We start from the raw sequence: 144,179 nt of genomic DNA, 5'->3' as shown, positions 1-144,179 counted from the left end.
CAGTGTTCCAAAATATAGGGGTAAGCATGTTACGTTACATTAATTCATACCAGATAACTGGAAATTCTAGTGATGGAAGACATGGGGCAAACACTCCTTGATTTTTGATCTCACCTTTCCACGGCAGATCTGCAACAGGTTGTAGGCGTTCGAGATTGTGTACCGTCGCATTGTGGAATCTTTGATGGCAGGAACGTAAAGAAGTTCGAAATAGACACCTCGCTCTATTGCCTGTATAAGAAAGAGAAAAATAATCATCAGTTGAATTAAATGGGGAAGGATAGGGGGAAAAAAGAGACAGCCCCTGGGATGAAGTGATTGCCTGAAACATGACATCAGACCGGTTCCAGTAACTTGGGTAACAAGTCACAATCTAAACAAGCCAGAATGTGTAAGCTACAACAAGTTCTGGCTACTAAATGAAGCTGGCTATTCAAAATACCATGCAATTTATTCAAAGGTGTAGTGTTGAATTGAACATTGAACAAGAAGGTTTACTGTTACGTATTAAATCAGCCAGTAATGTATTAGTTTCTATCCACCTCATAACCAAGAGAAATGTCAAGACTCTTATTAAAGGACTGCCTTACCGCATTGACAGATGGTCTCTTGATGAAGAAGGGCAGCTTTTCTGTCACCTCAACACACACCAAGTCTACATCTAAGGTTGTGCAGGCCACCTAAATTATCGTTATGAAAGCGTACGGTCAGACAATACACTTTAAAAGAAACTGTTCCACGCAGAAATGATAATTGTGTTTCCAAGAGGATCAATATATAGCAGGACTATATCCAAAGACCAAATTATATTACACAAAAAGCTGGAGTCTCAACTCTTCTACTGCAAAACAGGCTATAAACCATCCAACTTCCATCTGCTTCCCAGCCCCACTCAACCTGATGCAGCTGTTGACTTGACTTTTGTGATACTTCACCTACATTCCTGTGAAGGCCGAGTTTAATTCACTAAAAAAAATGGTAGAAGGTTGTACTTCTGCACACAGGATTAGCTCAGAAATTTGTGATCAGTGGTTAGGACCCAGTTCACAAGTCACCCGATACAAAAATCCTTTCCTAATCAGCAATCTAATCTAGGGAAAATATATTTTTAGCGGTTGCTATTGTTAGCTATGATTGGGGGAAAAAAAATCTTTCTTGGTTCCCCATGAGTCACTTAAGAGCTTTATAAAGTAGATTGCCACGTACATCTTGCTATTCTCTGACATTTTATTCTTGTCGTTCTTCAAAAATAGGAAATTTTTAAAAATAAGCACAGAAAAACAGAGCCAGCCTTCTGAAAGGGTTCTTAGAAACAGTAAAAAGCTGCCACTTAAAAACAACTGTTCACCAAGATCAAAGATGCTGTGAAAACTTTTTGGGGACAAAGGCCCTGATCCCCCCCACACACCTTTTATCCTGAAGAAATATAAACAATAGATTTAGCATAAAGAAAGGGAAAGATTCTTTATTACTATTAGGAGACTTAAATGACAATTTTCTGTCTTCATAATCAAAGCAAGAGCGCCATCTGCTGAAGAGTGGATTGTGAACTCTAGGACATATGCTATGCAAAAGCCCTAACTTCCTGGCTGATTTGTGATAACTCTCCCAGAAGGCGTGTGTGTGTGTGTTTTAAAGATTTAACAACCATAGCTAGACATGATATGATTTGTATAATTAGGAACTCTGGGGAAGGTTTTTATTTTTTTTAAAAAAATGTAAGCTTCAAGCAAATGGGAAAGAGGCAGGCCTTTGGTTGCGGGTCTGTGTCTGCCATCTTGCAAAATTTATATGCACCACCACCAATGCCTTCCCCTCCGGTGCCCTGGGATCTAGAAATAATTAACAACATGACTGGTGAGCAATTGTATTCATGATATTTAGTGCAACGAAAAAAACTTATGTAAATTTTGTTCCCCTTGCTATACATAAAAGGCATTAGTGTAGAAAAACTTGCCTACCCTATCTAGAAATCCAAACATTCCCTTCAAGGAATAATTTTACAGCGTTCTAGATAACTTCATTCCACTTGACAACAAGAGCTTGGAACTCAATAGGTGACTTGCAAACCAGGTCTCAATGGATGCTGGTATTCCACTTGAGGAAGTATCTACAGATACAGGTAATCCTCAGGTGATGACCATATGTATAGAGGTGAACAAATGGGAAGTTATGACTGGTTCTTGACATTCTGGCTATTGCAGTGTCCCCACAGTCATGTGATCAAACTTTGGGTGCTTGGTGATCAGCCTGTGTTTCTGACTGGTTACAGCAGGGGTCCCCAACCACCGGGCCGCGGACCGGTACCGGTCCGTGGAACATTTTCTACCGGGCTGCCGGTTTGCTGGGCGCCGCCATCTTGTTTCGATGAGAAAGTGCTTCCGGTGAGCTTTTCCGGTTGGAAAGTGGCGTTTGGGTCCTGAAGGAATCCTCGCGCCTTAGTTTCATCGAAGGGGGGGGGCAGCTTCGAACAAAACTAAGGTGCGAGGATTCTTTCAGCACCCAAGGCAAGGCAAGCCAAGCGACGGTCCCGAAGCCCATCGACAAAGGTACAAAGGAGGAGTTGAAGGTGGCGGGGAGAAGCGGGGGACGGCTGGCTGGCTGGTCGCTCGGCTCGCCTTGCCATGTGTGCTGATGCCGGTACCGGGCCGCGGATCTTTTTGTGATGCTGGTACCGGACCGTGGCACAAAAAAGGTTGGGGGCCACTGGGTTACAGCATCCCAGTCATGTTCTCCTCCTGCCTTGGGCAAACTACCCCCTATCTTCTCCCCATATCTTCCCTTTGGACACCCTGTACTCCACCACCCTCAGTTGAGCTTCACCATTGTCTTCCTCCCACTGCTGGCCTGGGATCTAGGCACTGGGTGAAGGTGCAGCCCCAGAATACACAAGGCAAGCATAGCAAGGTAACAAAACCTTTTCTGCCCAAGGGAGCTCATCGGGGCTGGCCAGAGAAGAGGCAGCGGGATGAAGTTGGCAAAGGCAGGCTAGTGGTCTAAGCAAAGGAACCCCATTTCGTGATGCCAGCACACAACACTATCTTGCAGAGCACTGAGAGTGCAATGGGATAGAGAGAGAGAGAGCAGTTCCCTGGGTAAAAGTGGTAAGTGGAGGAGATATGCTATTTGGGTTAGTGGCAGAGATGGAGGAAGTGGAAGGAAAGCTTCCTGGAAGCCCAACATTTCTGAGAAAACTTCTCAGAAAACAACAACTGAATGAAAAACTGCTGGTGACCTTCTACCACTGGACCATAGAGAGTATCTTAACTTACTACGCCTCTGTATGGTTTGCCAATTGCACAGTGGCAGATAGGAAAGCATTCCAGAGGGTTAACGTCATTGCTCAGAAGATCATTGGTTGCCCTCTCCCCTCTTTGGAAGAGCTTTATAGCTCCCGCTGCCTTAAGAAAGTTCAAAACATTCTCAAAGATCCATCTCAGCCTGGGAACCCTTTCTTTGAACTATTTCCATCTGGCAGACAGTACAGGACAATAAAAACAAGAACAAAGAGGCTGAAAAGCAGCTTCTATCCCAGGGCAGTAACTATATTGAATTCTGCTGTATGGTGCAGTGTATTCTGCTGTATGGTGTTGGTGCAGTGTCGGGGGTTTTCGATTCAATGTATGGAGGGTGAAGGATGTGTGTTTATGTTTATTTTCATGGTCATGGTCCTAATGTGCACTGAAGATGGTGTTTGATTTCGTTGTACGAGGTGCAATGACAATAAAGTAAACTAACTAACTAACAGAAGCTCTGCAATTCATGCTTAACGACCATTTTCCTTAGTCGTGGAAATTCCAGCCACAGTTAGGATCGTAACCCAAGGCTTACTTGTACTTGGTATTAGCAAGCAAACTTTCATGCTATTGTTCTTCCTTTGCACTCTCATTTACATTTCAGTTCCCATGCTAGGGAAAGGCCAACTTACGTGAAAGAGTTTTACATTCTTAGGAAATACAGCAAAGATGTCATAATATTTGATATTTGTGGACGTCGCTCTCTGGGTATAGAAGAAGAAAAAAACAAAAACAGAATATAAGGTATTATTAGATTAAAAAGGAAGAACACTTGTGGCTTAGTACACAAAAATATTGAGTAATTCAGTGGCCCAACAACAGACTGCACTTAGAAGCTGTTCCATTCAATATCAAAGCTGTTGCTAGCATTGTGAAATCAATCAAATGGAACAAAGACTCTTTGTCAAACTCTTAGGATTTCAATTACTCAAGGTAATCTTGAGTTATTTAAATAATAATAATAAAGATGTGATAAAAGAAAGTTTTAAAAATTACTGAAGGAACATGAAGCAACCCCAGATTAGGGACTATGTTTTTTTAACTCACTATATGGATCAAAAATAAATTGATGATGGTAAATATTACAGATTATTCATAAAATAATTTTTCCTCATCACCAAGTTGCTCAAAATTAACTTAATATGAGGAAGATATTGTGTTCATTTTAGAAGCTGCACATATGGAATTGCTAAGTGAATAAAAAAAATCACCACAAAATGACTTGGTACAACTTTTATACAAATACTTGCAAAATCATTATTTCTTATCTTACTAACATACCTGATGTATTAAAATAAAATGTCTTACTTGTGACTTAAAAAAAACCTGTGAAAGTGCTTATGTGTCCAAATTACAGGTTCAGATTATAGGTGAGCACATAGAAAATACTGCATAATAAAGAAATGTTTAGGATTCATACAGTATCATTAGTTATTCTAAACGATGTTTTGAGAAATAAAATTAACAAGTTTAAAATGGGAAAATATTTCCAAAAAGCTCTATCAAAGGTCTTTACATTATTTTATCTGTTTACTTTTATTCCACTTTTTATTATTCTTATAAATAACTCAGGGCAGCAATCATACCTAATACTCCTTCCTCATCCTCTTTTCCCCACAACAGCAACCCTGTGAGGTAGGTTTAGGCTGAGAGAATGACTGAGCCAAAGTCACCCAACCAGCCTTCATTTCTGAGGCAGGACTAGAACTATGATTAATCCAATCATCATCATCATCATCTGAATTGAAGATTAACCATAATAAGAACAGCAACAATTAAAATTTACCCTTTCCTATTTCTAGTGGAATAGAGTTCCACTGGTCACCAATATGAGAAAGCGAAAACAGCCTTCAGCTATTCCCTCTTATTACCAAGCGGCAAGACATATCACACACCCCTTCCTTAAGAAAGGATTGTGAAGCAAAGCAGCTTGCAAAAACGGCTTTACAAACTTACTAGAACGTTGCAGTCGGATGGATCAGAAACCACTAGTGTCAGCCTTGATAAAATCTTAATTGGCTTGGATTTCCCCTGTAAAGAAAAACCTGTGAGAAAAGAAACCTAGGCAACAAGACGTCTACTCTTTATTGAAGGATACTTTATTCTCAATAAGAGCCTACACAAATCTTCATTACCACAGAGGCGTGCCCTTTCCTTAATTCAGAAAACCTACGGCACCTATTGTCTTCTTAATCAGACAGCCCACCTTGGAAGCCAACACGACTCTATGTGTTATTTTACTCTATGTAAAGTAAGACAAGAAAGTCCACAACTTTTTTGTCTTACTTTACAACCTCCATCTGTTTTGATGCCACAACTAGGAAATTACTACTAAGCTTTTAGGCAGAGTCATTTGTGAGATGAGGAGACTATATTAACTTGATTAATAAGTAAATCAATATTATTCAGTTGTAATAGGTCAGGGCTGTCAAACTTGCGGCCCACAGGCCAGATGGGTCATACGCTGGCCATGCCCACGCCCAGTTTAGCAAAGGGAAAAAAGTCACGATGTGTCAGGTGACGATGCTGTGATGGCGCAAATTTGACACCCCTGTAGTAGAGATGGTGGTGTTTGACATTTTAATTACTTTAAGGTTTACTTTGTTTCATTTTCCGCATTATCATTTACTACTGTACTTTTCCATTTGTTTTCCATTCCTGTTATTGAGTAAATATTTGCTGTGTGTATATGTGTGTGTAAGCTAAAGATTCCTTAAAGTTGATCTGCTCATTAATGTTTCTGGAGAGCTCAAACAGGACAAGATGCTGCTGACAATGTAGCTCCACCCCTTTTTATATGTCACACTTGCAGCACATATAAAAAAGGGGTATGGTTTAATCACACAGTTATCTTCCATCTTGACCCCTCACCCTTCTGGTTCTCAGTGGCTATTCCTATTGATTGATTGATTGATTGATTGAATCCATTTGTCACCAATCTTGCTGTAGGGCTGCTCTGGGGAGCATATAATGGTAAAACAAAAAATAATAATAAAACAAAATGCAAAAATAATAGCAAAGCAATGAAACAATAAAAATAAACAATAAAGGTACAATAATTAAAAAGATGGGCAGAGGAGGAATAGGAAGTGCTGCGGGGAGGTGGGGTCAGCTAATTACCATTGTGGTATTTCCCTATTGGGTCCCCAGGCCAACAGGCAGAGCCAAGTCTTCAGGCCTAGCAATTATTGTGGTACTAATAAATGTTTTAGAAGAGTTATTCCCTTGAGGAGGGCACACATTTTGGCAGAGAAGCAAAGCAACAAAAAATCCTCCTAGACTGGAATCAGTAAAGGCAGGAAGACCTCACAAGGTTTTCTTCTTATCTGTGGAAGTAAAACCATAATAAAGCAAACTATTGATCATTTCCTACCGCACATAAGCTTATAAACTTCCCATCAGGGACAACTGCTTTATTTTATGTAATGATAGGACCAGCCCCATCAGTGGTACCTCATTCTCATCTGTTTGGGCTTTGGTTTAAATGGTATAATGCAGGAAACCTGCCAGTCTCACTTGGTAGACCAGATCAGATCAACTCCACAGGAAAGCTAAATCTACTTCGATTGAAATGGGCAATAATGAGGGACATTTGCAGGTGCTGTATCTTCTTCTTATTCACCAATGAATTTTGGAGATGTTTGCTTCAGCCACTTCCTAATGTTATCTGAACTTTTAAAAAAAACTTTTCAGTTCCTTTTCGCTAATAATGGTTCCTGGATATCTCCATCTTCCTTACTCTTTACATAATTCTTCCACAAGCACATGAATTTCATTTAGCTGGACCATTCCAAAATTAAAATATTATCCTGCCCATAAATAGCCCAGACATCCAGTACAGCAACCTAATGTTTGCTTGGAATGAGTCCAAGTTTTCTATGAGGGGAATATCCTAAATAGATCATATTTGAGTTGATAGCTACCAAGCATCAGTCACAGGGCATTCTATACCATGGTTATTTACTTTATTTAGTTTCCATATTTACATTTTGCCTCAGTTCTAATGGATCCTGAGCAGATAACATCAGAGTAAAATGTACAAAACAAAACCAAATAAATGTTGAAGGATCTAAAGGTACAAATTCAGAGTCTTGCATGAGTCCTCCTTAGAATGTGACAGAAGAGGGGAATATAAAATAAATCAGGAATAATAACAACAAACACAGATCATTTTGTTTCATATCAATACAATTTATATTCAAATTAAAATGTCCTAAATGCTATCTTTAGTACCTATGGGAGATAGATCTGGCATCTTCGGGACTAACAGCCTAAAATGTACTATGTAATTTAGCTGGTGCTGGAGAAGACTCCTGTGAATCCCTTGGATTGCAAGGAAATCAAATCGGTCAATCTTAGAGGAGAGCAACCCTGACTGCACTTTAGAAGGCCAGATCCTGGAGATGAAACTCAAATACTTTGGCCACCTAATGAGAAGGAAGGACTCACTGCAGAAGAGCCTAATGCTGGGGAAGATTGAAGGCAACAGAAGAATGGGACGGCAGAGAATGAGGTGGCTGGATGGAGTCACTGAAACAGTAGGTGTGAGCTTAAATGGACTCCAGAAGATGGTAGAGGAGAGGAAGGCGTAGAGGAACGTTGTCCATGGGGTCGCGATGGGTCAGACACGACTTCGCAACTAACAGTTTGGATTTTCAGGGATTTTTAAATAAAGCAATTTGCTTATTCTGAATGCTTCCATACCACTTCAATTACAATAACTCGAAGCAACTTTTTTTTAAAAAAGGCCTATCTTCCACATTCTAAGCACATTCTGCTCATTCCACTTGTTTGCTGTGTACAACCAGACCGTAATTCCTGGACATGAAAGTTCAATGGAATTTCTTTCAAGGAAACAAAATAATGTCACAATCTCAATGAAGCCTACCAGGTGATATCTGCATTTCAGAATACAATGGTTTTAAATACATAGGCATACCTGTACAAGAGGCAAAGATGAAAACAGTTCTGCAGGAGTTATTGGCTTGACTATTTCCTAGGAACAGATATAAAGGGAAAAAATCACAAATATATCCACCAACAGAACCCCCTCCCCCAAACAGATAACTTGTATGCAAAGCTGTACTGAAAAAATATTTATGAAATAAACAACAAAAAAGCCAACTGACACGAAGAGTTATTTCCATAATCTACACTTTCTTTTCATAGCCATCAACGGTTGATCTATTCTATATTGATCAATTCTGCAAATCACTGAATAGTTGTTTGGGTTTCAGCTATAGGACAGATAAGCAAGAGAGGATATTATTTTTATAGTTGAATTCTATACACATCTATGAAAGCCTGGAATGAATGCACTGGACTTATCCAAGGAAATATTAATGACCCACAATGGGCAATCTACTAACCAACATTCATGAATGTGGAATCTCACAAAATCCAGCTGTTCCCTTACATTTTTTTTTCTCACTGCAACCAGCAAGACTGAAAAAAATGCTGATGGTCCAAGAATTCTCACCATGACTTTGGTTTTAGTTTTATTGCATTCTCCTATTTGCCAAGGTAGATATTTGTGAGTTCTTAAAAGCCTAAAATGCAGCTCAGCTGCCACCCCAGTTTGAAATGATGTGGAACCTTATGGTTCAAGGATTTGGATAATGCAGATACTCTGACAGTCTGTAAACTGACTGGCCCTTCCTTCAAACTAGTGCTCCCTGAACATCCTGAAGATTCATCTTTCATCATCTCTAGCTGAGAATAGTGAATTCTGTCACATCCACGGTATGTGTATATGCATATAAGAGTCTCTGTACAGATTGTCCTCAACTTACAACCATAATTGAGGCAGGAATTACAGTGGTAAATCATGACATGACTACAGCAGATTTTATGATCTTTGTTTGTGGTAGTTGTTAAAAAAATGTCAGTTGTTAAATGAGCACTGCAGTTGTTATATGAATCCATTTTCCCATATGAATCCAATGGATATTTTTTTTGACAGAAATAGGAAATGGATACCAGGAACTAGTAAAAAAAATATCAAAAATTGTGTTTACTGTAAATGGTAAATTTACAAATCCAATTCATGTGACCACAGGCCCTCAGAACTTAGAAAACAGGTTGTAGGTCACTCTGGGGAGGTCCATTGTTATCTTTGAATGGTTGATTGGCAAGAAGTACCTATATAAAGCCTGTTTTTCAAACCTGGCAACTTTGAAATGTGTCTGAGCTTCAATTCCCAGAATCCTCCCCCCCCCCCCACAGAATTCTGGGAGTTGAAGCCCACACATTTTAAAATTGCCAAGTTTGAAAAACGCTGGTATAAACGCTGTACACAAAGCAAGGCTGTGCAGATCCTTTGAAATTGGGGTCTTATATTAAGAATACCTTAGTAATTATTAGTGGCTGTTTCTTTCCCCAGATTTTCATGGCTGGTTCAACTACCTCCACATTCACCTTGCTGCCACACAAAGATTTATCACTGCCAAGACACAAATATTACACCATCTTTTGTCCAGTAAACAAAAAACAGCTTCTTAACCCATCTTCTGAGGGAGATAGGTGGTTAAGAAATATGAAATAGGAATGAATAAATAAATAACCCAACTAAGTCTGCCTGCTCAGTTTTCTAGCCATTCAAAGAAGATCCACGTTTTTGTAAAATAAAGTAAAGCAAACTGATTATCTAATGCACAGAAATCACATTACTCTTGTGTTTGTTCTGCTCTAACACTCTTTGTCCGTGTAGAAAGAAGTCACTCTTACAGCCTGCAAAGGCATCACCCACATAAGGTCATAAAGAGTAAATGTTTCAGAGAGAAGACTTACTTTTTTCTTTTCTTTATAGTTGACAACATAATTGATTGCTACACTTGAATAGCCAACTTAAAAAAGAAAACATAATACAGTTAATCAAGAGAAGCAGGATATTCAAAAAGGAAAAAAAAAGCATTTTAGTTGATGCAGCTGGAAGCTACCCTTATGCGGCTTTCCATGTATACTAGATGATTTCCTCTGTCTTATTCTGAATTGCAATTACACAATTTATGAATATACATATATATTTTTTATTTTCAGGCACCAAAAGAAATTGAAACTTTGGACTGAATTACACACAACTGTAAACAAAATTATTTCCATCTGAAGATCCAATAGGCTTAAGATAAATTTTACAATCATTTTGCAGAGTGTCAAGAACAAGTTAGTAATTAAGTAAAAGAGCCCTGAATAATATTATATGCTTGGTGTTTTGTTGTTGTTCACTTGTTAAGTCATGTCTGATTCTTTGCAACCCCAAATACTGTATTTCTGTTCTGATTTAATGCAGGTATAAATTCCAACAAATGATGATAAAAAGTTAAAACTAAAATTGTGAGATTGTCTGGGCCAAGGATTAAAGCACCAAACTAAACCCAGGAGATTGGATGGGAGTTCTAATTCTGCCTTAGGCATCAGTCAGTCTCTCAGCCCAACCTATCTCCCAGGTTAGTTGTTATGGGGAAACTAAGAGGAGGAAGGAGTATTAGGTATGTGAGTTGCCTTGAGTTATTTATAAAAATAATAATAAAAGCAGGATGAAAATAAATACATGAAATAGTTAACACAATCTTCAAAATATTATACACACACACATGCACATTAAAAAAACCTCTAGATTACAGCATTTGAATTTGTTCATATTTAGCTTTTTCTTAATTTTTTACTATATATATTCAAATCTTCAAAATTCAATGGACATGCCTGAGGCTATTCAGGTCTAAGACTTATATCAGGTCTTAGAGCTGTGGTTTTCTCTTTTTGTAGTAATAACTTTTAAAAAAATCAATGTGGCATTATGGTCCCTGAGCACATCCAGAGTATTTATTATTTTAAGGAAGAGAATTTAATGCAACCTTTTCACTTCAGTCTGTGAAAACATCAACAATGGGGAAATAGGCAGCAATGGGTAATAATCAAAAGCATTTCACATACTGTTCTAATCTTCCAAGAGGAATGCTTGTGCCATTTCTGTTTAGATTTGAAAGCAAATTTGCCTCTTGACCTCCCAACTCTACACAACCATTCGCACAATCTGAAGATGGCGAGATTGAATGGCAAAAAGGAAAATCCACAATCTCCAAGTTTAGGCTAGTACTTATAATGGATTTCGATTAAACTCGGAAATAGCGGAGCCTCGCCTTTATAGAAGGCATCGATCTAAACTCACGGTGCGCTGCAGCCTCCACCAACTTCTGCAAGGCTTCTTTCTCCGGCAAGTAGAGGATATTCAGGTCTGCAAACGCGGCCATCTTCCATCCACGTGCAAGGAGAAAAAAAAAAAACAAGCCTTGCGCCTTTAGCGTGCTTTGCATGTTGGGAAATGTAGTTTTTATAAAAACTTAGTTTGCCCAGAGTTGTTCGGTTTTTTGTTTTTTTTTCCGCAGAGCGCGAAAGGAAGCGGCACACGTGCTATGTTCAGAGATACGGCTGTAAATTATTATTTTTTTGAAAGGAAAGGAAAGGAAAGGAAGAAGACAAATGTTTTTTGTGTATTTGTATATTCTTCAGGAAAGCGGCGGTTGTTTCCGTCTTTAATGGCGTGGGAAACAGAGTTTATTGTTTTTACATAAACTTTTATTTGATTTGTCAATCGCTTACAAGATGATAGGTATAAGTATAAACATGAGTAAGAATACAGGAAATAGGTACAAATAAATGGGGACAATAGGAGAGGGACGGGAGGCACGATGGTGCACTTATGCACGCCCCTTACAGACCTCTTAGGAATGGAGTGAGGTCAATAGTGGATAGTTTGAGGGTAAATGAGTGGGGGGGGGGGTTAGAGGATGTAACTACAGAGTTAGGTAGTGCATTCCAGGCATTGACCACTGTTGCTGAAGTTGTACTTTCTGCAATCAAGTTTGGAGCGGTTTACATTGAGTTTGTATCTGTTGTGTGCTCTTGTATTGTTTTATGTTTTATTTATTTATGTTATTTGTCAAGCGATTATAAGATAACAGGTATAAGTATAAACATAGTTATGGATACATGAAATGGATACATATAAGAAAAATAAAAAGAAACAATAGGACAGGGACGGTAGGCACGTTGGTGCGCTTATGCACGCCCCCTACAGACCTCTTAGGAAAGGGGTGAGGTCAATAGTAGACAGTCTAAGGTTAAAGTTTTTGGGGTTTCGGGAAGAAGCCACAGAGTCATGTAGAGTATTCCAGACATTGACCACTCAATGTTTGATATGTGCGTTAAATGGAACAATTATAAGCTGTTTTGAAACTAGGTGGCTCTTCATAGCTAAAACCACAAATCTCAACAAGCTAAATGCCAACTGAAACCCCAAGCAGAGGATGTACAAGAATAGTAGAGCTTGTGCTAGCAAGAAGTTGGCTATGATTAACATAGATGGAGGGGGGCTTTTAGGGGAAATAAATGCCATAAAAAGTAAAATGCTTTGGCAAAAAGGGGAAGGGGCCGTGAATCTGTGTAAGAGGGTAAGAAGTTGGTGGATGTTTCATTCTGTATTCACCTTTTGTGTATTTATGTTTGCAAATACAAAAAATTTTTTTTAAAAAAAAAATAAAATTCTTTGCTGCTTTCAAGTTATTGTCTTGGGAAGTTCCATATGCAAACTCGTACTGTTTATAACAACGGCGTCTCTCCACTTAACAAGTAAATCAGTGTTTCTCAAACTTGGTTACTCTAATGTGTATATTTCAACTCCTGGAATGTTGGCTGGGGAAATCTGTGAGTTGAGGTCCACATATCAAGTAAATGAATAAGCTGAATAAGATTTTGTGGTGCAGGTAGTCCTTGGCTTATGATCACAATGGAGCTCAAAATTTCTGTTAAGTGAGACATTTGCTAAGTGAGTTTTGCCCCATTTTATGACCTTTCTTGCCACAGTTGTTAAGTGAATCACTGCAAGTTACTAACCCTGTTTTTAAGTGAATCTGGCTATCCCATTGACTTTGACTTGTTGGAAGGTCACAAAAAGTGATCACGTGACCTTGGGACACTGCAATGGTCATAAATATGAAGCAGTTGCCAAGCAAGCGAATCTTGATCACATGATCATGGAGATGCTGTAAAGGTCATAACTGTGAAAAATGGGCATAAGTCATTTTTTTCAGCACTGTTGTAACTTTGAATGGACACTAAACAAACTCTTACAAGTGCGAGGACTATCTGTAACTCTTCAAAATGTTGCAGGAGACTGAGTCGTGCTTTCAGATGTTCCTGAATTGTCCATCCAGCAAAAAGTTGCAGAAGAAAAAGTTTCAGAAGAAAAGGGGGAGGGGACCTTACAAATTAGGCCAGTGTTCTAACCATGGTTTGTGGTCTATGAGGTTTGTAGTTCAAAGTCAGATTGAATGCATGGTCAATGTTAAGTGCTGCTGTCAACCTTCAGAGACAAAATTTTAATGGTTGGTTCCCTCTACCAACCAGAAGTTTTAGAAACTGCAAAGGCTAGTCCAAATGAACTTCTTTCCAAACTACTATTACTACTACTACTACTACTACTACTACTACTACTATCTTCTTCTCCTCCTCCTCCTCCTCCTCCTCCTCCTCCTCCTCCTCCTCCTCCTCCTCCTCCTCCTCCATGTATTCCTGCAGATGCAGGGTCCGCTTTTTGGATCATTGAACGCCACTTTGCGCAGTCAGCTGCGTCTCCAGGGTGCAGGCCCACAGCTTGCATGTCTTTGTTGATAGTGTCTTGCCATCTCTGTTTTGGATGCCCACGAGGTTGCCAGCCATTGACTTCTAGTTGATAGGCTTTTGGCAATGGTGGAAAATGCTGCTCTTTGGACATTTCCATACCAGTGGAGCCAGCCTTTTCTCATCTTCTCTGTTATTGGTGTCGTACTAAAATGCTGTTGAATGGTGTCATTTGTGATGTGGTCAAGAAGGGAGATGCCCAATATCCAATGGAGCATTTCCATTTCCATGGCATGGACTGAGCTGAAGGCCGCTATTGAAGCATCCTGGTCTTCCATAACACCTCAGCAGTGCCACAGGCTGATAGCTTCCATGCCATGCCGCATTGAGGCAGTCATTGCTGCAAAAGGGGCCCAAACCAAGTACTGAGTACATCTGCATGCTTATACTTTTCAGAGGTCTGATATTGTTTTATGGACAATCCTTGTTTTATTGATGTAATATTCTAATTTTCTGAGATTGTGGATTTGGGGTTTTCATGAGCTATAAGCCATAATCATCACAATTATGACAAATCACAGCTTGAACTATCTTGCTTTGCATGTAATGAGTCTATCTCATATATTTGTTTCACCTTTTAAGTTGCATTACTGAAATAAATGAACTTTTGCACAATATTCTAATTTTGCGAGTTTCACCTGTATTTGTTTCTTTACCTAGAGGCAGCTTTTAGCAAATTTTACAGGAATTGGTTTGGCCAGATCTGGTGAGAAATTGATACGATACCTGTATCAATTAAAATAAAGATCATTGTAGCACTTTAAAGGTGGGCTGTATTTGGCCTGTTTATTGAAATTATCGTTCCTCCTTTGTTCCAATAACTAAAATGAAAGATGTTGTTAAGCTTTTAAAATTACCTTCACACATTTCTGCTGTGTGTGGCCAAGGGAAAGATGCACCAGCAGTTTACGCACCATGTAAAACCCAAACAAAATATTCACATCTGCAGATGGTGTTGTTGCCTTTGGGGAAAGTGGACAAGTCGTTTCCCTAGAACAGGTTCTTGATAATGATTGAGAGTGATTTTTTCGGTGCACAAAATGGCCTTTCCTGTAAAACCCAGAAACAGAGTACAAACTGTTGTTGCTTTCTTCAGTGCTACATTGACATTGTGATGTGTCATGGTTTTTTCATTAATCCATGATTTCATATTTATTTGTGCCTTAGTGTTATACTTTGGGTGTTATTATAATAAACCAAGTAATTATAATACAGTGATAAAACAATCAGAAAAATGTACAAAATGATGAGGAACATTTATGTATTTAATCACTACATTTGTACAGTGCCTGACTCCTAGTGACTCTGGATGGTTCAAGTAAAAAAACGGGTGGAAAAAAACCAGTCCAAGGAACCAAAAGTAGCAAATATAAGAAGCAGGCTGCCCAGAAGAGGCTTCAAATATCCTAGCCAAGAGTCTGGATCAAGAGCCAGGAATTGAGGCTTTGCTCTTGAAACCTAACTAAAAACAATCCATATAAAATTAATACAGAATTGGTTTAATATTTAACATATTATTATTTCTAGACTATATAGACTGTCAATTCCGAGACAGCTGGCGAGACCAAAGAAACAAAAATGACATAGATTTCAGGAAGATATGTTTGTTTGTTTTTTGCTTTTTTGTACCTTCATGTCAATGTTGATTCCTGGCTGGATTAATTCTGCAATTTCTTGACAAGATTTGTCAGAAGTGGTTTGGCCTTGCCAACTTCCTGTGCTGAGATAAAGTGACTAATTCAAGATCACTGAGGTTTTGTGCCCAGATTGGATTAGAGCTCACCTGATTTCCTGGATCTCTAGCCTGATGCCTCAATCACTATATTAAACCGGGTCTCATATTTGAAGCGGGTTTGTGGTAAATACAGAATCTTGAAAATTAAAAGAGGAATTCCTATGGCATGGGGACATCCCTGCTTCACATGCTTAATTTCATTATGAGATGAGTAGTGGAATACATGAGGCAAATAGAGCTTAGCAACCTTATGAGTGATGTTGCATCTGCATCTCAGCGGTGTTTGGTCACCTTACAACCATGGACCTGGTCTAAATGACAGGACCCAATAAATATTAGAAGTCACACATTAGATCAGGGTTTTGACTCCAAGCAATTTTGATATGGTATGTTGGTAAAGGACTTTACCATTGGTCTTTTGCTGTAGTCTAGTCAGTCTCTGTTTTTAGGCTTGTACAAAGTTAGAACCCACCCCTCTTCTAGAAGAATGAAATATTTTAGGAAATATTTTTTAAAAAGGCAGAATATTATATTTCCGTAAAAGGAGAAATGGAGAAACACGCTCTTGGAGACAGAAAGCAGGCCCCACCTTCCTTAATAGCCCTCAGCAGATATCAGCACTTAAGAGATAAAGAGCTATTGAAAGAAGCCAAATATCTAGGTAGCTCTATTCATAAGCAAATACCCTCACCCAAGAGCCAAAACAGGAGGAAAGCCATTAAGCCACAATAGGAATTACCCAACACCCTTTCAGAACACAGATAACAGATAATCAGAGTTGGAAGGGACCTTTTCAGTCATCTAGTCCAACCCCTCCGCTCAAGTGGGAGATCCTACACCATTTCTGACAAATGGCAGTCCAATCTCTTCTTGAAAGTCTCAAGTGATGGCGCTCCCACAACTTCCAAGGGCAAGCTGTTCCATTGGTTGATTGTTCTCACTGTCAAAAAGTTTCTCCTTATTTCCAGGTTGAATCTTTCCTTGTTCAGTTTCCATACATTATTCCTTGTCTGGCCTACAGGCACTTTAGAAAATAGCTTGACCCCTTCGTCTCTGTGGCAGCCCCTCAAATATTGGAAGACAGCTATCATGTCTCCCCACAAGCCCCTTCATTGCATCACCTTCAGAAACTTCAACCAAACTTAGCTTAGACAAACACCTAAGATTTGTACTTTGCCTATAGAGCCCGCTATGACCCCTACATAACTCCTACACAGCTTCATGAGAGTCTGGCAACAGCCAATAGAATGCATGTTCTTGCACAGGAACAGGAAGAAGTGCAAAGCCCAAGAGAAGGTATAACCTCCACAGACACTCTCAACTCCATGTGGTCAACTGCACCAGAACCATAACCCATGTGGTTCTGTTCATCAATAAATAGACCCTCCCTCTTTCCAATCAGCCTCCACCCTCCATTGCCTTTCTCCCGGCTTGGAACTGAACCAGATGGATATGTCTTCCCACAGGCTTCTCTGCACTGCTTCCCATTCCACCCATCGTAATGCAGCAAGAATTAAAGGTCACCCTAGGCAAATGATGGAGTCTGTCTAACGGGTCCTAGAGGGAATTGGGGGATTCTCTGAGCATCTGGTAGTTTGGCTGAGATTTAGTTGTTGTGTGGAATGAACATGCCTTGGATTAATGCCTCACTGTGCTTTGATCTTTGTGTGTTCTTCTGAGGAACTTCAAAAGATGAAACACCAGCAGAGATTCCAAGACCACCATTAAAAGAAAAAGAAGCGTGAATCAGACAAACACAAATATGAGTCCACATTAGGGATTATCGTATCCAAAAGAGCAGCTAAACAAAGTTTTCTGCTCTTTAACATCTGCCACTCACACCAGCAGCCCTCTTTAAGGTGGTAGTCCATTTCTTGGTGGGGAAGGACAAGCCCAAGCTGGAAAGAATATCTTAACTTCTGGAGGGTAAAGTTGCTTAGATTTTGCTCACGATTGGACAAGGTTCAGAGGCTGGAAGCATGTCTCCCTCCCTCCTTCTTAAAACATATCTTTTGTACAGACTTCTGATTGGCAAACAGATCCTAGCTGATCACATTGAATGCTGCTTCCTATGTTGCCATAAGATCCCATTCTTCTGTCACAATCTGGCAGAATTCAGATCCAAGATCCAAGGCTATTCAGGGTTACCAAAGTGCAAGAAGACCTTGAATCTCAAGGCTGAATAAGAATAAGGTATTTTTCCCGCTGAGCAGGATCTTAAAGACAGGCCAGCCTAAGCGAAAGGGATCTTTTACTAAGCTGCCAAACAGATGCTGCAACATGCAGTTCAGTGGTTTACTGCCTGGGGCAACTGCAAACAGCTCCAGTTGGTGCATCTGTTGATCAGGCCAAAAGCAAGACTGGCTGCTAGCATTCATACCAGCTTTTGGATAGATGAGGTTCTATCTTTTTCCTCATCTGTGCTTAATAGGGATTTGGAAAGCTGGGATCAGCTCATCTCGCCAAACTGAACTCAATTTCAGAACTCATGCCCTGTTAAGAAATAGCAGCAGAGATTCCATTATAGGGGAGAAAAAAATCATTTTCTTCCCTTCCAGGCAAAAAGACAATGGTGGGATTCAAAAATTTTTCTTACTACCGGTTCTGTGGGCATGGCTTGGGTGTGGCATGGCTTGGTGGGCGTGGCAGGGAAAGGATGCTGCAAAATCCCCATTCCCTCCCCACCCCACTAACCTGCTTTCCAGCTCCGTTCTCCTGTGCAGAGCAACAAAAGAAGACCCAGCCAATCAGCTGGGACTCGGGAGGCAGAGAATAGATGGGGGCGAGGCCAGTCAGAGGTGGCATTTGCCGGTTCTCTGAACTGCTCAAAATTTTAGCTAACGGTTCTTCAGAACTGGTCAGAACCTGCTAAATGCCACCTCTGGTTCAATGGTACCATGAATGGAGCAATCCTGATCTTCTGTCTAGCTAATAGGGTGCTGGTTAGAGCAGGGGTCTCCAACCTTGGCAACTTTAAGACTTGTGGACTTCAACTCCCAGAGTTCCTCAGCCAGCAAAGCTGGCTGAGGAACTCTGGGAGTTGAAGTCCATAAGTTAGAGCATGGCTCCATGCTTCATTTGCAGTGGTGTGTGCACCATGCACTCAAAGAATGAGAACATCAGAACCTCTCAGACAGTGGATGTGTATCTCAACCTCTAAAAGATACATAATACCTCCCAGCTCCCACACTATCTCCACAGCTTCCTCAACACATGCTAAGCTCTGCGCCATTCCCCACCCCCCGCCACCTCACCTTATCTACTTCCAGGATATTTCACAGCTATGTTATTGAATAACAGAATTGGAAGGGACCTTGGAGGTCTTGTAGTCCAACACCCTGCTCAAACAGGAAACCCCATACCAGCGATGGTGAACCTTTTGGGCAGCGAGTGCCCAAAGCGCACTCGCATGCACATACCCAAACCGCAAGGCGCACCCCACGAGCATGTATCCATGCCCCATGCACATGCAACCCATCCTCCCATGCATGTGCTGCAGATGTCAGTTGGCTATCTGTCAGTGTTCCGGCAGTTACTCCGATGAAATCATGAGCCTTGAGCCACACTCCCAAAACTAAAGAGGATTTATTTGAAGGTAACATTCTACATCCAGCACTAGTCTGGGCATAGCCAACTCTGAGATACGTAATTCACTTTTCACCCTTTATCCTGCTTTTCTCCCCACCCTCTGGGTGTATCATCCAATGAAAAACCGTCCATAGCGAAGAGTCATCAATCATGCTCTCCAATTAGATTTTTTGCTCGGCAGAAGCTTCAGTCATCTTATCAGTGTGTGAAGAAAATAGGAATGGAATGTACTTTCAATTCCACACTGCCTCCTGCTCTTTGAAACTCCTCCCCCTTCTTTCTGTTGTCAACTATAAAACGTGTATACAATGTTTTATGAGTTGACAGCAGAGACCCAAAGGCCAGCTGGCTGGTGGGAGGTGTGCGCGCATGCATGGTGGAGCTGAGCTGGGGCGACAGCATGCGTGCCCACAGAGAAGGCATGCCATAGGTTCGCCACCTATATACTATTTCAGACAAATGGTTGTCCGGTCTCTTTTTAAAAAACCTCCACTGTGGAGCAACCACGACTTCTGCAGGCAAGTCATTCCACTGATTAATTGTTTTAACTGTCAGGAAATTTCTCCTGAGTTCTAGGTTTCTCTTCGATTGACATTTTGTGACCTTTTGGAGAAAGCAGGGATCCGAAGTCATTGTCAGCATGGTTGCAATGCCCTGATTTTTTTCCTCTGTGTGGAAAACAATGCAGCCTCGGAGTTGGACTGAGGAGTTGGCATCTCGATGCCTCGGGTATTTTTAGTTGCACCAGAGGCATGGGAAATACAAACACTTGATTCTTTCCCAGGGGGAGAAGGGCCCAGCTTTCTTTCTTTCTTTTTTTTTTTTTTTGAAAATTTTATTTGGGTTTTCACACACACACAAAAAAACCTATAATACAAATAAAACATCTTTTTTTAAAAATAGCATGGTCCCGGGTTACACTTCTTCATACAGACACAAACTCAATTTCATGCTCACTTTTATGTTCTATTCCATATCTTATTACTGTTTTACATTTTCTACATAGTTTTTCTCCTCTCTTAATTTTCTCAATTTTATTTTAATTATCTCATCTCAATTCAAATCATTATATTTATACTTTTGTCTGTCCTGTTTCAATTTCATATTTTCTTTTCTCATTAAACAAATTTTCTCCTGTAGTTACTAATTGGGATATTTATATCTTTTAAATTTATCCATTCAACTCTTATTTAAGCTTCAATATATACCTTGAGGTTATAAATATAATACATAACTTCCAATCAAATTCTGCTTGGTATATTCTTAAAATACACACTATATTCTTAAAAAGTGATTATAAATATATGTAATTAAAACACTCATTCCATTCCAATTCAGTTCTATCATTAATATTCATTAAAATCGTAACATCTTTAACATTTCTTTTCAATTAAATATCACACTTCCTTGGGAACACTTATAAGCTTTCCGTAATTAATTCCCCCCCCCTATTTCTCTTCCCTTATATTTTATAAAACATTAAATAATTAAAATGTTCCCATCCTTTCCTAATTCAATTCTTTCATTCATTTTATTTCATTTATTTATTAAGAAACATTTAACTAGATTACAATAACTATTTTATCCATCATTTTAATCATACATTGTTTCATATTTTCTAAAATGATTTCTATTTCTAATATAACAATACTATCTTATGTACCTTTGCAGAATCCCTTTTTCAATTAAATCTTCACCCATTATCTCTAAATAGGCCCTGTTTCTCCATATCTTGTTTCTGTCCTTCATAACTTCTTTTCCTTTCCTTCTTCCCTCTCTTCTTCTCCCTCCCCTTTTTACCCCCTTGTCTCTCTACTTCTAATTCTCTCTTCTGTATTCCCCTCTTCTGTTGCTTTCTAATATTATACTTATTTTTAAAACTATTCTTCCTTTTCTTGGTTGTTTTTTCAAATCTTAAACTTTTCATTCTCTTTCCCCCCTTTCCTCCCCCCACATAAAATTACTTGATCATTAAAGATGGCTTCTTCTTTGTCCCAATCTTCTTGTTCTGCAGGCATTTCTTGTTGTTTCTCATAGTTCCAGATCTCCATTTCTTAGAATTGAAATACGAAGCCAAAAGAATCTCTCCCTTCTTGTGCATCTTCTTTGTACTTTTTAAGTTCCATTTTCAGTTCTTCTAAAAGTAGTGCCATTTTAAACACTTTTAAACAACCACCCGATTGATTTTAGTCATTCAAATGCAATAACCAAAAATCCAGAGATCACCAAATAATCCAAATACTCCCAAGCTGTTTCTTTATGCTTCTTTTTTCCGCTTTCTCTTCCTGGGGTTCTACTATTTTGTTGCCAAGTTTCAGTTAAAATGTATCTTTTAGAAGTCTTGTTGAGATTTTACTGTAAATTCCTTTTAATTCCAGGCAGTCTCCTCCCTTTTTTCCAGATCCTGCCCTTTTATTCTTTTTCTCTCCTTTCCTGCTTTTAAAAGCTTTTAAGTATCCAGAAATCTTTATTATCCCTTTGACATTTTATTTTCAGCTTAAATGCCTATTGATGTCAAAGTGGATTTTTTTTCCAATTTCTTATTTAAATCTCTTAGCTGTCAGTATGGGGAAAGGGAGAGAAGAAAAAAACCCAAATCTTTTCCCTTTTCTCTCTCCTTCGCTGCTTCAAAGTCTTCTTTGGGAACAATGTTACTTTTTTTTTTAGTTTAAATTCCAGGGTACCTTAGTTGTTGCTTTTGCAGTTTAACCCGGTCAACCAAAACTTTCTCTTCTTATCTTCCTCCTGCACATTCTTTTCTGGCCGAGTTCTTCTTTGAGGTGGCCATTTCTGACCACCACTGCAACCGCCTTCAGGAAAGAGAGCAATAGCCAGCTGAGGAGGAGAGATGCTGCTCTCCTCAACCCTGCTGGTGGTCTCCCCCCTCTTCACCACCTCTATGGGGTGGCTTAGCCCTGAAACCAGCCGGCTCGGGGCGCTCCAGGGGCGAGCACAGATCGAAACCGTGCACAATCGTGGTTTTGGTCTGTCCGCGAAGAGACTCAAACTGGAAGTCAAGGGCCCAGCTTTCTTGTCCGCTTCCAAAGTGACAGGAACAAATGGGTGACCTTATCTAAATGTGCAGGTAGAAAGTGGGTGCTTAGAAAGATTGGGTTCTTAGACTAAAAAGAATGCTAAGTATCTAACTGTTGACAAAAAAATAATAATAGAGAAGACATTGTCCTCAATTACCTCTTGCTGCAAAGTATACTTTTATTGTGGCATTCTGTGATAATCCCAATATCTGATCATTTTGGAAGGCAATCCAATTGTGATGACCCAGAGTATATCAGAAATATAACAAAATCCAAAACGTAACTAAAAGTCCTTTAATGCCTTCAACTTGGCTTCACTGTTTAATTGTTCACAGTGAAGGAGTAAACTATTTTCAAAATAACATTTCAAAGGCAAGAAACACAGTTCACATTCAAAGAGTCAATAATGAAGCAAAAACCAAAAACAAACCACATTGAATAAAGTTCCTCGACAGACCAGGATAGATAATTGTCAACTTCAGGAAGATAACCAGGGACAGTCCGTTGGAAGAACGCCAACCAAGATAAACCTTCTTTAGGAATAAAACACTAAAGTGTCTCCAGCGTCTGTTAGCACACAGGTCCAAACTCTTATGCAGATCTCACACCTGCAAACCACGAAGAGGATCATGGCCCTCTCCTCCCGAGTAGACCACATTTTACCCTGATCCTCTCCTCCCTGCATGCCCTAGGTTGGATAGGGGATGGGCCTGGGTCCTCCTGTGACTGCTCAGTCTCCACCCGGGCATGACACCAATGCATAATATGTTGCAGTAATCCAAGCTAGAGGTTATGAGGCATAGACAACTGCACCTAGATATCTGCATATAGGTATCTACATACCTGTAACAAAAAAGAAAGTACTCCAAGATCATGAAGCCATCTGGGACTTCAACGAAATGTCCAGGTAGATGCGTGAAGAGGCAGAAACAAGGTCAAGCAGCCAGCCCTGTTTCTACTGTATTCTCCTTGATCTCTAGACATTCTCTGAAGATTTGAAGCGGAGGCCTAATGAGTTGGAGCACCTGGAAAACTTATTGAACATTCAAGCAAATGAGAATTCAGTTCCCCTTTATCCCTGCAGAGACATATTTGAAAATTGTCCAAAGAAATGTGTTAAGCCAGCACCTCATTTTCTAACAGTTTGAGCCACTTGAATTTTCAGCAGTCTATGACATCCTAAAGCCAACCTATGATCCAGGTGATAGTCAACTTCATTGTTTCTGATTGACCTTCTCAAGGAGCTCTTGTCAAGTTTTGCAACCGCAAAATTCTCTGAGGATGGAAGGATGGAGGTCTGCTGGAGGAGAGTGGGTTGCTCAAAGGGGGAAGGGTCTAAACATGGGACCAGAGAATCTTCATCAATATCTCTGCCATATGTTGCAAAGTCCAAGGGCTGGAGTTCATGACAATACTTCTGAGAATTTCCAGTTCCCAAAAAGGGATTTAGAGGGCCTGTGGATGACTGCCATCAACCTAACCTTGGAATAAGCCATCTTGGCTGAATAAGTGTGTGATTAAACATAAACTGGTGTCTTTGGATCTCTTTTCTGTCCTGTCTCATCAGAATCTTGCTTTGCTGATCTTCATCAAACCGACTTTTTGTATCTGGAATAAGCTGTTATGTAAAGCTTGAATGCCTGTAGATTTTAATGTAACCCTGGGACTTCATTCCCTTTCTGCTCCTTGCTGAGCTTGTGTTAATAATTTATTTTGCCTTTTTATTATGCATATGTGCACAGAAACCTTTGGCTATTGTGTCGTTTTCTTTGTTGAATTATGCGCTGAAGCTTTAAGTGGCTATTCTTTCTTAATAGCCAATCATGAAAAAAAAAAATTAAGTCTTCCCCTTTCAAAGTGTTAAGGTTTTTTTGGGGGGGGTTCCCGTGGTGTGCTAAACTGGATTGCTTCAATGGAGAAAAAATTCAGTTAACTGCTTTTGAGAAACAAAATTTTCAACATCTCGTGGCAAAAATATGGCAAGTATCCGTCTCACCATGGATATCAGCTATTTCCAGGATACGATTTCCTTGCCTACAAACACTTCTCCAGAGGAAGAGTTTGATTTCACATATATTGAGGCAGAATGTGTTTATATCAGTAAAAGCTTTATTTCTCATCTATTTGTCAGGTTGTTACAATTTATTTTGACAATACTGGACAAACGAGCTTTTATCACCCCGCTTCCGTCACAAGGCAACATCAAGATTTATTTGCACCCAATTCAGAGATTGCAGAGGATAAGGAGGCAATTGTAACTGCTCTACTACAAGTCAAACAAAAAATTTCTGTGTTGAGAATCAATATCATATTAAATGTGACATAACTTTGGAATTGATTCCAACAACAGCGGCAAACATTTAGACGTTATTGTGCTCACAAATAATAGAGTTGTGAGGTTTTGATTGTTTGGAGTGCTTGCTCTTACATAATTTCAAAAGGTACTATAAAAATCAGACTGTTTATCCTTTAAAAATAAAATGTTGTGGGGGACTTCCGGTTTGTCGGCTTCGCGAGCGGCAGGGATTTGCGGCTGCGCGATCCCTGCCGCGCTAGCCGTTTTTGGGGCTCCGACCCAGGCGGAGTGCGGAGCTAGGCTGCCCTGCAGGGGCAGCTGAAGGTAGGGGATCCGGAGAAGGGTTTGGGGTTTTGCAGACCCCCTCCCGGCCGGCAGAACCCCCTTTTCCCAGGACGGTGCAGCGGTGGTCGTAATGGCCGCCACAAAGAAGCTGGCAGCCGGGTAAGAATGCGCAGGAGGAAGTGGAGAAAGTGCTTGAAAGGAGAAAGTTTTTCTTGGCTCCTAGGACTCTAAGACATATTTAACAAAATTCCTGAAAAGTATGACTTTCTGAATGATACCTTCGAGAAGAGGAAAAAAGCGGCAGTTTAATGGTGCTGAAAGGATAGCTTACCCTCTTTTTCTACGGAATAAAAGTGAATATTAAGAAATCTATTTTTTTAGGTGAAAACTGGCTTTAAGCGATGAGTGGGAAAAGAGAGGACTTAAAAAATATATATTTGTATGCTAAGACTTTGTTGGAGGAGATGCCTTAAGGATTGAAAGACTAAAATATGTTGCAATAAGATTTTAAGAAACAGATTTGGACTTTCTTTTTCTCTGATTGATACTACCCTAGGAGGAGAGAGTGGGAACTCTGTCTTGGTTTGGACTGACTGATAACTTTGGGATTGTCTTATTTTTCCTTTGGAATATTCTGACTGTTGTAAGAGAAAAGAAAAGATTTATAATGGCTCCTTCTATTGAGGAACTGAGAAAAGATTATGACCAAGCAAAAAAAAAATGGTAAAGCTGGTTTGAAAGAAGCCTTCCTTTTTTAGAAATGGCGCTTATTAACTATCAACAAACATTGCAGCAGATGAAGACAGCAGAAGAAGAAGAAGGAGAGGAAACCATCTTTAATAAATCTCAGAACTCGACCAAGAGGGAAGGAAGAGGGAAGAGAAGAGAAATAAAGGACTTAAGATTTAAAAAACATTTAAGAAAGGAAAAACAAGGTGCAAAATCAATATAAGGATGGTAAACAAAAGGGAAGAGGAATACGACAGAGAAGGGAAGCCAGTAAGGCAGAGGCTAGAAGAAGGGGGTAGAAAGGTTTGTTGGGAGAAGAAAGAAAGGGAAAAGGTGGAGAAAAGCTACAAAGTTTTGAAATTAAATGGGAAAAAAGGAATTTTTTTAGGGATAAAGGATAAGTATAATTTCTTCAAAGAGATTTTGCAAGGTACATAAGATGATATGGTAGTATTGTATTAGAAATAGAAAACTTAAATGGCTTAAGAGTTGATAAGAGATTAAAATGTTGAAATGTTAATAATGATTGGTTTTAAAATATAATATGAGGGGAGATTTAGAATATTGAGCTTTAATTAAAGAGTTTAATAAGATTATGGGAGTGATGTTATTATAAAATTTTCATTATAGTATTTGTTTTTAATATTTAGATCTATTGTTTAACTATGTATTTAATTATTTTGGATGTATTATTCAGTTAGAATGTACCAAGCAAAATCGGATTGGGTATTCTAAAGATTAATTTGATTAATTTAGTCGGGAGATAGAAAGGCATCATACTCTGATTAGTGATTTCAGGAGAAATTTCTTTTTTTTTTATAAGGAATGAGACAAAGGTACAATAAAGAATGGACAAAGATACAAATATAATGACTCAAATTAAGATGATTAATTAAGATAGAATTAAAAAGAGTGAAATATGGGGAGAAGTTAATATAGAAGATTTAGAATGGTAAATAAAATAAGTAATGATATGTAAGATGAGTATGAATACAGTTGAAGTCCATGAAGAAAGAAATACCTGGGTCCAAGTTACTTTCAAAAAGATCTTTTTTATGTTTTGTGTGTTGTGTATATATGTTTTTTTTGGGGGGGAGAATTAATGAAACCTTGCAGAAATATAGAATGAGAATAATGGTAACTAAGTCAGAAAGAAATAGATGAAATAATAATAATAAAATGGAATAAGAGTAAAGAGAAAGAAAGAGAAAATGGATAAGAGGTTTTTGTATGTTTATATGGAAATGGTTTAAAACAGAATTATAGTTTATCTGACTTGTTAAATTTATAATGGAAAAAGGTTTAAATATGTAATGGATAATGACGACTTGTGTGTTTTGAAAAAAATTAATAAAACTTGTTTAAAAAAAAATAAAATAAAAATAAAATGTTGTGGGGAGGAGAACACTGTTAATAGGGAAAAATGAAAAATGGGAACTAATAGGTCACCCTCAATGAACACGGAGAGAAAGAATATAAAATGATAAAGCTGGATGCTGAGATAAGAGCATAAATATGTTAACATCAAACATCACTCTAGGGAAAACTGTCTATCTGTCCAATACTGGAAACTGGGAATCAGTTAAATAGAGCATTGATTATGCTCTCCAAGTTCTTGATTTTTAGTGTCTTCCCACATTTGTGTGCCTGCCAAATAAATTAATTGCTCAGCATACCTTAAGAAAGTTATCAGTGGCTCTGTAGTACTTGAAACAAACAAACAGCTAAGCTTCAACTCTTTATATGCCACATATCATGGAAATTATGTGGGCGTGGGAATGTCTCATCCTTTTGTACTTGTGAACCTCTTTGACCACAAGGTCATGGTAAGAGAGAGACGAGAGGAAAGATCTTCAGAGAGGGAAGAACTGTATGTCATGTAGCCCATTAGTTAAATGAATGTCCACGTTCTCTGTGGGATGTGATCAGCAACATCAAGATGATGGCCATGAAAGAGTGACTGAAGCCCCACCTGTTTATGTGCTTCAACCACACTGTTGCGGCCATCATCTCGATGTTGTTGGGGGCGCGCTACCGTCCCTGTCCTATTGTTTCTTTTATTTTTCTTATATGTACTCATTTCTTGTATTCATAACTATGTTTATCCTTATACCTATTCTCTTGTAAGCGAGTGACAAATCAAATAAATAAATAAATAAATCTGGATTTCTCCCCCCCCACATTACACCTGGAAGACACCCCTGGGAGTCTCTTGTTTAAATGAGAAGCTGTCCTTCTTTCTTTTTCTTCCCCATGTTTCAAGCTTCATCACAATGTTCCCTTCCTTCAAGATGTAGTTTGGATGGGCTTTTCTAACTTCATGTATTTATGATAAATTTAGTTATTCCCTCGAGTACAAAATGTAGTAGTCTGCTAGCAATCGTACATACCTGGCCTCTGAACCCCAGACAAAGATATTCTTTTGGTTATAAGCCTTTCCCACCAATGCAATATCCTGGTAGTTAATTACTTAATATTCTTCCAGCATCCTGGAGTTCAGGTACATCACTTCTATCTAGCATTCCTGCTGAATTCAAATCTTCTGTAGCATGTATATGCTGTAGACTAGTGGTTCTCAATTTTTTCTTTACCATGGACTCCCTTTAAATACCCTTTGTGGCCACTGACCATGGACCACTGAGACTTAACTCAAGATTTAAATCATTAACATTTCTTCAAGTCTTTGTGGACCCTCTGTGATGGCTTTGCAGCCCCCCAGGTGTCCGCAGACCACAAACTGAGAACTACTGCAGTTGGTCATTTTGTACAGACCAAGGGTACTGTAGCATGCTTGCTTTAGGGATGGATGACCTATTGTATATAGAATCTATATAGACCTTCAGATGTTGCTGAACTGCAATGCCTCCTTGTCTCAATTATTTGGCCACTGGTACGAGCCATCTGGACAATTGCTGATTTAACACATGTTAAATATACTGAATTAGCCATTTTGAACTTCATTGGTGTCCCTCATGCACTGGAGTGCTTTACAGAATATATCTGACTATCAGGAACATGACTACAGCAGAAAAGGAACACTGGCATGCAAATTAGACTTCCTTTTAGACTTTTCGAAATTGCAAATTGTCTATTAAACTGTGATATTACAGATCTATTTATTGGGAAATAATATGTGGTGGTGGTGCTGGTGGGCATATGAAATATAAACCTATACTTCCCCATAGACCTTCATAGTGTGTATTCCAGCATGGGGATAATCACCAAGGAGAAATGCTCACAATCTGTATAAAACAAAATCTGTCTTGTAATTTATCAGAAGTTTTCTGTAAAAAAAGAAAAGAAAGAAAAACTAAAGCAAAACAAAACACTCACTTTCAAAGTGCTTGAAAATTTATTCTGAACTTCTCTTGGTGCAGTTTGGTGGGTTACTTGATAATTGGAACAGGGAGGACCTGTGACTGGTCATTATATCTTCTATTACACATATTTCTATCATTTTGAAAGATTGCCTGGCTGCTATCTAAAAGAAAACAGAGAAAGGGGTTCCCGTTATGTTTCTCTTGGAAGTCAAGAAGGATAAATATTGAGGAAGAGATGAATCATGAAAGATGCAACATTCATGCATCCACTGGCCACCTTATAATCATGTTATTGCAAGAACACCACATCCCATCCTTGAGAATTTCATCAAAAATTTTTCTTCTCCTTTGATGCTAATTTTGAAAGCAAATTATTATTCGTTATGTTGAATGAGAACTGAAAGGAAAAAAAAAACCCGGCAGGATAATTTTTGTGCATGCCAGTAGTCTCTATAATCAACTTTGTAATTGGAAATGGGGGAACAATTCTATCTGATTCTCAGTACTCCCTTGCCAGACAGTTTTGCAGTCTGGCCAAGTTTTCTGCTTTGTGTGGAATTTAAAAACAAGCAAAGCAAAACTGTGTTCTGCTGGGTTTGTTTTTTAAAAAAATCTAGAACAAATGATATCGAACTGGGAATTGAGAAAAAAAATACTTCAAATTAATAGATGGAAGTTGGTTTTGTACTTAATGCAAAAACAACATAAAGGGGGAAAAGTTAAATTTGTTCAGGGTTTTACTGAAAACCATAGACTGAAATACCAGATTTAGGGTGGCCCTCTAAAACTAAGAAAGCAAGTTCAAACAAGACACCAGCAATATCTTTCTGACTATAGGAGCTCTCAGCCTTTGGAACAGGCTGCCACATTCACTACTGAATTCTGTGCTAGAAGTCTTTAAACAGCAGCTGAATGTTCTTCTATCAAAGATTCTCCAATTGAATCTGTGCTGAGCATGGAGCTGGAGTAATGGAGTAGACACCTTCTAAGGTACTTTCCACCTCTGTGATTCTCTGCAGCCTGGTGCCCTTGGCTTCCTGCAGCCTGCAAAACCCCATCTTTTTATTTTATTTTTTTATTATATTTTTTTTTAACAACAAGCATAAACAAACACAAGCATAAACACAAAACATAAAACCTTCTTTCCCTTGTACAGTGCGTCGGTCGGTACAGATCTTCTTGTGCACAATATCAGCAGTCCCTCCCTTCTAAATACATTATTAAAATTCATATTACATAAATATTTTTGTATTATATTATTATTAACTTCTTGTTAGGCTTCAATTATAAACTACATCATCCTTTTCGAGCAAATTTCAGTTTTTAACATATCTCAATTCATATCATTCATTTCATTATAATCAATTGTAACATGTTACGTTGTTTTATCTTTACTCTATCATTACATTTATATTGTATTGTATCTTATTTCCCTATTTTCTTATCTAGCCATTGATAAAATAAATCCCAAATTTTAGAGCAAAACCCCATCTGGATCACTAGTTGTGGTAATTTGGAATACAAGCAACTGAATTCTTCTCCTTGTATGGGATTTCATTGAAATTATAATTCTCAGTTACAAATATTTCAACTATAATCTTACGTTCAGATAACTGTGTCCTTAGAATACAAGTGGCAGGAAACCTCAATTCATTCCTACTTGCAAAGAGTTGAAAAGGTTACATTTATATGTTGGAAGTTAGATTCCCCCCTCTTCTAGGAAAACAGTCCCCACCCTTTGTCAAGTAGGGCTATTAAAATAGCTGGAGCCACCTTACTTTTCACAACAAAGGAAGGAGAAAATTACAGGCATGAGATACAGAGAAAAAAACCCTACAAACTAGCTAAGATCCTTTCCCATAGAAATCAAATAGATGGCAAATTATAAAAACTTGTGAAAAGCAAACCAAAACGCATAACAGGAAGCTCAGGATATTGCAACCTAATGGAACAAGCAGCTACAAAGTGAACAAAAAACAGCTAATATAGAACAATTACTCCTATCCCAGGAAGAGACCCCAATATCAGGAGACAGGAACTCATCACACACACACACAAATCAAAGACTTCAAGTGTTCACACTTACAAAAATCAAAGGATCTGAAGGGTATAAAAAAAGGGTTTCTCTACTCACAAGATTAGATTAATCCTAGGAACGCTGTGAGATTTCTTCTTATCTGCCTTCCTATTAATAAACCGATTCTGACTTTCAACGCAGCTGACCAAATCATTCTGCATGATTTCTCCCAGCCGGGAAATTTGAATCCACAAAAGGAAAGAACTTTGCCTATTCCTTAAAGGGCAAGGTTTCTTTTTTCCTTTTCTCGTATGAAAAGAGGGAGATGGTTTTTATTGGTTCTCCTTTCCAACCCTTATCTGTATTTTCTAGAATACCAAGGTATTTCTAGAATGAGTGGGAGGGGATGAAAGGACAGAAAAACCATCATTTCCCCCTCTCCATCTCTTGCAACAGCAGCAGGCTCTGCTCAACTGCTGTCTTGCTCATGTCAAAAAGGTTTTTTAATTGAGGAAACCTACTTAACACCCAATAAATTATAGGATTCAATTCCAAGTAAACATGGAATAGGGTTGTTCTTTTACAATACTTCTTTTTTCCCTCTCGTGTTTCAAGTATTTTTTAATTAGTTTATCAAAATATAAAATACAAAGGAAAATTAAAAAAATGGGAAACTAGGGGAAGAAAAAGGGAAGGGACAAGTAAAACAGGGGTCTCCAACCTTGGCAACTTTAAGCCGGGCGGACTTCAACTTCCAGAATTCCCCAGCCAGCTTTGCTGGCTGGGGAATTCTGGGAGTTGAAGTCCGCCCGGCTTAAAGTTGCCAAGGTTGGAGACCCCTGAAGTAAAAGGGGAAAAAGGAAAAAAGGCATTGACCTTCAATTCTTTTTAGCACAGTAGAAAATAACATTACAGCCTCAACTTTTTTTTACTTTCACACATTAATCTATACTAGCCATTTCTATGATGACAAATCTATCTAATCAGCAAAACCAAAATTTAATTTCTTTCATCACAAGCACAAAATCCAGAAACAATTTCCAAATCAAAAAACACAATTAAATATATTCCCTTCTTTGAATAAAACAACCAATTTAACCATCTCTGCTTTTTCTTCCTTGCACTTAATAGCTTTTATAAGCTATCACCATTTATATTAACAACATTCACTATATTCTTTAAACTTACAGGGAAAAATGCTTTTTTTTCATCCATTTTAAAACACTACACTTTTCTTTTTTAAAATTGTAAAATCAATAAGTTCTTTTACCAGAGTTTTAATGAACTTGTTTTGCACGAGGTCAGTTCAGTCACACGTATTTTGGTAGCATACCATCTCAATTCTAATCTGCCAAGTTCATGTGAAAACACTTCAAAGTTAAATAAATTTAACCTTAAATTGATAGAATTGAAAAATTCAGAGATTTGGGTATTATTTTATTCTTAGGTTTAATTATTCATTCTCCCTTCCTTTTCCAAAGAGACATCATCCAGATAAAGAGGGCGTGTCTCTTTCCATTTTCTCTGCCACATTCAGTTGCTTCTAGACATAATTTCTATTGCTTTATGAAAATTGCCTCAGTGAAGATAAAGAAACATACAGTAAGTCCAAGCTTATTTCCAGCACTTAATTCCAGTCTGTCTATAGTGATTATACCTTGTAGAAAGAATGTTGGAAAGAACAGGAGATGCTAAATGTTTTCACTCCTGGGAGCTACATTTGGCACAAGAAAGAGAACAGCTTTCTGGGGGGAATAATGGACATTTTTCCCCAGACTGTGACAGATATTATCTTCTCCAGCACTGTAAAGTGCAGTTAGTTGAGTTTATATGCTAAGAGCCATCATTTGAGAAGCATTTAATAAAACTGTAATATTAATTAACACATTATTGTTTTGAAAGCCTTGCAAAGCTTGAAGCTTTTGCCAATTTTGGAAACACGGTGGGAAAGGGCAGGGGTGGGATTCAAATTTTTTAACAACCGGTTCTGTGGGCGTGGCTTAGTTGGTGGGCGTGGCTTGGTGGTCATGTTATTGGCTGGGCGTGGCCAACTCACTATCACTCACATCGAGGTATGCATCTCCTCGCCTGGCCTCTCATGACTGTGGGGATACTGCAAACAGTCGTAAGTGTGAAAAATGGTCATAAGTCACTTTTTTCAGTGCCATTGTAACTTTGAATGGCCACTCCACACAAGCAAAGTACCAGCAAAGGAGGGAAAAAAAACTCCAGAGAAGTTCCTGAGACAGGAAATCTAGTTCTGCCAAGAATGTAATAAGGGTTAATGGAGAGGCAGTTTCTGTAAGCAAGACCAGAATGTTTCCTTCCTGCCTTCCTTACAGGATTAGGCCAGTAATTTCTTCTAACAACCGGTTCTCTGAACTGCTTAGAATGTTAACAACCGGTTCTAGCGAATAGGTGCGAAGCTGTAGAATCCCACCCCTGGGAAAGGGGTATTAACTGTTATTAAGAAGGCAGTGAAGGGTTTTTTTTAAAAAAAAATTGTGGGCATTTAATCTTTAACCTTTACATGACATCTTCAATAGTCTGGATATCTTGCATCAATCAGGATTAGATAGCCCATAAGGTTCTGTCCCCTTTATGCCCGGGACATGTAGTGTGCTAAGCTATGTATGCTTAATCATGTTAATTTAATGAGTCATAATTGTTGGATTCACACAACATACTAAACCAGGAATCAGCAATGTTGTATCTGTGGTTATAACAGTAACCAAAACAACTGAGTAAATACTTAAGTAGATTCAAAGAACTCCTAGATTATTTATACTTTTAAATGACCAAAATCTCCTCTCATAAGATTCCAGCTATTTACCTGATAGTAGTGTGATAATGGTGATGATGCTTGCAGAATAGTAGAAAACTATGCAATGGACACATCTTGAAAAGTGTGTCAAGCTCTTTGTCAAACCACAGCGGATGGATTCATACAATATATCCAATACAGCATGCCACAGTCTGTTATATTTCAACTCGGCATCCATAAATGTCTGGTGTATGGAAGGTTATTAAGTTTTCCTTTGTGCAAAAAAGGACTAGCTAAGAATGACTCATGGCGTCTGAATGCCAGCTTTGGGAGAATAAAGGTATAGCTTAAGCATTTTGAAAGAGAGATGAAGTTTTTGGTCTGGCTAGAAAAGCCTCCAGCTTAGATTTTCTTGCTTTGGAGTTAGTGACTAATGAATGACTCCATCTTCTTTCCTTACTCGTCTGTATAATCTATACAGTTCTACCGAAATGAAAAAGCATGCCTTTTAGAAAATTGGCCAAAATGGATTCCTCATTTATTGTATTATTGTTCCATTTTGATTCCTGGAATCAGGATCTAAATCAAAGCACCAGTCTAAAGAAGAGAGGTCATTGCTGCCACTTGTTATAGAATTTTGGATTTCAAATATTAATTTCACCAGTTTTGGGAATGGTGTATTTTGATGTTTAATGGGAGAAGATTTATACTAAATTAGGAAGCAGAGACTCCTACTTTGTGTAGATGCTTTGGAACAGTAACTCCCAGAATTAGTCATGCATTCGTAAAGCACTTGAAAGAAGCCAAACTGAGAAAAAAGTGCTTTAGCCAGAATGTATATATTCCTCTGTTTATTTGGGCATTTGACTTACTGCTCCATTCCTTAGCTCTCCTGATTACATTGTCACAAGATTTAATTAACGAATGCAGAGACCTGAACAATGGCCAAGCAAAATGAATCTGCAGCAAATGACATGTTGATCTTTGGTTTGGTTATTTTCTGCAACTGATGGATATTTGGAATGGGTTATTTTGTGCTTCGGACACAAATAGAAGGAAAAGAAATTAATGGGATGCATAAATCAACACTTTAGGACAACCCATGCAGAATAAATGAAGCATGCAGCCTTCAACAGTAAGTCAAGCCCTTTAGCCAACTCTGTTAATAAGAGGATAAGAAATTTGCAGGGCTTATCTGCACTCCAACCTAGTACAGCTTACTAAGATGAAAAGCAACCTCTGTGGAGATGTAGTGTTGGGAGAGTTAAGGGCTATCACCAGTTTTTGGTCTTTTTCCTCCAGTTAGTATAGTAGTTTTTTTTTAGTTCTTTACAAATTCTGATGTTGACACATATCAGTAAATCACATTTTGATGTAAAAGGGGTGCAATAATATTGTCACAGTTTCTTGTTGTTACTTCATTTTATGAAAATACCTAAGATAATTATGTCCTGGTCACCTCCATGCTGCAAAGTACTTGGTATAGTGAAGAATATACCATCTAATTTACCAACCTTTAAAGAGCCGAATTACATACACTTCATTTACACCAGTGCTTTGTAACTTCAGTGACAGGTGGATCTCAACTCCAGAATGTTGGCTGGGGAATTCTGGGAATTGTCGTCCATACATCCTAAAGTTGTTGGGGCTGAGAAACACAGATCTACACTCAATGAAGTATCTATATTAGATGGTGCAATCATCCGATCCCACAAGGGGCACCATTTGTTTAATAGAATTGGATTATGTTCTGATGAAGCTGCTTTGACTTCAAGAAGCACAGATCCTGGTTAATTTGATGGGATTGGGTAAGAGTATAATGGTGGCATAAGCATTTCCACTAACCATTCAGAATGACTTGACAAGACTCATCTACAAAAGCAGGAGGAGTGTCTGTAGGGGCAGTCAAAACAGACAAGATGGCTGCCACAACCATGAAATTGGCCCATTTTAATGTACATGACATACACTTAAAAGGATAGACTTTAATCACATGGTTTTGGCCATCTTAATTTTTTTGTCTCCCCCACCCCCCCAATACAATTATAGGCAACTATTAAGAACTTAAAATAAGTGTTACGCTTGAATAATTCCAAAATATTTTTGAGAAACCTTCTTCTATGCATCTGATGGAACATCTTTTAACAAAGCTTTTAACACAGCTAAATCTGGAACTGTGGCCTTTGGCTGAGAAAACACCCAAATGATAAAATCAAATCAAACAGGCAGCCCTTATTGCCAATCCAATTTCCAAGGCCTAACAAGCAAATTCTGTAGGGAACATAGAAGTCACACATTCCAATTTCAATCTCTTTTGGCCTAATCTTTGGAGCTCTTTTGTTAGCTTCTCTTCCTGCTGATCTCTTGACAAACTCTGTAATCAGTAGAAGGAAGTGATGGTTTTTCTTCAGAGAGAGATTTGGAGTCCTCCCAGATCAGGCTTTTACTGTGTAATCAGTGTGCCTTACTTAATTTTTCCACTAATAGTCTATGGGGTGGTTTTTTTTGGGTAATTAAATAGATAGAAACACTGCACAATGTTTTTCATTTGACAGCAGTTGGGTTCTCTTCTTATGAATAGCCACATCCATTGGATTTCTGCCTGCTATGGAACTGAAAAAAGGTATTGGAAATCTGCTGTGTAGTGTATGCATGAATAGCAGGCTATATTGTGTACACAGTATCAACAGTAGAGACCTATATTATTCCACTGTGTCTATAAGCATCAGCAATAAGAGCCGTGATGGCACAGTGGTTGGAATACAGTATTGCAGGCTAACTGCATTCCCACTGCCAGGAGTTTGATTCTGACCAGCTCAAGGTTGACTCAGCCTTCCATCCTTCCGAGGTCGGAAAAAGGAGGACCCAGATTGTTGGTAAAATGCTGACTCTGTAAACTGTTTAGAGAGGGCTGTAAAGCACTTTGAAGTGGTATAAAAGTCTAAATGCTCTTGCTATATATGCAATGACCACAGCATGATTGGAAAATGCATCGATTGTGTGAGTTGATTCCACTGTTCCGAAGTAGGCTTGGTTTGATCTTTCACTCATTCTCCATTAGATGTTGCATTCAACAATCCTTGAAACCTGAGCTTGTAAGTTTGACTCACTTTTCATGAGGAAGAAAAAAACCTGTTCAGAGCAAAGTATTATCCGTACGCACCTCAAATCTTATCAGTCACTCAGGTCAGATAATTTCTACACTATCAAATTTATACTGGCAGCTGACCATTTTTTTAGGCTGATGATCAGCAATGCATCAAACTTTCATAGTCCAGTAAAAGCTGTGTGATGGGTGCATCTTCATAGTAGCACATAAGCACTTTGCTGACTGTTTTGGAGGGCCCCATCCCACTGCAAAGCCAACAAAAAAATGTTTTTAGTTGTTATGTTGTTCAAGTGGTGTTTTCCTTCTTTTGACATAATTCCTACTATATAATCTATAAGACCTCATTGGTGTTGTCCCTTTGGCCGCTTCAGGGTGCTGTGGGATCATCCTTTCCATTCCCGATCTCCAGGCATGCATCCATTTTGACAGATACCCACCCATGAATATAGTGGGCCTGTCAACCAGGATATTTCATTTTTTCCTAAAAGTCTGTAGAGATTCTCAGTCATCCAGGTCATGGTTGTCCCAAAAGGTGCTTTTTCAGGAGGCAGCTGGACTTTCTTGTTTTTTCTTTGAAGACGTTTCACTTCTCACCCAAGAAGCTTCTTCAGCTCTGACAGGATATTGGGGAATGGAAGGATTTGTATTCCTTGCCAACAGCTGGTCATTTGCATCCTTTTAGAGGGTCCTTGAAGGTCTATCTGTGGTTGACTTGGAGATCTGTGTCCACAGGATCACCTGAGTAGTGCTCCTGGTTCCAGTAGTCTGCACTTTCCCTCCCCTCTGGAAATCCATTCCTATTCCCACACCATTCCAAGGGTGTTCATCCCAAATGGTATAGCTAAAATTGTATAGCTTCATTTTCCCTACATTTTAAAATTTAGGACTCTCAATCTCCTATCGCAATCCTTCCCCCATCCCAATTTTATTTGGTAAGTGGAGCATGAGAAGAGGAGCTGGCTGAAACAGAACCGGGTAAGGCAGGAAATCTGCAATATAACTAACTCCATCTGGACGGTGTATTTCTCACGAATGAATTTTTCTCCCACTGCCGTTTTTTTAAAAAAACGTGGGTCTAGCTATCTCCTGAAACATCAAAGTGGGAGTCTTTAATTAATATTTTAACGTTGGTCTGTTGATCTCCTAAAAACGATCAAGCTTTTTTTTTTAAAAAAAGTCTACCAGACTGCTCTTTTTTTCCAAATAGGTCTATCAATCCGTTCGACTTCTTTCGTTATAAACTTTCTTTAAAAAGGAAAAAAAAAACACGAAAGAAAAGCCGATCATCTCTGCACTGCAGTAGCAGCTCCAGGAATAAGGGAAGATCCGGAAGAAGGGACTGGAAATCCCCAATAGGAAATCGCTATTTAAAGAAACGTATCCAAGGGACCACATCGGAGGGGAGCAGCATGATGGCTGGGTGAAAGCGACCAAGGATGGGCAAATCCAGCCCTGCCTAACGTGAAGAACCACGGGGGTCCTCCCCCCCCCACCCGCAGGTGCGGCTGGGCTGGAAGAGAAACGAAGCCCAGGGTTGAATCTAAGCGCCGGCTTGAACTCCCGCATTCAAACTGCGAGACCGCCCCGCTCCTCCGCTGCCTGTGACACCACCCGAAAGCCCAGCTGCGCGGGGCGCGCTTCTTTCTTAACCACCGATTCGAGGACGGTAAAGAAAAACCGGTTGTAAAGCACAGGGAGCACCCAGGGCTCCCGTGGGAGGCTGCAGAAACCCGCTCGGCTTAGCGGAGAGCAGCGAGGAACAGGCGGCTTTTCCAGGTCTCTTTGCATTTGCAAGCAAACCTTCCAAGCGGTGCGCCAGACTTTTCGAAGCGCACCCTCGATGCGCTCAGGATCAGAGAGGGAGCCCCGATTCGGGGTCCGTCTGGAGGGGAGATAAGCCTCGGATTAGCCTCCATCCGGGAGCGGGTTTTTTCCCCACCGCCTGCGCCCGACGGGCTCCCCGCTCGAGCGCTCTCCTGCCGCACTCCGCAAAGTTCCCGATTGCCGGCACGGCTTGGGGATTCCGGCCATCGGCGTGGCATCGAAGGCGAGCGAGCGCCGCGAGGTCCGGGGCTAAAGGCGAGGTCCTTGGCCCTCTCGGGCCCAAGACGCTTGAGCTGCCGCCGAGCACGCCCTGCCCCCTGTGGAGGCGGATCTCCTCGCCCGGCGCCCCGCTCTGCGCCCGCGCTGCCGCCGCCCGCCCGCCGGAGGGAGCCCCGCAGACTTTATGCCAGAGCCCTCGGCGGCGGGGAAGTGGCGCTTGGCCTCTGCGCGCGGCTCCATCCAGGTGAAGCGGGCGGAGAGAGGCGCAGCTTCGGCGGGCGGAGCGAGCGGCTGGCTGCCTGGGCGGGCAGCAGCAGCCCGGGGACGCCGCGTGAGAGCGCTGGGAACCGCCGCCGCCGCGTGGAGAGGCGGGCATGCGGGCTGGCGGCAGTGGGCTTCGTGGGTAGCCCTCCTCAATATGGTCTTCGTCTGCCACGGCGCCAGCAGCTGTCCCGTCTTGGCTAGCAGGAGCCTGGACTCCTTGGCGCCGGAGCCTCCCCGGCCGTTGGGTGACACTGGCGGGGCGAGGATGATTTCTGGCTCGCTGAATCCGCCCCGTTTAGGGATAGGCGGGAAACTTCTGCAAGGGGTCACCGCCGGCCCTGGAGGGGGAGGCCAAGGCGTAGGCAGCGGCGTCGTCGGAGGAGGCGACGTCGTCGTCGTCGGGAGCAGCACCGGCGGTCCCAGCGCGCTCAGCCCGGGCTACGGCGACGCCGGCAACGACACGCAGTGCGGCGAGCAGATCCTGAGCTACGGCAACGTGGAGAAAGTGGTCATCGGCGCCGCTCTGACCCTCATCACGCTGCTGACCATCGCGGGCAACTGCCTGGTGGTCATCTCGGTCTGCTTCGTCAAGAAGCTCCGCCAGCCCTCCAACTATCTCATCGTCTCGCTGGCCTTGGCCGACCTGTCGGTGGCCGTGGCCGTCATGCCCTTTGTCAGCGTGACCGACCTCATCGGCGGCGAGTGGATCTTCGGCAGCGGCTTCTGCAACGTCTTCATCGCCATGGACGTGATGTGCTGCACCGCCTCCATCATGACCCTCTGCGTGATCAGCATCGACAGGTGAGGAGGCCGCGCAAAGAAATCCCCCTCACCCCACAAACCCGCCCCCGACGGCGGGGCGGCTAGGCCGGGTGAGACCCGGGGCCACGTTGGAAGCCTGGCGTGAGGGAAGAGAGCCGCCGTCTTGGTCGGCGCGCGCAAGCCGGGCGGCTTGGTTGGTTGAAGCGGCTTGAAAGGGTTTCGGGTTTTGGCGCGCTAACTCCGGATGTCGCTCTTTCCTTGTCAGTATCATCCGCGTTGAAGGTTGGGGTTTCTCTGTGGGAAAGGAAACATCAGGCGAAACTCGGGAGAAGTTGGGGAAAAAGGGATAAACGATCGAGTCCTGACCCTTGGACCAGGCTGAGATTCAATGCAAAGTATTACACATTTAGGATTCCTTAACTGGATTACCTATAATCATCCTAGATCAGGGCTCTCCAACCTTGGCAACTTTAAGCCGGGCGGACTTTGACTCCCAGAATTCCCCAGCCTGCTGGCTGGGGAATTCTGGGAGTTTAAGTCCGCCCGGCTTAAAGTTGCCAAGGTTGGAGAGCCCTGTCCTAGATTGTATCACTTGATAATAATTATGGGTGTCTTTATTAATCACGCAATGCTAAGATTTATTTTTTAAAACCCATACACAGGATATATACATACACAGGGCTGATTGTAAGTTATCTGAGAGAAATTATCTAGAATTGTAGGGAGGATAAACAATAGCCAATGCCTCCCTTTTAATAGAAGCCTGATGCCACCTGTAAAATAGGTCTGGAACCTCTTTCAGGCTGTGTGAAGCGTTCACGAGTTATCCTAAGGAGCGAGTGAAAAGAGAATAATTGTTCTGATCTCAGCATCATGAAATGATATCCTGGCTTTGAACACCTGTAGAGGCAAAACAAGTTTGTTCAGAAAATGTCTGAGTTGATAGAAACACAGTGGAAGGCTAATCTGTCCGAAGAGCGCCAACGCTTTCTAGAGGTTCCACCCTGTAGCCATTCCCAGAAAACTAAAGGTATACTTAATAAATGTTTTTCCTGCCATCAAAGAGAGGTCTTGTCCGTCCCTCAAAACTTCTGGATTTTGAGTGGGTTTTGGTTTTTTGTTTTTGTTTTGCCACTGAAGTCAATTTTGGAGAACATGAACTATTGATGAAGTTGGACAGTGTGGAAACTGTGTGAAAAGTTTGAATGGAAGTGTAAATTGTTTGACTGGAGTTGAGAATCGATTTTGTAAGCAATCCAGCAGGGGTCTCTTTTGAGTTGCTATAACCTTGAAAAGAATAGACAACTACAGTAAACTGTAAAAGTCAGGCAAAAGAATGGATATTTCATAAGAAGAGAAGAGGATGCAGGGAAACCCTCTAGAATAGCTATGCTCATTCAACATCCTTATTATCAATGATCATCTGAATCATCTTTATACCTTTAACCCAGTTATGGCTGTATGTGTCACTCAGAGCCTACCAGATGACAAGTCATTCAGATGAAATGTGTTTGGCTAATTTTGGTTCAGACTGTCCCTACAGGCATAGCCATGGCCTGGTGTAAGCTATTCATGAGTATCAAGCTGTATTGTTAGAAACAGGATATCTGCTATATTGCAGGGGTGTCAAACTCATGGCCTGTAGGCCGGATGTGTCACGTGCTGGCCATGCCCACTCCCAGGTTAGCAAAGGGGGGGGAAAGGTTGCGATATGTCATATTAAAATCTTTTGAGTGTTTTTGGCATCAACGCTTGTTCAGAATTTTTTTAAAAAAAATCTTGGAGATTTATGTCAATTGAGAGAAGGGTAGTTCTGAGAATTATTAAGTGAAATGAATTATGTCTTTGTTTTTTATTATCGTTAACAGGAATTGTTTCACCATCCCACAATATTTTACAATATTGTAAAAAAAGGCTTGTAATTCTTGCAGAAATAGTGAGAGTTTTGATAGCATAATAAAACAGGATATTATGTGTACTACACACTATTACCCCATATTATATACTATTAAATGTAATTTACAATTTGTAATGTGTGATTTGATAAACCAGTCTTCCTTAACTTGGTATTTTCCTGGATTGGAGAAAGTCATTGTGGCCGAGAATTAGCGTAGCTGCTGTCTCCATTGTATCAGGCTAGAGAAATTCCCAGCAGGATTGAGATAGTAATGGAGAGCCACGCTTTATTATTATTTAAACAAAGGATACTTTATAGTTCCCTGATCAAATCAGAATCAAATTCAGTCAAATTCTTTCAGTCTAAGTTTTGACAGTGAGGAAAACAGTAGAGATAAAAGGAGAGCTCTGGGTTGTGAAAAGATCCCTACTGCTTTAAAAAAATAAAGGAATAAATGCTTTTGTCTGCACCAGAGATGTTCTTAGGGTACGGGTTAAGCAAAAATAGTCAGCCATTGTCATGAGTCTGCACATTCCTTTTTCCAATATTAAACTTTCCAACTGAAGTAGCTACTTTATCATTGTTAAGGACAGAAGATTTTAAATCCCTTTTGTATTCCTTAAGAGATAAGACTTCTGGAGCTACTTGCAGTTTTTCTACTCTTCTGGAGGTAGTCCCTATATTAATCTCTCTTTGCAAAGTTCTCTTTTACATTGAAACTGAACGTGCAGCTGGTAGGGCCGTATCTACTGGGCATCCTGGAAAGGGAGACCTATGGCCACTTTTGACCTCCAATAATTAGTGAAGGTTGCAGGTTATAAACCAGCAATGTCCAGCTTTGACAACTTTAAGGCTTGTGGACTTCATTATCCACGCTGGCTGGGGAATTCAGGGAGTTGGAAGTCCACAAGTCTTAAAGTTGCCACGGTTGGATACCTCTGTAATAAATCCTCAGAAAAGTTGCATAAGGCTCACAAAGTCAGTACAATTTATAGCCTGACCTTTACAGCCAGAATGCGGCAGTTCAGAATCCCTCACAGTGATCATGTACTGTAAGTATAGAATATTATCTCCCACAAGGTAGAACCTTATTATCTAGGATTGCTCAAAGCAAGAGGCTTCATAGGTGGAAGCTAGGCAGTCAGACTTGATTAGAAACTGGATGGAAGGCTGCTAAAAAATCCCAAGTATATAGCATAGGAAGCTGAAAATTCCTTTTGAGAGAAGGTAGTATATTTTGGTATGGTTACTGAGAAAACTTGATGAGTTCATGAAATCATTAGGGGTTAAGCTCAGCTTCATTAGTGGATCTAATGAACAAAATGATTAAGTATTCTGAAATAGAGTTTTAGGCCTTTGGCCATTGTATATTTTGAATTGCAATGGTGACTTTTCGGAAAATCTTATAATTAAATGGAAAAGAATTAAAGGCTTATATTGAAATGGGCATTTTTACTAACTGAAGTTACTCCCATTTCTGTAAATGCAAGTTTTCATTTTTAAAAGATAAGAAGGGTTGCTTTAAAAACAAGGGTCTTCAAAGTTGGCAAGTTTAAGACTTGTGAACTTTAACTCCTAGAGGTAACATGATTGGAGGAGGAATTCTGGGAGTCCACAAGTCTTAAAGCTGTCAAGTGTGAAGACCTCCACTTTAAAAGATCACTTTTGGTTTATTTTGGTTTTTTAGTCAGTTTTTCCTCTATTTCTCTATGGATAGAGAAGAAATTCTGTAGATCTCAGTTCCACAGCCCTGGGCAAATTCTGTTCTGAGACATGAAGCCAGTCTTGGACATATTTTCTGGCCTTGAAAAATGACGACCCAGGGTTTCTATGCAAAACAAGGACACTTTAGCACTCTAGAATCCAGGTCAGCAGAATTTTGGAGGGCAAGAAGGACAATGAGAGTAAATAGGGAATGAGTCAGGCAGAGGTGAGCTAGGAGATTTGAAGCACCTTACTGCAGAGGTAAGTTAATTTCTCATGTTGCATGCAGATGCTCCACAATAAATCAGGTTGTGATTACTTAACAAAGAACAACTTCAGCAAAGGCATTAAAACACAGGCCTAGAAAAGTCCAATCCCCAAGCCCAGGAATCTGGTTAGGATAAATCCTCCTTCAAACCTGTCTATTTTCCCATAACAGTTATTTCTACAATTCCTGATTCCTACACAAACCATTCATATTGCTTCTCTTCTCTCTTCTGAGAATATTAAAAGAACATTGCATTATATTAAAGGCCCATCTAGTTCACTCTTCTAGGGGCAGAGTTGCCAAGCCAATGTATCCTGAAACTTTTCAAGTAGGAGATACGGCAAAGAGCCCTTTTCTTCTGTTATCCCACAGCTGCTGTGGATTTAAGATAAATTCTTTTTCAAGACGAGGTTCACTTTCCAAACCATCTGAATGGGTGACCTTTGTTGGCACCTGCTGGCAATCAGTTCCATAGTTAGGCAGAGAAATATTTATTTTTATTGGTCCTAAATTTTCTGAGCATTGAGATTCAGTGGGAATCTCAAGTCTTTAATGCTGGGTAAGAAAGAGTTGAAGGAATGTCTCTTTTTCTCCATATTTTCCACACTGAGATATCATGCATCCTATTGTATTTTCTTTCCAAACCGCATAGTCTCAAATACTGTTTAATATTCATCTATATACAAGTTACATATATACAAGACAGGACAATCACATCTGATACCTGTACAATTAGCTCAACCCTCCCCCAAGGCTGTTTGCTTTCTCCACTTCTCTTCTCCCTGTATACCAATGACAGCATCTCAAACAATCCATCTGTTAAAATACTGAAGTTTGCAGATGACACAACAGTGATTGGTCCCATTTGAGACAATGACAAATCTGCATACAGACAGGAGGTTATACAACTTGCCTTGTGGTGTAACTGGAACAATATGGAACTGAACACACTCAAAACCATAGAAATGGTGGTAGACTTTGGAAGAAACCCTCCCATACTACCACCTCTTACAATACTAGACAACACAGTATCAACAGTAGAGACCTTCAAATTTCTAGGTTCTATTATATCACATGACCTAAAATGGATACCTAATATCAAAAAAGCACAACAAAGAATGTTCTTTCTGCGCCAACTCAAAAAGCTCAAACTACCCAAGGAGCTGCTGATCCAGTTCTACAGAGGAATGATTGAGTCTATCATCTGCACCTCTATAACTGTCTGGTTTGGTTCTGCAACCCAACAGGACAGACACAGACTTCAGAGGATAATTAGGACTGGAAAAAAAAAACAATTACTACCCACCTTCCTTCAATCGAAAACCTGTATACTGCACTAGTCAAAAAGGGCTGTGAAAATATTTACAGACCCCTCACATCCTGGACATAAACTGTTCCAACTCCTGCCCTCAAAACGACGCTATAGAGCACTGCACACCAGAACAACTAGACACAAGAACAGTTTTTTCCCAAAAGCCATCATTCTGCTAAACAAATAATTCCCTCAATACTGTCCAACTATTTACCAAGTTTGCACTACTATTACTAGTAATCTTCTCATCACTCCTTATCACCCATCCCCTCCCACTTGTGACTATATGACTGTAACTTCATTGCTTGTATCCTTACAATTTATATTGACTGTTTCCTAGTATGATTTGATTGCTTATTGTACCCAATGGCTATTATTAAGTGTGGTATCTTATGATTCTCGACTCTTGACGAATGTATCTTTTATGTACATGGAGAGTATTTGCACCAAGACAAATACCTTGTGTGTCCAATCACACTTGGCCAATAAAGAATTCTATTCTGTTCTATTCCTATTCTATTCTATTCTATTCTATTCTATTCTATTCTATTCTATTCTATTCTATTCTATTCTATAGATTGCTCTAGCCTCCAAATAATTTTAATTTGCTGCTCCTATGCCTTTTTTGGGCTTTACAATATCTTTTGCAGTGTACTGATTAGAATTACCGTATTTGCCGGCGTATAAGACGACTGGGCGTATAAGACGAGCCCCCAACATTTCCACTCAAAATATAGTTTTTGTTATATACTCGCCGTATAAGACGACCCCCCCCACTTGGAGGCATGCTTTTCAAGGCAAAAAAAGTCGTCTCATACGCCGGCAAATACGGTAAGTTGTAACACTTGGGGTATTCTGGATATAATTCTTGATTGACACCCCCAACCCCTTTCCCCCAAACTTACAAAGCCACCAAAATGCTTTAGAGAGGCAGCTTCGCCTTTCTCAGGCTGGCACTCAATTCCTCTCCCTTTCTTTGTGACAGCCCCCGCGTGCGTGCCATCGGGACTCCAAGGGTGGGGGATGGACAGCTGCCAACTCACTCTCTCTCTCTCTCTCTCTCTCTCTGTGTGTGTGTGTGTGTGTGTGTGTGTGGTGTGGAGGGTAATTCCGGCTATCTCTGGCCTCCGCTCGGTTTTAAAGTCGCTTGGCCGGTTCCCAAGTCGCAAGCGCGCGCTGGCCGGGAGACGCGGCGCCGGGTGGAAGCTCGGTGCAGGGGAGGCAGATCTTTTCTCTTAAGCGGGGAGGGGAGGAGGGGACAAGAGGAGGGACGGGACGGGACAGGGGCGGGAGGAGGGCGCTCGCCTTCTTCCACCGCCCACCGGACCCCTTTCTTCCCAAGGGGACCCTGGAAAGCAGCTCGGGAGCTGGGTGGCCCTGCCCAGCGGGGTCCCATCAGGAACTTCCTGAGGACATCCCCCCCGCCCCAAGCACAGCCCTCCCGGTCTTTCAAAGAGGGAGGGAGAAGCGGGAGGAGCAAATTGCCACCCCCCGCCCCGCTGCCCAGAAGGAGGGGCGGCACAGTCCACCCCCACCACCTTCTCCCCCCCACTCCCTGGGCCATTACGCGGCTCGGGGCTGGCTGGGCGAAGCGGCCCCGCCAGAGACCCTCCCGCTCCACCCCCACCCCACCTCCAGATTGGCCTCCGCAAGCGCCCCGAGCCGGGCGGAGGGTGGGTGGGTGGGTGGGAGGAGGAGGAAGAGAGACTCCGGCTGGGCTTGAAGGGGCTTCGCAAGTTGCGGAGCTCCGCCCCCGTCGCTCTTGCACTGAGTGACAATGTATTTACCGGCGTATAAGACGACCCCCCCACTTGGAGGCATGTTTTTTAGGGCAAAAAAGTCGTCTTATACGCCGGCAAATACGGTATACATAGTGTATCTTTGTAGGAATTCTTTCCACCCCCAAATTTTTAATCTTCAAAGAGTTCTATACATTCAAATATAGTAGATCATTTTAATAGCAGCTTCATCAATACTGCCATATATGAAATACAAGAAAATGGCAAATTTCAGATTGTTGTTCTTAATATAGAATATAGAATTCTTTATTGGCCAGGTGTGGTTGGACACACAAGGAATTTGTCTTGGTGCAAATATTCTCAGTATATATCATCATCCTGCTGATTTGCTGAATGCCCTTTTAAATTTTTTCCCTCTTACTTGAAAACATCGGTAAAGCGTGATTATCATCAAATTAGATGAACTTTTGGGAGAGGTGCACCTCCCGGGTGTCCCTAATCAGCCAATCACATATTTAGTTTCTTGCAATTATTCTTTCTAATTTAAGGTTAAGCTGCATCAAATAAAGATACTAATTCCACTAATAAGGTTTTTAAAACTGTCTGCTTGGATGGGTGAGGCGGGACTGAATTTGTTAAAAATGAAAAACCATCATGAATTCATTCTAATGTACAGAAAAACCCACAAGGGCAGATGGATACTCAAAAAGCTGCTTTCTTGAAAATTAGGAAAATGAAATACTCAGCTGTGTGCAACTCAAGAGTTTTAAATAGCTAATTTCAGTAGTTCCAATTTAGTTTAATTTTTGTATTTTAACTAAGAGGTAAATAATGAAATCATATGTGAGAAATAGATTGCCTGGAATGAGTAAATACCAAGATATGATATGTGGGATGAAATTCTTAATAAACTGCCACATAATTATGCTGCTTAGAAGTAGTTAAGGAGTCCTAATATATGACTAGACGTTTATTAGATTTGAGTGATGATTTCTGAACTGCAATACTGCCCTCCGCAAAGCAGAAATAGAAGCTGAAACTTCAGATCTTTCAAAACCTTTAAGAAGCCAGTTTGGTCCAGTGGTTAAAACACCAGACTAGAAAGCAAGGTGAGTTCAATTCTCGTCTTAGCCATGAAAGCCAACTGGCCAGTCACTCTCAGCCAAATCCATCTCACAGGGTAGTTGTTGTGAGGAAAATAAGAAGAAGAAGGACCATTAGATAGGTTCGCTGCTTTGAATTGTTTATAAAAATAATAAAAGGTTATAAACAAACAAATAAACGTAAAAAACAAAAGGAGCTCTGATACGTTGGCAAGATTGCTTTCCTTGGATTAGTGTTTAATCCCCTGAGTGTTAGGAGATTAGATGATATACTGGGGCCAGTTTTTTTTAATGTTTTATATTTTAACTAAGGTAGTTCTTGATTTACGATCACAGTTGAGCCCCAAATTTCTGTTGCTAAGTGAGACAGTTATTAAGTGAGATTTGTCCATTTTATGACCTTTCTGGCCACAGTTGTCAAATGAATTGTTGTTAAGTTAGTAACAGGGTTGTTAAGGGAACCTGGCTTCCCCATTGTGAGAAAGTCACAAAAGATGACCCTGGGACACAGCAACTGTCATAAGTATGAGTCAGTTGCCAAGCATCTAAATTTTGATCACAGGACCTGCAACAGGGATGTTGCAACTGTTATAGGTGTGAAAAACGGTCATAAGTCACTTCTTTCACTGCCGTTGTAACTTCGAATTGTCACGAAACGAACTATTATAAGTTGAGGACTGTGTGTAGAATGATTTTATATCCTTTTAGAAAATCTTCGTGTGAGACACACTCAGAATTGATTGAAAGATGGGCTGCCATATAAATGTTTGAAATAAATCGCTTTAAGATATCAGTATGGAGTTTGAAATAAAATGAAACCTTCTTTTGAAGTTTTTGATGCGTGAAAAAAAGGTGCTGGGTTTTCATTTCATTTCCAAGTACTGGAATAAGGGACAATTGAAGATAACATAGAATCTAAAAGGCTAACACATCTCATTTTGCTTGAAGACTAGCACCACTGCAATTGTTAATTCCAGCCATTGCTAGTTCTGCCTTTAAATACACAGTCAGTAAAAATAGCTTTTGTTTAAAAGAAAACCCTATATCAAATATTATGCTTCAATTCTCTATATGTTTCATTTATGATTCTTTTAAAAAAAAGATATCAATCCACATTGTGACTCTTGAGAGCATTAGTTGTGTGTATCTTTGGAGATTTGTGATTATAATCCCAATATTTAGAGTTGTAAAGCTATTTCCTTGAATATATTCTTTAATGCATTGCAGAGAATAAGTAAAGCTTAAAGTAATAATACAAGTAAAACAATAATTTAAATATGTTTGATTTTAGGACTTGTTCATTTTTATTTTACTTTTTTATATATTCAACTTAAGCAATTTCTGTAAGCCTCAGGGGTTCAGGTGTGCCTTTTTATTGATTGGGGATTATCTACTCTTTTTCTTTGTCTTAGCATTTGATGGATTTGCTAATCAATTTCACAACCAGATTTCATGAACTCCGGCTAGTTAGATTTGTAATCCTTTATCCATTTTATAGTGCAGACAGACATAGGCATTTAAAGGGAGGCAAGTGACAAAAGCATACGTTGCAATACAAACTCCCATTCCTTATGTTCCTCCATGCAATGTTGTGATGAGGATACAAAAGGGCAGGGATAGCACGGGACACACCACATAGATGCCTATGCTGAGAGAGAGGAAGAGGCGGAGGGGGAGGGAGGGAGGGAGGGGAGAGGGAGAGAGAGAGAGTATTCTGATCTGGCCTTTTTGTCTTATATAAATAGTGTGCCCTTTTCTATAGTGCTAAATGTTGTATTTTGCACTTCACTGACACAGAACTGGCCAATTCAGGGCAAAAATAGACTTCTGAGAGAAAGTAGCACAAAGAAAATAGGCTAGATAGAATATTGGCTGTGTGATCCACACGTGAGACCATGTTATTTCTGAAGATTCTTTGAAAATGATCTCCCTTTTAAATATTTGATTTGAGTGAGGCTTACTTTTTTTTAGCAGATATGTAAAGGATTACCAATGTGGTGAATTAATAGTGTAATCCTATTGTCTTCTGAGAAATACATCTGGAGGTGAACTGATAACTCCAGTGCTGAAGCCTTCCTGAAAAACTAGCCAAAATACAGATATATGAAGAAAAACACTCTAAAGATAATACAAACTGAGTTTCTGTTGTTGTTATTTGCTGCATCACAGGGTACCCCAACACAGGAGCTGGTTTGAGTCTGGCATGCACAGATCTAAACACAGGACATGGAGACTATCGGTGGCATGCTGAGATCAGATTTTTTTTGCTTATGGGGTTGTTCCTGCTCCACTGAGCTGATAATTACCTTTAGCTCTGAACAAAGGCAGTAGAGCAAAAATTAAGAACAGCTGGAGTGCTTCCTTACAAACCTTGGATGATGCTCAAACCAAAAAGCTGATTGAACAATACTGAGTATTATTCCAAACTCAATTCCCTCTTTGAAGCCCTAGAAACACCCCAGACATGGAGTCCTGGGAATCTGCAAGTATTTTCCTCTAGCTTGAGGAAGAATCTTTTTGGGGCTAGGAACCAACCTCCTTCCATCCACATTATTATTTGTCACCTATGCCAACTTTCCTGTTTTCAGCACTTTTATCTTAGTGATTCCAGGATAATCGATCAATCTAACAAGTTCTTTTCTGTTGCAACTTTTATAAGGATCTTTGAAAAGATATCAGATCTTCCCTCTTTATTAAGTGCCCCAGACAATTTTTATACTCTCTTTTTTACTCTCAGCTCAAATTACAAAGCCATCTACACAGTAGCAAAATTTATTGTGGCAGCAGTGGAGGTAACAAACAAAACATCAAACAAAATCTTACCATTTTTTTAACTGCTTGATTTTATTTGACTGTTTTTAATCTCTGATCTTAAGTTGTAAATGAAGAATGAGAAATAAGCCTTAGCGAGTTCAATATAATTGCAGTTAAATAAATGAGTATTAAACAAATTTGCTCAGGAGAGACAAAATATGCACATGCTTCGTTTTTAGATGAACATGGAATGCTTGCTATTTTGCATTCTTACAGCTACAATTATTAAAAAGTGTTTGTTTTTAAATCCGATGCCCAGTCCTTCATCAAACATTTCAAAACAGTACATCTGATTGAATATGCAGTTCTCTGCCTGCCTACACAGAAGCCAACTTTCTGAGGTCAGTGGAATTTACTCCAAGGATTTGGCCATAAGCAATTTAATTTAAATACAGTAGATGAATTTAAAATACCAACTAGATTACCTTTTATAGATTTCTGATTGTGTGCTGTCAAAGCAAAAACCCTTTTGCATAAGCAATCCAAGGTGCTGCTGGTCATCACCTACACAGCCTCACATGGCATAGGGCCAAGCTTAATTAATGGATTGCCCATCTCCCATGCTTTCTGTGCCAGCAGAACAGGTGTGTGTAGAGAGAAAGGAAGATGACCTTGAGGGGGCTGTCTAGGCAAAAAGGATTGAAGCATTTTTAAAGTCCAGAATGTATAGATACTATTCGGAAGCTCAGATGGAAATCTCCCTCATTCACTGAATGATAAAGAGGGCGAGGAAGTTCAGCATAATTAAACTTGCAAAGATTCTGCTTTTAGAATCAATTACAATAAAAGCTGTTTTAACCTTTTGGTGGATTTGATTTTATACTTGGTTCTACCTAGAGGGGCTGACAATACACTCTGGGTCCCTCTGATCAAAAACTACCATCTTTCAGGAAGCAGACCTATATCCCAGTGCCTTGGTCTCTGGAATCCATGTGGCTCCCATCCTACCATGAGTCCTTGCAGACCTGGTTTTTCTCCCACACTCTTGAGTTTGGATGGATGGAGTCCAGTGGTGGTATGCTACCGGTTCGGAACGGTTCACCTGAACCGGTGGTAAAAAAAACCAACAACCTACCGTCACAGCCGAACCGGTTCCTCCGACAATCACCTGAGAGGATAAAAGAAGCGACAAGCACATGGGCAGGTGGGAGGGTCACTCCTAGCTTTTTGTTTCTTCATCCTCTCAGCTGATTGGCGCATTAGAGGTGTGCACATGCGCAGTCACCCACCAAACCAGTAGCAACCAGGTAGGTACCCACTACTGATGGAGTCCCTACTTGGCCTATCTTTTTACGCAGAGCACCCCATCCCATCTTGTTTTGTATTTTTAATTGTCTATTATATTGTGAGCCACCCAGGTACCTTTTGGTTGGTGTTTAAGTAAAATAAATTATAGTGGGTAGAAGTTATAGCAGTTATTCATTGAAGATTCTTGTCTGAGAAGACATAAATATGTTTTTTGTCCTTTCCGTGGTACCTGATCATTTCTTGTACAAATCTAGTTTTCTCTTCCTGTGTAATACAAGTTGCTTGTGCTCCAGAGAACAAGATATTTACATTATTGAGGAGTATTATAAGAAAGAGGAAACACATTTAACACAATTAGTAAACTAAATATTGACGACAATGTACTCCTGGGCATTTAGTTTGTTTGAATCTGCTTTTAGGTAAACATGGATAATGGATAAAATTAGTATATAATATATACAAAGTGATACAGAGAGATAAAATTGCATAGTTATGGGCTTTTAGTTTTGAAATTTTAGTGGTTCAGTTTTAAGTTAATTAAATATATTATTTCTTATTTTATGCTGAATTATAGGAAGGTGGGCTACCATATCTGGACAACAGAAATGATTATTTATCTATCTATTTATTATCTTTAGATGTAAGGTTGAATTTGTTTGCCATATCTATTATTTCATGGATTAGTAGGATTGATTCAACTGCTAGGTGGCAGCAAAGAGTTTGTTGTATTTTTTTGCTGCCATCTAATGGTCATCTTCTGCTTTGCAGTTCAAATCCAAACATCATTACAATAGTTTTGAAGTGTATCATTTAATTGAATAACCAGACTTTAGCACTGTTGGAACAAAAAAAGGCCATCATATGCTTAGATCACGTAAACCTGATGATTACTTCATCTGCAAGGTATAACTTCAGTTAAGGCAGATGTAGGATGACGAAGAACAATGATAGTAATAAAAACTGATTGATCATAAGCCATCAAGCTGTTTTCAACTCTAGTGACCATATAGATAGATTTTTTCTGTGACAATCTATCCCTATTTTGATCTTTTGAGTTTTCCAATGGTGGATCACCATCCACCTTGCTGCTGAAAAAGGGTCATCCTTTTTCTTTTCTTCCACCCTTTCCAACATTAGAGCATTTTCTAGAAAGCTAGATCTTCGCATAAAGTGACTGAAGTAGGATAATTTGAACTGATCATTTGTGCCTCAGGAGAGAATTTTGGTTGATTTGTTTAGTGATCCTTTGGTTCGTTTTCCTGAGGGTCCACGGCATTCTTCTTTAACACAAAATTTCAAAAGTGTCAATATTATTCATACCCTGCTTCTTCAAACTTCAATTTTTTTTGCTTCCATAGAGTGTTGCAGGGAACAGAGCATTTTACTTAAATATATTTTTGTTCGGAACAAGCTTAAAATGCAAAATACAGAACTTAAAAAAAAATCCAAAAGAAAAAAAAGGACAAAAAACACAAAACAATCAAAACATTAAAAAAGAAGAAAAAACCAACACATAATATTCCCTCTGGCTGAGTACTGATTAATAGATTACTCTGTTAGTTTCCACACCTTACAAAACAGCTCTTCCAAAAATTTTAACTATTAAATCTATGGTATTTACAAATTGTTGATCTGTCTTCTGCAAGGTTGTTTTTTTTTTGTGACAAAGTAGTTTACAGGAAGCATAATGATAATAAAACAGAATTAAAATTTCAAAACTCCCTGTTAAGAAACTCTTATTTTGATCCCCTTGTAGAAAGTTTACCACGGCATCTTATCTAGCCCAAGTCATCCCAAAAGTTATAAATAGTTCATCCTGGATCAAATGTCCACGTTTGTTTCTTAGTATCATCTCATCAATTGTTATTTAATTAAATATACCGTAATAGATTCAGTCTCCAGAATAAGCCTACCTTCTGATTAAAGTCCAAATAGAAATAGTTACCAGTTAACTGTAATAAATCCATCCAGTTTTCCTCATTCTTTATTGAAAAGAGGAATTTGGCACTTCCCTTTTTAGTCAAAGTGCTGATAATGTAGGAGTACACAGATTTAAGAACTTCAGAATAGCAGGTGAAGTACCCTCTGTTACTCCTCCAGCAGTGGCAGTATTTCTGATCTGGAACTAGGTCAGAGTCCTTTTATATATCTTCATCAGAGCAAGGGTCTCCAACCTTGGCAACTTTAAGACTTGTGGACTTCAACTCCCAGAGTTCCTCAGCCAGCTGGGAGTTCTAGTCCTTACGGACAATATGGCCGCAATGGCTCATGTCAACCGGCAAGGGGAGACGAGGTCCAGAGCCCTCATGAGAGAGGCTCTACGGTTGGGGTTATGGGCAGAGAAACACCTGTTATCAATCTCGGTGGACCACATCTCCGGGGTCGACAACTCCCAGGCTGACTGGCTCAGCAGGAGCCTAGTTGATCAGGCAGAATGGTCCATTCATCCGTCTCTATTCAGGGACCTTTCTCTCAGATTCGGAACACCGGAGGTGTATCTTTTCTCCACTCCTTAAAATGCCCAAGTCACCAGATTCTTCACCAGGTTTCCTTGCCAGGGAACGGAGGGGACCAATGCTCTTCAGTGCAGATGGCCCAAAGGTCTCCTGTACGCCTTTCCCCCTGCTTCCCATCATTCCGGCAGTAATTCGGAAGATGTTGGAGGAATGAGTGGAGCTCCTCCTCCTGGCACCCTATTGGCCAAGGAGGCCCTGGTTTGCGGACCTGGTCAACCTATCGGTGGCTTCTCCTTGGAGGATCCCAGCCCATCTAATCTCCCTTCATCAGGGGACTCTGCTCCACCCAGAGCCCCAGTGGCTCAAGCTGATCGTGTGGCACTTGAGCGGCAGCGGCTAAAGGAGGCTGATCTTCCAGAAAGGGTCATTATTACTATCCTGGGGTCTCACAAACCTTCTACAAGGCGCATCTATGATGCCACCTGAAAGGCCCTTTCCCGATGGTGCCTTAGGGAGGGTCTCTCTCCTGCTTCAGCCCAGTTGGCAGAAGTTCTTAGATTCCTTCAGCATGGTCTGGAGAAAGGTTTGGCCCCCAACACCTTACGCAGGCAGGTTGCGGCCCACTCCTTGGTTCTCTCATGGGGTTCGCTTCCTTCCTTATCCCATCACCCTTCAGTCAGGAGGTTTTTGAATGGGGCTTCCAAATTGCACCCACCAGTGGTTCACAGTTATCCTTCCTGGGACCTTCATGTGGTCCTTAATGCCCTTACAAAGCCCCCCTTTGAACCCCTTAGAACGGTGTCTCGCCGTTTCCTGACTCTGAAGGTAGTTTCCTCATTTCCATCACTTCAGCCAGGCGGGTATCTGAGCTTGCTGCTCTTTCCATCAGACAGGACCTTTGTTCCTTTCACGATGATAGGGTTGTTCTCCATCTGGACTCCTCATTTATTCCAAAGGTTAACACCTGGTTTCACAGGTCCCAGGACATTGTGTTGCCTGACTTCTGTCCTCTCCTGCACCATGACTTAGAGCGGCAGTGGCACACGCTAGACATCAGAAGGGCTCTTAGAATATACATTAAGCGCACTTCCTCCTTCAGGAAGTTGGAAGACGTTTGTTTCTTTTTCTCTTCTCACTTGGGGCACAAGGCCTCTTCTCCTACTATTAGCAGGTGGGTCAGATCTTGCATTGAGCAGGCCTACAAAGCTGCGGCCTTTCCGGTTCCTCGAGGTCTGATGGCGCACTCTACCAGAAGCGCGGCCACTTCTGCTGCCTGGGCGACCCAAGCACCCTTGGAGGAGATCTGTCGTGAGGCCACGTGGACATCCCCGTCTCCTTTCATCAGACACTACTGTCTGGATGCCTTTGCCTCGATGACTGCAGCCTTCGGCAGACGGGTGCTTCAACGAGTGGTTCAACAGTCGGTGTGATGAGTCGGACGAGGACCCGCCCGTGGACATGCAAGCTTTGGTATGTCCCATCCTGGGCTCTCGATGCAGCATGGAGGAGAATGGGCATTGGTAGAAGTTACCGTGAATGCCCTTTCTATCTATGCTGCGAGAGAGCCCTTGATTCGTCCGGAGAGGGTAAGTCATATTTCTCTATTCATTTTGTGCTTTCAGAGACACCTTTCAGTCTGTCAAGTATCTTCGCCAAAGCTGGGGTCTCTCCCGGGGGCTGGCTTTTATATCTTAGTACAGACTCAGCTAAATGACGTCATAGGAAGGAGTCAACCAATCCTGGGCTCTCTCGTAGCATAGATAGAAAGGGCGGTCAGGGTAACTTCTACCAACGCCCATTCAGCTGCTGCCATAAAACTTACATGACACTGACAACTTAATATTAATGCAGAATTTTATAGGTGATATCCTTGGGCCATTGATGATGAAGTTGTTGAAGTTGATGAGGCCGCTTTCTATATAAAAATGAACAAGAACAATCCTATAGGGCTTTTAGGGCCAAGACTTCATTGTCTGCAAAGCCTTGTCACGCTCTTCCACTTTGAAGGCCTAGAATGCTCATGCAGTGATACAATTTGTAACCCATAAAATATTAGGGAGCATTTATGAGAGAGATAAAACTGGCTTGGAATATATTTGCATAAGATACATTTGTAGTTTATTGAAGGAGAGTTTCAGGCCATATAGCAAATAATATGGCTGAAATAAGAGGCAGTCATATAACATGTAACACCAAGACAAATTCCTTGTGTGTCCAATCACACTTGGCCAATAAAGCTATTCTATTCTATTCTATTCTATTCTATTCTATTCTATTCTATTCTATTCTATTCTATTCTATTCTATTCTATTCTATTCTATTCTATTCTAACATGGCCATATATTTTATTAAAGCAATGATAGGGCTCTTTTTGGCTGTCTTGCTGGAGGCATACAAGTCATGTATCAATTGCAGGAAGCCTACAATTTGTCTTCTCCATCCATGGGGTCTAATTGTCTCATTTCAGACCTCTGAATAGATCTATGGCTGCTTGCTTGGATAACCGTGGAAACTTTGTGTATTTGGTTTATCATTTAGATGAGGAATATAACATTCCAGTATTTCAGAGGTGGTATTTAGCAGGTTCTCAGAAGTTCTGGAGAACCGGTAGCAGAAACTTTGAGTAGTTCGGAGAACCGGCACCTCTGACTGGCCCCGCCCCCATCTATCCTCTGCCTCTCGAGTCCCAGCTGATCAGCTGGGTCTTCTTTTGTTGCCCTGCACAGGAGAACGGAGCTGGAAAGCAGGTTAGTGGGGTGGGGAGAGAATGGAGATTTTGCAGTATCCTCCCCCAGGAGTGGGGAGGGAATGGAGATTTTACAGTATCCTTTCCCTGCCATGCCCAGCAAGCCACGCCCACCAAGCCACACCCACAGAACCGGTAATAAAAGATTTTGAATCTTACCAATGCAGTATTTTTAATTTTATCACCTGGTGGCTACCAAAATTTTGAAAAGAAGGCCATTCTTACATAAAAATGCTCAATTTCAAAGCCTGGGGAATGGTTTTAACCCTGGTATAGTTTACCCTCCAGGAAGGTGGAGTGGAAGCATTAATCATAATACAGCTATTCAGATTATTTATTTATAGGCTAGCAGTGATATTCTTAAAAGTACTTCCTTTTCAGGCTCACGGCTAATTTGTACATGGCTGAAATGTATCTGGCATGCTTGCCGTTAGGTGGAGATTTCCAGTGTTTTCTAGAGGACCCATTTAATGTTTTCAGAGCCCGTCAGCAGATACAATTATTTTGTTTTGTAGTTTGGCAGCTTTTCTTTAAAGTTTCTTCAGAAGTCAAGGAAACTTTTACAAGTTAAAAAAAGAGCTAAGGCATTGTTGGGGATTAAGGGTGGTGAATGCTAAGAGGTTTAGCAGAGGTCCCCCAGACGTTTCATGGTCCACGAGGTAGGTGAGAATCCTAAGCGATGATGCATCCCCTTAAAAGCATATTGACTGATTTCATATAATCTAGTTGTATGTAGCTCTTGACAATACATATTACGCCTTAAATATAATTTATAACCGGCTAAAGGCTAGTGGTAATAGTTAAAGTGTCGGACTGAAACCAGGGAGATTTTCATTCATCCATTCTTAGTCATGGGAATTCCTCGAGTGACTAAGACACCCAATTTTTCTCAGCCCAATTTCTTTGCAAGTGATAGAAAGTAAAGATTTTGTTATGGAAAACTGTAACAAAACATTTATAATGGAGGAGAGGCAGGATCTGCAAAATTAAGGATTAATAATCCAACTTAACTTCACTAGGGTGGAAAGTGATTATATTACTATTTGCATAAAAATAGCCCTGCTAATACGTTTTGGACTTTTTAAAAAAGGAATGGATATTTCTTCTCCAGCTAGGTTCATATCTTTGGTAGGCAAAAAGAGCTTATTCAATTAGTTTTTATCCTTCTCCTTGTCCTATTTACATCTGAAATATGATATACAGAATACCGGTAGATATCTACTTTGTCCTGCTGGATAATAACCTAGGAATCTCCTTCTACTTGTGCAAATGAGGCTACTGTTCAAGAAACAGAGCAGCTTCAGCTTCTGCTTTGGTGGAAGTTCTCACTTGGGTTTATGGGTTGGGAGCCTTTTTCTACAGCCCTTACGCGTGCAGTGAAATACAGGTAGTCCTCGACTTGCAACAGTTCATTTAGTGACCATTCAAAGTTACAACAGCGCTGAAAAAAGTGACTTATGACAGTTTTTCATTCTTAAAACCCTTGCAGCATCCTTGTGATGATCAAAATTGTGTCATGCCCCTGTTGGAGACTGACTCGTGGGAGAGGAGGAACAGCCGACAGAGAGTGGAAGTGTGGCTCCGGAGGTTGTGAAGGAGGCTGGGGAAGGGCAGAGGCCGGCTGGGCAGTCAGAGGAAGATCCAGGCCCATCCCCTCTTCATCCTAGGGCACGCAGGGAGGAATGGAGAAGGCAACAACGTGGCTTACGGGAGAGGAAGCGGCCATGATCCCCCTCATTGGCTGCAGCTGGGGGGAATAGTATAAAGGAGGGGTGTTTAAAACACAATGTTGCTAGAAGCAAAGCATGCTTTATTTCTGGCTGAGCTTTATCTTGGTTGGTGTTCTTCCAACGGACTGTGCCTTGTTATCTTCTTGAAGTTTGTAATTAATTATCCTGGTCTGTCGTGGAAATTCCTTCAGTGCCGTTTGTTTTGGTTTTTTATTTCTCTGTTATCTGTTCTTTGAGTTTGGACTGTAATTCTTTCTTTTGGAGAGTATTTTGGAAGGAGTTTAATCTCCAACTGAGAACAATTGAACAGTGAGGCCAAGTTGGAAGCATTAAAGGAAATTTATTTACGTTTGGGAATTTATTATGTGTGTACTGCTTCCCGGGTCATCACAAATTGAGACACTTGGCAACTGACACATATTTATGACGGTTGTTGTGTCCCAGGGTCATGTAATCCCCTTTTGTGACCTTTTGACAAGCAAAGTCAATGGAGAAACCAGATTCACTTAACAATCGTGCTACTAAATTTAACAACCGCAGTGATTCACTTAACAACTGGGTCAAGAAAGGTCATAAAATGGGATAAAATTCACTTAACAACTCTCTCACTTAGCAAGAGAAACTTTGAGCTCAATAGTGGTCATACATCGAGGGCTATTTGCAGGAGCTCCTTCGTCTTCCCCTCTTCTGCAATCATAGATGATCAATTCTCTACCCACAGAAGGCAAGATGATTCCCTACCATATTCCATCTGTTTTTTTTTAAAAAACTGTTTTATATACTGTTTTTGGACCATGCATTGTTTTATCCTGCATATGGTGGAGAAAGGCAGAACGAAAATGTAGAAAATAAATAAACACATTATTGCTACACTCCAGTGTTTGAATTGTCAGTCATCCCTGTACGTGGAGGTATCTGATCTTTAAAGGATTGTTTCTAGTCCAAGTTTGGTTTTTCTCTTAAAAAAACATAAATTTGAATTTTTCCTTCAGTTGGGCAGTTAGCACTTGGACTACCAACTGAGCAGATCTGCCAGTTTACTTAATCATATTCTTCTTGAGTTTGAGATGTGTTACATGACATGCATTACCTTCTAAATCAGGGGTCTCCAACCTTGGCAACTTTAAGATTTGTGGACTTCAACTCTGGGAGTTGAAGTCCACAAGTCTTAAAAGTTGCCAAGGTTGGAGACCCCTGTTCTAAATGATTGTAATTATTTCTAGATGGGCCATCAGTGCATGGAAGGTGTGATGACCTGGAGCATGGCACAAAGGCAACACAGTCAGATAATCAATAAGAGTCCCTTTATTAGCTCCAACTTTGCCCCCAATGTCCTGGTTACCTTCTGGCTGGAGAAAAACTCTACCAGGAACAGCCTTTGACTGCAGAGAATCAAGTCCAAAACAAAAACCATAACTACAAGTCCAATCAAGGCAAAATTAGGTAATTAGTTCAGCAGGGCAGGAGCAAGAATTGCAGACATGAAGGCACGGCAATAACTCAACACAGTTGGGAAGACACCAGGAACACAGATAAGCAAAGTCAACACAAGATAAATTCACATTTGCTCCTAGCAGCTTCTGCACTCAGCATGCATTTCTTTTAAACTCTCTTCCCAGCTATGGTTAACGAAGGGAATCAGGGCCCTTTCCTCCCCCGTAAGTCATGCAACTCCCTTCTTCCTTCCTCCCTGCGTGCCCTAGGATGAAGAGGAGGGTGGGCCTGGGTCTTCCTCTGAACTCCTTCTCCCTTGTTCTACCTCTTTCCTGCTCTGCCCAGCCTGACTTTGCACTTCCCCAGTTTCCTCCACAGCCAATGGAGCCACACTCCCACTCGCTGTCAGCTATTCGTCTTCCTCCTTGGATTCAGACTCTGACAGGGGCATGACAGAAGGCTTATGCAAATTGGTTTCCTTTTTGGGGGGAAATTGTTTTGGGTGATAGATTTCTTTTTCAGATACAGGTGGCTATCCCACCCAATAGATTGCTAATAGTGTATTGCTGTGTTTGGGGAGCTTTGGTTAGGCTGGAAAATGTTTAGCTGCAGGGGGTTTGGTGAATTCTGAACTTGTATTTTTGCTCCTACTTTCTCAGAGAAATGAGAGAAATGGCAGAAGGTAATCTGTGTGCTTTGGTGCCTGCATAAACCAGTATCTTTAAAAAGAAGAAGCTATTAGACCCTGGATTATGCAAAATACTCATCATAGCATGTGCTCAGTTACCTGGGAATAATTCTAGCTGATCTTCATTTGACTTAATTCTGAGCAAATATGCACAGACCTGCTGCCTAAGCTTTGGAAATGGTTTTATTAATGGTGCATTAATAAAACATAGGCATTATTTATATTGAGGTTTTTTTTTTTTGTATATATACATCTGTTCATCATTTACTGTAAGTCGCCTTAGGAAATGGTTGGTTTTTTTTGAAAAAAGCAGAGTGAAAAAGATGCCAATTTGGGCCTTGTAATGAATTTATACAGAGCTATAAGTTGAAAATGTGCATCTCTGAGTATGTGCAGCAGCAGAAGCTACTGTATGCCTAGCTTTGTATTAATATGTGCAGTACATAGATGAAATCTGTGGCTGAATTCAGGGCACATTTAGTTTAATACAGTTATGTTAAATATGATTAACGGTATTACCCCAGCACTCATGTGTGAAATTGAAAATTGACCCAGCATTTTTATGCATTTTTATATGTGATTTGGCCGCTTGTTTTAAGTGCCTGGCCCATTTGAAATTGAGATTGAAGGCCTATTTAAACGTTTGGCAAATGTGATTTTTTAAAAACATGAAACCACCTATATTAATGCGGAACATCTGCATGCAATCAATCAACCCTGAAATGCTTACAGTTTTTATGCAAACTTTCTCCATCAGCCCAGGACAAAGGAAATGAAATGGAGCCCATTCTCCATGGTTCTTCTTCCTGGATATTTGCTAAATGCTTAAATAATAACACTGTTTAATAAGAGAGTTGTGTTTCTGTCCCCAAAAAGTGGAAATACATCTAGATCAGGTCTTTGTTGTGTTATTTCTTGTTTGATTTTATCTAAAAATTAAACTAATACCAGATAGATAAAATCAAGGTTCTAGTTAGGACAGGGTATACTGTAAAGAAATCTAACTCTCATCTCAGCAAAACAAGAGTTACATTAGATAATTGCAATAATATTTGTAAGAAGTTACAAGAGGAACTCAGAAGTTCTCCCTCGAGCCGCTCGGAGCATCCAGAGACTGGGATGTGCTTCTGAGTCCTCTTCCTGCAGGCTGAGCTTTAGATGAGGAAACGCTCCGCCCCCCTCACGTGGCATCGCGCAGCGTCTCCCCAGTCTTTTGCTCAGCCTCGAAGAGTCAGGCTGTGTTTCAGAGAGCTCCTTGGCTGATACACAGAATTCTTTCCTATTCCAACCCTCTCTTCTTGATAAGGTTTGATTTTCCTTCCTTCTCCTGCGCAAAGGGTCTGGACTCAAGGGAAATATTTCCCCGTCCCTGGGGTGAAGCTGCGGGCTCGCAGCGCTGTTAGCGCGACCCCCCCCACCCTTATCAGATCGCTTCGCTGCCTCCGCGTTGCCTCGTGGCACGCGTTTTCGATTATTGCTGGATTCCCCCCCACCCTAAACACCGACCGGGAGGGCCATCGCCCCTAGGGCCCTAGGCGCGCTGAGCTGACCAGCCAAGCCCTCCTTTTCCGTCCCGAAGGCGTCCCGACAGTTCAGCTCGCGGCCGCCATTTTGGCTCCGCAACGTGGTCAGGCGCCATTTTTGATTTCTATATAATTTATAGCTGCGGTGAATTGGAGCTCCAGGCCTTGGGTCAAAGCTTAGCTGCCCATATTGATCTGCCTGGCTCGCTCTTTTTATTGCTTATTGGCCTCCCGCAGCCCTTTTCGGGGCGAAACTGCAGCCCCCCCTCCGGTTTTCTTTTTCTTGTCTAGAGGCCTGCTGCCAGAGGCCCTCTTCTCAACTCTAGGCCTCAGGCGTTTATTTGACTGATCCGGCCTGTACTGAGATACACCTATAGTTCTCCCTGTTACGGTTACTGTTTATATATATATATATATATATATATATATATATATATATATATATATATATATATATATATATATATATATATATATATACAAAATACAAAAGAATAAAAAAAAAATTTTGTACATCAATATTTCTTGTAGATATATAAATATATACGGAGAACCTGTATATACATCTGGTATAAAAAATAAAAAATAAAAATAAATAAAAGGAAAAGAAGAATTACAAATTAGAATATATATATTTCTGTACATACTATATTACATAGATACCTTACTGTCTGTTATCTCTGTACATAGCAAATTCCAAAAGGGGGAGCGGGCCTGCTTCATCCTCACCCGGCCTCATCCAGGCCTGATCTAGGCGAGCCAACCGCCCTTTCTAGTATTTATTATCTAACATGGCAGACGACAATCTCTCTAAACGTCTGAAGGCTAAGGCAAAGTCCCACTACTTGCGCAGGCAGGACAAGGAACCTAAGGGCTCTAGACAGGACAAGGAACCTTCCAAGGCCTCCCAACGTGACGCCTTAAGGTGCCATAAAGTGTTGGAAAAAGAGTTTGATAGGCGTTCAAGGGAGTCCTGCTCGGAGCCATCAATACTTCCTCCTCCAACCCCCCCTACCTCTACTCAACCTCTCCCCCCAGACCCTTCTTCCCTACCTAGGCGCAGTTCGCTTCAGGGTCTTCCGACCCCTGGACCTCCGATTAGACGGACCCCGAAGCCACTTTTACACCCACGGCTGCTGGTCTGCGCCAGGATGAACCCTCTACCTCCGAGGTTCCAGCTCACATCAGGGCTTGGATGGAATCAGCCATCCGCCAGGGCATTGCAGAGGGACTGCAACACATGACCAGATCAGGCTTCTCTCCACGAGCCTCCGAGCACGACTCTTTATCCATCAGATCCCTTCCACAACCGGTCCCCCCGATTGATCCCTCTCTCAGAGGGACAGCCCTCCTCCGGTTGGGGCCCAGGTGGAGGAGGAAGGGGACTTTGGGGATTTCAGGGAAGAGGAAGAGGAGTCCCGGATGGGATCCTCCCGCTACAGTGAACCCCTCTTAGAGGCTGACATCATGGAGGGGGAGATGTCGGAGGACGAGGGCACTTCCCCCGACCAACCCACTTTTGGGGGGCTGTTCAAGCCGCATATGTTCAAGTCCCTCCTCCTTAAGGCCAAGAACGTCTCTGGTCTTCTTCCTCAGTCCCCTGCTGACCTCCACCCCGTCCCAGAGGGCCCAGAAGACTCCATTTTCACCCAACCAGTGGTGAAGGCCGAGGTCATCCCCTCCCCTCCCATCTTCGTAGATCTGGTAGCGAAGCAACTTACCTCCACAGGGACCCCTCCTACACCCTCTAGCCAAGACAAGAGATTATTTAATCTCGATTCGGCACTGTCTAGCCTTCTGAACATTCCGGAGGTTGATGACCCCATTGTGGTTCTGGCTTCCTCCTCTACCCCTAGTGAGGCCTTAGAGGCCTTGAAACCTGAGGACAAGCGGGCGGAGCTGGCGTTGCGCAGGGCCCACCTATCTGACGCCTGGGCCATTAAATCAGCTACGGCCGCTTCATTTTTCACAAGGTCCTCCATCCGCTGGCTACGTCAGCTCAAGGAACACGTCCCCGCTTCCAATCTGAGAGCACACCAGGACATAGCGAAGTTAGTGGCTGCAGCCGAGTTCTCGGCTGACGCCACTTACCAGTCGGTAAAATTCTCTTCCAGGGCCATCACGTCGCATGTCACAGCTCGCCGCCTGCTGTGGCTCAAACACTGGCAGGCGGATGTAAAGAACAAGGTCAAGCTTGCCACTGCTCCCATTAAGGGAGATAAACTGTTTGGCCCGGCTTTGGAACCCCTGCTGGTCGAGGGCCGCAGTAAGAGAAATTATCTGCCCTCCCTTTTTCGAAGATCGGAGACAAGGGGCTCTCAGCCCTTTCGGAGGAGCTTCCCCCGCCCCTTCTACCAACCCCCCTTCCCACCCAGATACCCCAGACCCCCTTCCTTCCGATCCCAGGATCGCACGGACTCGGGCGACAGAACCAGACGCGGTGGCAACTATAAGAGACCCTTTCGGGGATCGGGAGGAAGGCCCTACCGCAGATCCAGGTAGAGCCTCTTCCTCCCTCCCCATTGGCGGCCGCCTCAGCCACCTCGCCGCCCAATGGGACATATCCACATCCGATGCATGGGTTAGGGACACAATCAGGTTTGGTCTCGCCCTGGAGTTCAAGTACACCCCCCCTGATTGTTTCATCCCATCCCCCACCTCAAGGGATCCCTCCAAACGTGCACTAATGGATGCAGCCATCCATCATCTGCTTGACATCCAGGCCATTCAACCTGTCCCTCCGGCTCAGAGAGGAAAGGGATTTTACTCCCATCTCTTTGTGGTGCCCAAACACTCTGGGGGCTGGAGAGCCATCCTAGACTTGAAACGGCTCAACCGTCACCTTATCCAGTGCAAATTTAAAATGCACACCTTGCAATCAATCCTCTTAGGCACCAGGCGGGGAGACTGGTTATCTTCCATAGATCTTTCGGAGGCATACCTCCATATTCCAATCAGGCCCTCTCACCACAAATTCCTCAGGTTCTGTTATAATAGCCTTCACTATCAATATGTGGCCCTACCCTTTGGACTGGCCTCGGCCCCCAGGACCTTCACCAAGGTCCTTGCGGCCCTGGCGGCTCACCTTAGGAGCGTTCCCGTCCACCTCCACTGCTATTTGGACGATATCCTTATCCTATCCCCGTCCAAGTCCCAGGCAATCAGGGATACCAGAGTCACCCTCTCCGCCTTATGGGCACATGGGTTTCTAGTCAATTGGCAAAAGAGCCAACTTACCCCATCCACCCGAATCAACCACTTGGGAGCCATAATTGATTCGGTTTCAGAAAGAGTTTTCCTCTCTCCGGAGAGGTTCCTTAGCATTCAAGCCCTGGTCAAACAGATTAGGCGTTCAAGGAGGGTGGCCTTACTTGACCTCTCTAAATTGTTGGGCAAAATGGTGTCATGCATCTCTATTATTCCCTGGGCCCGTTTACACAGCAGATCCCTTCAGTGGTTCCTGCTCCCGTTCCAAAGATCCGGAAGGAGCAACTCGAAGGCCAGAGTCAGGGTCCCTCCAAAGGTCCTCACGTCTCTTCTCTGGTGGACCAATCCCGCCATCAACAGGGGCCACCTCTTCGCGGAACCTCAACGACTCACCGTCACTACGGACGCAAGCCTATCCGGTTGGGGCGCTCACGTCAACTCGCTCTCGGCACAGGGCAAATGGTCGCCGATCGAGCAAAGATGCAGCATCAACTGGCTAGAGCTTCACGCCGTCCACCTGGCCCTGCGCAGCTTCCCTCAGGTCCGCAGACATCACGTTCTCGTTCTCACGGACAACGTCACGGCCAAGGCCCATATCAACAGGCAAGGGGGCACCCAGTCCATCCAGCTAATGAGGGAAGCCGAGCGCCTTTGCCGCTGGGCAGAATCCAACCTCCTATCACTAAAAGCCGAACACATCTCCGGAATAGACAATACCCAGGCGGACTGGCTGAGCAGGGCCACGGTGGACCAAGCAGAATGGCGTCTCCATCCATCCCTATTCGAGGAGGCGTCCAGAATATTCGGCCTGCCAGTGGTGGATCTCTTCGCTTCCCCGTCCAACACACAGCTTCCATGGTTTTTCTCCCGGTACCCGTCTCACGGGTCGGAGAATCACAACGCACTGCGTTGCCCATGGCCCCAGGGCTCCTATATGCCTTCCCTCCGCTCCCGTTAGTTCCCAGAGTCATACAGAAACTCATTCAGGAGATGGCAGACCTTCTCCTGGTGGCTCCCTATTGGCCCAGGCGACCGTGGTTTGCGGACCTCCGCAATTTATCGGTAGCGCCCCCATGGCAGATCCCCCGGACAGGGTCTCCCTCTCTCAGGGGCCCCTTCTGCATCCGGAGCCTCAATGGCTCCAGTTAGCCGTCTGGAGGTTGAGCGGATCCATTTGACTAGCGAGAAACTCTCAAGTCAAGTCATCGACACTATTTTGGCCGCTAGGCGACCCTCCACTACACGAATTTATGATGCCACTTGGAAGGGGTTCTGCAAGTGGTGTAGTGGGTCCCAGGTTGACCCCCTCTCTCCCTCTGTGCCACAGATCCTGGAATTTCTTCAGGAAGGCCTTCGCAAGGGGCTTGCACCTAACACCCTGAGACGGCAAGTTTCTGCCCTCTCAACCGTGGTCTCCTGTTATAACTACGGTTCCCTTTCTCATCACCCCCGGGTTAGATCTTTCCTTAGGGGCGCCACCAACCTGTGCCCTCCCATTGTTCACAGATTCCCCACGTGGGACCTCAACAAGGTCCTCATTTCTCTTACACGTCCTCCGTTTGAGCCTTTGAGGGATTCATCCCTTCAGTTTCTCACCTTTAAAGTAGTTTTTCTAGTAGCTATTACTTCTGCTCGTCGAGTTTCGGAATTAGCAGCTCTGTCAGTCAGGAGCGATCTATGCATGTTCCACGCAGACCGGGTGGTCCTTCGTCCCGACCCCACCTTCCTACCCAAAGTTAACTCACCCTTCCATAGGTCACAGGAACTGGTTCTACCAAATTTTTGCCCCAGGACCTCCAGGGACAGGGAGGTCCTCTGGCACACCCTAGATGTTAGAAGGGCCTTGCGTATATATATTAAGTGCACTCAATCCCTGCGGAAGTCAGAATCCCTCTTCCTATCCTTTCAACCCAGGACACTGGGGCTCAAGGTTTCTCCTTCCACCATCAGTCGCTGGATCAGGGCGACTATTGCCAGGTGCTACCTTTCCCATTCTCTGCCCGCACCTGGTGGAATAACCGCCCATTCCACCAGGAGTGCAGCCACCTCGGCGGCCTGGGCCACGCAAGCCCCCATCGCTGACATTTGTCGGGCAGCCACCTGGGCCTCTCCGTCCCCGTTTATCAGACATTACAAAATAGATACGTACGCCTCAGCGGAGGCCTCTTTTGGCCGACGGGTCTTACAGAGGGTCATCAGTGATCCGGAGGGGCCTTCGGGCCAGACGGAGTCCCACCCGTAGGACAGCCAAGCTTTGGTATGTCCCAGTCTCTGGATGCTCCGAGCGGCTCGAGGGAGAATGGGCGTTGGTTCTTACCTGATACGCCCCTTCTCGGCGAGCCGCGAGGAGCATCCAGCCCCACCCTAGTTTCTCCGTCTGGTGGGGACTCTTGTTTCAGCCAAGGAGCCAATAGTTGATTAGAAGGAATTAATAACCTCTCTTCTCGTTATCGCAAAAAACTGGGGAGACGCTGCGCGATGCCACGTGAGGGGGGCGGAGCGTTTCCTCATCTAAAGCTCAGCCTGCAGGAAGAGGACTCAGAAGCACATCCCAGTCTCTGGATGCTCCTCGCGGCTCGCCGAGAAGGGGCGTATCAGGTAAGAACCAACGCCCAGTTTCATCCAGGAAAACCAGATGTAGTCAGGGTACAATTCATTAAAGAAGTAAGAAAAACCTTCAAGGGAAACCATAATGAATGGAACCACATGATGAAAACTGAACAAAACCAACTGCTGATGAACATATCATAAAAGATATGTATGTTTGAACAGAAGAGGGATTAATAATCAATGGACTATGGGCCAGAGCTGTACCCATCACCAGCAACCAGTTTTGACAATAATTGTATTAGCTCTTCAAAATGAAAAAGTAATCAAGGTAGTTAATAATCAAGACATATCAACATGCTATTTAAAAACAAACTATGCATTCTTTCAAGGAATTAAAATATTTTTAAAGGTTTAACTTTTCAGCAATGCTGCAGTAACACTGTAATTCTACCTTGGTACCAGAAATTCCGGAAGCTGCTTTAAATAATACAATTTAACTCAGGTTTAATTGGAATGGGGAGAAATATACTGGGTTTGCAATGTAAGACAGTGTATTGCAGGTAAATAATTTTTTGCTGAGATGGGTAGCATTTCTTGATATTAAAGTTTGGGAAATTCGGTCCCTAGAAGTCCTGCAGGTTGCTTAACTGTAGAACTGAACACCTACAAAGAAATAGGTTGGTGATCCTTGTGTGTGGGTGTTGGGAGTATCTGTCCTTGCAGGTATGTTTTTGTTTCTTTACTTAACTTCTCCCCCCCCCCCCATCTTTTAAACATTGACGATATGAAAATACACGGTTAGATAATTAGAACAATTCTAAAGCTTTACAACGTTCAGAGGCACCAATGGCAACCCGAAACTCTATTGCCCTTTTAAACCTTGGTTCCTATAATAAATTTCTATGCCTGAGTGAACCAAGTAGATACGGAACCACATTAAAATTTGAGAGAGTTTTTCATCCATAAGCTATAATGATGCATATCACAGAAGTTCTGTTAAAAAGGAATTCATACATCAAATGCTTTGGTGCACGCTGAAGTCTCATATTTTCAGCAAATAATTAGAGCAAAGAGATATCACATTCTTTCCTGTCCACCCAAAGCCTAATTCCAGTCACTAAAGTAGATGAACTTTGGCAGCAGAGTGCAAATAAATGAGAGGCCCCTAGGAACCCCTTCTTTTAAACTCCCTTTCCAAATCCCCACAAATCCCCATAATTGGTCCCAATGAGCTCCAGAAACCTCAAACTCCCTTTATCGTTCTTTAACACACCCAATTCCCCCCAAAACATGGAATAAAGGAGTGAAAAACTCCTTAGGTCATAGTTCAAGGGACTATATTGCAGTTTGCGAACCCTTTTAAGTTGCCCCCGTCCCTGAATACCACCACTGTAGTGAAAGCCTGGAAGAACTGAAGCTCCCAGTAGATCCTCCTGTATCAAGAAAGGAGCCCTTAATTGCCATGGTGTCTCAGCTGTGTGGAGCAGAGATCCTTGTTTAGTGCAACATATTTCATAAGCTACCATAAGCAAGAGGAGTAGCAGTCACCCTTTAACAAATTGAAGCACCTCTCCTGTTTAGATCTGTTATCTGTTGCAGCTGCTTCTAATAAGGTGGTCAGCCATCCAGATGCAAGTTGGTTCAGATGCTGGAATTATCTCTCTGTCCAAATATATTCAGCATCATTTTTTAGGCCTCCATAAGTCTATCCTCTTGCTCCTTCTTGCTGATATCTGTTAGTTATGGTAATAGTAGCCGTTCTGAGTCCTAATAATACTGACGTTCAACACAGAGTATTTCTGTTGCTCTTATTCCCAGACAAAAAACTTCAGAATTTCAAAAGAAAAGGGACAAATTATTGTCCTCGTTCTATAATTAGCCAGGCTGGCTGATCTTGTCTTGAATCCTGGAAATGAGAGGTGATCCCAGTTAGAACCCAGTCCACTGTGTAATCAAATGAATTTGTTTTGAAGCTGAAAGGATGACAACTGAACAAAAATTAAGTAAACCCTTAAATTATGCTAGTTGGGTGGTTTGGTTTCTACCCATTCAGCTGGATGCAGACTGCTTGTTTGGCATACAGATGTTTGCTTCTGTCCAGAACATTGTGTTTCCTTAGTCAAGACAAAGGATGAATTTCTATAAAAGGCATTGCTTCATGGCCTTCATGCCTAATGCATTAAAAATGGATGTTAGCGTGTCTGTTGTTTTTCAAGCCTTTCTGTGGCCAACTGGGGGTTTGCATAGTCCTCACTTGGCACTTGTAATTTGTGATTAGGCCCCCATAGTCTTCGCTTTTTCCCCCAACCTCTTTCAGGCTTTCAAAACTGGAACCCTTCCCCATGTCAAACCTCAGCCTAGCCCTGAGATGATTGCTCAGATGAGGTAGGCTCCTGTAGATGTTTAGCATTGAGCACCAATGCAAGAGAGCAGTTTTTGCTTGTTGTATCACTGTGCACTTTGTATGTCACATGAGGCAGAATCCTATGTTTTCAGAACCATTTGCCCTTTGGAAGCCAGCAATGCCTTGAATACTGAGTCTAGTTTCTATCTCACAAGATAACCTTGCTAGTATCTATAAAATAAACAAGAATGTCCCTTGCCTGAGCAGGTAAATCCCCTCCCCCCCAGCACCGATAAAGTTACATGGTTTATCAGTTTGGGAATGAAATCCAAGGTTAACTTTTTTTTTTTTGTATGAATTGAAAAATTCATGTCAGATTTCCTTTTGTGGTGAGAAATCTTCAGGGCAAAAAGTGCTTTGTGTAAATATGCAGCTATTGTATCACCAACAACTAAGCATGAGAAATGGAAGGCAGGAAATTTGTTCACAGTGCGGGGGGGAAGAGTACAAGATTTAAATTGGAAGGAAATGTGACTTCTGAATCAAAATTTTGTCATTCGGTGACTGTCAGCTAGTCAGAACATTTAAATTGCCAATTATATTATTTGAAGTCTCTGGGAACTTTACCAAGCCTGTTTTCTGGGCTTTGAGAAGTCGTCAGCTTCTTTTAGTCTTGTCTGACTTGCACTGAGGTGAAAATCCAGCTTTTTCTTGATTTGGAGCCTTTTTATTACCAAAACTTGATAGCTTTTTCAGTCTTGTTTCTTTATCTTGCAATAATTATGATTATAGATGACCTGGACAGATTTGCATGCCCAAAGCTTACAAAGTAGCTGGGCTTATGCTTACTTATATATTACTTTATTTAGACTTCTTAAAGTTATATCTGTCATAAATATCCAGTTATATTCAGGAATGTAAGAAGGGTGCTTTTTCCCACAACACCAACCTTGTGACATGAGTTGGGCTAAAACAAAGTCGTTGGCTCAAAGTCAACTAGTGGGCTTCTTCAGCTTTAACGTAGGAACTCCCTGCTTGTAGTCCCAACATCTTAACTAACACCGTATCCTGGATTTCCTTGGTTTTAGATTGGTGGCTTGTGTGAGCCCACCATTGTGGCTTATAAACCACAATTTTGGCTTAAAATAATGCATTTTATTTCACTCAGTGTGCCATCTAAGTTCATAGCAAAGAAGGGATATTGGAAATTTCAGTTCCTGGAAATTAATCTTGCTGACTTTGTGACAAAGTGTGCAGGACAGCACGATGGTTCAGTGCTGCAGATTATAAGGTTTTCTTTCTGTTTAAGGAATTTTGTGGTATTTCTGATTTGTTTTGACTAACCCCCTCCATTTAGATGGGGGTGCATTCCTTTTTTTCAACTTGCCTGGAACAGATATGCATGGTGAAGTTCTTTTGTCTGATTATCAGCCAATTAAAAAGATGTTAGAGATAGTGGAAGGATCCTTACTACATCTTTAGTTATGAATTTACCCCTTTTCGGATATCTTCGTTGTTGTTACATCCCTCCTCAATTTGAAAAGAAAGACTCTTTTTTGAAGTATGCCAATTCATATAGTAGTTTGGAATTTTAGCTGTAAGTTTTGTCTTTTCATTTCAATTGAGCCATAAATGGATCGCAGAGGAGACATAATATTAAAAAGTGAGCCAGCCTAGAATGATACTAGAGGTGATGCAAAGAAGTTAAGTAATCAGTTAGCCTTTGGGAATGAGGAAAAGTGTCTTATCCCAAAAATGGCCTTGGTGCAGGGTTGGTTTTATAATCAGCTTGGCTAATGGGAAGTTGTCATTGAAAATATCCGTGAGCTTGTACAGTCCTCTTTGTTAGCTGCTGACTAAGCAGAAGAAGATTATTAAAAGGTTAATTGTATTTTCTTCTAATATCAGAAGAGGTGTGAATATGTGAATGAGAGACAAAATGAAAATTGCTGCTCCAGGCAGGCATCTGCAAAATAAGTACCAGAGTTCAAAGACATGAGGATATAGAGGTTTTAGAGCTGAACATTGCTGTATGATAGACCAAGACTTAGTATGTGATGTACAGGTAGTCCTCAAATTACAGTGATTGAGCCCAACATTTCTGTTGCTAAGTGGGACAGTTGTTAAGTGAGTTGTGTCCTCTTTTATGACCTTGCTTGCTACAGTTGTTAAGTAAATTGCTGCAGTTGTTACATTAGTAATACGGTTATTTAAGTGTGATGACCCAGAGTGTAACACAAATGTAACAAAATCCAAAACTTAAATAAATGTCCTTTAATGCCTCCAACTTGGCCCCACTGTTCAATAATTCTCAGTTGGAGATAAAACTTACTCAAAAATAGTCTTCAAAAGAAAGCAATACAGTCCGAATTTAATGAGCAGATAGAGGTGAAATAAAAAACCAAACTACAATGACGAAATTTCCACAATGGACCAGAATAAGTAATTACCAAATTCAAGGAGATATCAAGGCACAGTCTGTTGGAAGGATGCCAACCAAGATAACTTCAGCCCAAATTAACACACGCTTTACTTCTGGCAACACTGTGTTGTAATCGTCTCTCTTATATACTAGTCTCCCCAGCTGCAACCAATGAGGAGGATCATGGCCGCTTCCTCTCTCGTAAGCCAAGTTGTTTCCTTCTGCTTTCCTCCCTGCATGTCCTAGGATGCAGAGGAGATGGGCCTGGTTCTTCCTCTGGCTGCCCAGCCGGCCTCTGCCCTTCCCCAGCCTCCTCCACAACCTCCAGAGCCATACCTCCACTCCCTGTTGGCTGTTCCTCCTCCCTCAGAGTCCGATTCTACCAAGGGCATGACATTAAGTGAATCTGGCTTCCCCAATGATTTTGCTTGTCAGAAGGTGGCAAAAGGTGATCCCACAACCCTGGGACACCGCAACTGTCATAAATACAAGCCATTTGCCAAGCACCTGAACTTTGGTCACGTGATCATGGGGATGCTACAATGGGTGTCAAAACCGGTCATAGGTCACTTTTTTCAGTGCTGTTGTAACTGTTGTAACTGTCACTAAAAATATTTTTGTAACTCAAGGATCTTAACTTCACCCTAGCCTGCTTATTTTACCATCATTTTTCTTTACCAAACTCAGTAGAAGAATCCAGGGAATAATTTCCATGCCTTGTAGTGGTATCTGTTATAAATCATTATATGAATGGTTTCTATCATGTTGTATAGAAAGAAAAATGCTGTATTGAATGTTCTTCCTGAAAAAGGTTAGAATTGACAAATAGCCAAATGTGGCTGTTCGCAGTTTTTCAGTTCAACTTTCCATATCCTTCTTTCAGAAGTTGGCATTTCCCTCCGCAGTTATCAATCTGTATTATACGTCTGATGGGTGTGCTCATTGAACGCTCTCTGGATTCTCACAGTCTTAAGAGTTCCTTTCTTTTAAACACCTTTTCATACTTTTTCAACTCATTAGTAGCCTCATGTTGCAATGAACAACAACATACATTCAATTTCACAGGTACTAAGATTGTTGGCCATGCAGGTACAATGATAGCCAGGGGGAAATGATGGCGACTTGGAAAAATTTATTTATTTGATTTGTCAATCACTTACAAGATAATAGGTATAAGTATAAACTTGAGTAAGAATACAGGAAATAGATACGAATAAATGAGGACAAAAGGACAGGGACGGTAGACACGATTGTGCACTTATTCACGGCCCTTACAGACCTCTTAGGAATGCGGTGAGGTCAATAGTGGATAGTTTGAGGTTAAAGGAGTGAGGGTTAGAGCAGTGATCCCCAACCTTTTTGACGCCGCGGCCCGGTACCGGCATCAGCTGGGTGCCGCGGCCCGGCACCAGCATCAACTGGGCGCCGCCATCTTTTTGACGAAAAAGTGCTTCCGGTGAGGTCACCGGAAGCACTTTTTCGCAAAAGATGGCGGGCGCTAGCGCCCGGTGAGCTTTTCGGCAGAAATGGCTTTCTACCCAGAAAAGCTCACCGAGCGCGCTGGCCGCCATCTTTTTGATGAAAAGTGCTTCCGGTGAGCTTTCTACCCGGAAAAGCTCACCGGAAGCACTTTTTACCAAAAGAGATGGCGCCCCAGCAACCAGTGGCCCGGTAAGACTTGTTCGCGGACCGTACCGGTCCGCGGACCGGCGGTTGGGGACCCCTGGGTTAGAGGATGTAATAACAGAGTCAGGTAGTGCATTCCAGGCATTGACCACTCTGTTGCTGAGTGGACCCTTGTCAGTCAACAGGAATGCTGATTTACCACCAGCTTCTTAGGTACTTGGGACCCGAGGACTTGGCAACTCAAGGAAACAACAGCCAGTCACCAGCCGTCAACACACCAATCAACCAGTAGGAAGGCACACCACATAATTTCGATGCATAGAATAGTACACATTCTGGTAGAAGTAGAATAACTTTACTGTCACTTTGAATGTACAGTAATTAAACTGAAATTTTGTTTCATGCAGCTCTCAAAGGGTCATCACCTCCAATATACACTACATAAGCATGACAAAATAAATAAATAAATATGCATATATTATATGGTACAGAGAAACAACACAGTTTAGTTCAGATGTATACATGTACATGGTGAGAGAAATGAAATCTGAGTTTATCAGATGGATGGCATAGGGAACAAAGCTGTTACAGAATCTGGTAGTCCTGCTAGAAATACTTCAAAACCTCCTCTTAGAGGGGAGTAACAGAAACAAACGTTGAAGTGGGTGTGTGGGATCTCTAGCAATGCTTTGAGCTCTAAGCACACAGCTCTTATTAGCGAGCTTCCTATAGTCTTCTCGGCTATCCTTACCACTCTCTGTATGGACTTTCTATCTGAAGCACTGCTGCCACCAAACCAGACAGTGATGCAGTTTGTTAAAACTCTCTTGATTGTGCCTCTATAGCAGGGGTGGGCAAACTTTTTGGCTCGGGGCCGCATTGACTTTTAAAATTTGACAGACGGGCGGGTCAGCACAAGATTTTTGGGAATCGCCCCCCCACCCTCTTCTCCCCTTTCCCCCTCGGAGGCCCCTGAGTCAGGAGTTGCTACCGCTGGCGCAGCTCCTCGCACGGCTCCAGTCCCGTGTTGCCTCGGGAATGGAAAGGCAAAAAGGAAGAGCCGCGGCGGTGCTTTGCAATGGGAGCAGTGGCACCGGAGGCTCAGGCTCAGCGGCTCCTGGTTTTGCCTTTTCCTTCCCAAGGCAACGCGGGACTGGAGCCGCACGAGCTGCCCGGCGTAGCAACTCCTGACAGCCCCAGCCGGACACCTGAGCGGAGCCAGGCGAAACTGCCTGTTGCTGCTGCCGGAGCACCGCCGGTCGCGCTCCTCCAAGCAGCCTGCCCGCCCGCCGGCTTCCCTCTGCCGCACGGCTTGGGGCCAGGCACGAGCGCCCGCGAGTTAAAAGGAAGCCAGCTGCTGGGAAGTTGCTCGGGTTCGCCCGCCCGCCGGGCTTCCCCTCCGCCGCGCGGCTCGGGGCCAGGCGCGAGCGCCGCGAGTTAAAACGAAGCGAAAGTTGCTGGGAAGTTGCTCGGGTGCTGGGAGCAGGCTTTTAAAGTGCTGCCCAAGCAGGACCGCCGAGCCGGGAAACGGGGCACCAAGGCAGGGCAAGGCTCCACCAGCAGCGGCCTAGCTTTAGGTGGCTCCAAGCAGCCCGCCCTGCCCGCTGGGTGGAAGACGCCCTCGGCGGGAAGACGCTCCAGCCTGCAAGCTTTGCCTTTGCAAAGTTTAAGCCTGAAGCCCCGGAAAAAAAAGGGGGATCGGCGGGGACTCACCTTCGGAGAGGTCGCACTCGAAGGTGATTTCGAACTCCCAGCCGAGGCCTTTGCAAATTTCTTTTCTTTCCTACCCCTAGATCGCTCCGCACTGTTTTGCAGCTGTGGGGGCCACGCGGCACAGGGCAATACGCCACGCCCAGCGATTTTTTTTCAGGGGCGGGCCAGATTGGACAGACCAATGGCAGCGATTTTTTTCAGGGGCGGGCTGCATTGACAGACCAACGGGCCGGATGTGGCCCGCGGGCCGTAGTTTGCCCACCCCTGCTCTATAGAAAGTGACCAGTACAGAAGAAGAAAGATGTCATCTGACACAGAAAATGCAGATGTTGGTTTGCACACTTCACTAAGGATAATGTGTGGTAGGGAAAAGTTCCTTGAAGATGAGCTCAGTATGAGTCCAAAAACTCAGAAGACTCAGCCTCTGGTCCTGGTGACCGACCCAGATTGGATCTTGCAACTTTTTCATAGTTCTATCACTATCAGAGTTTTTTGAATCCTCTGGATATCTTATTCATCAGTACTCAGAAGACTAAGATCTATTGTTTCTCTGGTTTCATTCTTAACTATTGAGTTACTTGATAATCTTGAGAATGCAAGAAGCCACCACAAATTAAATTTAGTGTTGATTACATGATTACAATTAATATGTGTAGCTAATTTTTAAATTCTTTTGTTGAAGAGCAGGTGGAGAGGGGATAAGTGGAGGCGAGGAGGAGAAATTTAATTATTTTGCTATCAGTCTTTGGTTAAAATGCAAATAGATTTAGAGAAGCAATTTGCTTTGGGGATCTTACGGTGGGAAAGAATGAAAACCTCTTCCTTCAACATCCTGATTTTGTAAGTGTTCAGGCTTTCCCACTGCTGCTATTTATTTAATAAAGAACACATCTGTTAGCTGAATTCATACAATTATTCATGTTGTTCCATATAAGATGCAGATTTTAAGGTAGTGTTGGGCATAGAGGAACAAAATCCAGGCATGAAGGCCTGATGGGAATCTTTAATGCAGACAATCTGTTTATATAGTAGGTTTTTTCTCCAAAGGTATTCAGAATGGGATTCAGGCATTATGCCTGATTCTTCTTTACATAAACCTTTTTCTTTGGGATTACTCTCCTCTATTCAAACCATCTCAAAGCTGGTCTGCCACCAAAGATCTAGTTGAATAAGCTGCAGCTTCTTGGACAAAGTAACCTTGGGAAATGCTTAATGTTTTACCTTTTATCACAAACAGGTAGACTTGGAAAACATATGACATTACCCTAAATCCCAAGGGGAATGTGACAGCAAGTTGCATTTGTCACTATCCAGTTTTAAATAATTTTAAATTTAAAGAGATGTTATTCTCTCCTGGTGACATGGGATTTGGAATACTCATTTTTTATATATAGATGTGGATTCTGGTAGTTTATAGTCTACTTTCCTTCCTCCCCCATAAATAGATACAAAGGATATTTTATTAAGTGCATTCCCTGATCTACAAGACATTACTTTGGAAGCAAATTTCAGTGGAATTGCAGATTATCTAGATAGTTTTACTGGATATTCCAAAAATAAGCGTCCACAGGGTGAAAGTGAGAATAGCTGGGGAAGGATCACATGTAATATTTTAACTTTTTATTAAAATAGCATATACTGCAGACATATCCTTGCATAATGGTTTGGGTTTTCCATTGTTGGGGTGATGATGACATTTTTGAAAAGCTTTCAAATTTACATTGAGCAAGTGATCCACAACAATATCACCTTCCCTTTCCTTTACATACTCATTCTTTTACCCTCACAGGCTATATAACTTAATAAACTGATGATAAGTTCACTAGAACAGGCTGCAACCTATGGTTGCACATCTTTCTGTATATCATTTTTATTACTTTTTTTAAAGATGAAAAGGGCTAACACAAGCTAATAGGAGGAGGGGAAAAAAGAAAGATCAGAGAAAAAGCAAAAAGTGCCAGAAAAGAAGAAACATTGAAGAAAAATAGAATAAGATAGAAAAGATATAGAGAAGTGACTTTCAATATTCGTCATTGTCAGACACTCAGTCGTGACTGACTGTGGTGGTCTCTCATGAATGAAGACACTGAGGCAGTCGTCTTGAAGCCAAATCGGGATGAGAGCACAGGGCAAGCTCTGACACCCTCTTTTATTAGAAGCAATCTTTGTTAACGTTTGCAATTTTTTGTTAGTGTGTTGTTACAAACTCATTACATCACACAAAATACCATATGAGAATACAAAGCTGTAAAGTTTAAGTTTGCTACAATTCTGGGTAAGAAGTGGCAACATTTCGACCTTGTCCCTCGCCTCGTGTTACAAACAACTACCAGAAGGCCCGTTGTCCTTGCACGCGCGCGAGGAAACAGATAGCAATTCCCACAACTGACCCTTGGATCAACACTCTTCATGCCCCTCTATCTCCCACTGTCTCCTTCAGATCCACCCTGATCATCCCAGTGTCATCCTTTATAGCATGGGGGTCAAACTCGCTGTATCACATTGCTGTCATGTGATGTTTCACGATGTTTTTCCCCTTTGTGGAGCTGGGATGGGCGTGGCCTGTGCATGACGCATCTGGCCCGTGGACTGCCAGTTGACACTCCTGCTTTATAGTATCCAATCAGCGGATACTAAGGTTTCCCCTCTCCTTTTATAAATATAAAAAATACAATATTCTTATTATTATATTATATTTATATTATATTGTATTAGTGTATTAAAGTACAAATATATTTTATACTATGTACAAGTATAAGTACAAATTAAAATTATAAGTGCAAATATATTTTACATCTCTCTCCAAACTTGCATCATATTACTCTCCTTTCTATAATCTGTCCTGTCTATTCCTTAAAGCCATAGATCACAAGTTTTTTTTCCATTTTTACACAAAAAGTCCATAAGAGGCTTCCAGTCACCAACAAATGTAGATGATTTCTTTTCTCTGATCAAATATGTCAATTTATCTATCTGAGCGAAATTTGTCCATATCACCAACCTACAAACCTGCAAACTACGTAGTGGGTAGTGTTGAATCTTTCCATCTCAGTGCATATAATAATCTTGCCACAAAAAAATCTTCCATGGCTTTTTTGTAACTATTAATTCATTAATCCTAAAAGAAGAATCCCCAACTTCAAGCGAATATTGACCTTTAAAAAATCCTCTGTATCAAAGTATGTATTTGAGTCCATTTTTTTTCTTAGCCTTTTTTTTTTACATGTCTACCAAACATGATAAAAATGTTCCTTCATGGTTTCACTTATCTCTCTGAAAGGTTGTGATATTTTTCAGTCTTTGTCCTTTGTGGTAACTTTTGCTTTGAAGCTATCCCAGTGTGACTGAAATTGTAGAATAGGGTAGAATGGACTATAGAATCAATGCAAGTGAGCAAAATTCCCTCTGTCTTATAAATATTGTTTATCTCCTTTCAAAATACTTCTGAGAAGTGAATAAATAAATTTAAAATGTCTTTCAATTTCCCAATGGCTGGAAGAGGTCCTCAAAGGAAAATATTTATCATGTTCAAGTTTTAGTTACTCTGATTACATGGCTGCATTAGAATATTCTGGAAATGATTAATTAATATTGTGTTATTCCAGGACTCAGCAGTAAATCTGAGTTCTCCTGATGCTTGCACAAATGCTTATTTGGGAATAGATGAACCCTGCAGAAGACTCTCAAAACAAGACTTGGCTAGAGTAGAATCTTTGTGGCAGGCAAAAATAAATTCAATATCTTCATCTATTATCTGAAGTTTATATTCTTTTTTATGCATTTTTGTTCTTCTACTTTACAAGTTAACAGATAGTTACTGGTTCTGCTTGCTGGTCTTGGGTGGCTTAGACATATTTATATAATGATGTGTTCTAGCCTCATTTATCTTTACAAGGATTACCTTTTATTGCATTCCTTATATCTGGACAAATATGAACCATAATTCAGCACAGTTAATCATGCTTAAGTTTCCTGAAAACAGTGATAACATGCTTAAACTCTGTGATGGATGGAAAACATGATCTATTTTAGAAAAATAAATAAAATTAATATTGTGTTCAGTATAATGTGGATTATGTAGATCAGAGGAGTAAAATCATTATCTCCAGCTTCCTTCTACCTCAGATGCCTTACCAATTATTGAGATGTATTTGGAGTTGTGAATCCAAGAAAACCCCACTTTGTCCCTCCCTGGTATAAATAAAAGTCTTTCAGAAAGAATTGAGACCATATGTTTTGTGGATGGTTCTGTTTTTAACTTGTTCAGAATAATTATTTAACTTGTCCAGAAGAATTGTTATTTGGCAGCCTTATAACTTTGTATAAAGTTTATAAAGTATATGTAAAGTATAAAACCATAAGAAAAGAGGGATAATAAAACAACACAACTTATAAAATAACAATGGGCACTAGAATGCAGGCAGCATACAATAAACCAAAAGTAAACTCAGAAAGAAAAATAAAGGAGGCCAAGACTTAAAATGATTTTCTTTATACACCAGTTAAGAGAATGAAAAGAGTTTCAGTTTGCCTTGATAAAATAACCCCAAGCTACTCTTGGGTTGATAGTTGATAAATTGGATACTATCACGGAAAGCTTTCTCAGCTAACCCTGACCTTTTCTGAATTGATGGAAGCAACTCAAGAGGCTTTGGCTTCACCTTAGGCTCCACACTTAGTTGAATATTCCTATAGGTAAGCCAGTCTGGGACAGAGTTCTGGCTTCAGGAGATTGAACTGGCTGGTCCCAGGAAAAGCATAGCTATCAGGGTAGCCTTGGGCAAGAGAATTTGGGAGAAGTGCTCCATGATTCCTTGGTTAATTGGCCATTTTTTTCTCTCTCTCTTTCTCTGCCCTTATCTTGATCAGTCTTCCCTGTCAGTTAAAACACTTGGAGTAGGGTGGAGTGTAAAGTCTTTTATCAAGTTTTTTGGATTCTCTAGGTCTAGGAAGTTATACATCTTGGGCAGACCCATTGATCTCTATAAGACTTTTGAAGAAAAGAAAGGAAAAGTGGCCCATTTGAGGGCTTTCTCTTCACTATTTCCAATCTAGGTTTGCACCTAGGTTTAAATGGAACTGCCACCAGTAGCAATTGCCAGCAGTCTGTATTATTATATATTTATTATTATTATTATTATTATTATTATTATTATTATTATTATTATTATTATTATTATTATTATTATTATTATTATTATTATTATTAAGGAATGGGCAGCCTGTAGGGCATAAGTAGCTTACAAATAAAGGTGAATATATGTGTCCCAGGATAATGGAACAGGATCCAATGTAGGTCAGTCACCAGGACCAGCAGTTTTGTCTTCCGAGCTTTTGGACTCAAATTGGAGCCCATATTCAGGGATCTTCTCTCTAGCACAGTGATCCCCAACCTTTTTTTATGCCGCGGCCCGGTACCGGCATCAGCTGGGCGCCGCCATCTTTTTTTGATGAAAAAGTGCTTCCGGTGAGCTTTCTACCCGGAAAAGCTCACCGGAAGCACTTTTTCATCAAAAAAAGATGGCGGCGCCCAGCAAACCAGCAGGACTTGTTCCACGGACCGGTACCGGTCTGCGGACCGGTGGTTGGGGACCCCTGCTCTAGCAGATACATACTCTACTAGAGAGAAGTTCCCTGAAGATGGGCTCCAGCATGAGTCCAAAAGCTCAGAAGACTAAACCTCTGGTCCCGGTGACCGGCCCAGATTGGATCTTGCATAAGTGGCTTCGTTGCACTCAGGTTGTAACCCCCAGCACCCCAAGATTGATTTGCGGATTCACTGACTCCCATGTTATCAAGTCTGTATCAACTTTTGAAATTTAACAATAAAGCCAAGGAAACAAATAATTAAATGAAATAAATCTAAAGGACTCTCCTTTGTAACATGTTTCTCCAACAATACGCCCCCCCACAATAGGAAGACCCAGCATGTTTTCTAGGCATAAAATGAAATTAAGCCCCTCCCCCCAAATTTAAGCCTAGTTTAAAACATGAGAAATTGGGGGGGAAGGCGGGGGGAACTTGCCATTAGGAGTGCCCCGCGGGCAGCTATGCCTCACCATCAGCCGCTCCTAACACCATGGTGGAGCACGGAGGGCTCCCTTACTCCTCCCTTACCCGGTTCAGCAGGCGGGCGGCGTCGGCATGGATGTCCGGCAGCATTTCAGCTGCTTCTCAGGCCTCCGTAGCTTTCACAGTTCCCAGCGGTGCTGGCGCCTCTCTCACCTGCACCGTCTCCAACAACAGAGTCTGAGTCGCTCCCGCTTTTCCCCCATCCCCATAACAACAGGAAAAAAAACATTTTGAGGTACCTGGGAGCGCCGCGCGCTGCGTTTTGGTTTAGTCCTGAGCGGCTGGGTGGGCGTGAGAAGAACCGAGCGAGCGTCTCTGCTGCTGCTATCCTTGGTGCTCCAGCCTTGGGCTCTGCAAGTTTGCAAAAGTCCCGGTGTGCAGCCCGTTCCTGCATTCCAAGCGCCCAGGCCGAGCTGCAGGTGTCCCTCTCTCACCAGCGCCATCTCCAATAAAAGCGGCAGCAGCGGCGGGAACCGTGGAAGCATTTCAGCCACTTCTCGGGTGGGAGAGCCGCCTCCGTAACTTCCACGGTTCCCGCTGCTGCTGCCGCTTTATTGGAGACGGCGCTGGAGAGGGACACCTGCAGCTCGGCCTGGGCTCTTGAATGCAGGAACGGGCTGCACACCGGGACTTTTGCAAACTTGCAGAGCCCAAGGCTGGAGCACCAAGGATAGCAGCAGCAGAGACGCCGCTCGGCTCTTCTCACGCCCACCCAGCCTCTCAGGACTAAACCAAAACGCAGCGCGCGGCGCTCCCAGGTACCTCAAAATGTTTTTTTTCCTGTTGTTATGGGGATGGGGGAAAAGCGGGAGCAACTCAGACGCTGTTGTTGGAGACGGCGCTGGTGCGGGGGGGGGAGAAAGAAATTAATTCACCTCCCAAAAGATGTCCTAGCCATTTTTTCGGGGCTGAAAAAAAAAAAGGCCCGGCCTTATTTTGTGAGAAACACGGTAATATATTAGCTCTATATCCATGTTTTGCTACAAAACTATGTGATCGGGCTTAGTTTTTGGGGAGGAAAATAAGAGGGAAAAATTGTGCCTCTGCCCATCGGTATTCATCTGGCTAGCGTCCTGTCAGTGTGTGAGAGAGTTGAGGGCTGTTTGGAAACTGAAACATGGAAACTGCAACAGTATTTGCTATGTGAGCAAGAAGGAGACAGCAAGGAGCCTGGGCATGGCTTAGCTCAAACTATTCTGTACTAAAGCTGGTTGCTGCTCTGAAACTGAAACTCCTCTGCGTTTTGCATTTGGAACAGATTTCTTTTCAGGTGGGGAGGGGGAGTAGAACTCCTTAGCATCAGAGTGTGTTGATCATTTCAAAAAATCCTTTCTTAGCACCTAGAAGCCAAGAGGAACATACGTGCCAAATTTCAAGTTTGTAAGCTTTACGGTTCTGGAGATTTTGTGATGATGCATGAGTGGTATTTCGCTTTTAGATAGATAGATAGATAGATAGATAGATAGATAGATAGATAGATAGATAGATAGATAGATAGATAGATAGATAGATGATAGATAAACAGACAGACAGTCAGTCAGTCAGTCAGTCATTGGAATCTAGCCAATAGGGAATCAAGGCCCCAAACATCTAAGGAGAATTCTGTTTTGAGTTGCTTGTGGAAGACAGGGTGGGAGCCAGCTACATAGTTATTGGGCAACCATTCCAAAGGATCAGTGCTGCTAAAAAAGCAACCCCATTAAATCTCACACCCCTTCCCTCTTTCTAAAATGGGAAGCTACAATCAGAAAAGGATCCAAAATACTGTAGAACAATGTTTCTCAACCTTTTTTTCACCACGAACCTCCTTTAAATACCTTTTGTGACCTCGGAGCATGGCCACAGACCCCCAAGGCTTAATTCAAGATTTAAATCATAAAATTTCCCCCCCCAAGCCTTTGTAGACTCCCATCCCCCGAGGCCCATAGACCACAGGTTGAGAACCACTGCTGTAGAATATAGAATCCACACAATGGAATGGATCTCTTGCCCTGGTTAAACAAACAGCGGCCAGTTGTTTGGTGATTCCAAGCACACAAATAGTTTTCTTGAAATGGCTTTGCTGGCTAAGTTCTTACATGATTTATCATTATCATTCACCTAATTCCCTGTAGGCTAACATTGGGGATGGAAGATGGATTCTTTGTTGTGGTTTCTGTCCTCTGGAATTAGAGGTAGATGTGGCTCCCATTGTCTTAAGTCTTCTTGAAGTTCCTCGAGATCTGGTTGTCTTGTTGGAGCCCCTGGTGCTTGTGGAGCCCCTGTCAAATATTTGGGAATGTTATTGACACAATTTTGTTTGAGCAATCATGTTTTTCCCTCAATTTTGTATTTTAAATATTTTAAGTTACCTACAGTCTTTTTAGAGTTTGGCAGACTCATTAAATTAAATTGAATTAAATTATTTTACAGGAAATAAATACATGTTACTAACATGTGTTTCACAAAATCTTATTTCTAATTAATCATCCATTGCTCCCAAAAACATTGTTGAGATTTAGTGGAATTATATATGTTACATTAGGTCTTTAGTGTACAATATCTGAACAATTGCTTTAAAAAAAGTCTATTTTGTCAAATGTGTATGAATACATCTTCTCTACATCTTTAACATACATGGTTATATTTGGATATGTTTTAATCATTCTAACTGGAGATCCTCTGTGAGAGAGATGAGTGGTTCAAAAATGCGATAATTAATTACAAATAGTACTTTGGCAACTTTTCTTGAGAGTTGGTGTCTGCTAGATTCCTTATATAATGTGTCTGATCTCTTTTGGACAGTCTGATAATAAATCTTCCCAATTTTGCTTCTCTATATATACAGTATGTTTGTCTTCTGAAAATATATACATGTATCTCCATGACAAGAATTATTTCTCTTTTTCCCAGATCATAATTCTTTTAAATAATATTTACGTTACTTAATAACCCTTTGTATGTTATTTCTGATTTGTGGGAAAGCATCCTGAAAGAAGGTAATGGTTAACCAGATCATGTATTGCTGCCAAAATAAACCTACACGGAGGTTTCCCTGAAATTACTAGGAGTTATGCTCAGCATGGACTCGTTAACTTTGCAGCCAAGTGCTAAATTTTCATGTTTCTTTTGCTTTTTTAAAGGCAGAACCATTTCTAGCCATTCCAGATAAAGCTGGAGAATGTTCTGCAGTCCAGGGTCTATATCTAGGCTTTTTCCGATCAGAAAAGATTTTTAAAAAATCTCTAAGACATCAATTTCTCCGTAGAACTGCTGCGAGCATCCAGAGAGTGGGAGGTGCTTCAGTCCTTCCTTCTCACAGGCTGAGTTATAATTGAAGAACGCTCCTCCTTCCTCCACGTGGCTCCTCCATGCGTTCTCCCAGTTTTCACTCAGCCTTCGAGAAAGCAGGCAGCGATCTCTTGTTCCTTGGCCGTTTTTCAGAGTTTTTTGCTTCTAAGTGTTCAGGTTTGCCTTTATTCCTTTCCTCCTTGTCCCTGCGTTGATAGTGTGCTCTTAAATTTAATTGGTGAGGCATTTTTTTGCCTGTAGGAAGGGGTTTAAGGGCTCGGAGCTTTACTTCGCCCCCCCCACCCCTCTTCTCTTTCTCTGCATTTCCGAGCGTGCCTTTATCCAGCCGCTTGTCTCCGTGCCTTGATTTATTGCACTATTATCATTCCCCCCCTAGAACGCTTTAGAGGAAGCAACGCTTCCTCTCCCAGCCCTGGCTTTTCGTTGTTCCTGATTGCCTGGTGTTTAATAGGGCTGGTGCGCTCTGATTGCCTCGCGTCGTGCCGGGCGGCCATTTTGGAACCGCCTCGTGGCCGGCGCCATTTTGTTTTATTTTAAATAATATTTTTTCCTGGCTGTGTGTAAATTTTGTTTTTGGATTTAAGCTGTGTGGATTGAGGCCCTAAGCGGGACCGTCAGGCCGCGTGGAGCCCCTTTTTTTATTGGAGGACACTGTGGTTCCGGCCCTGCTGTCTTTCCTTTAGAGGTTTTTTTCTTGTTGGCTTTTTCTGTCTGTATCAATCAGCTTGTTCAGAGGCGCGGGCACGTACTTCCCATTGTGTTGGGAGGCTGCCTAAAGAGGCCTACCTATTATACTTATTTTGCTTTCCTTATTTTTTGGCCTCTGCGTTCATTCGGCTCATTTGGATTTGTATTTAATAATTTTTATTATTATTTTCTCCTTGTGCCTATTTGGCCCTGTCCTTGGGCCCCGCCCTTAAAAAAAAAAAAAAAAAAGGAGAAAAGAAATTATTATTATTAGTTATTTTATAATATATTCCAGCAAGCTTTTGTGTAGATATTTTTGGATAGTTTTCTCCTTGTGTTTTTTAGTACTTGGTGTTTTTAAAAAACAAATTCAAATAAATAAATAAATAAATAAATAAAATAAAAAATAAAAAATAAAAAATAATTTTTTATTCAAAGGGGGACGTGATCTGATTTGGGAAAACCGGTTTGCGTTTGTAAGCCGAACTCCTAGGCGTGCCAACCGCCATATTTGTTGTAAGGTTTTTTTTCCTTGATACCATGGCAGAGAACAATCCAACTGGCTCTTCCCTGAAGGCCAAATCGAAGACGCACTATCTTCGTAAGAGGGACAAGGACTCCTCCAGTGCTTCTCAAAAGGACGCCTTAAGGCGTCACAAAGCTCTGGAAAAGGAGTTCAGTAGACGATCTAAAGAACTGCACACTATAACTACCCCACCTTCTACCTCTGCCCATCCCCCTCCCCTGCCGAGTCGTTCTTCCCCCTCCAGGTGCAGTACATCCACCCGGAGCCGCCAGCCATCCCGTACTCCAGAGGCGACCTTCACGCCAACCGCTGCAGGTCTTCGCCTGAGGAGCCGCCGTCAACCATCATCCCTGATAGTATCAGGGAATGGATGCAATTTGCTATCCGTCAGGGTATAGCTGATGGAATGCAGCAGCTATCCAGACCTGGTTCTCGAGGGAGGACTTCCGACGTTGAATCTTTATCTGGTCGATCTCTCTCCGGGCAGGCGCCCCAGCAGGGTCAGGTACCTTCTCATACGGATGCCCCATCCCCAGGAGGGGAGGAGCCTCAGGAGGTCTCGCAGGAACAGGAGGAAATGGGCTTTGAGCCCTTCGGGAGGAGGAAGGCTCTGAGAGGGGGTCCTCGCAGTATTCTGATTTCCTTCTCGGGGACCCTATGGAGGGGGAAATGTCAGAGGACGAGGGCATTTCTCCCGAACAACCGACGGTTGTGGGCCTCTTTAAACCCCAGTTATTTAAGTCCTTATTATTTAAGGCTAAGAATAGCTCAGGCCTGGCCTCTCAATCTCCTTCTGATCCACCGCCATCGACTTCGGAGGATCCAGATGACCTCATGTTCAGGCAACCGATTGTGGAAGCAGAAGTTATTCCGGCCCCCAATCTTCTCAGACTTGGTTGCGAGGCAGTTGGCCTCGGTGGGTCCTACACCCGCCCCTCTAGTCAGGATAAGAGGATGTTTAATCTGGACCCAGCATTCTCTTCTATGTTAGACACCCCGGAGGTAGACGATCCAATTGTGAGGCTGACCTCCTCTTCCAACCCTACGGATGCGTTGGAGGCGCTGAAGCCAGAGGACAAGCGGGCGGAGATGGCTCTTCGGCGAGCTCACCAGTCCGATGCCTGGGCCATCAGGTCGGCCACGGCCGCCTCCTTTTCACCCGTTCCTCCATCAAGTGGCTCAGGCAGCTCAAGCAGCATATCCCCCGACTAATACCAGGGCCCATCAGGATATTGCAAAAATCACAGCAGCGGCGGAGTTCGCGGCTGATGCCACCTTTCATTCGGTTAAGTTCGCTTCACGGGCCATCTCCTCCCATGTTACAGCTAGGAGATTACTTTGGCTTCGGCATTGGCAGGCCGATGTTAAAAATAAATCCAAGTTGGCTTCAGCCCCTTGGCAGAAGGGAAGCTGTTCGGGCCTGCCCTTGAACCCTTGCTTTTGGAAACTCGAAGTAAGAAGAAGTTTCTTCCTTCGCTTTTCGCAGGCAGGAGTCTAGAGGGTCCCAGCCCTTTCGGAGGGGCTCCTTTCGCCCCCATACCAGTCGTCATTCTCCCTAGATTCCAGGGTTCCCGTCGTTTCGGTCATCCTACCACGACCGAAGTGATACAGGAGACAGGAGCCGAAGAGGAGGCAGCTTTAGGAGATCCTTTAGAGGCTCCGGTCACAGGGCCTCCCGCCGGCCCAGATAGGGCCTCAGACCTTCTCCCATAGGCGGTCGTCTCAGGCATTTTGCAGACCTCTGGGAGAGGTCCACTTCGGATGCCTGGGTGAGGAGTTCCGTGCGTTTTGGACTCGTTCTACAATTCCTCTCCCCCCCCCCTGAACATTTCAGGATTTCACCTGTCTCTAGGGATCCTACAAAGCGGGCTCTTATGGATTCCGCCATTAAACATCTGGCTGACATTAGGGCCATCCAACCTGTCCCATCCTCTCAACGGGGAAGAGGTTTTTATTCTCTCTTGTTCTTGGTGCCTAAACATTCAGGGGGTTGGAGACCTATTTTAGATCTCAAGCGACTTAATCGCTTTGTCAGGCGCCAGAAGTTCAAGATGCAGACTCTACAGTCTATTTTACAGGGTATCAGGGAAGGGGACTGGCTCACGTCAGTTGACCTGTCGGAGGCATACCTCCATATTCCCATTCATCCCTCATACTCAAAGTATTTGAGATTCTGTTATAATAACCAACATTTCCAGTATGTGGCCCTCCCTTTCGGCCTTGTTTCAGCCCCGAGGTCTTTCACGAAGGTGCTGGCAGCTCTGGCGGCCCATCTTAGACAGGTTCCCATCCGCATCCATTGTTACCTCGACGATATCCTTATCGTATCCCCTTCCCGACAGCAGGCCGAGAGGGATACTAGTGTTACCCTTTCAGTGCTACAAGATCACGGGTTTTTAGTGAATTGGGAGAAGAGCCAACTTAGCCCTTCCACCCGCATAGCTCACCTAGGAGCTGTAATTGACTCTGTTAAGGGTAAGGTCTTCCTCTCCCAGGAGAGGCTTCATAGTATTCATACTGCTATCCGGACTATCAGGCGAACTGGTAAAGCGTCCTTGCTCAGTTTATCCAAGCTTCTGGGGAAACTTGTTTCCTGCATTTCTATTATCCCATGGGCTCGTTTGCATTCCAGATCCTTGCAGTGGTTCCTTCTGCCGCACCAGCGCTCGGGAAGGAGCACATCAAGTCGAGTGGTAAGGATACCTCCAAGGGTTCTCTCATCCCTTCTTTGGTGGACTCGACCTTCTACCAACAGAGGTCATCTATTCAAGGAGCCCCAAAGGGTCACTTCACGACAGACGAAGCCTTTCCGGATGGGGGGCCCATCTGCAGTCTCTGTCAGCCCAGGAGTTTGGTCTCCTTCGGAACGACGACACAACATCAACTGGTTGGAGCTTCATGCGGTATACCTAGCCCTGCGAGCTTTCGCTCCTCAGGTGAGAAGGCACCACATTCTGGTCCTTACGGACAACACCACCACCAAAGCCCATATCAACCGTCAGGGAGGCACCCACTCCATCATCCTCATGAGAGAAGCCGAACGACTATGTCGATGGGCAGAGACGCATCTTTCCTCCATCAGGGCAGAGCACATTTCCGGGGTCTCCAACGTCCAGGCAGACTGGCTGAGCAGGGCCACGTTGGACCCAGCAGAGTGGCGCCTGCATCCGCGGTTGTTCAGGGAAGCAGCAGACAGGTTCGGTCTCCTCTGGTAGACCTCTTTGCCTCGCCGCTCAACACGCAGACACCAAGGTTCTTCTCTCGGTTCCCTTCCCACGGGGCAGAGAACCACGACGCCCTGCGTTGCCCATGGCCTCCCGGCCTCCTGTACGCCTTCCCTCCGCTTCCGCTGATCCCCAGGGTAATTCGGAAGTTGCTGTTCGAGAGGGCGGAGATCCTACTAGTGGCCCCATATTGGCCCAGGAGGCCGTGGTTTGCGGATCTTCACGGTCTATCGGTGGTTCCGCCGTGGAGGATCCCGCTGGACCAGATCTCCCTGTCACAGGGACCTCTGCTTCATCCAGAACCACAGTGGCTGCAGCTAGCCGTCTGGAGGTTGAGCGGGAAACAATGATTGAAGAAGGCTTGTCTACCCAGGTCATAGATACCATTCTGGCTGCCAGGAGGCCTTCCACTACTCGAATTTATGATTCAACTTGGAACAGCTTCTGTAAGTGGTGCCGAAAATCCTCTGTCAATCCTCGCTCTCCTTCTATAGCACAAATTCTAGCCTTTTTACAGGATGGCCTAAATGAAGGTCTTTCTCCCAACACGTTGAGAAGACAGGTCGCGGCCCCTCAACGGTGGTGACTGGCGGCTCCTTCAGCTCTCTTTCCCACCACCCTCGCATTAAGGCCTTTTAAAAGGGGCTTCTAATTTGCGCCCGCCGGTAGTGCATAGATATCCAACATGGGACCTTAACAAAGTTCTCCTGGCCTTGACTAGGCCTCCCTTTGAACCTCTCAGGGAGGTACCACTCCAGTTTCTCACCTTTAAGGTGGTCTTTCTTGTAGCGATCACCTCAGCTAGAAGGATATCTGAAATTGCAGCTCTATCCGTGAGGAAGGACTTGTGCATTTTTCATTCTGATCGAGTGGTCTTGAGACCAGACCCTCCTTTTACCAAAAATCAATTCTGCTTTTCACAGGGCGCAGGAGTTGGTCCTACCTAATTTTTGTCCAAAGCCTCTGCATGATAGGGAGAGGCAATGGCACACCCTCGATGTTCGAAGGGCGTTGCGTATTTACATATGTCGCACGCAATCCATCAGAGATCGGAGTCCCTGTTTTTGTCATTTCAGCCTAAAACGCTGGGTCAAAGGTACCACCATCCACGGTAGGCCGGTGGATTAGGGCGACCATTTCCAAGGCCTATTCAGTTCAAGCTCTTCCAATCCCCAGTGGGATAACGGCTCATTCCACCAGGAGCGCAGCTACATCAGTAGCTTGGGCTACTCAAGCCTCGCTTCTTGACATTTGCCGGGCGGCCACTTGGGCCTCTCCGTCACCTTTCATACGCCACTATAAGATTGACACTTTCGCTTCGGCTGAAGCGTCCTTTGGCAGGCGAGTCCTACAGCAAGTGGTTGGGGATCCTAAGGAGATTCCGATCCAGACGGAGTCCCGCCCGTAGGACAAACATGCTTTGGTATGTCCCACTCTCTGGATGCTCGCAGCAGTTCTACGGAGAATGGGCGTTGGTTCTTACCTGATACGCCTCTTCTCGTGGAACTGCGTAGAGCATCCAGCCCCACCCTTCTTGGTCCGTCTGGTAGGGAATTCTGTTTTTCGGCCAATGATCGTTATTGTATATACTTGAGTTGTTTACTAGTTCAGTTAGAGGATTATGGTTGTCCTCTCGTCTTCGTGAAACTGGGAGAACGCATGGAGGAGCCACGTGGAGGAAGGAGGAGCGTTCTTCAATTATAACTCAGCCTGTGAGAAGGAAGGACTGAAGCACCTCCCACTCTCTGGATGCTCTACGCAGTTCCACGAGAAGAGGCGTATCAGGTAAGAACCAACGCCCATTCTCTTTGGTAGACAGGATGATGTACAGTCTTCTCTTGTTGAAAGTTGGAGCTTTTAACAGTTTTTAATGATATGGATTTGTGGTATACCACAGGGCTGGGCGTACAACTTCAAGAGGGTTGCACAATTACTTTCTTTGGATTATGCATTGTGATATCTAGATAGAGCAATTTCCAGTTGACTTTCTTAGGATGAAATATATTCAGTGAGCATGACTTTAAGGAGAGCAAGGTGTAAGCCCAGAATCATCTCATGTTGTCACCTAACATGTTGGATACAGAAGTTGTGATTTGGGGCAAAGCTTAAACCAGGTGAAGAGTGGAGCAACTCAATGTAGTTTAATTCCTTTGAAGCTAGCAAGGTGGTCATTTAACCTACCTTGCCCCAGTTCCCAATATTCCATGAAAATCTACCTCTGGTAAGTTGGGAGCTCTGCTTTGCTGCAAATGGTTGTGCTATAGTTGTGATGGTGAATCTATGGCATGTGTGCCGGAAGTGGCATTGAGAGCCATCTCTCTGGGCACGCCAGCCTTCGCCTGTTGCTCTTCCAGGTTTCGGCGCGCGCTAGCCAGGTACCTTGTCTTCCAGTTTCCAGCGTGCATGCGTGCGCAAAGACCAGCTGGCCAGTGCGTGTGCTCATTAGAAACTGGCCAGCCACTGGTCTTTATGCATTCATGCGCATTAGAAACCAGAAGGCATGCATGTGCATTAGAAACCAAGTGGCCAGTGCGCATGGGAACGCTGGGAGCTGCTCTTCCAGTTTCTGGGGTGCACGTGAGCATGTGCGTTTTGGCACTTGGTGCCTTTTCAGCACCCGCACGCTCCTGTTTTGGCACTCGGTGCCGAAAAGGTTAATCACCACTGTGCTATAGTAACAGGCACACGTACATGTGTGTGCAGGCACATACACACATCTTGCAAAGGAGAGGGAATTAAACATTAGTGGGGTTGTTGTTGTTGTTTTTTTTTGGTAAGTTACTGGGGATGGAAGAGAGGATTTCTGGATGCAGTAATCTTAACTTTTCTTCAGATGAGGGGAGGTGGAAAGGAACATATATACATTTTGATATTTACCTTGAGCGGTTCTGTGTGATTGGACTCGTAACCAATTCATTTTTCCCCATCTTCCTCCTTTTTATTCCTCTGTTACTCATATTTTCATAATGTTAAGAAAATATGGACTGTCTTGCTGAATTGGACCCCTACCCATCCAGTCCAGCAGCCTCTTCTCACAGTGTCCAACCAACTGAAAAATTTCCTTGGTACATTATTTCTAAATTATTATTTTCTTTTTCAGTTTTTCTTTTCACAACACCCACATTTCAGGCTTTTATTATTCTTTAAAGACCATAATTTCTCAAGTGTACTATTTTTTTTTTAACTCTGTCTCGTTCACGTATCCCTCCTGCAAACTGGTAATTAGCTGTTTCTTTTTCTTTAGTCAGTAAAATGATGATAAACATTAAAGTGTGTGTGTGTGTGTGTGTGTGTGTGTGTGTGTGTGTGTGCATGTATATATGTATGTTTATCTCTGCCTTTTGCCATTGTCAACCAAATAACGGGAAAGAAGAAAGAGAAGCATACAACCTGAGTAGGATGGTAATTTTATTATTTTCTTTAGGATGCTTTTGATTCTGTTTTTCTTTTCCAGTGTGAGGCCATCGCATAAATATTTAACAGCTACTCAGCCATAAATATATAACAATTCTCCAAGTCATTTCTTGGACAAGTCATAATCTCTCCATTTATATATCCTTATTTGTTTTTCTAAGGGGAAAGGGGAAAAATAGTAGACTGTTATGCATTCCAATGAACCTCCCACTCATATTTGCAATGAAAGAGAGTTGATGCACACAATGCATAATGCTTATTCCCTTATCAGAAGCGGTCCATTTTGACTCATTCCCCATTCAAGGCTGTGACATGAAGAGGGGGGGTGTGTGTGTGTGTGTAAAAACCCCTCAGAATTAGCATCTGTGCCGTTTTTTTAATTCAGAAAGATGAGAGGAAAAAGTCCCAACTAATCTCTGAGATTATTTTTTTTAAGTTGTTTTCATTTTCTCCCCTTGTATTGGCCACTCTGCTGTTTTTAATGGCTATGGCTTCATTCTTGGGTACCGTAAAAATTCTAATCTAGTGAAGTTGTGCCTCTGTCAAACCCACTATGCAAATCAAATCAAGAAATCCCTTCACAAGAACGCTAAAACCACTTTACACCCTATATTGACGATAGTAACAGAATCTGGCAAGCCTTACTGCTTTATCCCCCACCCCAATAATTGCGAATTAGAGTGGTATCTGCCTGAATCACTTGTATATACCCAGTGGTGGGCTGCAACCAGTTTTAACAACCGGTTCTGTGAGTTTGTACTTCTCCAGAAAGAAGGAAACATAGGACAGGATAGGGCGGGGGCAGATGGGTGGGGGCAGCTGATGGTCAGAACTACCGGTTCGCTAGAACCAGTCTAAACCAGTAGCAGTCCACCAGTGTATATACCTTCGTCTTGTTTCGGATTTCTTTTTTGCCCTTGACATTTGGAGAACAGAGCTGGACTATCTATCAAGGTTATTTTCCTTACTTTCTACAGTCTGTGAATATACTGCCAAGCATAGCCGAGATGTTTAAGCCATGATGGGTTAGGAGATTGACTGCTGAACCCTGATTGGAGAAACCAGATGAAGAGTTTCATGAAGTAGATATGAATGCAGGTAATGGCTGGGAACCAAATTTCTCCTTGAGCTGATGGGTAAGGAATTAGCAATTATGATCAACAATTAATCCATTTAATTCAAGTGGATTTAGGTGCCATATGTTTCTCTGTAGACATGCTTATCCAAATTCAATTTCACTTACAGATGCAATTGTGAAAAAAGTTAAACCTAAGGGAAATGGAGGGTGTAAAAATATTCACACATTGTGTTGTGCTCCCATATGGTTTGATTGATGTTGCCTTGATATGTTCTGTTATACCCAGGATAGCTTGTAAATGATAGTTTAGTGAACAAGCCAGTTTAATGGACTGTATAGTGTATACATCCCCAGGGTATATAAATACATTTAAATTTCCTTGTAATTCAACTATATTCTCCGTAGAACTGCTGCGAGCATCCAGAGAGTGGGAGGTGCTTCAGTCCTTCCTTCTCACAGGCTGAGTTATAATTGAAGAACGCTCCTCCTTCCTCCACGTGGCTCCTCCATGCGTTCTCCCAGTTTCACTCAGCCTTTCGAGAAAGCAGGCAGCGATCTCTTGTTCCTTGGCCGTTTTTCAGAGTTTTTTTTCTTCTAAGTTTTCAGGTTTGCCTTTATTCCTTTCCTCCTTGTCCCTGCGTTGATAGTGTGCTCTTAAGTTTAATTTGGTGAGGCGTTTTTGCCTGTAGGAAGGGGTTTAAGGGCTCGGAGCTTTCCTTCGCCCCCCCACCCCTCCTCCCTTTCTCTGCATTTCCGAGCGTGCCTTTATCTAGCCGCTTGGCTCCGCGCCTTGATTTATTGCGCTATCATCATTCCCCCCTAGAACGCATTAGAGGAAGCAACGCTTCCTCTCCCAGCCCTGGCTTTTCGTTGTTCCTGATTGCCTGATAAGCGAATAGGGCTCGCCTCTGATTGCCTCGCGTCGTGCCGGGCGGCCATTTTGGAACCGCCTTGTGGCCGGCGCCATTTTGTTTTATTTTAAAAAAATATTTTTTCCTGGCTATGTGTTATTTTTGTTTTTGGATTTAAGCTGTGTGGATTGAGGCTCTAAGCGGGACCGTCAGGCCGCATGGAGCCCGTTTTTTTATTGGAGGACACTGTGGTTCCGGCCCTGCTGTCTTTCCTTTAGAGGTTTTTTCTTGTTGGCTTTTTCTGTCTGTATCAATCAGCTTGTTCAGAGGCGCGGGCACGTACTTCCCATTGTGTTGGGAGGCTGCCTAAAGAGGCCTACCTATTCTACTTATTTTGCTTCCCTTATTTTTTGGCCTCTGCGTTCATTCGGCTCATTTGGATTTGTATTTAATAATTTTTATTATTATTTTCTCCTTGTGCCTTTTTGGCCCTGTCCTTGGGCCCCGCCCTTAAAAAAAAAAGAAAAAAAAAAGAAATTATTATTATTAGTTATTTTATAATATATTCCAGCAAGCCTTTGTGTAAATATTTTTGGATAGTTTTCTCCTTGTGTTTTTAGTACTTGGTGTTTTTTTTTTAAAAAAAAAACAAATTCAATCAATCAATCAATCAATCAATCAATCAATAAATAAATAAATAAATAATAAATAAAAATAAAAAAAATTTATTCAAAGGGGGACGTGATCTGATTTTGGGAAAACCGGTTTGCGTTTGTAAGCCGAACTCCTAGGCGTGCCAACCGCCATATTTGTTGTAAGGTTTTTTTCCTTGATACCATGGCAGAGAACAATCCAACTGGCTCTTCCCTGAAGGCCAAGTCGAAGACGCACTATCTTCGTAAGAGGGACAAGGACTCCTCCAGTGCTTCTCAAAAGGACGCCTTAAGGCGTCACAAAGCTCTGGAAAAGGAGTTCAGCAAACGATCTAAAGAACTGCACACTATAATTCCTACCCCACCTTCTACCTCTGCCCATCCCCCTCCCCTGCCGAGTCGTTCTTCCCCCTCCAGGTGCAGTACATCCACCCGGAGCCGCCAGCCATCCCGTACTCCAGAGGCGACCTTCACGCCAACCGCTGCAGGTCTTCGCCCTGAGGAGCCGCTGTCAACCATCATCCCTGATAGTATCAGGGAATGGATGCAATTTGCTATCCGTCAGGGTATAGCTGATGGAATGCAGCAGCTATCCAGACCTGGTTCTCGAGGGAGGACTCCCGACGTTGAATCTTTATCTGGTCGATCTCTCTCCGGGCAGGCGTCCCAGCAGGGTCAGGTACCTTCTCATACGGATGCCCCATCCCCAGGAGGGAGGAGCCTCAGGAGGTCTCTCAGGAACAGGAGGAAATGGGCTTTGAGCCCTTCGGGAGGAGGAAGGCTCTGAGAGGGGGTCCTCGCAGTATTCTGATTTCCTTCTCGGGGACCCTATGGAGGGGGAAATGTCAGAGGACGAGGGCATTTCTCCCGAACAACCGACGGTTGTGGGCCTCTTTAAACCCCAGTTATTTAAGTCCTTATTATTTAAGGCTAAGAATAGCTCAGGCCTGGCCTCTCAATCTCCTTCTGATCCACCGCCATCGACTTCGGAGGATCCAGATGACCTCATGTTCAGGCAACCGATTGTAGAAGCAGAAGTTATTCCAGCCCCCAATCTTCTCAGACTTGGTTGCAAGGCAGTTGGCCTCGGTGGGTCCTACACCCGCCCCTCTAGTCAGGATAAGAGGATGTTTAATCTGGACCCAGCATTCTCTTCTATGTTAGACACCCCGGAAGTAGACGATCCAATTGTGAGGCTGACCTCCTCTTCCAACCCTACGGATGCGTTGGAGGCGCTGAAGCCAGAGGACAAGCGGGCGGAGATGGCTCTTGGCGAGCTCACCAGTCCGATGCCTGGGCCATCAGGTCGGCCACGGCCGCCTCCTTTTTCACCCGTTCCTCCATCAAGTGGCTCAGGCAGCTCAAGCAGCATATCCCCCGACTAATACCAGGGCCCATCAGGATATTGCAAAGATCACAGCAGCGGTGGAGTTCGCGGCTGATGCCACCTTTCATTCGGTTAAGTTCGCTTCCCGGGCCATCTCCTCCCATGTTACAGCTAGGAGATTACTTTGGCTTCGGCATTGGCAGGCCGATGTTAAAAATAAATCCAAGTTGGCTTCAGCCCCTTGGCAGAAGGGAAGCTGTTCGGGCCTGCCCTTGAACCCTTGCTTTTGGAAACTCGAAGTAAGAAGAAGTTTCTTCCTTCGCTTTTTCGCAGGCAGGAGTCTAGAGGGTCCCAGCCCTTTCGGAGGGGCTCCTTTCGCCCCCATACCAGTCGTCATTCTCCCCTAGGTTCCAGGGTTCCCCGTCGTTTCGGTCATCCTACCACGACCGAAGTGATACAGGAGACAGGAGCCGAAGAGGAGGCAGCTTTAGGAGACCCTTTAGAGGCTCCGGTCACAGGGCCTCCCGCCGGCCCAGATAGGGCCTCAGACCTTCTCCCCATAGGCGGTCGCCTCAGGCATTTTGCAGACCTCTGGGAGAGGTCCACTTCGGATGCCTGGGTGAGGAGTTCCGTGCGTTTTGGACTCGTTCTACAATTCCTCTCCCCCCCCCTGAACACTTCAGGATTTCACCTGTCTCTAGGGATCCTACAAAGCGGGCTCTTATGGATTCCGCCATTAAACATCTGGCTGACATTAGGGCCATCCAACCTGTCCCATCCTCTCAACGAGGAAGAGGTTTTTATTCCCTCTTGTTCTTGGTGCCTAAACATTCAGGGGGTTGGAGACCTATTTTAGATCTCAAGCGACTTAATCGCTTTGTCAAGCGCCAGAAGTTCAAGATGCAGACTCTACAGTCTATTTTACAGGGTATCAGGGAAGGGGACTGGCTCACGTCAGTTGACCTGTCGGAGGCATACCTCCATATTCCCATTCATCCCTCATACTCAAAGTATTTGAGATTCTGTTATAATAACCAACATTTCCAGTATGTGGCCCTCCCTTTCGGCCTTGTTTCAGCCCCGAGGTCTTTCACGAAGGTGCTGGCAGCTCTGGCGGCCCATCTTAGACAGGTTCCCATCCGCATCCATTGTTACCTCGACGATATCCTTATCGTATCCCCTTCCCGACAGCAGGCCGAGAGGGATACTAGTGTTACCCTTTCAGTGCTACAAGATCACGGGTTTTTAGTGAATTGGGAGAAGAGCCAACTTAGCCCTTCCACCCGCATAGCTCACCTAGGGCTGTAATTGACTCTGTTAAGGGTAAGGTCTTCCTCTCCCAGGAGAGGCTTCATAGTATTCATACTGCTATCCGGACTATCAGGCGAACTGGTAAAGCGTCTTTACTCAGTTTATCCAAGCTTCTGGGGAAACTTGTTTCCTGCATTTCTATTATCCCATGGGCTCGTTTGCATTCCAGATCCTTGCAGTGGTTCCTTCTGCCGTACCAGCGCTCGGGAAGGAGCACATCAAGTCGAGTGGTAAGGATACCTCCAAGGGTTCTCTCATCCCTTCTTTGGTGGACTCGACCTTCTACCAACAGAGGTCATCTATTCAAGGAGCCCCAAAGGGTCACTCTTACGACAGACGCAAGCCTTTCCGGATGGGGGCCCATCTGCAGTCTCTGTCAGCCCAGGGAGTTTGGTCTCCTTCGGAACGACGACACAACATCAACTGGTTGGAGCTTCATGCGGTATACCTAGCCCTGCGAGCTTTCGCTCCTCAGGTGAGAAGGCACCACATTCTGGTCCTTACGGACAACACCACCACCAAAGCCCATATCAACCGTCAGGGAGGCACCCACTCCATCATCCTCATGAGAGAAGCCGAACGACTATGTCGGTGGGCAGAGACGCATCTTTACTCCATCAGGGCAGAGCACATTTCCGGGGTCTCCAACGTCCAGGCAGACTGGCTGAGCAGGGCCACGTTGGACCCAGCAGAGTGGCGCCTGCATCCGCGGCTGTTCAGGGAAGCAGCAGACAGGTTCGGGTCTCCTCTGGTAGACCTCTTTGCCTCGCCGCTCAACACGCAGACACCAAGGTTCTTCTCTCGGTTCCCTTCCCACGGGGCAGAGAACCACGACGCCCTGCGTTGCCCGTGGCCTCCCGGCCTCCTGTACGCCTTCCCTCCGCTTCCGCTGATCCCCAGGGTAATTCGGAAGTTGCTGTTCGAGAGGGTGGAGATCCTTCTAGTGGCCCCATATTGGCCCAGGAGGCCGTGGTTTGCGGATCTTCACGGTCTATCGGGGTGGTTCCGCCGTGGAGGATCCCGCTGGACCAGATCTCCCTGTCACAGGGACCTCTGCTTCATCCAGAACCACAGTGGCTGCAGCTAGCCGTCTGGAGGTTGAGCGGGAAACGATGATTGAAGAAGGCTTGTCTACCCAGGTCATAGATACCATTCTGGCTGCCAGGCGGCCTTCCACTACTCGAATTTATGATTCAACTTGGAACAGTTTCTGTAAGTGGTGCCGAAAATCCTCTGTCAATCCACGCTCTCCTTCTATAGCACAAATTCTAGCCTTTTTACAGGATGGCCTAAATGAAGGTCTTTCTCCCAACACGTTGAGAAGACAGGTCGCGGCCCTCTCAACGGTGGTGGCTGGCGGCTCCTTCAGCTCTCTTTCCCACCACCCTCGCATTAAGGCCTTTCTAAAAGGGGCTTCTAATTTGCGCCCGCCGGTAGTGCATAGATATCCAACATGGGACCTTAACAAAGTTCTCCTGGCCTTGACTAGGCCTCCCTTTGAACCTCTCAGGGAGGTACCACTCCAGTTTCTCACTTTTAAGGTGGTCTTTCTGGTAGCGATCACCTCAGCTAGAAGGATATCTGAAATTGCAGCTCTATCCGTGAGGAAGGACTTATGCATTTTTCATTCTGATCGAGTTGTCTTAAGACCAGACCCCTCCTTTCTACCAAAAATCAATTCTGCCTTTCACAGGGCGCAGGAGTTGGTCCTACCTAATTTTTGTCCAAAGCCTCTGCATGATAGGGAGAGGCAATGGCACACCCTCGATGTTCGAAGGGCGTTGCGTATTTACATATGTCGCACGCAATCCATCAGGAGATCGGAGTCCCTGTTTTTGTCGTTTCAGCCTAAAACGCTGGGTCAAAAGGTACCACCATCCACGGTAGGCCGGTGGATTAGGGCAACCATTTCCAAGGCCTATTCAGTTCAAGCTCTTCCAATCCCCAGTGGGATAACGGCTCATTCCACCAGGAGCGCAGCTACATCAATAGCTTGGGCTACTCAAGCCTCGCTTCTTGACATTTGCCGGGCGGCCACTTGGGCCTCTCCGTCACCTTTCATACGCCACTATAAGATTGACACTTTCGCTTCGGCTGAAGCGTCCTTTGGCAGGCGAGTCCTGCAGCAAGTGGTTGGGGATCCTAAGGAGATTCCGATCCAGACGGAGTCCCGCCCGTAGGACAAACATGCTTTGGTATGTCCCACTCTCTGGATGCTCGCAGCAGTTCTACGGAGAATGGGCGTTGGTTCTTACCTGATACGCCTCTTCTCGTGGAACTGCGTGAGAGCATCCAGCCCCACCCTTCTTGGTCCGTCTGGTAGGGAATTCTGTTTTTCGGCCAATGATCGTTATTGTATATAATTGAGTTGTTTACTAGTTCAGTTAGAGGATTGTGGTTGTCCTCTCGTCTTCGCGAAACTGGGAGAACGCATGGAGGAGCCACGTGGAGGAAGGAGGAGCGTTCTTCAATTATAACTCAGCCTGTGAGAAGGAAGGACTGAAGCACCTCCCACTCTCTGGATGCTCTACGCAGTTCCACGAGAAGAGGCGTATCAGGTAAGAACCAACGCCCATTCACAAAAAACACCCAGGGGGACAAGAATGAAAGAAGGCCCAGGAACCCATTTAGTTCATGTGCTTTCTGAAAGTTTAAGATAGTTTTTAAGAAGTTTCTCCACTTCTTAAAAACGATAGCATCCGTCTAAGGAAATATTGGAAGATTGATGCTTTCCTGCAGGTTGAGCAAATGTTCAGCTCCCTTGCATTTTCTAGACCTGGCTTTCGTGCACGGTTTCACATGGTTTCCACACAGTTTCTGAGGTTAGCCCCAGCATGAGATACAAAGTAGGCTTCGTGTTCTTTGGATTTCACTCAATTATTTGGAATTGTAGGAGTCCCACACACTTCTCCCTTTCTTCCTCCCTACTGAATGTATTCCAGAAATCTATCTCCCCCCCTCCTTTCCTCCTCCTTCCCTCTCTCTCTCTCTCACACACACCATCCTCCCTAATAACCATTCCTATATTGTTTACTTATGATGGTGCTAGTGCGTCATTGCTTTTTAATGAGAACGTATGGCAATAATTGGCACTTGGAAAATATTATGCTTTAAAACTGCAGATATAGCAACCACTTCCAAAAATACCATTCATTTCCTCCTCTTCTCTCTCCTCTCTCTCTCTCTCTCTCTTTAAATAAATGATTCCTTTTACAAAAATTTCATCTCAATTGGTAATTCTGGCTGCTGTATATTCCTAATTAGTGAACAAGTACTTTTGAGTTAATTTTAGCTTTTAATTTATTAATGTTTATTGTTGCTGCTGCTGCAACCACTTTATGTTAAGAATGTGTTTCACCTCCAATAAAAAAAAAATCCTGCAAAATGTAATATGATACACAGGAAACAAACTAATAAATCTGGGCCTTACTCAGCTCTGAATTGCATTGTGATCAAGAAATAACCTAACTACCCTTCTCTTACATAGTTTTAGAAGAACTGATGCAACCCTGATTTTAATTCATTGGAGAATAAATAGTCAACCTATTCTCCAAGCACCTGAAGGCAGGACAAGCAATGGGTGGGAACTAATTAAGGAAAGATCCAACCTAGAACTAAGGAGAAATTTCCTGAGAGTTAGAACAAGTAACCAGTGGAACAACTTGCCTCCAGAAGTTGTGAATTCTCCAACACAGGATTGTTATTCTGTTGTTCTGTAGTTGGCCCCCTAAGTCTTCCTGTATGTGATACAGACCAAGAGCAAGGAGAAAAGGTAACTTGAGTTTTGCTTGATTAGATGTTTCATAGTTCCTGATCAACTGCCAAATTGGCTGAAATTAAATGTCATAGTGATCATTTATCTAGGTCAGTAGAGGCTGCAAGTAGGGGTAAGATTCCACCGGTATAACAACCGGTTCAGTGATTGTGCGCTTCACATTTAAAAAAGCTCTAATACTTACCTTCTACTGCAGGCCCTGTGAATAAAACAACTGAGGTGCGGCAAACCGCTGTGCCGCACGAATAAGCTGTGCTCTTAAAAAAAGGAAATAAAGCACAGGACTTCCAGTTGATCTTCGGAGCAAAAGGTTCGCCTGAACTGGTTCAAACCAGTAGAATCCTACCCAGGGGTGGGTTTCTACTGGTTCTGTTCACCTCTGTAGAACCAGTAGCTCTGAAGAGCAGCAGACATAGAGCCGGTTCTATGTCTGCTGATGTTTTTGTCCACTCACCCGCCCGGGCTCTTATCTGACCTTTATTTACTGCTTTTTCAACTTCAGCCGCCGTGCAAGGCACAGCTGCAGTTAAAAAAGCAGGAAAAAAGGGCTTTTTCAAAGGCAGCTTCTCTGCACGCAGCGTGCTGATGACGATTTACAGGCGCGCGCGCACAGTGTGCAAGGAAGCACATCGTAAATCACCGAACCTTGTAAATCACTGAACCGGTAGTTAACCCTGTCGGATCCCACCCCTGATCCCACTCCTGGCTGCAAGGCAAACTGTGGATTCCACAGTCTTTTACACTCTCCAGTTTGGGATGTAAAATAGTTGTAACTGCAATCTGAAAGACATTTATCCAGACATAAACTCCACTGAACATAACAGGACATCTTAGTAAGCATGATTGTTGCTTACTATTCTCATGAAGGTAATCTAAAGCTAAGGTGCTCTAGGTAAAGTTTTATTTCTGGCCTGTTTTTTTAACTTTTAAATAATATGATTTTCTAATGCATACGTTTGGAGAAGATGGTATATTCAATGATATGCTGATAGCATCATTACTTCAAGAAAGGTATATGTATGGTGGTATTATTATTTCAAAACAGGTACATTATTACTTCAGAAATGGTGTACTTCAAAAGTTTGTGGAGAAGATGCTGTGCTCAGTAAAATTGTGTTTTACTTCGGGAAAGGTGTGTTAGGAATAACATGGTTACCTAACTTAGTTTGGGTAAAATAATATATATAGACTATGATAGCGTGTGTCACTTTAAATGCATGTAATTTTGGGTGCGGTTGTAAAATCACCATAAAAAATCACCATAAGAGGGAGCAAGAGAGCTCACTGTTTGCTGGCTTTTACTGGATTGCTGACAATGATGGATTGATGGTGATAACTGCGTGTTTTTCCTGCTATTGCTGAACGAAGAAAAGAGGTTTGATTTTCTTCATATCTCTACTGCAAAAAGAGATATATTACTGGACTGATTATTTGTGAGTTTACTGACCTCTTTTTCGACACTGGACTTTGCTAATGGATAATCCCCGGACGGACTGAACTAAGTGTATGATATATGGACTGTTTGACTATGCTATAACTCTTACTGGAATAAAAACTATTTAACTGGCACAGTGTATCTGATTTACTGAGTGTAAGCTACAACAACGTTTATCTCACATATCTGCCTGCCTGACTGACTGCCGTTGCACGTTCTGCTAGGGTGTATATCCCTAACACTGGTTATGGGCCCAGGCTGCACAGTCAGACTAACCTGGATATAACAGGCTTATATAAAGTGAGAGTTTGTGTAGTTACACAATACTGTAAACAGACAGCTGTGTTTTATTAATTATAGTTTAATATCCAGAAAAAGATGGCACAAGTCAATTTACAAAGTTTGTCTCTTATATCCAAACTGGATGGAACAAACTATGTTTCATGGTCTATGAAACGCAGCCTACTTCTACGCAGAGAAGGTTTGTGGAGTATATTTCAAAACCCACCAGAGGTAGATGCATGGGATCCGGAGGATGAGGATGATGCCCAGAAAATACAAGAATATAAACTGAAGAATGAGCAAGCTCTCTGTATAATAGGACTGACACTCTGTGACCAGCAGCTTGTCCATATTCGTGGAGAAGAAACAGCTGCGAAATGTTGGGAGAATTTAAAGAAGATTTATGTTTGAGACAGTGTAGGAGCACATATAAATCTTACACGAAAGCTGTTCAGAACACATCTTCAAAAGAATGGAGACATGCTGACTCATATAAACATAATGAAGAGAATTTTTCAGGAACTGCATGAAAAAGAACTTATCTTCACAGAACTACATCAAGTTTATATAATTTTGTCTTCGTTAGATGAGAGTTATGACGACTCTGTAACTTCACTGGAAGTATTGCCAAAAGATAACCTCACATTAACTGACATTACTGGCAGATTAATTGAAGAAGCCAGGAGAAGGCTTGAAAGGGATCAACTCAGAAGGGAACAACCCCAAGAAGAAGAGAAAATATCTTCGACAGCCTACACAATTAGAAAATGTTTTAATTGTGGAGGAAAAGGACATTTGACTAGATTCTGCAAGAAAGCAAAAAGCCAAAATGCCAGCCAGAATGCTAAAAGGCATCAAAATGATAAAAAATGCTTTGAGTTATCCATGTATAGCAATGAAACTGTGAATAATAATTTATGGGTTGTAGATAGTGGAGCATCGCACTGCATAACGAAAGATAAGAAAAGATTTGTTAAGATGTCCACAAGTTCACAGCAGATATCGTTAGCTAATGGCTGGAAACTGAAAGCTAAAGGTGAAGGTATAGCATATTGTTCTTGCATAAAAGAAAATGTAAAAATGTTATATGTACCACAACTTAAGTTTAATTTGCTTTCAGTTAGAGTTTTGGTTAAACTAGGTTATGTAGTTACCTTTAAGGGAGAAAGTTGCATAATTGAAAAAGAAGGTAAAAAAGTGACTGCAACTTTAAAAGGTGAATTGTATGTGTTAAATGATAATTCATTAGAGGTAGCTAACACAGTTTATAATAATGTTAAACCTCATGATGAATGCATACATTTGTTACACAGACGTTTAGGGCATATAAATTTTAAAATGCTTAAACAAACGGTAGAACTATCTAAAGGTATAAAACTGAAGCCTTGCAGTAAGTATTTGCACTGCAATACTTGTAGTCAAGAAAAAAGCAAGGTAATACCAGCAAATACAATTAATGGATTTAAGACAAAGGAACCTCTAGAGGTCGTATTTGCTGATATTATAGGTCCTAAAAAACCAAGTGTGGGAGGTGCTCGTTACATACTAAGTATAATGGACCATTATTCCAGATATGGTTTCTGTTATCTAATGAAGAGTAAAACGGAAACATATCAGAATTTCTTTAATTGGCTTAAATTTGCAGAAAGAAAAACTAAAAGGAAATTAGTAACTCTTATAACTGATAATGGTACGGAATTTATAAACAATAAATTCCAAAATAAACTGAAGATGGCAGGTGTTGAACATAAAAAATCTGCACCATATAGGCCACAACATAATTCCTTTATAGAAAGACGAGGCCAAACAATACAAGCAATGGCTCTTACTATGCTGTCAGATTCAGGATTACCTGAAACTTTGTGGGGAGAAGCAATAATGTGTGGTAATCATATATTGAATAATGTTGTTAACTCAACAACTGGTGAATTACCATTCACACGGTGGCATGGTAGAAAACCTGACCTAAGCTACATGCACACATTTGGAGCACCAGCATGGGTGCATATCCCTACACAACTGAGACAAAAGTGGCAGCATAGGGCTAAAAGGTTATTCTTTGTAGGTTATGAATCTAATCACAAATCATACAGATTCTGAGGAAAAGGTACTTCTAGAGTTTACTGTAGTGCTAGTGCACAATTCCTGGAACATGTAGGATGGGAAAAACTGGAGCAAGATTCAAGTAAGGAAGTAATTATAGAAACCTACAAAAGACCAAAAGAACAAATTAGTAATAAGAAGAGCGCAATTAAAGAGGAAGTACATGAAGAGCATATAGGACCAGAACAGGAAGAAATACCAGAAGAGGAAGAAATAGATAACCAGGAACAGGTAGTACATGAAAGTCCACCTGTAAGCCCTGTAATATCTAGATGTTCTACACGTGTAACCAGACCACCTGACAGGTACCAAGCAAGTGTAGTTTGCCAAGTTAGTAAAGTTCCAACTACTGTTGAAGAACTTAGGATGTATCCTGCAAAGGAACAGGAAAATTGGCATAAGGCAATGGAGAAGGAACTAAATTCATTAAAGGAAATGAAAGTTTATGAAAATGCCAAATTACCTCCAGGTGAAAAGTCCATTGGCTGAAAATGGATATTTAAATTAAAAACTGGTAAAAATGGGACAATTACCCATAAGGCTAGGTTGGTAGCTCAAGGATTTAATCAAACTGCATATGATTATGATGAGGTATTTGCACCGAGTCTAAAAGCAACAACCTTGAGAGCAGCTTTAGTGTGGGCAGCTAAGAAAAACTATATTATAAATCATTTAGATGTAGGAACTGCCTATCTGCATGCACCATTGCAGCACACTATATATTTAAGGAAACCAGTAGGTATTAAGGATAATAAAACTAATAATGACTGTTGGAAACTTAAAAAGAGTCTCTATGGATTAAAGCAATCTGGTTATGAATGGAACCAATATATTGTTAAAGAGTTAAACAATATAGGGTTTAAAGCAGGTTTAGCTGATCCATGTTTATTTAAGAGAGAGACTAATGGAACAGTGTCATTATTATTGTTGTTTACAGATGATATTGCTTTAATTACAAAGACTAATAATGAAGCTACTGAAATAATATCATTATTAGGTAAGAGGATAAAATTAAAGCAATTAGAAGAGATAAGACAGTATTTAGGATTGACAATAAACAAAACCAAGAGTGGCTTTAAGATATCTCAAGAAGATAAAATTTACCAATTGCTAAAAACGTATAAAATTGAACTTTGTAAGCCGGCAAAAACTCCAATGAGTCAGGAATTTTGCCGAACTGATGCTCAAAGTTCAAAATTCGATAAGACTATTTATCAGTCATTAATTGGTAGTTTATCGTATATTAGTAATTGGTCAAGGCCAGACATTGCATATGGCGTTAATCAATTGGCAAGATTCAACGCTGAACCCACTGAACGTCACTGGCAAGCGCTAAAGCGTATATTAAGGTATCTTAAAAAGACAATGCACTATGCATTGTATTTGGAGCCAAAAGATGATTTGATTTTAAGTGCATATGCTGATGCAAGTTTTGCAACAGACATAAACACTAGGAAATCAACTTCAGATATGGCTATACTATTAGGTAAAGCACTGATTGGTTGGAGGTCAATTAGACAGCAACACATAACTATGTCCACAATGGAAGCAGAATTTTCATGTCTATCTTTATTATGTACTGATTTAATTCTGTATAAACAGTTGTTATTAGATATGGGAATAACTGTTAATAATGCCATTGTAGTGTATGAGGACAATCAAGCAGCCATACGGTTGGCTACAAATATTGCTGTAAAAATGAGATCTAAGCATACAGATCTTAGATATTTGAATGTAAGGCAATCTGTAAAAAATGGTTTAATAAGTCTGGAATATTGCATGACTGAAGAAAATTTTGCCGATCAGTTTACAAAAGCCCAAGGTGCAGTAAAGCACAAGGAAAGTTGTGAAAACTATGGGTTAAAGTTGTAAATAGATATATATGTTATTATATTACCCAAAAGGGGAGAATGTTAGGAATAACATGGTTACCTAACTTAGTTTGGGTAAAATAATATATACAGACTATGATAGCGTGTGTCACTTTAAATGCAGACCATGTAATTTTGGGTGCGGTTGTAAAATCACCATAAGAGGGAGCAAGAGAGCTCACTGTTTGCTGGCTTTTACTGGATTGCTGACAATGATGGATTGATGGTGATAACTGCGTGTTTTTCCTGCTATTGCTGAACGAAGAAAAGAGGTTTGATTTTCTTCATATCTCTACTGCAAAAAGAGATATATTACTGGACTGATTATTTGTGAGTTTACTGACCTCTTTTTCGACACTGGACTTTGCTAATGGATAATCCCCGGACGGACTGAACTAAGTGTATGATATATGGACTGTTTGACTATGCTATAACTCTTACTGGAATAAAAACTATTTAACTGGCACAGTGTATCTGATTTACTGAGTGTAAGCTACAACAACGTTTATCTCACATATCTGTCTGCCTGCCTGCCTGACTGCCGTTGCACGTTCTGCTAGGGTGTATATCCCTAACAAGGTGAACATAAAAGGCTCTTGCAAGTTTGGACGTCCGGTTGTGCTTCCATCACATCGGAGCAGAATCCACAATTATGCACATTTTCACTCTGTGCTCACTTGTTGGAGGGTCCCAATTGGGATCAGAACCACCCTGGAGGGGTGGTGAAGAAAGGGGGGACCACCTGGAGGGTTGAGGGGAGCCGCATTTCCCCTCTGACAAGGTAAACCCCCTCCAAAGACAAGTTGTAAGAGTGGTCAAAAATGGCCACCATGAAGACGGGAGGCAATCTGGGAAACTAAGACTGTGCTGTAGTGGTGAAGCTGTGAGCGGTGTGTGAACCAGGCAAAATACATGGAAATTAAGGTACCCCAGAATTAAGAAACAAAGAATTTTTTATGAAAGATTGTAGAAGCGGCGATCAGAGAGAGAATGAAAAAAATTGAAAACTTGTGGAATTGGCTTTGGACTTTGAAAAGAATTAATTTAGAGGTGGAAAATTCAGAGGAAATATTGATTATAAAAGACTTGGAATTTAAACTGGATAATTATTTGGATTTTGGTACTAAATAGGAATAATTAAATGCTGGAATTGAATGTGTTAAAATAAATAATAGCTAATAATTGTAATTAGTGAAATTAACAATGGCTTTAAAAAAGGAAAAAGTGAAAAGAAAGGGTGGAATGTGGAAACAGAACTAATGGTAAAGGAAAATTTTCAGTGACTCTTTGAAAAGTGGTTGGTCTTTTTAAAATTGGAATTTGAAAGGAAATAAAAGGAATTCCATTACAACAAAATGAAAAGCCTGAAAAGTTAAATATTAGAATATTACAAGGAAAAAAAGATATGTGAAGAAATTGCCCTGGGATTATTTGGTGACTTTGGGAAAAAGTTGGAAAAGAAATTAACAGAAGGAAGCTGGAAACAAAGATTTATGGACACTTACTGTTGAAATTAAATATAAAAGACACTGGTTGCAATAAACTACTGAACAATTGGATTGGACATAAATACTAAAGAAAGGGGGGAGAAAAAAGAAGAAGAAGTCTACAATATGGGAGAATTATGTGTGGAAATAAAATTGGAACTACAAAATATGAGGGAAATAATGAAGGAAAGCTTGCAAATGTGCAGTATTATGCTACAAAAACTAGAAATGGTGATACAGATTGAAGAAGAACAAAGAGAACCAGAAGGGGAGGAGTTAAATAAAGAGGAAACCAGCCTTAAAGAAAAAGTGGAACAACGAACATTAAAACAGAGGGGAAAAGAATTAAAGCTAAAAACTTGAGGTTTGATATGATAATTAAGGGAGAATTGTTTGGAAAATTAAACAAAGGAAAAGGAAACAGCAGAAGAGGGAATTACAGAGGAAAAATCAAGGGAGGGAGGGGGATAAAATCAATTGGAATAAGAAATGGAGGGAAATAGTAAAGGAAAAAAAGGGAATTAAGAGAAAGGTCCAGAAAATAAAGGGAAGCAGAAAGCAAACAAAAATGAAAAGAAATTATATAGTCAGGAGGATGAGAGACAATGGATAGAAGAAGAACAGGAAAGGGGATTCTGCAAGGTAACGTGTGGTGATATATAAGAATATAGATTTAAAAACAAAAGAATGGAACTAAGGATTATCGTTAAATTAGATATAGATTTAATTGAAATAGATATGGAAATGGGAATTTATTATACATACATTAATTGACATTTAATAAAGCGATGAATAAAGCTAAAATGAACTATTCTAATGGAAAGACTGTTATCAGTTTCTAAAATTAATTGAATAAAGTAATATTTTTGAAATAAATAAATGATTTAGAATGTAATTAAGAAAAAGAATACCATGCGGAATCTGTCTCAAATATGTATATGCATATGTGATATTTAGTAATTAGGAGATTATTGTTATTAATGTAGAATGTGATAATTAAAAAATGACTATATTAAGGTAAATCTTTATAAGGAATTAAAGAAAATAAATTGAGGTAATGTATAAGGCAAAGGGATGGCAAACTCGAATTGACAATTAAAAGGGACAACTTTGGGATTATTAGAATTAGGATAGAATCTATTGAACAATGAATGGACTAATAGTATGTGATAAAATTGCAAATATGACAGATAAAAGTAAATATGTGTAATGAATATAAAAATGAAATAAGAATTTTAGATAATATTGTAAAACAAGATACGAGAATATTTAAAGAAAAATCAAATAAGTTATGGTATGAATTGGAATTGGATAAAATAAATGTAATGAATATAAGAATATTTGAGAGTATATAAAGGAAAATGGAATAAGTAATAATATGATATGAAATTGAATACAAAAGATAAATATGTAATTATGGTCATGTTTGTATTGAAATGTAAAAACCTGGAACCACATTATATACCAAAAGATACGTTTTTTAAAATATAAAAATAAAAAATTTATTGGGGGGGAAGGCTCTTGCAAGTTCAACCAATGTGGCAATTGATCAGGGATCAGGGATCTATTACCTCAAAAATATTTTTCTATAACTCAAGACAGTGCAGATAATGTTCCTGCTTTCTATTTGCCCCTAAAAAACTGATCTGCTTAGTTTTTTGGGGGAGAAATAATGGGGAAAAAATTCTGCCTCTGCCTACCAGCATCCATCGGTATTCATCTGGCTAGCGTCTTGTCTGTGTCAGAGAGAGTTGAGGGCTGTTTGGAAACTGAAGCAGTATTTGCTGTGTGAGTAAGAAGGAGACAGCAAGGAGCCTGGGAGTGGCTTAGCTCAACTGTTCCGTACTAAAGCTGCTTGGTGCTGTGAAAGTGAAACTTAAACTCTGCTTGTGTTTTGCATTTGGAACAGACTTCTTTTCAGGTGGGGAGGGGAAATAGAACTCCTTAGCATCAGAGCGCGTTAATAATAATAATATAGGAAATACTAATGCTCTGATGGTCATTTTGAAAAATCCTTTCTTAGCACCTAGAAGCCAAGAGAAACATACATGCCAAATTTCAAGTTTGTAGGCTTTATGGTTCTGGAGATTTTGTGATGATGCGTGAGTGGTATTTCTCTCTCTCTCTCACACACACACACACATATTCTGTCAACACAATTGTTTTGATATTGGCATACAATATAAATTTCTGTCTTTTCACAATCAATCATTTGTCCAATTAGATTGTAGCTGAGATAAAACAATTTGAAATTAATTAAGCTGATATTGTCTGGATATTGTCTGGATATTGTCTGGATTGAATTACTTGTTTTAATATATATCTGACAGTTGGTACCTTCTTTTTCGGTCAATGTCAATGCTGTTGGGGTGATAGTGGCTTATAAAGTTAATGTCTCGGAATGCTTCTTGTGCTAAGGTTGTCGGAAAGAAAAAAACCAGATGAGGATGAGTGTTCCTCTTCACTCAGGTTTTAACAGCTGGACTTTTCTGCTTTGGAAATAATTGGTGCCATCGTGTTTTGTATATAGCTGTAATTAAGGTGGGAATCTTTCATTGCAAAGTGACAGTGGATTTTGGAATGTAGATTTTCCATACCTTAAAAGCAGCACTTAGTGGCTGAAGATGGATTCTCTCTCAAATTTTATGAACTGTTTTTAGTGGAATGGATGCAAGTGGAAATGCGTACTCAAGCTTCATTTTTCATCTATGTAGCATAGAGGCTGCTTTGATATCCTTGCTTCCGTAATTATCCGTTGCTGGGATAATTACATGGAAATATCAAATTTGATATCCTTGCTTTCGGTTGCTTTTTCATATTTGAAGGAAAGGGGGCATCCTGGCTGATGTTTAACAAGCCAACTTTGCTGAAGAATGCCCTAAAATGGTTTGCAAGAGTTGAACCTTTTAGAAAAGAGATGTAATATTACGAAAATTTGATGTGGCCTAATTTCTATACTAGCCTTTCAGGGCTTAATGGTTATTTATTGGGACCAGGCTGCAGTAGAATCATCTAAAACCATTTTTATTTTACTGGGCTTCTTTATTATTAAATTCCCCCCCCCCCCCCCCCCCCCCCCCCCCCCCCCCCCCCCCCCCCCCCCCCCCCCCCCCCCCCCCCCCCCCCCCCCCCCCCCCCCCCCCCCCCCCCCCCCCCCCCCCCCCCCCCCCCCCCCCCGCCCCCCCCCCCCCCCCCCCCCCCCCCCCCCCCCCCCCCCCCCCCCCCCCCCCCCCCCCCCCCCCCCCCCCCCCCCCCCCCCCCCCCCCCCCCCCCCCCCCCCCCCCCCCCCCCCCCCCCCCCCCCCCCCCCCCCCCCCCCCCCCCCCCCCCCCCCCCCCCCCCCCCCCCCCCCGCCCCCCCCCCCCCCCCCCCCCCCCCCCCCCCCCCCCCCCCCCCCCCCCCCCCCCCCCCGGGCCCCCCCCCCCCCCCCCCCCCCCCCCCCCCCCCCCCCCCCCCCCCCCCCCCCCCCCCCCGGCGGGGGCCCTGCCGGCGGGGCCCATCAGGCCCTGAGGCCCCGCCCCACCCCCGAGGCCCCCCCGCGGCCCCCCCCCACCCCCCCCCCCCGGCCCCCCCCCCCCCCCCCCCCGCCCCCCCCCCCCCCCCCCCCCCCCCCCCCCCCCCCCCCCCGAGGGGGTGGGAAGGCGCCCCGCCCCCAGTAACAACACAACCCCCCGGCGGCAAGCATGAGCCAGGATTTTATAATTTAATGTGCTTGCTCACTTAGCCAACACATAAAATAAATAAGATTGGATCTGATTAGCTACTGGATGCAAGATCACAAAGGAATGCTAGGGCTGCAAGCTAGATTAGGAATTTAAAAAAGAAATCCAGGAGAAGGAAATGTCAACTGACTTCCGTTGCTGGGATAATTACATGGAAATATCAAATTTGATTCAAAAGAGACTTTTTGTCTTCCGGAGAAGAGAAAGGCAATGAATGTATAAATTAGCAGGTAGTCCTCCACTTATGACCACAATTGAGCCCAAAGTTTATGTCGCTAAGGGAGACATTTGTTAAGTGAGCTTTGCCCCATTTTGTGACCTTTCCTGCCACAGTTGTTAAGTGAATCACTGCAGTGGTTTAGTCAGTAACCCGATTGTTAAAGTGAATCTGGCTTCCCCATTGACTTTGCTTGTCAGAAGGTCTCAAAAGATGATTGTGCAACCCTGGGACACGGCAACTGTCATAAATGTGAGCCAGTTGTCAAGCATCTGAATTTTGATCACGTGACTATGGGGATGCTGCAATAGTCATAAGTGTGGAAAACGTAAGCCACTTTTTTCAGTGCGTGTGATGGCCCGGGGCGTGGCACAGAGGCAACACAGTCAAATAAGCAATAAGAGTCCCTTTATTTTCTCCAACTTTGCCCCCAATGTCCAGGTTACCTTTGGCTGGAGAAAAACTCTCCCAGCAACAGCCTTTAACTGTAGAAAATTCAGTCCAAAACAAGGTACATACAAACTGTAACTAAAAATCCAAACAAACCAAGCTGATTAACGTGACAGGGCAGGAGAAGGAATTTCAGACTTGAAGGCACGGCAAAACTCACACAGTTGGGAAAACGCCAGGAACACAGATAAGCCATGATGATACCAGATAAATTCATGTTTGCTTCCAACAACTTGCTGTGCGCAGCTTCCTCTTTTATACACTGTGTTCCCAGCTGCAGTTAATGAAGGGAATCAGGGCCCTTTCCTCCCCTATAAGCCACGCAACTCACATTGCTCCTTTCTCCATTCCTTCCTGCGTGTCCTAGGATGAAGAGGGGGTGGGCCTGGGTCTTCCTCTGAACTCCCTCTCCCTTGTTCTACCTTTCTTCTGCTCTGCCCATCCGGACTTTGCCCTTCCCCAGTTTCTTCCACAGCCAACGGAGCCACACTCCCACTCCCTGTCAGCTGTTCGGCTTCCCCCTCCGAGTCAGATTCTGACAGGGGCATGACAGTGCCGTTGTAACATTGAATGGTCACTAAATGAACTGTTGTAGGTTGAGGACTACCTGTACAGTTTTCTGAAAACAAAAAACATTTTTGTTTTATCATCCAAGCCATAAAGAAGGGAAGCTGAGAAGATTTCATTGAATTTCTTGTTCTAATTTAGCAGTAGGATGTACTTCAATCCATCTGCACTCCAGCTCGAAACTTCTTAAATGGATCACCATGCAAGAAACTTCTTCTTTCTATTAGCTTGGACAAATAAAATAATGTGAACCTATTTGAAGACTGAATGCTCTTTTGGGGCATTGCATCCCAAATGCCAGGGCAGGTTCCCAAAGATGTTGTTACATGGGACAAATCTCATTGTAAACATTCCTTCCTGCCATTAATTTCAGGAAAATTCATTCCTTACATTGCTTTCAAACTGCATCGGTTCTGGTAGATGACAGTGGTCTAAGCTGGCTGAGAGCCTCTTCATTAACTTTTTGGCAAAATGTACAACACCGTTGTAATCCTGGTTAGCTGCTGTGGGAGACAGTACACATCTGTTTCACAATAGTATTGCACTGAGACAATCTCTTAATAAAAGCAGCTGTTCAAATAGCCGAATGTTCTAAGAATGCGTTTTGTAATGTTGGATGTTTTTCTTGGCAGCAGCATGTTATCTCACTTGGGCTACCATCCATCCTGTTCGACCTCTGATTGTCACATGGCAAAATCAGCAATTTTGTGTTCCCTCTTGTGTTATCTAAAGGGAAGTGTTCTGTATAATCGGCAGTGAAGAGTAAAAACACAGGCAGATGTGTGCAGATATACACGCATTTATGATTTTAGCAATCACAGAGAAAGAAGCCATCGGGAGAATCGCAACTGGGTGCGGGGGGGGGTGGCAGAGATGAAAATGTGGGAGGGCAGCACACCGCTCTTGGGAGTTATAAAACTACACATCATTTCATCCTCACTCCCCAGAGAGAAAAAGGGCAAAAAGGCAAGGCTACTGAACAAGCCATTCTATCATCTGATGGAAATTATAACAAACTTTGAAATGAGAGCTAAAAGAAGGCGGCTCTTGAAAGGGATGAAATGGCAGAAAAGAAGAGTCATGCAGAAATGAAAGGAGGGCTATGTCTTTATAAGAAGACATACCGGTTACTCCACGAAAAGGGTGCCAGGCTTTGAACTACCACGCCAGCAATGGATAATCCTGAATAGGATTTGCATCACACATGCATCTGCTGGGACTCGCTGTTTAAATGGGGCATAGGATCCTCCCCTCAGTGTGACTGTTGGGTCCCATGTCAAATTGGAGATCACACCATGACCGGCTGTAAGATGAGGGCATATACTGATCCAGTATCCAGTATAGATTTTTTTTTTTCATGTAAATGATGTTGCACTTCAATGGTTAGATGGCCTAGACATTGGGATCTGAATATAGATCTTTTAAATATTTTATTGTTCTTTTTACTCTTGGGGAAATGTTAATATATATTGCAAATCCATGTATGATATGCCATACGAGGGAAGGAGGGAAGAGGAAGGAAGGAAGGGATCTGTGAGCATGACAAAAAAAAAGGAGAAAAATATGAATGAGAGGGAAAGGAATAAAAAAAAATCCCACCCCAGGTCTTTTATGGAGGAAATATATAAATGCCAAGAATGCTTTTAAAAATCCGTTATCCAAAGCATTAAAATGAATTCTAAAGTATTATATAAATAATTAAGAAGAATCCAGGAAGTTCCATACAAAGGCATAAATGTAAATGGCAGTAATTAAGGGGAGGAGATTTTAAGTACTGAAGTGATACTAAAAGTGAAATTTTGAGAAAACTGTGTGCCCTATGTAATATTTATAAGAGCATTATAAAGCTTTAAAATTCAAGAATCTGGAGGAGTTCCATCCCATCTTTTACCGGCCATTTTCTGAATAAGAAGCAAAGAGATTCTAGTAAGATTTACATTTCTAGTGTATATTTCAGAGCATTTGATCCAACTTGCATCTTTTATGGGTCCATTAAGTAAATGTGCTGTTCAAAATAAATGTGCATCACTCGGTTGCGATGAGGATAGAGGTGGAAAACCTGTTGAGCCTTAAATCTATTCTTTGTGGCCACATCTGGGTGGCATAGAACAGTTAGCCTTGAATGGGACGAGCAGGCATGTCGGCAGATATGTACAATTTAACATGTCCTCAATCAACCAACATTGCAAAAATTCGCAGAGGTTCCTCAGACTGTAATTTGTGCTTTCAGGAAATTAAGTACTGTAGCATTGCAGCAAGAGAAAAACAACACAGCATCTGTGTTCAAGTCTTTCCTTCAGCTGTGAGATTGGGATCTTCCTCACCAGCCAAAGGTTCTCTGGAACCCCATTTCTGGCTATAGTACCCCCAAAACCTTGGTAGCTTGAAGGCTGAGGCATTGACCAAGATGGATCTGCCATGGTCTTTATTTGGTATGTTTGTGTTTTTTGCTATACATGTCCCCTATCCCACTGACTTAATGAAGCATTATGTAGAAAATCAATCAATCCAATAAGTTTGTAAAGAGGCCTATCAGAGGCATTTTGGCCAAGTTGCTTATGATGCTAAATGCCTCTTTTCATGTAACTGGATTTTTTTTTAAAAAATATGCAAATTGTATCAGCTAGGAGAGAGGCTGGCAATGAATGGCATGGAACAGATGCTGGAGGAGTAACTGAACTACCTCCTCTCCTGGTGTATTGTAATAGAAGGTGGGAGTTACTTGAGAGATAGAGCAAAAAGAGGCAGCAAGCCAAGGGAAAGGTCAGATAAAAGTCAACTTAAGTCTGAAACTTGAATGTGGATGGGGCAAGAGTCTCAGGAGATACCTTCCCTAGTTTCTTGAGGTGCAAAGGAGGCAGGGGGAGAGATATACCTCCAGATTTGCAAGTTTGTTTTAATGTAACCTTACAATAAAGTAGAACTAGCTTATTTACAGTGCATTCAGAAAGTATTCAGCCGTCACTGCAGCCCTCCACCGATCTGGGCTTTATGGCAGAGTGGTGAGACGGAAGCCTGTTTGGAGTTTGCAAAAAAGCAACTGAAGGACTCAGACTATGAGGAACAAGATTTTCTGATCTGATGAAACCAAGATCGAACTGTTTGGCCTCAATTCTGAACATTATGTCTGGGGAAAACCAGGCACTGTTCATCACCTGTCCAATATCATCCCAAACATGAAGCATGGAGGTGGCAGCATCATGCTGTGGGGGTGTTTTTTCAGCAGCAGGGACTGGGAGACAGGTCAGGGTTGAAGGAAAGCTGTGAAAGGAGCAAAGTACAGGGATGTCCCTAATGAAAACCTGTTCCACACCTCTCAGGACCTCAGACTGCGCCGAAGGTTCACTTTCCAACATGACAACAATCCTAAGCACAGAGCCAAAGCAACACAGGAGTGGCTCAGAGGCAACACTGTGACTGTCCTAGAGTGGCCCAGCCAGAGCCCTGACTTGAACCCTATTGTACATCTCTGGGGGGACCTGAAAATGGCTACCCACTGACAATTGTCATCCAACCTGACTGAGCTTGAGAGGATTTGCAAGGAAGAATGGCATCAATCCCCCAATCCAGGTGTGCACAGCTTGTTGTGTCATACCTCCAAAAACTTGAGGCTGTAATTGCTGCCAAAGGTGCTTCAAACAAAGTACTGAGTGAAGGGCCTGAATACTTATGCCAATGGGATATTTCAGTTTTTCCTGTTTAATAAATTACAGGCATTTCTAAAATTCTGTTTTCATTTTGTCATTATGGGACACTGAGTGAGGATTAATAAAAAATAAATAAATTTCAGCAACTGTAGAATCAGGCTGCAGCATAACAAAATGAACAAAAGTGAAGGAGCTCTGAATACTTTGTGAATGCATTGTAGCCATGTTTCCATGTCTATCTTGCAAGGCTGACAAGTATTGAGGCAAATCCCTCTTCTGAAATGAGTATTTACTTCTAAGGTAAATAAATCCCTAATGCTTTTGTTCAGGTTTTTGTATGTTTTGTTCTATAATTCAGAATGTCACGGTTGACAAGATAAAGTCTCCAGGAGCAGAGGAACAATGTAAACAACCCAAAACATTTTGCACTACAGTGAATAACAGTTCCACCCTGAAGTCATGTTGTGTCATGTACTTAGAGCCTACTAAGGCATTTGTCATGTGAGACGGGAGATCCCACAAACCTTATGCTATCTCCCCTTGAAGTCAAAAGATGTAATGATTAAATGAACTAACAATTTGTTATTGTTACATAATAGCAAGGTGGTTGTCTCGAATCACCTCTACACATAAAGTACGGTAGTCTTTCCATCTCTCTGGGTCCAGCAGCTCAGCTGAGTATAAGTGAGATGGGCACTTTCTAAATTAAATACTGTAGATGGATGGATGGACAGACAGACAGACATAGATGGATAGTGTCAGCTTTGGAAGTCATATTAATACCAGACACTTCCACACTACCACATTCTTGAGCCTGGAAAAATGGGAGGGGGGAATTTCTTGGAGGGTATGTGGTTAGACATAACAGCATTCTTCTTCTAAGTCAAGGTCATGTTATTTCTGCACCTGGCTGAGGAGTGGTTGAGGGGACATCTCAAGGTGGGATGGATGGTGATTGGGGCATGTGATGCAATGAGGGGTGCAAGGGGTGGATTTGTAATTTTTTACTAATTGAAGGGGAACCCAGAACTTTCAGATTCGGGATTTCTCAGATGTACCAGCTTACTACTCTAATAAAAGGAACCTTTCAGAAGATGTCTGTCTCAAGAGTTATTTGTTAGAGTTGTGGTTTCCTGGAACGCTGACAGATAGATTTATTTTCAGATTCTCTGCAGCATCCTGTTGTATATGACAAATCACATTCAAAACAGTTTCTGTTTTTTCCTTAGAAATACTGAAATGTGGAAGAACTTGAGGGCAGGACAAAACTCTTACTTCAGCTGCTCTTCAGCTATGAAGCTCATGTCAACCTCTCTCCTTGTTTGGAGAAGGTTAACAGCCATCACTGGCAGCTAAAGAAAGATGCTTTTGTGGATTTGCAACTCCCTCTTGTAGCCACTACTCAGATTTTGGGGAGGGGGGTTGGAATCACAAACAAGCACAAGGATAACATAAATATAGATGGAGATAGGTCATGGATTAAATACTATTCTCCGCAGTTGCCTATTAGTCATTTGAAGGGTAGCTGGATAGTGCACTAGTTAGCTTTAGTCTTTATTAGCTTTCAGAAAGTGGCAGTAGTGGTAGGCGCTGTGCCTATCCATTCTTTTTTGCAGATGTTTTCCCCTACCTCCAGATGTACTTGCCAGTCTTGGTGGCAATGAAATATAGAACATGCAGATTAAAACAAAGCATTGCTATCCTTTGCCATTATTTGCAGGGAAAATAATTCTGTTGAAAGACTCTTTTTTTTTTTTTATCCCATACATGACAAAATGGCTGATTAAAGTGTTTCTTCTTCTGTACGCTTCCAGCAGAAGAAACTCAACAATTAGAAGAAAAATCTTACATTTTAAGTGAAAAGAAATGAGTTTATGCACATATAGTGAAGGCAGTAGTTTGAAAACCGCTTCATAAATGTCTGTTTAGTTTTTAGAGATTGTCTGCCGCTGAAATGGACTTATTGGCATGAAAAACACATTTTTATACAGATTACTGTACTTGAATTGTAGGTATTACATTTCATAAAACTTTTACAGTGATATAATTTTAATTATGTCAGTGGTGTTGCATTTTTAAAAATTTTTTACATTTGAATGCATTAACTTGCAGTGCTAAGGACTGTAGAAATTACTATATGCAACCCTGACCTTAACGTTAGAATGTATTTAGCTCCCAAGCTTTATTATTAGGCTTACTTAAAATATTTTTTTTTAAAAAAAAAACTGTTGGGAAGAAAGGGTTTGTTATAATTATTCATTAACATCAGTTCTTGGGATAGAACTCTATATCACACTAAATCAGCCTTCCACAACTTGGTGCTTTCCAGGGACCTTGATGCTGGCTGGGATCTAGGAGATCTAAAATTCAACCAACATTGGATTTGGGAAAGCAAGTGATAATTGCAGCTCTGCAAAGCAAGAGACCGCTCCCCTCCCCAGGTCAGGTTGTGCTGTTTCTCTCTCTCTCTCTCTCTCTCTCTCTGTCTCTCTCTGTCTCCTACAATGTTGGGAGCAGCTTTACAGAGCTCTGTGCAGGCAAGCTGGGCAGCATCTGCTGACCTCCCCCACGCCTGCAGTTTGGAGGGATTGTAAACACGATAAGACCTCAAGCCAGCTGATCGTGTAGCTGGTTGCTGTGTTTTTCTCTTGCTGACTTCGCTCAGGGCTCTGTATAGCCTAAGGAGCGATTCTTCAATCTTGGAGCCTGTTTTCCTGTAGTCAGCAGCCATCTTGGATTTCAAGCCTTCCACCACGAGGTGAGCAGCCATTTTGTAAGCCCGGGGGCCAATTTATACCCTAAGGGGTTTAATACAAAAAATTTCCGAACAGTTTCTTTCCATCGCAAGAGCCTTTATTTTACAAATGGAGCAAGATAAGGCTCTGGCAGAGCTTTCCCCCAGTGGAACAGTCTCTTAAGCCCAATAGGAGAAAAGACATAGGCAACGCACCCAATCAGTCCAGAGGGAGGTGGCTGCTAAAATCAAAGCTAAGGCTCTAGCCCCTAAGAAGGCAACTCAGGCTGCATTGAGGGCAGAGAAGCGCAGACATGCAGCTCTAGAGAGACAGTTCAACAGAACTATTCAACAGAAGGGAGTGCAACTACAGCATGTTTCAGGTGATACTCGGGCCCCAACCAAGCCCTCCCAGGGGAGGAGAAGTTATCTATGAGCCTTTCCATCCTCCATCCTGGTCTCCTGAGGCTCTTGCTGTACAGTCAGATCCTCAGGATTTAAGCAGATCTGGGCCTTATTTCCAACAGGCTTCTGTGCCCTATGCTCCTCCCCCTTCTTCCAGGGCTCGAACCTCTCCTCAATCTAGGCCTGAAGCCACCTTCACTCCCACAGCAGCAGGCCTTCTGCCTTCTGCCTTTGAGCATAGACCAAGGGATATCCAAGATATAGTCTCATCGGCCATTAGGCAGGGATTGGCTGAAGGCTTCAAGCAAATTCTTCAACCTCTGGAAGGGTTCAGGCCCTTCTTCCTTCTCATTCTATAAGCTCCTTGCCTCATCATCCTGATTTACACAGGCCTCAGGACCTCAGGGTCCATTCTCCTCTACCAGAATGGGAGGAGGTTGATGAGGAAGGAAGGCCTTCACCATCTGAACACAGTTACTCCTCTCATTCAGAGTGTGAAGAGGGTGAGATTTTTGACCAAAATCTTTCAGAGGAAGAGGCTTCTCGCCCAGAGCAGACATCCTCTGCATTGGTCTTCAAACTTACTCTCTTCAGGCCATTGCTCAGCAAGGCCTTGGTCACTGCCAAGCTGTCGCCAGATGAAGTGGCTCCCGAGCCACAAGGAAATCCCTCTGGCCAAGGAGACTCGCTCTTCTCCAAGCCTATAGTACATGCAGAGGTTTTGCCTTCTCCCATTTTGTTCCTGGACATGGTCAAGGAACAGTGCGCTTCTCCTTCGGCAGGTCCTCGCCCATCTTCTCTAGATAAGCGTTTCTACAATGTCAGCGCAGCTCTGGACAATGCCCTGGCAGTGCCTTCTGTTGACATTCCGGTTGTGGCCTCGTTCTCATCTTCTGGAACTCCCACAGAGCCAGAAGATATCCTGGAACCGGATGATAAACGCAATCACCAGGCTGAGGCCCTGGTTTTTCTTGCCTAAGTATAGGACTTTACTTTTCTCTACATTGAATTTCATTTTGTTAGATACGGCCAGTACTTTTCAATATTTCCTAGTCTGTCAAGATCCATCTAGATCTTGAGCCTATCTTCTTGGGTGTTAGCTATTCCTGCCAGCTTAGTATCATCTGCAAATTTGGTAAGTTCCCCTTCTATTCCCTCATCTAAGTCGTTAATGAAGATATTGAAGAGTACTGGGCCTAAGACGGAACCTTGTGATGGTTATGACATGCAAAGACAGAATCACAACAGGGAGGTGATAAGTAAGAAACATGAACATGGGAAAGCCCAGCACAGTAAAAGATGAAATGAAGGAATAAGATGAAAATGAATCAATTATGCATTGACATCTTAGGCACCAAAAATTTCAAATACACTGGAAGGATACTTTTACCTAAGACAAAAAGGAAGAAATGATCTTCTGAGCGAAAGTGTCCAATTCCAGTCTATTGCTTTCATCATCAGAAAAGATGTAGCAAAGACAGTACTTGATACTATGCAGTCAATGCTCAAGCAATAAGTCACTAGACCATAGTGATTAAGACACCAGGCTTGAAAGTGGAAGACTGTGAATTCTTGTCCCTCCTTAGCCACGAAAGCCAGCTGGATGACCTTGGGCCATATACTCTCTCTCAGTCCAACCAACCACACAAGAGTTGTTGTTGGGAAATTAGGAGCAGGAAGGAATGCCATTTAATATGACCATTTCCCAAATTTATGCTCCAGCCACTAAGGCCAAAGAAGAGGAGGTTGATTTCTTTTATGGTGAAATTCAATCAGAGGTGAAAGAAGGGCAGGGAAGAAGTGCTACTTGTGATTGGAGACTGTAATGCCTAAATTGGAATTAGTAAGACGGGAAATGTTATAGTTAGACTGTATTGTGTAAGAAACCAAAATTAAGCAGAGAACGACTTATCAGGGTCTTTACCCTCCGCCATTTTTTTTAATCCATTACTAACACTGTCTGTCGAGCCTGGTTTGGGGCTCGCCATTACAAGAGGGGAGATGCAGAGGTAGCTTACCACAGGCGAATGGGGAGAGGGGGGAGCCCAGAGATGCACAGCCAACGGCACCAGAGCGTCCTGCAAGCAACAGCTGATGGGCGTGACTTGCAGCTGACGGCACGGATCCAAATTGACCAGTGCGGATTCAAATTGGCCAGGAACTGCCGGCATGCCTTGGCCCCAGACACAAAAAGATGGCTAATGAGACGTGCAGTGACTGGATGGGAGGGGAGAGGATGGACATGGGAATGGGCTGCCTCACGTGCAGGCCACACCCACCCCAGTTTGTGAAGGGAAAAAAATGTCACAATACGTCACGTGCAGGGGTAGGATTCTATTGGTTTGGCCCAGTTGTCCTGAACCGGTAGCTCCGAAAAACAGCTGGGAGAGAACCAATTCGCTCTGACAATCAGCTATTGGGCCCACCCACCCACCGCGGCTCTAGTCTGTGCTTTATTTCCGGGTTTTCCAGTTCAGCTGCTTTGCGCGGCACAGCAGATTGCCGCACGTCAGCTGTTTTACACACAGGGCTTGCAGCAGAAGGTGAGTTGTAAATGCGTGTGTGCAAAGCACGAGCTCACCAAACCAGTTGTTACATCGGTTGCATACCCCTGGTCATGTGATGGCAATGTGACACAGCAAGTTTGACACCCGTGGTCTAGAGCATATATATGTGTTCTAACACAGCCTTCGCAAGCAATGACAAACCACTTACGAGTAAAACAAACCCCTTTTTTCTCACAACAGGGCACGAACAGTCTTTATTCAGTCTTTATTCACATTGGATAGACAAAACCAAAAATAATTAGTCACAATTGAAAGTCTTTTCCCCTTATGAAACGGGGCATGAACAGTCTCTGTTCACATGAGAACTCAAGATAAAAAAGCCCTTCAATGATTATGCGAAGCAGAGGCAAATGCACTACCTATTGTTTCCCAACAGGGAGACTCACTTAGCATCTTAAATACAGAGCAATTAGTCCCAACAAACCTTGTTCTGGAAAAGGAATGCAACTTGATTGATGTTCACTGGAAAATGAATGGTTGTCTGTGACAATAGGCCACTCCCAAACCCCTACTATTTATTTCCCAGCCAGGGAGAGGAGCATCTACGACTTCTTTTCCCTGAGAGCCGGCTTATTGCCTTCCGTTGCTCTCCTCTATGCATACACACATCTGGGATGGGCCCCATCTGTTCCTCCCCCTTACTCAGCTCAGGCTCCGAAGACAGCCGCCTCTCCATCTGGGGGTGTCCAGAAGGTCCGGGCTCTGCATCTGCCTCTGATTCTACTTCCTCATCAGAGCCTTCCAAAGGCTCCGAAGCTCCGGTCCAGGATCCCCCTCCCGCTCATCTGACTCTGCTGCTAGCTCTGCTGGCAGCCGACGGTCCACAATATGTACCGTCTTCAAGGCAAACATAGGGCATCACTTTGAAGTTCTGAACTTCATTGATAGACACCAGAGGTACAGAGGGGCCCACCGCGGTCCGGCCGCCCAGACGCCACCAGCCCCGCACTTTTGCCCGTGGCTTTTCCGCGAGCCCGGCACCTTTTCAGGCCTAGCCACTTCCCCGGTGGCCATTTCCCAGCCACCCGATGCGCCTTTGAAAAGGTCCGGGGGGGCCCCGGAAGCCCCTCCCCCCCAAAAAAAGGCGGCGCCCAGGAGCGGTACGGGCCGCGCGCCCAGCTGACGACCGGCCCGCCAGCTGTAGAATAAAATCAAGTAAGTTAAGGATGAATGTGAAAAGAGACCAAAAAACAGAGGAAAGCAAATTGGATGTCACAACGAATAATGGAAGACAAAAGGATGAGAAAAACATCAAGAAAAACAAAGATCCCTCAAAGAGGAACCGAAAAAAAGAAAAAGAAAACCCAGACAGCTGTTACAAGAGACAAGTAGCGATATTACAATAATATCTACAGAGACATCAAAAGAAGACTAGAGAGGGGCTGGCTCATGCTTTGTACCTGTTGGCGTTTATCATTTTTCATCTCTTAACCAACAGTGAAAGTGAGAAAACTTGATTACAAAGGGAAAGTCTTGTTGGATGAGAGTTTTTCTAAACTCTAAAGCAATCAAAAAAGGGCCTGAGGGAAATGTGAAAATTGTAGCAATTGTCATTGTGCAAGATTGAAGCAACAGCGCTAGAGGCAGAACAAAAAAAATTGTTGAGAGTTTAAGGTGGTTGGATGGTTTTTGGCAGCAAGAAGAAACTCAGCTACTTCTGTGAAAACCTTATTAATATGTGTAACTGTTTAATTATTGGAATGGTCTTTAGAATAGTAGTATTTCCACAAAAGACTGGCTTTACTTCTGATGCAATTAAAAGAAAAACCACACATAAGGATGCCCTTGAGTTGACTTTGACTTCTGATAACTGTTTCCATGTAATTTTCTTCATATTAATTTTATTCTTAGACCATTATAAAAGTTACTTGCTCCTAAGGAGCATTTAATATCAGAACTAATACCTATGTTTCTCTTTTGGTAGGAGAACAATGATTTAAAATATTTGTAGTGCATTTTATCTAACATAAAAGCCACATGACATGTCCTTTTTTAAAAAATTGCATTAACCAAGCCATGAAAAAAATGTGGCTTTGAAAATGCCAAAAAACACCCCACCATTATATTCATTTAAACAAAATTAAAATGTTTAACTGCATTTCAGATTGATATTTTAAATATCAAAGATTAATCTATTTAGTTAAGCCAGTTTGACAGTTGCAATAAACAGAAATGTGAGATATAAAATCATTAATCAATCATTAAATGCACAGAGCTGAAAGGAACGGCATCCAAAATGTTTTGGGTGAAATCTGAATTTCCTATGAAATCTGGCCACTGGACATCTAACATCTGGAGGACCTCAGCTTTCCTATTCTCATTTGAAAGCAGTGGATGAAACATTTTGAAGAAAAAGCTGAAAGATTTACAAATCAATACAAAGGAGTTATTTCCTGAGGTGTATTGAGATTAACAAAACTAACAGTGATAATTCTAACTATTGAGTCAGCATTAAGTGGTTGTTGACTCTGCATTCTCAAGAACTCCAATCAGAAATAAATAATGTGCACATAACAGCAAGTTTCTCATGGTTCTTGCACATTGCTTTTTTCAAGTGTTAGGTAATATTTCCTGTTTAAAGTTTGTATTTCAATGTACTTGAGTACCATAGTACATGGCATTCAATATGCTGAGCCTTCGTAATCTAAAGAGCATTAATAGTATACTGATCAGATAAGTATTGGTATTATTAAGAATAAAACAAATAAGCTCTTATCCCCTGCTTTGGTCTTGAGAAAATGCTCTAATCTGAATTTATGTTTATTTTGGAGAGGGATGAAAGAATTCAAAAATAGGTTAAATCTATGCCTGACCAAGACCAATAAAAGTTTAATTTCTAAGGTCCAGGACAGAAAGTTGGATGTGGGTTGAATCTAGATTAGTACTAGTTTTAGAATGAGACATTAAGTTTAATTACTGAAATCTTTGATTCAAATCTCTGCTGAATTGGGATCCTCTTTGCGCCAGAATTGGATGAACTGGTGGCACAGTGGTTACAATGCAATATTGCAGACTAACTCTGCCAACTGTCAGCATTTTGATCCTAATTGGCTCAGCGTTGACTCAGCCTTCCATCCTTCCATGGTCGGTAAAATGAGGACCCAGATTGTTGGAGGCAATATGCTGACTCTGTAAACTGCTCAGAGGGGATTGTAAAGCACTTTGAAGCAGTATATAAATCTAAAGTGATATATAAGTCTAAGTGCTATCATATTGAGATACATAGCAAAATGGAAAACATTTGAAAGAAAACTAGGTAGCAAGAAAAGATAACCAAAATTCATGATTGGCAAGGAAGTCACAGAACACTGAGTGCTATCTCATGATAACTTGTAATGAGAAGAATGAATGACCTTGAGGTTCAGGAGAAAGATCAAGACAACAATCACACAAAAGAAATCTGAGTCTGGGGCAGAAATGTAGTATGAGAAAATATCTCAGACAAAACCTCTAGTTGTCAGAAAGATAAAGGGAAAGATGAGGAAAGTCCATCCAGACTTGCAAGAGTCTGTTACTGTTACCTTATAATAAACATACCATAGTATTATTTCATAGTATTATGCAGTTGTAAACATGGTCAACAGTATTAAGTATCTGGGGATGCAGATCACTAACAATCTGAACTGGTCTCTCCACACATCATCAGGGGTGGGATTCTACCAGTTTGCACCTATTCGCTAGATCCGGTTGTTAACATTCTAAGCAGTTTGGAGAACTGGTTGTTAGAAGAAATTACTGGCCTAATCCTGTAAGGAAGGCAGGAAGGAAACATTCTGGTGTTGCTTACAGAAACTGCCTCTCCGTTAACCCTTATTACGTTCTTGGCAGGACTAGACTTCCTGTCCCACGAACTTCTCTGGAGTTTTTTCCCCCTCCTTTGCTGGTACTTTGCTTGTGTGGAGTGACCATTCAAAGTTACAATGGCATTGAAAAAAGTGACTTATGACCATTTTTCACACTTACGACTGTTGCAGCATCCCCACAGTCATGAGAGGCCCAGGCGAGGAGATGCATGCCTCAATGTGAGTGATATTGAATTGGCCAGCCCAGCCAATAACATGACCACCAAGCCACATCCACCCGGTCACATGACCACCAAGCCATGCCCACCAACTAAGCCACGCCCACAGAACCAGTTGTTAAAAAATTTGAATCCCACCCCTGCACATCATCCTTAGTGAAGCGTGCAAACCAGCATCTGCATTTCCTGCATTGGATGAGGACAGCACAGAGTGTTTTAACAAATTGCATCAGTTTGATTTGGTGGCTGCAGTGCCTCAGAGAGAAAGTCCATACAGCGAGTGATAAGGACAGGAGAGAAGATTATAGGAAGCTTGCTTCTTGTCATTCAGGATATGTCTTATAATTGCTATATATAATCGCTTAGCACACAAAGCATTGTTAGAGACCCCACACACCCACTTCACAGTCTGTTTCTGTTGCTCCCCTCTGGGAGGGGAGTATTTCTAGCAGGATTACCAGATTCTGTAACAGCTTTGTTCCCCATGCCATCCAACTGGTAAACTCAGAAGATTCATTTTTCTTGCCATGTACATGTTTACATCTGAACTAGACTGTGTTGTTTCTCCATGTCACATAATATATGTGGGCATATGCATAATTTTGTGTTTATTTATTCTGTCATGATTACGTAGTGGTAGTGGAGGTGATGACCAATATTGGTGGTATTCTATTCTATTCTATTCTATTCTATTCTATTCTATTCTATTCTATTCTATTCTATTCTATTCTATTCTATTCTATTCTATTCTATTCTAGATTTTGATTTCCTAGTCTGGAGTTGACATCCATGCACTCACTCATTCTTGGCTCTGGATAGAGTGATAGTAGCCCCTGTTTCTACTTCCTACTCTTCTGCTGGACATTGTTTTCCTGACATCAGAATAGATGCTAATTTCAGTCCAGGATGGGATCATTTCATAATGGGTTGAGGACTTAACATTTAAGTCTTAAATGTATCCTTTGATCAGCCTTGCGTATGTTACAGAGTTATGAACTGTTAAGCAATCTATGTACAGTATTTCTACAGTACTTTCTACATTTCTGTACAGTACTTTCTTTTCATACTGTAGAAAATCTTCATTGTGGAATATTATTATTACTGTTATGATAATTGCAAAGGACTAAAAACGTGTACCATGTTTGTCAGAGAATAGCACATAAATATATTGTATTGTGATTGGGAAATAGCCATTACATTTTATTTCCCTACAAGCAACTTGGTGTAAGCAGTTCATAGCTATTTTAAGGAAATAGAGACAATGCCAGAATTCCCCAGCAATAGGACATAACACCTTCTTATGACTATCAATCTCTGTTCCATCCACCACAGCTTTGATAATGATTGGGACTATCCAGGATCTCCATAGGAATTTTCCAATTTATTAGGGAAGAAGAAAAAGAAAATTGGACTTGTTACTTGCAGAACCAGTTTTCTACTATTGAAATACTGCCATTGCTGTATTGGCTATGGAAGGAAGCCAAAAGTCGTTCATAAGTTGAAAGAAGATAACACAATCAGATGGAGATTGGGGAGAAAATAGGAGTTTTTAAGAGCATGTTCTGGTCACCCTCATAAAATGCTTTCCATGACGGGCACGAAAAAGCACCAACCTCCATTTACCAGAAGGCAAACTGGGGCAGGAGAGATTGCTCTTTTTCCTACAGCTTCTTGGAATGCTCACTACAATCTTTTCTTTTTTCTTTCCTTTCCTTTTTCCTTTTCCTTTGTGGTAGGAGGGGAAGAGGTAGGCCCAGCACTGTGAAGCGATACTTTCAAAAAAAGGCACAGAGCTGTAGCCATTCTCCATTTTTAATTTCTAGAGATGTGTTATATTATGAGTTGTGGTGGCGCACTGGTTAGAAGGCAGTATTGCAAGCTACTTCTGACGACTGCTAGCAGTTTGATTCTCACCGGCTCAAGGTTGACCTAGCCTTCCATCCTTCCATGGTCGGTAAAATGAGGAGCCTGATTGTTGGGGGCAATATGCTAACCAGTCTATACCACTTACAGAGGTCTATAAAGCACCATGAAGCAGTATATATTTCTAAGTGCTATTGCTATTTTCAAACAAGGCACAGAGCTGCAGCCACTTCCCCTTTTTAATTTCTAGTGATTGTATGCAGCCAATGTGAGCATTCCTGTAAATATTTTTTTTATCAGCTTTGATCTTTTAAGAAACAGTCCTGAAAAGGGTGTCTAGTGCGGTCCAAATTTCTTACTCCAGAAATATTGATAGAGCTTTGAATCCATAGCATAATTTAGCACTCTCTGTGGAGCACTCAGTTCCTTCTACCTTTGTATTTGGGGAACATCAGACTGAAGGATAGATAGAATTCCTGTTAGGCAGTTTGTTCTCTGTAGTCTGATAATTTAGAAATTGTGTGTTTAAAGAAGTGTGCTAATTTCGAAGACAGATGTGTGTCCCTGCATGCATGAGACAGGTTTATCAATTTGATCAAATTATTATTTGTTCATCTCCCCATATGGGGCATAAATGGTTCCAGTCCACAAACTGACAGTGAACATAGACTGCTAACCTTTTGGGGCTCCTGTGCCAAAAATTGTATGCATGCTGCCGCTCATGCACTTGCATGCCAGCACCCAGAAGGCAATGCGCCCACCCCCTGCGCATGTGCGCACAATCCCCTCGCCCCCCCTTACCTGCACTGTGCCTCACAGCTGATTTTCAGCTAGTTTGAGGCCTTTTTTGGCCTTCCAGGGGCTTGAAAAAAGCCTCTGCAGGCCAAATAGGCCCGTTTCATCACTTCCTGTAATACTGGAAGTGATGAAACGGGCCTATTTGGCCTACAGAGGCTTTTTTTCAAGCTCCTGGGAGGACAAAAAAGGCCTAAAAAAGGCCTCACAACTGATTTTCAGCAGAGGACCCAGTGCGTGTGTGCACAGAGCTGCTAGAAGGCGAGAGCAGCTGAAGCAGACGGGGCAACTCAGGAGTAAGGCTGGGAAGGGATAAAAGTCAGACCTCGATGAAAGCTTTGCAGGAAGCAAAGCAATTCAATTAGATTCCAAGTCCTTCTTGAATTAGATTCCAAGTCCTTCTCGTACTCTGGTCATTTTTTTCTGATACTTCCGTGTGTGTGTGTGTGTGTGTGTGTTCTGTTATAATTACTTTGGAGACTTCTGTTTTTTGCAGCATTCCTCAGCACTGACAAATGTGGGCTTATCTTGGGGAACTGTTTATAATGAGTTCTGGCTAGAAATGAAAGTAATTCCCAGCTTTGCATTAAAATAGGTTTTGCTTTTCAAACAAGTTTGTGTTTCAGTACGTTTGACGAAGCCTGGGTCAGAACAGACTAACTCTTGGTGTTTGTTTTTATCTTTCTAGGTATCTTGGCATAACTAGACCTCTCACCTATCCTGTAAGACAAAATGGAAAGTGTATGGCTAAAATGATTTTTTGCGTGTGGCTACTGTCTGCTTCCATCACTTTGCCTCCCCTGTTTGGATGGGCTCAGAATATTAATGACAACAAAGTCTGTTTAATCAGCCAAGATTTCGGCTACACAATTTATTCAACTGCTGTTGCATTTTACATCCCCATGTCAGTGATGCTGTTCATGTACTATCAGATCTACAAAGCTGCCAAGAAAAGTGCAGCCAAACACAAATTTGCTGGTTTCCCAAGGCCCAACGAACGTGAAGGGATGGTTTCAGCCAACGGCGTCGTGAAACTGCACAAGGAATCCGAAGAGTGTGCCAATTTTTCACGTCTGCTGAAACATGAACGGAAGAACATTTCTATTTTCAAAAGGGAGCAAAAAGCAGCCACTACCCTCGGAATAATTGTAGGGGCCTTTACTGTATGCTGGCTGCCCTTTTTCATCCTTTCTACTGCTAGACCCTTCATCTGTGGGACCTCTTGCAGTTGCATCCCTTTGTGGGTTGAGAGGACATTTCTCTGGTTGGGTTATGCGAACTCTTTGATTAACCCATTTATATATGCCTTCTTCAATCGGGACCTGAGGACCACCTACCGCAATCTGCTGCAATGTAGATATAGGAACATCAACCGTAAACTCTCGGCTGCAGGCATGCATGAGGCCCTGAAGCTTGCTGAAAAACCAGAGTTTGTTCTGTAAGGTCATTTCCCTTTTATTTACACTTACTTTCAAGTTCCCGTATAGACTTCCTGTTCCAAATAAAACCAAGCCTAGATCAAACAATCTGAAAATAGATTGCTAGACATTTCTTTATTTATGGGACCACTGAGTCATGGAGACACCAAAAAGGGTCTTATGTTTGGAGACGTTACGGGGAAAGTTGAGAAAAAGTGAAGGACATCCTATTTATGAAAATGAGTAAGAGAGTAAAAATCTAGGTTACTCGGCTACTGCATACCTGTAACATCCAGATTACTTTGTGTGCTAGGGAGTACTATCAGCAGAGACAAATTAGAGTACCAAATATGAGCACAACAGACTGTTGAATGCTCCCAGACAGCATTCAGATGGCTCAGGTGGAGATGGCCTTGAAGAAATAGAAGTCATTACAAAAACAAAAAGGATAGAAGTATTGCTTGAGTCCTGGGAAAGGAAAGTGTTAGAAAAAGAGTGAGGCTGGCTCCTCCTTAACTCACTGGGCTTATCAGAATGAGGGGAGAAAAAAAAATCAGACTTGCAAGGTTAAAGCTTGCAATAAGCTTCATTCTAGCCTTAATACGGAGTTAATTTCCTGCCTATGGTACCGTGGCTGTCCCTGAGGGGATACTGTTGTGGAACACTAATGCATTAGCAAATAGATATTTAGTTTCCAAAATTATTGATATGGCTTTTATTTTATAAAGCTGACTGAAAGAGATTGCATGGGTAAAGGTAGACCTGTTCACCTTTGAACGCTTGTAGCACCAAACAAAACCTGGAGGGCAGACAAACAGAGGTGTAACGGCTGAATTCTGAAATCAGATAATGATATTGTTGGACAGGAGCTCTTCTAGGTGCCCTCTTCTGTCAGTAGAACCAACAAGGAAAAGCAATGGGATAATGACAGCAACATTAGTGAAAAACAGAATCAGACTGAATGTGGTGTAGAACCTGTTTTAAGGTCCTAGCTGTTGCACTGATCGTAGTGAATGCATCATATTTTTCTAGGCACTATGTTGTCTGCACTGAATTGTCCAACAATGTTCAAAAGCCGATTGAATTCTGGACTCCCAGAGGAAGACATAAACTACTCCAGCCGTCTAGTATAATCAATTCATAAAATACTTAATAGATCAAATTGCTTGAATTCAGGCTAAACCGGACTCTAAAGTTTATATTGAGGTGGTAAAAGCTTCATTCTTGCTCTTCCTGGCTTGTAAAAGTGGTTATAAGATTGGCTGAGTAGGAACAGATACATTCTTCTGGGTAACATCCTGTGATTTCCTTCACATTCAAAGAGATAGTGCCAAGATTTCATTACAAGGAAAGAAGTCTCCTTTCAAAGAAATCCCCACTGATTTTTCATAATTTCTGTCTAGTTTCCAATATTCCACTTTTGCCAGCGCTGGCATGTTTCAAGCCCTGGAAATCCTTGTTCTCTTGTGTTCTCATGTATGACGACTATTTTGTTAACTTGCCTGAGATTCTTTTATATCCCTTTGGAGGGATAATGGTTCCTGTGATTCTGGGAAATTGTTGACCTATTGTGTTCTTAGGGTTTCAATTTTTCCCTCATTCTGTTTATCATAAATATCACATGTCTTGTGAATGTTACAGGCAGATTGCTGATTGGGAGTAATCGTAATGAATCACTTTTGGGATTTGAAGGAGAAAAGATGCATTAGAGCAGGGGTGCCAAACTCAAGGCTCACGGGGTGCTTAGATCAGGCCCTGCAGAGCCACCCTGGAAATAGCAAAGGACTAGTTTGTGGTGCCTCTGCCAGCAAAAACAGAGCTCAGGAGGCCTCCCAGGCTCCATTTTCGGCTGCGACGGCCTCCTGCTGCCCTCCACCAGTGAAAACAGAGCTTGGGAGGGCTATGCACAGCCCCACGAGCTCCATGTTCACTGGCAGAGTACTAGCAAAAGTGGATCCTCTCGGCCCCTCCTGGGCCACCACAGGTGTCCCCAACACAAGTGATGTTGAGCTGGCCATGCCCACCTGGCCATGCCCCCCCCCCCGCCCCTCCCCAGGTCAAACGCAACCCTGATGTGGCCCTCAATGAAATTGAGTTTGATACCCCTGCTTTAGAGAATATTGAACACTCATAGCTACTCCTAAAATCAAGTGTGGTTTGTCAGAGGATTGTGGATTTGCCATCCATAATGGCTTCAATATCCAGGAAAACAACTAAAGAGTTGCCATTGGCTTGCAAATGTTCTGGAGAACTTTTCCCCTTCAGATCCAGAGCATTGCAGGGTCTTAATGTAAAGCATAAGACTTTTTTTATTTAAATGGCTTTAAAATAATTTGTACTTTTTCCAGACACAATTCAAAGTGCTGATTGTACTATATTGTACCCTTCAGACTTGGAAGATGTGAGAGTTTAAGGAAGGTCCCCCTCTTAATTCTGGCACCGCTACAGAAGGTCTTGTATGAATGGAGAATTGGCCTTCATGCTGACAACTTTCAGTCCTTGTTCTCTTACATTCTCTTTCTGCTGACATGGCAAAAAAAATATATCATTTATTCAGTATATAGGCTGGTTGGCTGCTGAGTTGGATTGATGCTATCTGTTTATTAATGTTTTAATCAGCTTCATGTTTTGGAAACCCTTTCAAAAAACATTTGTGAGAAAGCTTGAGTAAAAATAAATAAACAATAATCAAGTTACGCAATGTAAAACATTGTTTCACTGTATATGTCATGGTTAATTAATTTTTTTTTTACTGATTTCCTACATTTCCCAGATTTCAAACAGCCAGACGATAGTGAATGATCTGTTAAAATAAGTGGGTTTTTTTCTCTCTTTTAATTCATTTTCTTGGACTATTTTAATTTGCAGAAGTCAAGTTTGAGATATATTCAGAAAACAGAAACACTTCCAGATAAAAACATCATTTTGCAAATTCCAACTTCCAAATAAAGGCCCTCCATTATTTATTTGGGACTGTTCTCAGAGATTTGGGCTAGAATTAACAGCTTTAGGAATTCCCAGAGCTGTAAACATAACTTCTGATTTAGTAGGAACCATGCCTGCTTCTCAGATAGCAAATTAAGATGGCATTCACACCTCACACAAAGCCATAATTCTTGAACATAACTTCACTTGTAAATTATCGTTTACAATCCATAGAGGTTAGGTTCAAGTATAACACTGGAGCCCAAAGCACATTATGCCTTAGCACCAATACATAAACAAAAAGAAGAGTAAAAACACACAAGAGTAATGAGTCATGGTATTCTTTAATTTGGAATCACTGAAGGGATGGCGAAGTGATAAGATTAGCTTTGTGGTTTGTGCTTCCAAAGAAGTCTTGACAAATACAAAAACTATCCCGCTTTCCCTACTTTTTTCAGGGTTTCTGGTCCTCATTTTGTGATATATCCTCTCACCCTGGGAGCTTTATCGTGAATAGGGTTTGACTGAGCCTGGCTCAGGAATAAATTCTTTTCTGCTATTGGTGCAGAAAAAAAAGTTTTTGAGACCTATTCTGATATTTGTTTGATAACTTCTTGGGTGATCTTTCTTGGATAATTTTGTGGGAAAGTTGATAATTGAGCTTCTTTTACACAATTATTTTTCTTAAATAAAGAAGGCTCTTCTTTCTTCCTCATTGAGGTAGGGAAAAATCAAGCAAAAGTTATAAAGAAGGCAAAAAAGTAGACAAATATCATGAATAAATGGAGGAGCTGAAAAGGACATTGACTGAAGATGTTTGACCTCAGAATAATGGTCCATCTCACCCCAATCTACTCCAACACCAAACCAGCAGTAAAAGGTGCAAAATCCTAAGCATTCAATTTCTTGGCTACCATTTGGAAATATATTTTTTTGAATCTCCTCCTGCTTCAGCTATGCATTCCCAGAAAGAAATCCAGTGTTTGTGAGTGCTGTGTTTGCTTTCTCCTTGGGCAACCTGCCTCATCCTAAAACCTCAGTGTGGAGAAACGGTTCCAAGAGAGAACTAATGGCATTTACTATATTTTCAGGATCTCCTGCAATAGAATCCTTCACCGGGCTTGCTAGGTAGCACCACCACAAACTGAAGACTGTTTCTTCTTTTGGTTTTGTGGAGCGGTGGGAATTTGGTGGGGAGAGGCAATCCAACTGTACAACCGGCAGAGTTGTTCTGACCCAACTTTGTTCCAAGTCAACAAACGCCAAACAGAGATACAAGCAAAACCTTTTAATGCTTCTCCGCGAATCCTGTTAATTCACGGTTAAAAGGCTATTAAAACTAATTGTCTCTGATAAGAACTAGCCTTGCCAAGGTTGTGCAAGGTTGCCAAAAGCACTAGATTAAGTTGCCAAGAAATATTCCAAACAAAAAGTCTTCAAACACAAACCAAGATAGTCCGAACTTCCACAAGGCTTGAAGTGCAAGAACTTCTTTGCTTCCTGCAAAGAACTCCGGTCTCTCAGGCTGGCTTTTCTCTCTTAAGGGAGGGGCCGTTACCTTGCAGCCTTACTCCCGAGTCACCCATGCTGCTGCAGCTGCTCTTTTCTACGAGCATCACACGCAGGCCTCTCATCTGAGTCCTCGCTCTCCAAGACCTCAAGTGTCTGCACCTGTTGCTGGCAAACCACAACAAGAGTTGAAAGACTGAGCTAATATTAGTTAGCTTAGACAAAGTCATGATTGGCTAAAGGTGCTTCCCAGGAGCTCCAGTTCAATGCTAAATGCATTTGAGAATCTGCAGATGGTGAAGATGATGTGGGAAAATGTAGGTAGAAAATGCATTGGAGGGGAAATGTGCAGGAAGAGTTTATAAATCTGCATTTTACTTATGTGGAGGACCTTCTAATAACATTATCTGAACTGGTTGAAAAACATCGAAACTTTTAAAAAGCAGGTGTTTTGCCGATCTTTGTATTTATTTAAAGTATCATTAAAATACCCCAAAGGTCACTCAGTTTTATTAGTGTTCTAATGAATGAAACTTTTTTTTTTGTTAAGAGATAATGGAATATTTTTCCCTCTTGAAGATTTATCAATGTTGTCCTTTCCATTGAGCACAAAGATGCTCAACCGTGCTTCCTATTGTGGGTGCTTTCTAGTTTTGTAGACTTCCAGCTTTCATAATTCTCATCAATGACTCTGCTGGTTTGGGAATTTAGGTAACTGAAGTCTACCTTTCTAAATAGCATCTTGATTGGGATGGCTGTGCTAAGTCACATTAGTGCAAAAAGAACATGTAAGAGCAAACATCAAGCTTATGATCTCTACTCTACTCATGCAACCATAGTTTGTATTAAAAAAAATCCCTATACCATAGTTTAAGGAAACCATTTTAGTGTTTCATATTAACCTTAATTTGTAGAAAAACTTATTCCCTTCAGCTCAATTGTGTCCAATTCTCAGAGACAGTCTGGACAAGTTCCTGCAGTTAATTGGCAGTGTTATTCAAAAGTGATTTGCCATTGCCTCCTTCCAAGGCCAAGAGAAAGTGACCAGCCCAAGGTCATCCAGCTGGGTTTGTGCCTAAGATGGGACAAGAATGCATGGTCTCCTGGTGGTTAAAGCATCTAACCTGATGCCTTAACCACTGCACCAACTGGCTCTCAATGCTCTTGTTAAGCCAAAGAAAAAGTATATTTTTATTATTTTTATTGCTCTAATTTCTATTATCTTTTAAATACAATTTGTAATAGAAAGATGATTATAATACTGGATAGAGGGAGGCAATTTGTCTTGCATTCTAAGCGTTTCAAGTTAAAAACAGATGGTTCTGATCATTACAGAAACGCTTTGATCTTGAAATCACTGTCCTGGAATTTGACATTTTACGATCAAAATATTGGGTATTTTGATTAATGTAATATTTCAAACACAACATTATCATCATGAAAGCTGAACAGCTCGTATTGCTCTTTTTTTTTAAACCCTCCCCTTCTGTAAGTAAGGGGATATTGAGTTTGCCTTAAGATATGGCATTCAGATGTGTCCCAGGAGGGGAGAGATGCATAAAAATAAAAGTCAAGGTAACAGTTACAACTAAGTGAAGTCCCATTTTTTTAATATGTGTATCAACGCAGACATGGGCAAAGGGCTTTGCTTGCATGACTGTAATCTTGATTTTAATGAACCCTCCTGCAAAAGCCAGTGAGGTCACCATTTCCTAAGAACAAGTGCAGAACCTTTAATGGGAAAACTTCTTTTTGACTAAGCTGGCTTCTCTCCCCCCCCCTCCCCAAATGATTCTTCTCCAGTTTGAAATATATCCTTTATAAATTTTATGGTTTTTTTTTTAAATTGAATGTGTTGGTGAACTTCTTGGTGAATGCAGGATTCTTGCAATTTCCGTAATTAGAAAGTATCTAAGGATATCCTTCCTTTTATCCTGATCATGGATTAACATCCTGTCTACTTCTTTGGTTCCATCAGCTTTTTTTTTTCCATTTGGAGCAATGGAGGTAGCTGAAGTGTACCTTTCCCCCAAGTACAGCATGAAAACCAACCTAGTGGCTTATTATATGATGGCACATATAGCAGGCGATCTAGACACATGGAGAAAGAAATGGCCATTATAAAAGAGACATCTCAGCGTAGGGCAGGAAATAAGTCTGAGAAGGAGTAACTCTGTCTCAGTTAAACTAGGCATAAATTTATCTGGGGAGCTGCTTTGGCAGACTTTCAAAATGCTATTACATTGCCCCACCACCAATAAAGATCTTTACAGTAATCAAATTATTCTTTCCTAAGTTTGCCAGTCTCACAGGCCTTGACAGTAAAACACAGCTGCCCTCTGAATGGAGAAATAATGTCATGATTCATTTCTAGCTTCATCCAGAAGAAGCCAAGAGAACATCAACATCTTGACACTTGCATCGCAATGTCATCGTGCAAATGATGTCGTTATGCAATTATTTGTGACCTAAGTATGTACTTCACATCATTTGAACCATTGTGTTATTTCTTTCCTCTGGTGGCCTCTGTAGACATCCATGTCACCTGATCCCATCTGGCATGGGAAGTTTTGCTGGGCATCATGCAAGGTTCAGCCACCCTGAATTGAAAATATGTAAGGGGGAATCCACCATTTTGGGTGATAGTTGAGCAATTGAACTTATATAGAGTCTGAATGTTTGTGATTTTTTTTTTTTAACGAAACAGGAGGAACTCTGATTACTCAAGAAGGAAGAGCCACAACTTATGATTGAATGCTGATGGGACAAGGGGCTGTGAATCGGTGGAAATAGCTACAAATCGAGGCATTGAAGAAAACCTTGTAGGGTGAATAAAATGCTGCTAATCGACTTTGTGAGGAAATGCTGTAAAGGAAGTTTACAAACTTGGTATAACAGTATTAAATGTAATCCTGCCAATCCAGTGACATTTATCTTTTTCTCATTTTCCCTGTTTTGTTTCTCTTAGCAGAACAAATGCTACCTGTGCATAAATAAGCCCCTTTATATTTGTTTCGTAAAACAAATAACATCAGCAATAAGTAGTTTAGCCCATAGGAGGAATGGCAGACAATGAGCTCTTTGACTTCCTCTGAGAAACGTCCAACTTTGTTCCATCAGTCTTTTGACTTTAACAAAGGTCCTTGTGTATATTGTCCTCAGATCCAGCAGTGTCTACTAGAAAGGCGGGGCAAGGGATCAGTTTTGACAAAAGCATCATCCCAGTGTGATGCTTTTCTATGTGTGTCAAAACAGCATCAAAGGAAAACCCCAAAGGAGCTTGTGGAAATCACCACTAGGATAATTTTATAATATTTCAGTGAGCGATAGCTAAGTAACTTCTAAATTGTCAAGATTTCCTTTATAGGAAGAAATGATTGAATTATATGCCAGGCAAACGGAATAAATTGTCATCAATATAAACCTATCCACATTTGTTTCTTTCAAGGAAGCCAGATGGGCAAAGAATAATACAGTTTTAGTTCGGTTTCATAGTTTTAGTCCACTTCTTTTTTCCCCCTCTTCTATTGTTCACTTTCTTTCTAAATTTCTTCCTTTGGTCGAGGGGCTGAATGAGAATTGCAGTCACATGTTAGATTTATATTGCATAAATTTTCAAGGAACACATTTCCAAGTGTGAAATGGAAATAAACATTTAGCTGTTTTGATGAGTACCAAAAGGGGCCAAGTGTCACAAATGTTTTAGAAATTGTAGAGCTATGGTTAATTCAGAAAAAAAGATATATTCAGCACGTTAATACGTGCATTTTAATGCAGTTAGTTATTCAAGTTTTGTTAAGAGTTCCAAGCGATAGTCATGGGAAAGGAGTCAAAAAATCAAGATAAAAGCCATAGTCCTAACCCATCCCTTTTAAGATGTCTTGAATGTTTTAAAAAAAAGGGGGTGCAGGGCTTCAAGAAGTTGCAAGCCCCATTTTGGCTTCTTTGACCCCCCCCCCCCATACACACACACACATATGCAGATACTTCAGATGTTTTCTCATGGGAAATTTGCTCAAGATTAAATGTCAACAGATAACTAAAAAACACCTTCAGGCAGTAATTAGGAGTATTTTAAATATGAGTGTTGTTTGATAAAAAAAAAAGATCTGACCAATCAGCAGATGAAGACTACTAATTAGCATAGGCTCAATAAATGCCCTATTTATGGGTTGCAAGTACAGAGTATAGAGTAAACCTGGAAGAGGATGCTGAAGTGTATCTGATCCTCAAGTGGTGGATTTTGTCTTAAAGGCCCAATCTGCATATTTGGATTCCATGACATAAGTGCTATGCCTCCATTCCATTCCTCAGGGTCATCTACTCAAAGGTATGTATATTTGTGCTCCTGGTTTTACAAGCGGTCCTCGACTTACAACCAACCACAGTCGAGCCCAGGATTTAGGTTGCTAGGTGAGAAATTGGTGCATTTTGTCCCGTTTGACGACTTTTCTCGTCACATTGGTTAAGTGAATTACTGCAGTTGTTAAATTAGTAACACGGTTGTTTGGTGAACGTGGCTTCCCCCTTGACTTTTCTTGTCAGGAGTCGCAAAAGATGGTTACAGGGCCCCAGGGCACTGCAACCGTTATAAGTATGAACCAGTGGCCAAGCATCTGAATATAAATCGCAGGACCATGAGGATGCTGCACTGCTCATAAAGGGTGAAAAATAGCAATAGCACTTAGACTTATATACTGCTTTATAGTGCTTTATAGCCCTCTCTAAGCGGTTTACAGAGTCAGCAAATTGCCCCCAACAATCTAGGTCCTAGTTTTACCGACCTCGGAAGGATGGAAGGCTGAGTCAACCTGGTGGGATTTGAACTGCCAAATTGTAGGCAGCTGGCTGTAGAAGGAGCTTGCAGTACTGCACTCTAACCACTGCGCCACAGAGGCTCCTGGGTCATAAGTCACTGTTTTCAGTGCCATTATAACTTTCGGTCACTAAATGAACTGTTGAAAGTCGAGGACTTCCTGTACAAGGTTTAACTATCATTGTTGATTTAAATCCTAGGAAAAGATGTACACGAGAGTTTTGAGTCCTCTAAATCTTCAGATTACCCACCTGATCATACTCTCAGGATGCTTTGTGGGAAGCTAAGAAAGTTAATCTAGTTTATATGAAATAAAACTGTTCATATGAAATCAAACATGGCCCTTTAAGACAAATCTGCCTGAAAGGCCTGTCAATGCAATTATTATCCAATCACGGGTTCCTCTGCACCAAGTTGTCTCTCCTGTAACTGTTGTTACAGAATGTGTCGATGTTGACCATTTTAAATAAAGTTCAGTGTTCCAACATAAAAGCTTACTGTATTTATAAACGTCTTGAAGAAATGAAAATTCATTGTCTGAAGGAGAGACTTTCATGGATTCTGCTGACAACTGGAATCTTTTTTCAAATTGGGGAAAAAGATGCAAAAAAATGGCTTTGATCTGCTCTGGTTTATGGATGTGGAAAAATGGAGAAAATATTAGTTGAGGTGCAGTCTATATGTGCTTTATAGTTCTTCAGTGGTTTTTTTGGGGGGGGGTTTAAAGGATCTTCTGTATATTTACAATAGTACTATCTTTTGTTGATCATTTCAGAAATTATCTTAAATCAGTGCAAGTTACTCCAGATCATTATAGTCCATGTTTGGGAGCTAGAAATGTAGACTCAGGTGCTGTTCTGACCCAAACCTTGTTCCAAGGAAACAAACACGAAACAGAGGTTAACAGCAAAACCTTTTAATGATTCTTTACGAATTCTGTTCCTTCCCAGTTAAAAGGCTGTTTGAAACTAATTGTCTCTGATAAGAGCGAGCCTTGCCAAGGTTGTACAAGGCTGCCAAGAACCCAAGGTAAAGTTACTAAGAAATATTTCAAACACAAAGAGTCTCCAAACACCAACCACGATATTCCGAACGTCCACAAGGCCTGAGTGCAAAAACTTATTTGCTTCCTGCAAAGAACTCCGGTTTCTCAGCTGGCTTTTATCACTTGAGGGAGAGGTCATTACCTTGCAGCCTTACTCCCAAGTCGCCTGTGCTACTGCAACTGCTCTTTGCACTGGGCACAGGCTCCTCGGGCACCTCTTCATCACTGCTGCCAGCCTCCACAATCTCCAAAGGCAGCATTCCACTCCCTGATGGTCCTGGTCCCATCCCTGCATCACATGCAGGCCCTTCATCTAAGTCCTCGCTCTTTGAGACCTCAGCTGTCCACACCTGCTGCTGGCAAACCACAACAGGTGCTTTTTCAGGAGTTGGATGACTTGAGAATCTCTACAGACTTTTAGAAAAGTAGACACGAAGCAAAAAAGACATTTAAACATCAGGAAGAGGGGTGATGTGCAAATTTTTAAAGCACTCTCCTGTTTCAGTTGAGTAATTAGTTATTTGGATTTCCAACGCTTCATATATTTTTAGAGAAACTTACTGCATATCACGTTTATATCCTTTATGGCTGCTATTTGGTTTGGACACAATTCTAAGAATTGTAATATTGCCATGGGGTTCATCAGTTGGTCCTTTATACTATAGTTTCTCAACAGCCTCATTATGTCAGTCCCTCTACACATTAACTATAACTGGGATTTTTTTTATGAAATAAAACAAAAGTTCAATCCCAAAGAATAATAAAATAATAACGAACACAGTATCCTATAGTGAGGAAAAAAAGCTAGCTACATTATGATAATGATTAAACAAAAGAAATTCTGACATGTTAACAAAGAGGGGGGGAATAGACTAATGAAAATGACCCATATAATATCTATTGGTGTTGATATAAAATTAACACTATAGGTTTAATTTTAAGCCTGTCGTTACATCCAACTCATTTAGAAACAGATCCGATCCCCTTTTAATTTTTGGAGCACAAAGATTATTCAAAAACTGGTGACAAGTGACTATTTAGAACCTTCCTTAACATCAAAAAGATAACTGTCTTTCCAGGTACATTAAATTTATGTTGACTAATTTTGTTGATTAGGTAGGTTTGTTATAGAAATGGCTAGTATATACTATTGTTTAAAAATAAAAAAATTGACACTGTATAATATTATGATCTGTGCCAAAGAGAGTTGAAGTCAACACCTTTTTTTTCTTTTTTCTTTCCTACCCCACATTTTCTTTTTTTTCCCCCTTCCCCTAGTTTTCCATTACTTTTTATTCCCCTTTGTGTCTTATATTTTGATAAAAATAATAAAAATGTGATTTAAAAAAAATTAAATTTATGCTGGTAGAGCACGGGTGTCAAACCTGCGGCCTGCGGGCTGGATGTGCCACATGTTGGCCCCGCCTCCACCTGGTTTAGCAAAGGGGGAATAAGTCCCAATACGTCATGTGACATTGCCGTGACATTGCAAGTTTGACACCCCTGCGATACAGCCACAGTTTTTCATGAGGTTACAGTTTCCACATTTTAGGTATATTATTCAAAATCACATTGAGGTTTGTAATATCTTTTCCAGAATTGTATTAACATATGTAACAATCGGAAAGCAAAATGAAGCCATAGCTGG

The 144,179-nt window shown here is 42.1% G+C and overlaps 2 protein-coding genes across 3 annotated transcripts in view; one reads left to right on the top strand and one right to left on the bottom strand.

The window, feature by feature from the left end:
- The window catches only part of RPP30 (ribonuclease P/MRP subunit p30), a 17,717-nt gene extending 6,148 nt beyond the window's left edge, over positions 1-11,569 (bottom strand). Inside the window, exons 1-7 of the mRNA XM_026670789.2 lie at positions 11,464-11,569; positions 10,086-10,141; positions 8,236-8,292; positions 5,253-5,327; positions 3,929-4,000; positions 591-680; positions 115-231 (exon numbers count right to left, since the gene is read on the bottom strand). Of these exons, the coding sequence (XP_026526574.2) occupies positions 115-231; positions 591-680; positions 3,929-4,000; positions 5,253-5,327; positions 8,236-8,292; positions 10,086-10,141; positions 11,464-11,545 (549 nt within the window). The 5' untranslated portion in view covers positions 11,546-11,569. The remainder of the gene's footprint in view (positions 1-114; positions 232-590; positions 681-3,928; positions 4,001-5,252; positions 5,328-8,235; positions 8,293-10,085; positions 10,142-11,463) is intronic.
- A 26,597-nt stretch (positions 11,570-38,166) lies between these two features.
- HTR7 (5-hydroxytryptamine receptor 7) lies at positions 38,167-141,967 on the top strand. Of its 2 annotated transcripts, none has more exons than XM_087964183.1 (3): positions 38,167-39,959; positions 131,507-132,261; positions 139,378-141,967. In XM_087964183.1, exons 1-2 carry the CDS (start codon positions 39,079-39,081, stop codon positions 132,258-132,260), a joined length of 1,635 nt encoding a protein of 544 aa, XP_087820309.1. In that variant the 5' UTR covers positions 38,167-39,078; the 3' UTR covers position 132,261; positions 139,378-141,967. The 2 variants fall into 2 exon arrangements, with proteins under 2 accessions (XP_087820309.1, XP_026526471.2); XM_026670686.2 differs by having other exon boundaries at positions 38,169-39,959; positions 131,507-132,256.
- Positions 141,968-144,179: the final 2,212 nt, after the last annotated feature.

This window comes from Notechis scutatus, chromosome 4, assembly GCF_049901735.1.
Source record: "Notechis scutatus isolate UNSWTSFEM ecotype Mainland chromosome 4, rNotScu1.2, whole genome shotgun sequence".
In the NCBI taxonomy this organism is placed as follows: Eukaryota; Metazoa; Chordata; class Lepidosauria; order Squamata; family Elapidae; genus Notechis; species Notechis scutatus.
The sequence above is the reverse complement of the archived record's forward strand: the minus strand, read 5'-3'. Positions and strand labels throughout refer to the sequence as shown.

What these genes read in the sequence shown, in the direction of transcription:
- HTR7 (XM_026670686.2), top strand. Translation starts at nt 39,079, where the DNA reads ATGCCAGAGCCCTCGGCGGCGGGGAAGTGGCGCTTGGCCTCTGCGCGC. An exon ending in TGCGTGATCAGCATCGACAG is followed by an intron (nt 39,960 to 131,506) that starts GTGAGGAGGCCG and finishes TTATCTTTCTAG; the next exon opens with GTATCTTGGCATAACTAGAC. An exon ending in GAAAAACCAGAGTTTGTTCT is followed by an intron (nt 132,257 to 139,377) that starts GTAAGGTCATTT and finishes TTAACGAAACAG; the next exon opens with GAGGAACTCTGATTACTCAA.